General features: G+C 46.2%; 7 protein-coding genes and 2 long non-coding RNA genes across 14 annotated transcripts; 3 read left to right on the forward strand and 6 right to left on the reverse strand.

Annotated features, from left to right (window-relative positions):
* Positions 1–2,108: 2,108 nt before the first annotated feature.
* On the reverse strand, positions 2,109–4,715 carry LOC127348230 (xyloglucan endotransglucosylase/hydrolase protein 31-like). The gene is made up of 2 exons (XM_051374317.2): positions 4,614–4,715; positions 2,109–2,486 (listed from the first exon to the last, which is right to left on the reverse strand). The coding sequence occupies exons 1-2, from the start codon at positions 4,713–4,715 to the stop codon at positions 2,109–2,111; spliced, it is 480 nt and encodes a 159-aa protein (XP_051230277.1).
* Positions 4,716–5,452: 737 nt separating this feature from the next.
* On the reverse strand, positions 5,453–6,929 carry LOC127297588 (xyloglucan endotransglucosylase/hydrolase protein 31-like). The gene is made up of 2 exons (XM_051327914.2): positions 6,567–6,929; positions 5,453–6,264 (listed from the first exon to the last, which is right to left on the reverse strand). The coding sequence occupies exons 1-2, from the start codon at positions 6,912–6,914 to the stop codon at positions 5,689–5,691; spliced, it is 924 nt and encodes a 307-aa protein (XP_051183874.1). The 5' UTR covers positions 6,915–6,929; the 3' UTR covers positions 5,453–5,688.
* Positions 6,930–13,158: 6,229 nt separating this feature from the next.
* On the reverse strand, positions 13,159–15,167 carry LOC127297587 (uncharacterized). Of its 2 annotated transcripts, none has more exons than XR_011744224.1 (3): positions 14,108–15,167; positions 13,806–14,004; positions 13,159–13,426 (listed from the first exon to the last, which is right to left on the reverse strand). It is a non-coding gene; the product is annotated as an uncharacterized lncRNA (long non-coding RNA). The 2 variants fall into 2 exon arrangements; XR_011744223.1 differs by having other exon boundaries at positions 13,787–14,004.
* A 17,960-nt stretch (positions 15,168–33,127) lies between these two features.
* Positions 33,128–37,369, forward strand: LOC127297584 (vacuolar protein sorting-associated protein 24 homolog 1). Of its 3 annotated transcripts, none has more exons than XM_051327909.2 (7): positions 33,128–33,349; positions 33,448–33,524; positions 34,821–34,923; positions 36,324–36,445; positions 36,528–36,722; positions 36,824–36,903; positions 37,232–37,369. In XM_051327909.2, the coding sequence occupies exons 1-7, from the start codon at positions 33,238–33,240 to the stop codon at positions 37,269–37,271; spliced, it is 729 nt and encodes a 242-aa protein (XP_051183869.1). In that variant the 5' UTR covers positions 33,128–33,237; the 3' UTR covers positions 37,272–37,369. The 3 variants fall into 3 exon arrangements, with proteins under 3 accessions (XP_051183869.1, XP_051183870.1, XP_051183871.1); XM_051327910.2 differs by having other exon boundaries at positions 37,224–37,359; XM_051327911.2 differs by lacking the exon at positions 37,232–37,369 and having other exon boundaries at positions 33,129–33,349; positions 36,824–37,048.
* On the reverse strand, positions 37,281–38,378 carry LOC127348229 (uncharacterized). Its single transcript, XM_051374316.1, has one exon. It carries the CDS (start codon positions 38,376–38,378, stop codon positions 37,281–37,283), a length of 1,098 nt encoding a protein of 365 aa, XP_051230276.1.
* Positions 38,379–40,752: 2,374 nt separating this feature from the next.
* Positions 40,753–114,452, reverse strand: LOC127297583 (uncharacterized). Of its 2 annotated transcripts, XM_051327907.2 has the most exons (13): positions 45,292–45,707; positions 44,848–44,926; positions 44,665–44,754; positions 44,548–44,592; positions 44,372–44,416; positions 43,927–43,965; positions 43,751–43,849; positions 42,781–42,891; positions 42,560–42,693; positions 42,410–42,449; positions 41,973–42,035; positions 41,707–41,888; positions 40,753–41,594 (listed from the first exon to the last, which is right to left on the reverse strand). In XM_051327907.2, exons 1-13 carry the CDS (start codon positions 45,651–45,653, stop codon positions 41,099–41,101), a joined length of 1,785 nt encoding a protein of 594 aa, XP_051183867.1. In that variant the 5' UTR covers positions 45,654–45,707; the 3' UTR covers positions 40,753–41,098. The 2 variants fall into 2 exon arrangements, with proteins under 2 accessions (XP_051183867.1, XP_051183868.1); XM_051327908.2 differs by lacking the exons at positions 44,848–44,926; positions 45,292–45,707 and adding an exon at positions 114,393–114,452.
* Positions 108,612–111,278, forward strand: LOC139830353 (uncharacterized). 2 transcript variants are annotated; one of them, XR_011742271.1, is made up of 4 exons: positions 108,612–108,724; positions 108,872–109,020; positions 109,173–109,366; positions 110,896–111,278. It is a non-coding gene; the product is annotated as an uncharacterized lncRNA (long non-coding RNA). The 2 variants fall into 2 exon arrangements; XR_011742272.1 differs by having other exon boundaries at positions 110,938–111,278.
* Positions 114,453–119,880: 5,428 nt separating the features above from the next.
* LOC127348228 (serpin-Z1-like) lies at positions 119,881–122,728 on the forward strand. Its single transcript, XM_071818399.1, has 3 exons — positions 119,881–119,987; positions 121,211–121,658; positions 121,775–122,728. The coding sequence occupies exons 1-3, from the start codon at positions 119,881–119,883 to the stop codon at positions 122,558–122,560; spliced, it is 1,341 nt and encodes a 446-aa protein (XP_071674500.1). The 3' UTR covers positions 122,561–122,728.
* Positions 122,729–132,165: 9,437 nt separating this feature from the next.
* LOC139830399 (uncharacterized) lies at positions 132,166–132,627 on the reverse strand. The gene has a single exon (XM_071818400.1). The coding sequence runs from the start codon at positions 132,625–132,627 to the stop codon at positions 132,166–132,168; it is 462 nt and encodes a 153-aa protein (XP_071674501.1).
* Between the last annotated feature and the right edge of the window lie 10,917 nt (positions 132,628–143,544).

Here is a 143,544-nt window from a genome sequence, read left to right on the forward strand (position 1 = left end):
TTAAAGTACCGGATTTGGAAGAAGATTCAAGGTTGGATGGAGCTAATTTTATCTGCGGGGGGCAAGGAGGTTTTGATAAAATCTGTTGTACAATCTGTCCCGGTTTTTTCCATGTCTTGTTTTAAGCTTACACGAGGTTTATGTGAGCATTTGAATTCTATGATTAGAAAGTTTTGGTGGGGAAGTAAAGATGGAAACTTTATCGAAAAAAAGTAAAGATGGAAAGAGGAAACCTGCTTGGGTGTCATGGGATGTGATGATCCAGCCGAAGTATATGGGAGGTTTGGGGTTTCGAGATATAGAAATATTCAATCTTGCTATGCTAGCTCGTCAAGCATGGAGGATTCTTCAAGACCCTGAATCGCTGAGTTCTAGGGTATTGAAAGCAATTTATTTTCCTAATGAAGATCTTATGGATGCCCGATTAGGAATTTCTCCATCTCAAATATGGAGAGCTGTTCATGAAGGAATTGGTGTTCTGAAACAAGGTCTAATTAGAAGAATTGGTGATGGAAGGTCCACAAGTATTTGGTACCAAAATTGGATTCCACGGGGCGAGCACATGCGTCCAATTACAAGCCCGGGTGATTCAGAATTATCTAAGATTTCAGAACTGATTGACAGTACCAATGCATGTTGGAATGAAGCAGTGCTCTGTGCTTCTTTTCTTCCTATGGACGTGGAGGCAATTATGAGTATTCCAATAAGTACAATGAACCAAGCTTACCGTATGTTGGTAGAGACTAAGAAGAAGAGGGAAGATTGGTTGGAGCGAAGGCCTGCATCATCTAACACAGCGACTGGGAGCAAGAACTGGACAACATTGTGGAAAATCAAAATACCCTCGAAAATTCGAGTGTTTGCCTGGAGATTTGTGCATAAGAGTTTACCATCGGCTGATGTTCTTCAGAAAAGGAATATGGCGACACATGCATGTTGTTCGATCTGCAATGCCTTATCAGATTCGTGGCGCCATTCAATACTTGATTGCAATATGGCTAGATGTGTATGGCCGGGCTCTTGTGGATGAAGATATCACAGAGCATATGGTGGCTAATTCGAGCTTAGATGCAAAATTGTGGTTATTTGCAATGATGGAGTCACTTGATCACTCAAAGTTTATAATGATGTTGGTCACCACGTGGGCAGTTTGGACGGCTCGCCGGAAAGCGATTCATGAGGATGTGTTTCAGTCACCTTTAAGCAGATATGAGTTTGTCAGGCGTTTCTTGTCTGACCTGGGAGATACATGTCCTAAGGTTGAGAAGAAGAAGCAATTGAATGGAGTTAGAAGTCCATGTAGATGGTCCCCGCCCATGCCAGGTCTTGTAAAATTCAACGTTGATGCTGCTGTTTCGCGTGGTGGTGATCATGGAGCTGTGAGTGCTGTCTGCAGAGATGCTAATGGCAGGTTCCTGGGTGCTTCTACGAGAACTATAAAAGGAATCTCTGATCCAGCGACGCTGGAAGCAATAGCGTGCTCAGAGGCTCTTGGTCTTGCTGATGACCTTGGGGAGTTGGGGTTACAAGGTTGCAGGTTTCTTCTGATTGTTTGGAAGTTATTAACATGATGAAGTTGAAGAACCTAGGTAGATATAGTGTTATTTTATCTGAAATTAAGAAACGATCGAGTAACTTTTTAGAAGTAATTTTTAAGCATGAAAGCAGGGATAGGAATGGTGAAGCTCACCTAGTAGCTAGGAATGCCATTTTAGATGAGTTTGGGCGCCGGGTGTGGCTCCTGGAACCTCCATACTCTGTACCTTCTTTTGTTCAAGTTGAATAAATCCCTGGCTTTCCCCTCAAAAAAAAAAAAAGATACCTCATACAGATCTAGTACAATCATACATTGTTTTGTTGGTTGGAGCCAAATTAAGGGTGCTTGACCAGTTCAGTCCATACACCAAAGTCGTATCACAAATAGCTTAGACACGTCCAGCAGCTGCTTGACCTCGCGCACACACATATACACAACCGAATCATAGTATCGATCACACTATACATATATTGGTACGTACGCCTCAACCATTTCAAGATAACGGAAGGGCAGCTCCTCCACCGCCGCTGTGTCGAGTTTCTGATGAGCTTGAACTTGAGGTAGTAGCAGGCTAGCACTCAGGGTAGTTGGAGCGATCCTTGGAGCCATCCTGGCAGTAGTAGTAGACCATGGACCTCTGCTGCGCCCACCTCATGGCGGCACCCTGCTGCGCGCTCAACCCGCCTCCAGGCCCCGCCGCCACAGGCCTGCACAACGCCGGCGCGCCGACCTCGCAGCCGGCCACCTTGAACTCCCTGAACCCGGACACGAAGGGCTGGTACCTGTAATCCGCCCTGTAGCGGCCGTTGTCGGTGGCCCAGTCGGAGGCGTCCCAGACGGAGCCGTACGCCCACATCTCGCGCTCCGGGAACGTGGCCTCCACCTTCTTCTGGTAGCGGCGCACGGGCACGTCGTCGACGAGGAAGACGATCGGTGCACACACTGTCACCTTTACACACGTGGGACAAGGAGTCTCCGGAGATCACATAAGTAAAATTCACTTGACTAGCATAACGACATCTAGATTACAAGCATCATCATATGAATCTCAATCATGTAAGGCAGCTCATGAGATTATTGTATTGAAGTACATAGGAGAGAAATGAACCACATAGCTACCGGTACAGCCCCGAGCCTCGATGGAGAACTACTCCCTCCTCATGGGAGACAGCAGCGGTGATGGAGATGGCGGTGGTGTCGATGGAGGAGCCTTCCGGGGGCACTTCCCCGTCCCGGCAGCGTGCCGGAACAGAGACTCCTGTCCCCCAGATCTTGGCTTCGCGATGGCGGCGGCTCTGGAAGGTTTCTCGTACCGTGGCTTTTCCGTCTCGAAGATTTAGGTCAGGGACCTTTAAATAGGCGAAGAGGCGGAGTCGGAAGGTCAACGAGGCGACGACACAATAGGGGGGCGCGGGCCCCCCCTTGGCCACGCCGGCCTAGGGTTTGGTGGGCCTGTGCCCCCTCTCTGGCGGTTCTCGTGTGTTCTGGATGCTTCCGGGCAAAATAGGAACCTGGGCGTTGATTTCGTCCAATTCCGAGAATATTTCGTTACTAGGATTTCTGAAACCAAGAATAGCAGAAAACAGGAACTGGCACTTCGGCATCTTGTTAATAGGTTAGTTCCAGAAAATGCACGAATATGACATAAAATGTGCATATAACATGTAGATATCATCAATAATGTGGCATGGAACATAAGAAATTATCGATACGTCGGAGACGTATCAAGAAGTCATCTATTTTTTTCAGCAAGGGTTGTCCAGGAGGTGTGAGAAGTGAAGTTAAAGGTATCTTGCAAGTTACTAATGAATCTCTGAATGAAAAGTACTTGGGTTTACCATCTGATGTGGGTAAATAAAAAATGGAGCTTTTAAATATTTAAAGGACCGGATTTGGAAGAAGATTCAAGGTTGGATGGAGCTAATTTTATCTGCGGGGGGCAAGGAGGTTTTGATAAAATCTGTTGTACAATCTGTCCCGGTTTTTTCCATGTCTTGTTTTAAGCTTACACGAGGTTTATGTGAGCATTTGAATTCTATGATTAGAAAGTTTTGGTGGGGAAGTAAAGATGGAAACTTTATCGAAAAAAAAGTAAAGATGGAAAGAAGAAACCTGCTTGGGTGTCATGGGATGTGATGATCCAGCCGAAGTATATGGGAGGTTTGGGGTTTCGAGATATAGAAATATTCAATCTTGCTATGCTAGCTCGTCAAGCATGGAGGATTCTTCAAGACCCTGAATCGCTGAGTTCTAGGGTATTGAAAGCAATTTATTTTCCTAATGAAGATCTTATGGATGCCCGATTAGGAATTTCTCCATCTCAAATATGGAGAGCTGTTCATGAAGGAATTGGTGTTCTGAAACAAGGTCTAATTAGAAGAATTGGTGATGGAAGGTCCACAAGTATTTGGTACCAAAATTGGATTCCACGGGGCGAGCACATGCGTCCAATTACAAGCCCGGGTGATTCAGAATTATCTAAGATTTCAGAACTGATTGACAGTACCAATGCATGTTGGAATGAAGCAGTGCTCTGTGCTTCTTTTCTTCCTATGGACGTGGAGGCAATTATGAGTATTCCAATAAGTACAATGAACCAAGCTTACCGTATGTTGGTAGAGACTAAGAAGAAGAGGGAAGATTGGTTGGAGCGAAGGCCTGCATCATCTAACACAGCGACTGGGAGCAAGAACTGGACAACATTGTGGAAAATCAAAATACCCTCGAAAATTCGAGTGTTTGCCTGGAGATTTGTGCATAAGAGTTTACCATCGGCTGATGTTCTTCAGAAAAGGAATATGGCGACACATGCATGTTGTTCGATCTGCAATGCCTTATCAGATTCGTGGCGCCATTCAATACTTGATTGCAATATGGCTAGATGTGTATGGCCGGGCTCTTGTGGATGAAGATATCACAGAGCATATGGTGGCTAATTCGAGCTTAGATGCAAAATTGTGGTTATTTGCAATGATGGAGTCACTTGATCACTCAAAGTTTATAATGATGTTGGTCACCACGTGGGCAGTTTGGACGGCTCGCCGGAAAGCGATTCATGAGGATGTGTTTCAGTCACCTTTAAGCGTTTCTTGTCTGACCTGGGAGATACATGTCCTAAGGTTGAGAAGAAGAAGCAATTGAATGGAGTTAGAAGTCCATGTAGATGGTCCCCGCCCATGCCAGGTCTTGTAAAATTCAACGTTGATGCTGCTGTTTCGCATGGTGGTGATCATGGAGCTGTGAGTGCTGTCTGCAGAGATGCTAATGGCAGGTTCCTGGGTGCTTCTACGAGAACTATAAAAGGAATCTCTGATCCAGCGACGCTGGAAGCAATAGCGTGCTCAGAGGCTCTTGGTCTTGCTGATGACCTTGGGGTCAGTGGCGGCGCTACGGGTGGGCCATACTGGGCCGTGGCCCACCCTTCTCTCTAGCATTCCTTTGGTATTTGGCACGAATTCAGCCTAATAACAGCAAATAGCTCATTTTCGGCCCATTGTTTGCACTACTGTAGTGAATTGAACTGGCCCAGTCTTCCATGCAGCCCATGCTCCGCCACTGCTTGGGGTTACAAGGTTGCAGGTTTCTTCTGATTGTTTGGAAGTTATTAACATGATGAAGTTGAAGAACCTAGGTAGATATAGTGTTATTTTATCTGAAATTAAGAAACGATCGAGTAACTTTTTAGAAGTAATTTTTAAGCATGAAAGCAGGGATAGGAATGGTGAAGCTCACCTAGTAGCTAGGAATGCCATTTTAGATGAGTTTGGGCGCCGGGTGTGGCTCCTGGAACCTCCATACTCTGTACCTTCTTTTGTTCAAGTTGAATAAATCCCTGGCTTTCCCCTCAAAAAAAAAAAAAAGATACCTCATACAGATCTAGTACAATCACACATTGTTTTGTTGGTTGGAGCCAAATTAAGGGTGCTTGACCAGTTCAGTCCATACACCAAAGTCGTATCACAAATAGCTTAGACACGTCCAGCAGCTGCTTGACCTCGCGCACACACATATACACAACCGAATCATAGTATCGATCACACTATACATATATTGGTACGTACGCCTCAACCATTTCAAGATAACGGAAGGGCAGCTCCTCCACCGCCGCTGTGTCGAGTTTCTGATGAGCTTGAACTTGAGGTAGTAGCAGGCTAGCACTCAGGGTAGTTGGAGCGATCCTTGGAGCCATCCTGGCAGTAGTAGTAGACCATGGACCTCTGCTGCGCCCACCTCATGGCGGCACCCTGCTGCGCGCTCAACCCGCCTCCAGGCCCCGCCGCCACAGGCCTGCACGACGCCGGCGCGCCGACCTCGCAGCCGGCCACCTTGAACTCCCTGAACCCGGACACGAAGGGCTGGTACCTGTAATCCGCCCTGTAGCGGCCGTTGTCGGTGGCCCAGTCGGAGGCGTCCCAGACGGAGCCGTACGCCCACATCTCGCGCTCCGGGAACGTGGCCTCCACCTTCTTCTGGTAGCGGCGCACGGGCACGTCGTCGACGAGGAAGACGATCTCGTCTGGGTTCCAGAGCACGGCGTAGTGGTGGAAGGCCGCGGCGGGGTCGAACCAGAGGTGGAAGCGCATCTCCCGCCCCACGATCGGGCGCGCGTCGCCGGTGCCGCGCACGTAGACGTTGGTCTGCAGCGTGTATGGCTCGCCGGGGATGGTGCCCAGCAGCTCCACGTCGATCTCGTCGTGGTAGCCCGGGTACACCTCGGCGTTCGACAACTGCAGGTTAATAAAGTTAGTTTTTGTGGGGATTAGTGGGAATAATCCCGCTAAATTCTAAGTCCCCATTTTCTTCTGAAAAATGTTTGGTATTTTCTGGAGTATTACTCTACCCTTACTTAGTGGATTGAAGATAAGGTTTTGTGGGGATTTGATAATAGTAGTAGTTTCATCTAAAACTGTGTTATCTCCAAAAAAAACTCTAGTACCAAATAAGACCTTAGAAAGATGGAAAAAATATATTGATGGGTCAGTTGGACACTTGGCCGGGAGAGTCGGAGACGACAGAGGCAGGTACATACATAGAAGGCGGTGTTGACGCCGGCGGTGTAGCCCGGCTGGACCTTCATGGACACGCCGAAGTAGCCGTTCCGGTAGGGGCGCTTGGACTTGAAGCCGCTGCCGGAGGAGCGGTCGAGCCAGAGGGTGAGGGCGGTCTGGTCGGAGGAGAGAGACTGGTGCTGCGGGCCCCAGAGGATGCTGTAGGGCTGCGAGAATGGCGTGGACCTCACCATTGAGCTCGGGTAGTAACCAGGAGATGGCTGCGCCTCAGCCGGCCCCGGCAGCAGCACCATCAAAATTCCAAGCACTGCCGCTGCAGATAGGAGACGATGTGGGATCGCATTATCCGGCCTAATATGCAGCGCCATCTTCTACGGAGTGGAGTGATCGAGCTGCAGTGGAGTGGAGAGTGTGTGTTCTACTCCGAGCTGCTTGCGTTGGGGGCTATTTGTAGGAGTGGGGTGGGTCACGCATTGGGATAATTCTAGTTAATCTCAATAGAGATTGGTGCTTGGGAGTTAATTACACACAGGTGATCACACACACGTACTGACGACGATGATGAGGTTTCATTAGTAGTAGTTTTTTTTTTTTTTTGAGGGAAGGTTTCATTAGTAGTTGACACATGACGATTTTTTTACTTGTGCAAAGGACGGTGCAGACAAGAGAAATTGTTAAATTATGCGATGCGATGCACGTGTATAACACAAAAATGGCAACTATCCACGGCATTCCCGGCATCTCTGCATCCAAGTTTGCCTGGACCAAATCATGGAATTTGGCCGAAACATTTGACCATTTAATTAAACACGCGCGCATCTCGATTTAGGGAGCTGACCCCCTCTTTGAGCAAATACGTAAGTATCATCACGTCGTCGCTTGCAAATCGCAGAATTCGGTCCCCATGTTCTCTGCATTGCTCCTTTGACGGCAAAAACTTTTTGCAAGTTGCAACCTAACTTGTCTGCTGGTTAAGCCCGAGGCTGAAAATCGGTTACTGGCCGGCCGGCTCGTACGTGCTACTGTTAGACATGGCACCTAACCTGAATTTAACGCCGAACTGACACGAAATGATCAAATCAAGCAGCTTATTACTCTGAAAATTGGACCTTTTTCCATTGGCGTAGCATTGCGTCTGACCGAAGGAACAAGCCAATTATACACTCTTATCAGTTATATCAGGTACGATCGATAAGCTGATGGCGAATTAAGCAGTACCGCCAGGCCACCATCAGCTACTAATTAGCAGATTAGCATGAAAGTATTATCATGAATAGAGAAAGTAACATGAGCTTATTATTATGTGTTGGGGCGTCGGCGTCAGCCCATCGATCACATGCAGTGCCGCTACATGTAGCTAGCGTGGAAATTAGAGGAGAGTCGTCCCGGTCGATCGGACCATGTTAGCAATCATTACCTTGCTACGACGACGTACATAGAATAGTACCCTGCCGAGTATGACCGACGATAACCCCCACGACGATGAGCCGGTATTGGCGCTTTCAGTAATTAATGTATATGGATTAAGTCGTGTCGTATCAAAGGATATGTACATGTAGATCCGCCATTTTACGTACACAGTACAACGACTGTACATCATATGCCATTATATAGAGTTAATTACAAAAATCCACTATAACTGTGCTAGGGTTTTAAAAAACCACCACCTTTCAACTTTTTGCCAAAAAACCACCGGTGTGGTGTAACAACGTGACAAACAACCACCACTTCTTTGTAAGACTCTTGTACAGTGAGTTAATCACAATTATGACATGTGGGGCCTCCTTATCAGGCTGATGTGGCAGTCAACATCAGTCAAGAGATAAAATTTAGGACTTCTTTGTAAATTTCCAATACCACCTCAAAAAAGAAAATAAAAAAAAAAGAAAATTGTCAGTCACAACGTCCTCATCCTCTCTTCACGAGCTCCGGCGCCGCCACAAGTCCAGCGACAAATTACCGCCGGAGTAAGCTCCCTCACCCCCACACCGAATACAAATCTGCGAGACCTTACTGCAGGGGAGGTGCTCGTGCTCCACAAAATTAGGTTGTAGCTGCGAGCCAGGGCAAGCTGCAGTAGAGGGAGGGTGGGCGCGCGACCTGCAGGGAGCTCCCATGGGGTGAAGGCAGTCGTCGCTGGTCTGGGCGGCCCGAGAGTGTATGGCCGCCGACGCACGAGCCTCGGGTCCATGGCCGTCGGTGTGTGAGCCCCCGCCGCAGCCCTCGGTGAGCCGGCGTTGTCAAATCGGAGCTCCAGGGATCATCCCTGTCGAGGAGACACTACCGAGCTGCGCCGTCTAGGGGAGCCGCCTCGTAGAAGAGCAATGAACCTCCGCCATCCTCCAGAGTCCTCCATATAATAATCTCATCGCAAAAAAAACATGTAATGTCTGGTTCACAAATAATTGATTTACACATAACTTCTGTCCACCCTTTGAAAAATTTCGCAACATGCACTACTCTTTCCATCCTAAAATCAAAGTCACGCTTTGTTTTACACGGTTTTTTATGCACGACTTTTACGACTAGGTTAACAATGTACAAATATTATTGCCTTTGTTTTGTGAAATTGTTCCATTTGTTTTCTATGCACTAATTTTGTGGACATGTCATAACTATAAATTATACCCCCTCCGTTTTTATTTACTTCGCATTCTAGGTTTCATCAAAATATAACTATGTTTAGTTTGACCAAAAATATAGCAAAAAAACGAACCTCCCTAATACCTAATGCATATATTATGAAAATATTTATGATGATTCCAATACTGTAGAGTTTACATTGTATATGTCGATACCTTTTTCCTAAATATGCCGTCAAACTTTACAAAGTTAATGGAGGGAGTAGTGTTGTAAGTTGCTGATCAACAGAAATCAATGGCGCCTCACATTTTGGGATTGATGGAGTATAAATTTTGATTGAAGAATAAAATTTAGAGTTACTTTTTAAGGTGTTCAGGACATAGTACAACAAAATTGGCGCTCAAATTTACACCTTGATAACCACGATCAATGTCCCAACATCAATCGTCTGCAATCCCGAGTAACTGTGCGTCTCGTCAGGTGGTCGGTGTTCCGTGAGACAATGACTTCCGTAGGTAGCTTGCATTAAGAGGTTGTTGTGCTCGATATTCTTTTCAGTGGCACCCATCATTTGTGCAGGTTGAGCTACTCTGCCTCCCAATGGTGCTTTGCCCCTCGATCCATGTCGACAAGGCAGAGGCCTTCTGCGAAGGTGAGTCATATGAAACGACAATGACATCGAGCAAGGATCTGATGAAGGCGTGGTCTTTATATGGCGGTGTTCCTAGTTTACGACATGTCTTCTCCGGTTATTTTAGTATGCACATAGTCGGTTTGATGTTTTCAGGTACCGCCTAGTGTTGGGTGGAGTGAGGCTTACAACTGAAGTGCCTTTACAAATTCTTTAACTTCGAGTTCATCATGTGCATATATGTTCTTCTACAATTTATTTGCAAGACGCACGAAGAAATTGTAGATGAATAGTACGTGGACATAGAGTCGATGACTTCCAATGACCTTGTGATAAACATGTATTTTCATCCGGTCATGTTTCTCATTGCTTGTTTTATTTTCCTTTACCGGATAAACTTAATTAAGTATAAGTTTATCAATGGAATTGAACCATTTCTTATAAAACAAACTTGTTTGATAAAGGTCTTGCATTCGTAAAGTCTTTGCCACTATGTGGTCGTGGCCCATGCATGGCTAGAAGAACATTGTGGCAGTACGTTTATGGCGTCGGCGTGTATTGAAAATTGAAGCATCTTAAGTTTCTTTCTTTGCAAAAAATCCTCCAATCTATTAATAATCATCAACAATAGTATAAAAAGCTCTAAAAGTAAAAAATAAATTATAAATAGATCATTAATCCACCTAGCGCTACAAGCACTAGAGCGAGCCAAAGATGTGCCGGTGTCTTCGACCCTCCCTTACTGAAGTTGGGAATGATTTTGGTAGTATAGCTTGTTGTATTAAATAGACAGAAAATCGCCGTGCTAAGGCCGCAAAGGACCAGCGCACCAGAGCAGCAACAATGACCAAAGATGAGAATCGTAGATCAAAAAAGCTAAACTTGCAACAACACCAACTAACACAATAACCGACCGGATCCTAGAAGATCTACCGGGAAGACAATTCGACGAGCCCTGCGTCGGAGGGGTAAGAGCCGGAAGTACCTTACCGGATAAACTTAATTAAGTTCATCAATGAAATCGAACCATTTAAACTTGTTTGATAAAGGCCCTGCATTTGTACGGTCTTTTCAACTATGTGGTTGTGGCCCATGCATGGCCAGAAGAACATTGTGGCACTACGTTTATGGTGTCGGCATGTATTGAATGTGGAAGAAGCGTCTCAAGCTTCGAAGTTGGAAATTGCTATTCAGATTGATCCACACAACGCAGCGATTCTACAATGGTGTGGGTGTCTCTGGCTTATCCAACGGTTAAGACTGCTCCAAGATTCGTGTCCAGCATTTTACATGAACAACCTTGACATTGTCAACTTCTTGCCCCTATAGGAGCGAAGGTGGACACGAACACTTCTCCTGCCCATCCCGGCCCTGATTCTCTCTAGTTATCTCCTCACGCATTCTCCCTCGAGCCGCCCCACCTCCACCTCCTCCTCTCCTGGGCCTGGATCAGCCGCCGCCGCTAAAGGAGCGAGGCTGCCAGCCACGCGAAGAGAAGCAGCGGTCGACGGGAAGGGAGGCAACGGGCTCATCGTTCCCGATCATGCTTTTTTTAGATTTCCTTCATGTTGATGGAGTTTGTTCCTACTTTTCCCCGATCTGGATCTAGCTGCTCCCATTCTTCTTCGTGCCACCACTAGATCCGCCCGACGTGCTCCCTCTCTCTCTCTCTCTCACTATCTCTTTCAACGTAGTCCATTCCCATCTCCATGGACCAGGGATCTGAATCCCCTTTGACCATGAATCTGATCACATTCTTCTTCATGACGTGTGGTTTTATTTGATCTAAACAGTATGTTTACCTAATCCATCTTTCTGTTTGTGCGTGTATGAAAGATTCTTCTATGCAAAGTGAAATCATGTATGGAAGAAAGTTCCATACTAGAGCCCAGATCTGAATTCATGTCTTTGCTTTTCTGGATGACCAGACTGTAAAAGGGAGTCATGAAAGATTTGCCCCCGCTTCCCAAATTTTGTCTGCTTTCTTTTTGTTAAAAACGAGTCATCACGAACATAATTTGTTTCTAGTACATTGATAAGAAAAAGCCCAGTGGAAGATTCGCCACCTGAAACGAAACGAGGTGTAGAAAAGCAGGTCTAACTAATGTAATGGAGAACATTGTCCAAACATACTGGATTTCTTTTGATCCAGGTCCAGGTCCAGTTAACGCAATTTTATGGAAAATGGCTAACGAACAAATTTATATACTAATTGATCTAATGAATACGGGATTATGGAACGAGTAGCAACCTGAGGGATCTGACAGCAAATAGTCGATAGACTGAAGTTGTTTTCATACTGAACAGGAAAATGTACTAGAGGTGGCTTTTGCAAAGTACACAACAAGCTGCACAGATCTCAAAGCATAAAAGAATGCCCACAGATAAGCCAGGGACGCCCACATATATGTAGAGTAGGATTTTCGTTGATCCACACGTACATGCATGTACGCACTAGTGGAAACAGAGCCTTTTGCACCGGTTGGTAATGGCCATATGCACCGGATGGACCCAGTGCAAAAGCCCCTTTTGCACCGGTTCACTTACGAACCGGTGCTAAAGGGGTCACCACGTGGCAGGCTGTGGGACGCTCGGTGGGGGAGCTTTTGCCAAAGTTGATGTAGACATATATATATATATATATATATGCATGAACGTGTGTCACTTTGATCGATATATGTAATATAATGGTTTCCTATATATACTAGATTTAGATGTGCGCCTTGGCGCACGACCCCGTGAAATTTGCTGTGCTTTCGATTTTGTATAACGACAAAAAATAAGATGGAAAACGATAATATACTTTTCAGGTTTTATAAAACAAAGTTGATAGGATGAAATTAGGATGCAGCACACAAAATCACGAACAGACCGGCTCGCTCGTGAGCAACAAAAGCAAGCAAGAAATGCTTTGTGAAACATATATAATAAGCTCATAAAATGAAGAGAACATCATAAACATAATTGCTGGAACTATACAAAATTTCAAAGATATCAATCTAATTAACCTAGCAGATAATGGTGATACCAGTCAAAAGCAACAAAATGGACAAACTGAAAGAGGCTATAAACAACCTTACACTACATGAGTGCATAACAATTGTAAGTTCAGGAATAGGAGCCCATCATTTTCTCCAAACAATCACATGCAAGAGAGTGAAGTTGATCAATTCAGAAAGAGATTTCCTCAGATAGTCGCCTACTTGGTGACGCAGAGCAATATTGGTAGCCAACGAAGAATTTGCGTTGGGTTCAATGGTCGACTCTAGTGAAAGAAGATTAAAAAAAGATCAGCCAGTATCATTCAATATTCCATTACAGACAAGTCAGGATAAAATGTTGTACCTAGCAGGGAGGACAATTATTTGAGGGATGCCTGCGTTGATGTACCGTCTGGACATCAGATGAAGAGAGTTGTTTGTCTTAGGACGAACTACATCGTTAGAAAGGTGAGGAAGGTCAAAGCATGACAGACCAAAATGTCTGAGAGCGGGAATTTAAACCTTGTATTGGGGTTATATGTGTGAGGTTGAGGGAGCGGAATTCGTTAATCCAGAAGAGAGCATACCTGCGGCAGTAATGAATTCGTTGTACTTGCACACGTTCACCTTCAACAGCAGGTACCAAAAAATTTAGGGGCACGCCTTGGCGCCCTTCCACCGTTTTCTGCATTGGTAAACGGGTTTATAAAATACTATACTGAACATTTATACAAATTGAAAGCATGCAGCATACATATGATTAAACTAAAAGATGTGATATTATTCTTTTAAGATGTGTGCGAATTCTATGTAGAAACAAAGTACAAAGATAGAACCCTTTGAAGCAGAATCTCAATTGCATGAACCAAAGAACTGTGAGACTAATCTAGTTCACAAATGAAAAACAAACATTGCCACTAAGCTTTGGGAGAACATATACATATCTCTATTTTCTTTACCTACAGAAAAATACAACCTACATATGGAGTCTACCCTAGATGTTCCCTTTTGCTTAGGTTAATTAGTAACCGCCAGTTTGACAGACCGTGGCCAAATCAACCGACCAATATTAACACTGAAGAACCATCTCGGCCAGCGGCTTTCGTCCCTAAAAGCGGTGAGGTCAGCCTAATATTATGGTCTTCCATGTCGCAGATGTGGTGTGGTGTCGTGGCACAGGGCTCCTCACACATGTAGATCCTCGGGCTGATGTAATCGTCATCTCGCGCGGCGGGCTCGAGGTCGTGCTCCTCCTTCGCAACACTGCAGAGGAATATTAGGAAGAAAATTGAGTGTCAACAACAAACAAATGTAAAATCATACTCAGATGCAAGTAAAACAAATAAACTGAAGTTTCTAGGATAACCTCTGTATGGGGCATGCCGCACCTCCCGCAGCCTGTGCATGCGGCCGCGAGCCCAAAGCAAGTCCTCCTGTAACTCTTGCACTCTGAGCGGCACCAAGCTCATGCCCACACCCACCGTTTCCATGCCCTGTCGCATTAAGACAATATGGAGTAGGCACCATCGTTAAGCTTTTGAAGTTCAGTAAAGACAGAGAAACAACCTTTTAGGTCACTGGTATTTATAAGAATCGAATACCTGACAAACGTTTAGTCAAATAAAAGTTCTGAATTGTTTACTCCATTAATAAATAAATGAAAAGGAATAAAAATTGCATCTGTTTAGCCCAATTAAACTACCTGATAAATATAAAAACATACAGTTCTATCAAAAACGCCAGGAAGGGGGAAATTACGCAAAATCATACCTTAAAACATAGCTTAAGTGCGATTCAAGTTACCTCTTGGGTTTCTTGGAGAATCTTGAGATAGTAAGAATGATATGGATTATTGGGCAGAAGAAATGGAAACCTCCCTGTCATCCTTTCTTGCGCAATGAGCTTTTCTTCAAACTCCTTTCGGTTCCTGAGAATAATCTCGACAATTTTCTCCACTGTGCCCTTTATAAATGATGGTGGCCTTTGTGGTGAGCAGCAGTCAAAGCTTCTTTTGCTACTGTTTACTCTTTTTCGGGATGCACAGCCTTTGTGGCCTTTCTCATGTAAAACAGCATCCTTTCCATGATCAGTGCTTTTCAATAAAGCTGGAAGCACATCTTCATCCTCATCTGCAGACTCGTAGATGGATCCAAGCAATGATAAAGCTCCACCTGATGAAGCGGCATGCTCACTCTCGCTCATAACAGTTTTGTTGACCCTATTGGTGTCAGCGTCTGAGCCATCTTTCAACAGCTGAGGATGATCAACAATGTACCAGAAGTAGCTGCGGAGACGATGGTCAGGCATCAAGAATCCAAATGTTGGGCTACTTCCTTGCTTCACCCTTAACACAATCTCTGATTATCCACCATGCTCACTGACAAATAAAGAAGTTGTTGCAATTATCTGATTCACCATCTTAGAGGGAGGCTACAATTAGAAAGTACGGAAAGAAGATTGTGTCAGTAATGGTCTGAGATCATGAAAGCGTAGCCGTATGATTTATACACAACTGAACTAATTTAGAGGTGGTACAACATAAAAGTTAAGAACAGCTATCCCGTTTCAGTCTTCTCTTCTTTCGTTACATGTACCATCACTCTAATCCCAGCAGCCTATGTTGGGAACCAATGTTGGACACCCAAAAGCAAACACGGGACCAAAGACATGGAAGAGAAGCCTATATACAGACCTGCGAGCCATATGAATCAGCAACATCCACCTTAGCTTCTTCTTTCAAAAGTAGTTCGACAACTTGCACATAACCAGGTACAGAACTCCAGAGAAGTGATGTCTGTCCAGTCTGGTTCGCGGCATTTATATCGGCAGCATGCTGTACAGAGAGCACAAAATCATCACCCAGCCAAACAATGCATTCACAGAGTGCGGTTGATAGCACCAGGACTCCAGGAGCCACCAAACAAAACAAGCTATACATGTCTCAATTACGACTATCCGAAAACAATAACATATTGATTGTCTACTATGAATATCAAAATAGGCATACTCAGTACCGTCATAGTACAAGTATTGCAGAACAAGTATTGCAGAACAAATCTCATTCACGCGCTTAGGTGGGTAAAATGCATACTATCGATCATCTCGGTGTACAGTACATTGTACGATCAAACACTATCTCAAGCCTACCACACTTCATACACTTAAACCAGAAACTGTAGAGGGGATAAGCAGGAACAAATGGTGAATGCCACAATCAGCAAGCTGATGTCCAAAACGATTCCACGAGCAACAGTTCGATGCAGTGAACCAACTCAAGCATAGGGGCTTAAGCGTACCTAGGCGTACGCTTTTTTGAACCATGGTAAATAAGGTGCACTCGGCTCACAGTATAAAGTCAGCACTGCTGGATCTCTCAAGAAAACTGGAATATGACAAAAAGCTCAAAACTGGAATAATTACCTAAAATGGAGTAAAACTCCCCGTTCACTAAAAAAAATACATGTGCAGTCCAAACATATCAAAGCATGCTTAACCCTTAGATCTAAGGGTCATAAGTAATCATGTAAATGAAGAAAGGAAAGAAGTGTAAGAATATTAATTGGAAAATACGAAGAGCCTTTACCTGGGAATTGAGGTGCCTCTAGAGTGAGTGTTGAATGGCCAATATAGGATCAACAACGAATGTAAGGATAATCTGTAATATCCATAATATCCCACAATCAAATCATACCCAAATCTTGCCGCGAAGCGTCAAATCTAATGAATAACAACGGAAGTTGTTGTATAATAACTGAAGGAAGCACTGTAAAGCGATGTCCCCACTACAATGTTTTGATGATGCAAGGAAGAAAATCAAATGGTGCATGTAAGTATTTGATGGGAAAGTTTAATTTCTTCGCAAGCCTCATTTGGATCCTGTAGGGAAGATCAAAAAATGTATGAACACAAAAATGGCATCCTACAATCATGGCACCTAAATAAAAGATATATTATGAAACAAAAATCAGAGAGGAAGAGGAGTCAAAATGTGAATTGAGAGGAGGCTGTGTAGTACTCTCATCTGACACCACAATACTAAATATACACCTAAATAAAAGATATATTATGAAACAAAAAATCAGAGAGGAAGAGGAGTCAAAATGTGAATTGAGAGGAGGTTGTGTAGTACTCTCATCTAACACCACAATACTAAATCCTACAATTATCCACATGAGATAAATGCAGGGAGCAGAGGAGGCTATGTTCTTAACGAGGAACACACAACGAGGATTGAGATTTAGCACTCAATATAAGATGCAAATGATGCTACTACGAATCAAATCTACCTATATAGGTACAGAAACATTAGCTAGCTAGCCTAATACGAACAAAATCAACACAAGCATAAATAAAAATAAAAGAGGTGGAGCTAACCAGTCTACAGCCAACTTTAAGATCTGACATAAAATTACCACTCTTTCATCTGAATAATAGCTCGACCCTCCCACTTACCACTCTTTCATCTGAACAATAGCTTGACCCTCCCGCTGCTGCCTCTCGGACGAAGTCTAGGAACCCTGATCTCTATCGATGGCTAATGCTAGCAAAATCAACACAATCTACCTATATAGGTACAGAAACAGAGTAGTTAGCTAGCCAAATGCCAACAAAATCAACACAAGCATAACTAAAAAAATAGAAGAGGTGGAGCTAGCTAGTCTAATGTCAACTTTAAGATCTGGCCTAAACTTACCACTCTTTCCTCTCAATAATAGCTCGACCCCTCCCGCTGCTGCTTCTCAGCCAAAGTCTCCTGGGAACCTTGATCTCTGTCGATGGCTGTGACCCTACGAATCAGGAGGATTATCCTGCGTCGTCACCATCACGATAATTAAGAGTTGTCACAGACCAATATAGCAGCATCTAAAATTTAGCAAATAAATTTCAGTAATTGATTTGAGCACCTCACCAAATATACATGGTTCATCTGATCTTTCAGCGGCAAAATGGCTTCCCGATTTATCTTCTTCCTATAGAAAAGGAACAACCAGAAGAGAAAAAGGATAAAAAAATTGCCTTGTCACCAAAGGCTCACCAACCATAATCCCTCCAATTAGAAATAGTAGATATATACATGATAGAATTAGGGGAAAACTAACACCATGACGAACAACTTAGAAACAACCTCTACCTTGTAGCTGCCACCCCTGCCATTTCTTTTCCTCCACTGCCACCATCATCTTCACTCGTGATGAACTGCACGCTCCCAACAGCAGCTTTCAACCTCCCCTACCGCCGCACAAGTGAGAGGACATGGCAAGAGAAGAGAGGCGGCCCGTCGCCTGCAGCCGCTTGTCGTTGTTCCGCAAGGCGAGACATGAGAGAGGAGGAAGGGATCGGTATAGGATGCACTGACCAGCTCTTGTCCTTCTCTGCCAACGGCTGGCCGCTCGCCGCCATGACGAGCTCGCTGCTTGGGGAGAAGGGCGGGAGGTCATGGTTGTCTTCATCACCTTGGAGGCACGCGCGAGGAGGGCGAGAGCCGCGCGAGCAAGAGGAAGCGGCCGATGGCGGCTTGCTGGAGATGGAGTGGATGCAGGGGATTGGGGAGGAGCAGCAGAGAAGGGGATTGAGGGAGGTAGCACGGGAGGGTGAGGAGAAGGGAGGTCGGTCCAGCGCTGGCGTGAAGGACGGCGGCGCCCTAGCCACCTCGCACGGCGCACTGCGCCGCGACGGGAGGAGAAGGGAGAGGCGGCGGGCGGCGGGCGGCGGGCGGCGGGCGGAGGGAGGAGGGCGGCGGGCGGCGGGCGGAGGGCGGAGGGCGGCGCGACCGGAGGAGGCGGAGAGGCAGCGACACGCGCGGGGACGATAGGGTTTCTATGAGACGCCGGGCCGGATGGGCTTCATCGACCTGTGGATAAAATGCGGGTCGCGCGAGGGCCTCGTTTCCGGACTACTCCACCAGTGAAAAATGGACGGCCAAGATTCACCTGCTGGTAAGATCCGATGGCCCACAGGCTCAAAACGCTGTGAGGCCCCCTATGGGGGGCATCATATACAACGTTAGATATATTTGAATTGTCTGCATTAATATTATACCGTGTTTCGAATGGGGCAGAGTCTCTGCCGCGGCAGGGAATATATATATAGGAAACCATTATATTACATATATCGATCAAAGTGACACACGTTCATGCATATATATATGTCTACATCAACTTTGATATTGATGTCGGCCACATAGTGTTCTCCGTCTGGAGCTATGACTTGCTCAAGTAAGAATCCCGCCAGTTTTTCTTGAATTGCTCGTACATGCTCAGTTGCTAGAAGACCGTTCCGCAACCGTCCGATCTAATAATTTGAAGAAGGTGCGGTGGTCAATATATATATGTGTGTGTATGTGAATGAAACACAAGGTGATAAAATAAAGCCATGAATGTTGTTTACTTACATCAAGTTGTTCCAAAATGTCCCTCACATGGTGGGTATTCTGGAGGATGAACTCGCAAACGTAGAACCCGCATAAATTATTCCCGTCCTCTTACCTCAAGCACTTTACGAGAACAAAGTTCAATCAAAATAATATATATATAATCAAGGATGATAATAATGGTATTGAAACTAGAATCAAAGAGATGCGCGGCCTAGCCAGTAGTACTTACCGGTACATGTTTTATTCGAAGTTCTTTATTCTTTAAACCCGGAGCTTTGTTGGTGAACCGTTTCCAAGCCTTGTGGAGGATATCAGCCATGTTCCCCCACGCCTCAAGGGGTTTACTCTTCGAGTCCATGACTTCTACTATCCCGGTGTCGGGTTCAATGACTAGCATGATATAGTGAAACCTGCGGACACACATATATATATATGCATAACTCATCAATTACACTTAACACATGGAGTAAGCGAAAAAGATTTAATGTGTGAAGACAGTAACACTCACGCGAAGTTGTAAGGAAATAGTATTGCCCTTTTGTATGAGTTTTTCCTTAAGACATATACCAAGTTATTCTGCATGTCCTTGGGAGAGTTGTCGACAGTATACCCATTCACGGTATATGGGTCAACGAACCCAAGATCATAGATTTGCCCCTTGCGGCATTCGCGGATCTTCATTCTGCATAATACAGTGAGAGTATGGTTATATGCATGCAATAATGGACGAGCCGCGGTAGAGACTTAATTACATAAATAACACTTACAGACAGTATGCACTCAGCAGAGATTTGTCGAGGGCGTCTTGGTTGAATAACTGAAATAATTCACAAAATTCGATGTTCATCACGTCATTTCGCCCGTAGTGGTCATCTGTGATTGCCACCATGATCCAGTTCTTACCATCCTTACATGCATCCATGTACCAATTATGCAGTCTTCGCAGTTGTGTTGATAGATTAGGCAACTCCTCAGCTCTGACAAGAGGTTGCCCGTACTTGTATTGGTATGCTATTTGGACATCATCACCCTTGAACAGGAATTCTGCATCGATGCGGCTTAAGTACTCAGGAATACTCATACCGGCCGCATCTGCCTCATCTTTGTATAGTTTTACCATCATCGGATCAAGGCACGCTAGGACATCGGGATACACTTGGAGCGGGGGGCACGGGTTTTTCTGGGCTCCAAGCTGGGGAACTGGTTTCCCTTCTACCTTACTTTTTTCCCACCGCTCTCTTGCTAACACATTTGACTTGCGAATACACCGGTCATAGTTCGATGAAAGACTTGGCTCAGGTTGATGAAGGTTCTTCAGCAGTTTCAACTTATCCTGCTAATATGTTTGGCAAATAGTTTGTCGGTCAACGTACATCCATTGCCGCTGGTTCATCTACATCAAATAATTAATTAAGTTTATCAATAAACTATTACAAAACATCATAATATTTATAAATAGTGGAAATTAGCACCGTACAAATGAAAGGGTAAAGTTGTTGCTTAACCTTGATCGAGGAGGAAAGAAATAGGAGAAAGCTTAAGTGTCGCTCCGGCACCTCATCTCATTTTTGTTGTGTGTAAAATCAAGCGGCATCACTCTCTCAGACATTTCATCGAGCACCTTATGTGCATGCCAAAGAGAAGCAAGTTAGCACTCAACACACACACATTCTCCTTGCAAAAATGAAGTGAGTGGGCTGGTTGGCCGGGTAGCTGAGCTGAAATAGGGCTGGGGACCTTTAGCACCGGTTCGTGTTACGAACCGGTGCAAATGAGCTATCTTTTGCACCGGTTCGTAACACGAACCGGTGCTAAAGGTTCCTCGGCTGACACGTGCCTGGCGACGAACCTTTTGCACCGGTTTGTGTTACGAACCGGTGCTCATTTGCACCGGTTCGTAACACAAACCGGTGCAAAAGGTCCCTCGACCGGCTGCGCCCCACGAACCGGTGCTAATGACCACTTTTAGCACCGGTTCGTGCCAAATCCGGTGCAAAAGCCATCTGGGGCAAAAAACCAAAGCCCTTGTTTTCTACTAGTGACGTAGAAAGCAGCCTCCTTCATTGATTTGGACAATGACATCACTCCTAAATAAAGTTAGGGCTAGCACTTTCTGGCGTCAAATAATTGAATGAATAATTGAAAATTAGCTATGTAGGGATAAGTAGCAGCTTCGTCATCAATCATGTTCCGATTGACCCGGTAGGCACATGCATGCATTGCATGAGATGCAACTAACTAACCGAACTTAACCGTCTCTCAAGTTCCTGTATCAATCAACTCGATCTATGTGATGCTTGCTTACGTACTACCTTTCGATGAATAAATTGTACATGTATTTTAAGATAAACTTTAACTAAAAAATTGAGAAAATAAATCTTAATTATATTTTACGTAGTTAGGTATCGTTTGAGTTGTATTGAAAATGCTTTCTAACGATGCTAATTTTATATCAATTTTTTGTATATTTGTAATTTTTGCCAAAGAGAAAACATGCAAAACGAGGATGTTTATTCATCAGAATAGAGGGAGTAGTTACTATTTTATTTTTTCATTAATTTAAGACATTTTAGTATATTATAAAGTGAATAAAATACAGATCAAATAAGTGAACATACACACTAAGTTCCATCTATACATGCATCAACCAAAAAAAAGCTATAAGCTCATATATAGAGTATCTCCACCGGTAGCCCCAATAGCAACCCAAGAGGCCTATTTGGGTGCCGGACACGAATTGGGCTCACATCGGCGTCCCCATAGCGTGCTGGCTATTTCACATGCCTAATAGAATATACGACACCATGTACCGGCCCCGATCTACAATAGTCAGGGTGCCAACACCCACGGTCATGTAGGATCTGACAAGCCGTTGCCATTTGTCATCGACACTAACGGCCAATCAACATTATTTACTTCCCGTCGTTGATTCCCCGCGCGTTTATGGCCATGTTCCAGCGCACTTACCCACGCCATCGTTTAAGGCTAGGATGCCCATCCCACCTACTCCCTCCTCCCACAGCCTTCTCGCCTCCCTTCACCCCGACCTTGTTGGCTAACAATGGCGGTAGTCCAAGCGTGAGAATTGTCAAGTCCACTGTCCTCACACATAATGGCATCCTTATGCCGCCAGACACCCGCCTTCTGTGCTTGTGGGTCATCACTGCCAGAGGTCTGGGGTGAGCAACTGGAGGCGCTCATCGAGCAACAATGAGTTATGGTCCAAACCGAGGAGGAGCACGACGACTCCATCTATGCACCCAACAACGAGTTATGGTCGGTGATGTTCCATCAGGAACAGCGGGATGACATCGACCGCTACGAGGGGCCATATCCTCCTGACAATTTCACTAGCTAGGAGCACCACTCCGTTGGTGGAACGATCGCATGCTCGACGCGGTGCTCGCTTACTACGGCGTCAGATATTTACCTTGCTGATGACTTCAATTGTAGATTATATTAGTTTTTTAATCAAATTTATTTCAAATTTGTAAGCTAGACCTCAAGTTTGAATGAAGTTCACCGTCTATGTTTAACTAAATTGAATTTGGTTCAATCCCCATTATTTATTGGGAGGGCCGGTGTAGGCAGCTCCTCCCAATATAAATAGATGATGTGCCAACGCCCCCAATAGCACACTCCTGATGTTGTTGCCAGCTAAGATTTGAGGGCCGCCAGTGAAGATGCTATTACATTAGTGAACGGAGGGAGTACTATATATAGTTCCACCATGGGCATATAAAGTTCCATCGAATTATGTTTTGAATTTTTTATTCGTGACCCACATAAAAAAGGGAGATGCAAAAAGATGTATGTAATCAATTGTTTTGTAGTCTATTTAGAGCCACTTTTTTCTTGTGTGTAGACGAAAATACGACGTGTTTTCTAACCAAATTTTACGCCATCAAAAAGATCATCTTTATGTATCTGTAAAACAATTCACTTCGTAATGAATTTTTTTAATATTAGTTTTTGATTTATTTGAAAACACTAGTCTCCTCGGAGCCATAAGTCCACACTCACACATGGTCTCATACATTGTCTGGGGATGCTGCAGTCACATGCTTGTCGACAACTTTTTAGACGAGAAAATAAGTTATCATTGCAAAAGAGTAAAACGAACATGCTAGGTTAGCTGAAAGAGGACAAGGACGATCGATCAATCGCTCGATGATGAGATTATATGAATCTCTCGTCCTGTAGATGCATGTGTGTACCAGATTAATTAAGTAATTAGTTTGCGACGGCTAGCTGCACCGATTGATCTTTTCAGATCTCCTCCATCGATCTGCATATATATGTGTGTGCTCAAAATTTCAAAGGTGATTTGGACATGCGCATGGCAGAACGTGCATGCAAGATCTCCATCGTGGGGTTAACTGGTTTAACAAAAATAAGAGATCAAGCTACATGGGCCCTTGGGTATCTTCTTTCACTGTTGATGTAATCGTACGTGTTGGTTGAGCCGTCCTCAGCCCTAAGCTAAGCTAGCCAACCCCTAAGCTAAGTAGCGAGTAGGTAATCAACTAATAATACCACCAAAATTGTGCACTGATCGACCTATGTGTGTATCCTAGCTATAGGTTATTTGTACCCTAACTAATATAACTGACTAATCAAGTAATCCTATGGCCCGACGAGCTGACCACATGGAGGATGGCCACACTCTGACCTACGTGGCACACACAGGAGAACAAACCTGCCAGTTTGGCTGCATTGGCCGACACTCAACTACTGAAGAACCTCAACTATGAGGCACATTACTGTGTGAAAATACACAAACAGTATTGTTAGGCCGCTCGCCCATTTCATTGGCTACCACGCAGTACTGTTGTTGGGAATTGATGGCAGAGCAGCTTCTCGTCAAAATCCGTTGCAAGAGAATCATGCATTTAAGGAAGTACGTCTTTATACGCTCGCTGAATGCAACCCACGAAAATGTCAATATGCGGTTTTGCATTGCATTATCGCCGTCTTGTCATGTTTCGCACCAGTGTGATTTCTGTCTTCTTCCGTGTTTTGGTCTCATCTTGTGACGCCATATCTTATCTTACTGTTGCCATATTTTTTTAAAATTTTACTTAATGAGTGCATCTAAATCTTATTTGACTGGGAATTAGCTTAAAGTTTATTCAAATAACCATCCAACAATTTTGTGCTACACGCAAAAATTATTTGTACAATGTGACATTTCTTTTATATAGCGGGGATAAATTTTTTAGTTAGACGTGAACAACTTTTCTAGTTAGAACCCATGTGCACATGAAGAAATTACAGTTTCAATGTATATGCAACTTACATGACTTACATGGGGTTCTTGTAACTTAAATAACTCACATAACACACAAATCACTATGCAAACTAACTGCCCTGGGATGGAACGAGCTCTAACTTAACTATCATTCAAATGAGAGTTAGCAAAATTCATTACTTAAATTGTTTCTGTAGTTTTGGATTGTCTTGATCATGTCCTATTTATCACCTAATAACTCGGATATTTTATTACATGAGAGATGATATTAGGAGGAACCTTAGGATAAATAATCTTTATAGAGAGAGATTATTAAGTTCTTGTGGAGATAGGTAGCAAAAATCAACTATAAAAACCATGAGACCACCCTAAATAAAATTTCACGGGAGACGTCCGACCACCGATGTACCAAGGTAGCAAGAGAGAGGGGAACCCTGGAAATTTGTTCTGCATGCTTCATAAATTATTTGAGGTTTTCGCAGTTAGGACATCGAGCTGTGATGTCTTCAACTTGTCGAGGGTGAAGGTGGCGGCGAAGAAGGTTCCTCTAGATCTCCCCCACCCACACCCGGTGTAGTGGCTCTTTCAATCTCCTTGATCCTCGGGATGATGGATCTAGAGGAAGTGTCTATACCATTGGGATTCTTTCTAATATAGGCATGCTTGTTTATTTTTACACTAGTGGCAATGTATCACTTCGTCCTTGTTGACAAAGGAGACATCTTTCTATCATGTTTGACCTTTCCCGTCTTCTCTTTTTCTACGGAGACTATCCGATCATCATATGGTTGCCACCGGAAACCGTCTGGCATTGCTCTACGACTTGGCGACAGGAGACATAATTTTTTTCTAGCTCCTATAGTATTGTGCAGTTGCCGCTGTTGATCGCCAAAACCCACCGGCGGGCAGCGGCCTGTCAACACGGTAGAGCCGGGAAGAGCCTAGAGCTGCGGCTGGCTGAGACCCCTCCGAGCGACGGCCCGCAATGCTCTTCTGGTCACACGCGGCGATGCGAAGTGCAAGGGCGTGCCACCTGACCTATACCTGGTCAGGAAGGTGATGGGGATGCCTCGCTTATGTTCCTGCATGGCATACACGTAAACATTAAATACGAGCCTCGATCGGCTCTCAGGTTATCCTGTGAATCGGCTCAAAGAGCCGATCCACCCATGATCCGTACGGGGTGCACGAATACTTGGTGATCCTGCTTGATCAAGATGAAGCTAATGAGATCTACGACGATTTAGGGTTTTCACCGCATAATCGGATCATCCTACTCCAGGTTGGGCCTCGCGGCCACGCACGGTGCTCATAAGCCGATCCTAAACAAGGCCAAAGAACCAACAATGATGTTGATCCGCGGAACATCCTGTTTAGGACTTGCGAACGCCACCCTACGTGCCACTGGATCCTCCCCCCCTTTGTAAGGCCTAACTATTGCAGATATTAAACTAATCCTTGCATAACAAGGAGCAATCGTAACGGATCAGATCTACTAGATGATGAACAAGCAGGGTGCCGCCCCCACGCCTGAGATAGGCGTGAGGGCGGCTAGACATGCAAGGGTTGCACTACGTAAACATGTTTATACGAAGAGCTATGCTAACCCTAACACATCTATGATAACTACGTTGCGCGCCATCAAAGACGCTTCAGTACGCGCAACGCATGAACAACGTGGGGCTTGTGCCGCCTAGATCGCAAGATGCGATCTAGGCAGCATGTCGCTTACCTGATTGAAACCCTCGAGATGAAGGAGTTGGCGGTGCGCCGAGATTGGTTTGTTTTGGGGTGAACGTTGTGTTGTTGTTTATTCCATAAACCCTAGATACATATTTATAGTCCAGCGGACTTTCTAATTCGGACGTGCACCTAACCGTGCACGAGTAAAACTCTAACTTTTAATCTAAAGATACGATCTACTATATTACAGATACAATGAGCAATTCAGCCCAATTTCGTGTATAAGGCCAATTCTTGTTTTTCCCTTCCATGTATATCTTCAAGTCTTTCTCAATCGTGGCCCACCTCTGACTCGGTCAAATTCTGGTGATAACACATGCCCCCCTGGTTTTGGAATTGGTAATTCCAAAATCACTCTGTTTTCCTTCGTCGGGTCATGTCGTGGCAGAGCCGTTGCAGTATCATGATGCCTTGCCTTCTCAACTTCTCCGCGTGGCACCACTTCCTCGGAAACTGCTGTGGCATTGAATTTCCACTATATCCCCCTTTTATTTAACCGCCACGAACAGTTCTCCTCTGCATCCCCTTCGCATTAGCACTCCAAGAGCCCTCCTGTGCCACCATGTCTTCCTCCTCCTCTGCCCCATCGGATCTTGCCAGCCAGTCCTCCACGTCCCGCGAGCCGACGCCGGAGTACAAACCGGCGGAGGACCACGCGGCCAACACCCGCCGCGCCATTGCGGCCGGGGAGGAGTCTAGCCACGACTTCTCCATCTGGTCCGAGGACGACAAGTCCCTGACCGACGGGGAGAGCGACCTCCGCTTCCTCGCCGTTGGGGAAACGGAGGAGGAGAGCGATGACAGCTTCTCCTGCGACTTCACCTCTTCCGAGGAGGAGGAGGAGCAGGAAGAGGAGGAAGAGGACGACGACGAGAGCTCCTCCGACGAGCCGCCGGCCAAGCGGTTCTGCCCTTGGCCGGGCAATCTTAGCGACTTCGACAGCGACGAGGACGACGCTGACGAAGAAGATGAAGACAACGAGGGCCCGGTCGGCGGCCATTGGAGCGACGATGAGCCCGCCGGGAGCAGCGCCGATAGCGGCGACGACGGCGACGACGAGAGCAGTGATGGCCCATAGATAGGACCTCTAGAATAGGGCCAGTAGTAGTAGATGGGGCAATGTATCCCCTAGTACTTCCTTTTGAGAGCAATCAGCTCTTTATGTAAGAAATCTAATCAATGAAGAACTTTCCCCAATTCGATCTTGCCGATTTCCTTTGAGTTTAATTTAGCCGATTCCTCCTTCTACTGACCTTGCCGATTCGCCCCCTTTGCCAATGCGTAATAAACCGATAACAACGCATCGGTCCTTCGAAATTCGTCCCTTCCTTCTTCAGCGATGATTTTTCCTAATTACGGCGGATAATGCAGAATCTTCAGGAAAACCTTGGAATTCTTCCAACCAAAACCAATGGTCCTTTTTAATACTCATCATCTGTGAAGGAGGCTGCAACGAAAAATCAGCCGATGGCATCCCCATCGGCTCTTTAAACAGAGTACCCACTAGGCCTGTTGCCCCCCGAGTCTTACTCGAGCCTGCTGCCCCCCGAGCCTTACTCGGGGCGAAAATGTCAGAGAGAATGCGCCACAGCCGATCCTCTTTCTTCCTCCAACAGCCGATAATCTTCCATTTCAACTGAACTAGCCCCAAAGATTGGAAATCCTTGACAAAGAGGTTCAGGAACCCGGATCGGCTCGAAGTAGCTGAAGAAGTTTCCATTGTTTTACTCACTCGAGGCAACAGAAGGTACCACCGTTAGCCTGGATCTGGTGGAGGCTCGATAAAAATTGCATAAATCCACTAAAGTCGATGCCCTTGCATCGGCTGTAAAAAAATTTTTTTTTACTGGCCGATTTTCTCCTATCAGCCCCCAGTATTCATTGCACACATGTACCCCTGCATCTGTTCCCGTATTTAGGTGCCCCCCGAGCCGAATCTGTTAAAGAATGGCAGATATCGGCTCTGTAATTCGCACGTCGGCTCTTGATAGGGTCAAAGGTGAACACAAGCAGAACATGTGGTGAGGATAATTTTGGCCGATTGCTGGGATCGGCCTCCATAATGATTGGAGCGCTGACTGAAGGTTCCGTAATGTCCCTTCATACCTTTGGGGCCGATCACAAGGATCAGCCTCGCCAAGTTGCACGTCGCTTTGCTTCGACTACATGGTCAGGCCAGTGGATAAAACCAGCTTAACCCTTCCCTTTGTCACATCAATACGCTCGCAATCGTCCAAATTGATGCCTGAGAGGGGTTCTTGGCCTGCTGCTTCCCATGCGTTCATGCCAGCCGTTGAAACTTCGGCTGAGTCGTCAGCTTGGACGACCTCTACCTCATCTCCATCCTTTGTATTATGCATTGGTGCATCGTGGAGGAATACAGCAGTTGGCGTGGATCCAATCTCTTCCCAGAAGACAAAGATAACGGCTCGTGCTATCGACGATGAAGAACGTTGTAGGGATAGTTTTCCTTCCTACGGTCAGATCCACGTTCAGAACTCCTTGTGCCTCAGACGCTTGGCCGTTGAAATCGCTCAATGTTACGTTGGTCTTGATTAGATCCGAGCTAGAGCGTCCTAGCCGACGTAGCATAGAGTACGGCATGATGTTAACTGCCGCTCCGGTGTCCACCAGCATCTTATTCACAGGCCTCCCATCGATATACCCTCGTAAGTATAGGGCCTTCAGATGCCTGTAGCTCTTATCTCGTGGCTTCTCAAAGATAACCGGCCGTGGGCCGCAGTCAAGTTGTGCCACGGATGTCTCATCTAACCCTGGGGCACTGAACTCTGAAGGGAGGATGAACACCATGTTCGTTCCGGCCCGATGTTTCATCATCGGCTCTCCTTTGTTTGGGGCGCCACTCCATTTTCCGTGGACGACCCTCTTCATCCAGGGCTCGCTGAACCTTCGCAGCCAGATCAGGCCGTGCCTTCCTTAGCGTATGCAGGTATAACCTTTCGGCTTCCTCCAGGCCGCGCAAACGTTGAACCCTGCGCTTTTGTGAACGGCTGAGTCCGTCAGGGCACCACCTCGGACGGTGGCACCTGTCTTCTTCTTCTTCTAGTCCTTCGTCTTCGGAATCCTCAAGATCTGCCCAACGAAGTGACTCAGCACGTTTGCTTGGTGGTGGGAGAGGCCCTAAGCGCTCAAACACAGACACGTTGGCTGCCTCCTTCTTCTTCTTGTTGCATTCTGGGCAATTGCCGATTGTGGGCAATCGGCTCATTCCTGAATCCCAGCAGTGTCTGAAGAAAAGCGGTCCGGTGTCCGGCGTTGTCATCTTGCTCCCTTGATGTGTCCGTGGCACGGCGCTCGTGTTCCTCCTCATAGCGATCCTGCCGACGATGTCTTCTGGCTTCTCTAGCCAGACGATCTCCTTCATCATCATAGTTGGACCGTCGGCGTTGGTCATACCGTCTCACATATTTGTTGAGGAGGTGATCAGAGAGAGGTCGTTGATATCTTATGTTCTTCACTTCTCCCTCTGTAACGTAGCGCTTGCCATCATGATGGAGCCGATCGCGTGGAGCGGCCTCCTCTGTATCCTTGCTATGAGAGCAGCTGCCCTCATCTCCATCTTTGCCAGAGTGGTTCCCAGGTCCTACCATGTTGATGCTGAACGTGGGACCTGGCTGGCAGCCCTCGGGGTAGATGACTTCTACCATGTTAACGGCGGGGAAGGGCTGGGTGTCTACCTTCATGGCGTACTGGTTGAAAATTAAACGCCCCTTCTCTATCGCCGCTTGGATGTGCTGACGCCACACCACTGCGGTCGTTGGTGGCATGTGAAAGCGAGTTGTGGAATTTGCAAGCACGGCTTTCCGTTTAGCTCTTGCGCCGTGGGGAACTTGAGACCTTCGGGAATCGTCAACTGTTTCTCCTTGAGCAGGAGGTCGAAGATTTGTTCAGTCTTGGTCACGTCAAAATCAAATCCCTGGGCGGCCCCGGTGGCTTTACCCATTTGCGGGACACGGGGTTCCTCCCCGAGTCCATTCAGCCACTTGCTACTTCTTGGTCTCCCGCAGCACTTCACCTTCCTCTGTATCGACCATGACTATCGCACGCTTGAACTTGTCTTGGTACAGTGCAGGTGGCGCTGTTCATATGCGATAGTTTCTGAACCATGTGCGCCAGCGAGGGATAATCTGCTTGGGAGGCCATGTCCTTGAGCTGTGTTGCAAGGCCAGCTACTGCCAACTCGACTGCTTCCTTTTCAGTTATACGAACCGAATAACATCGGTTCCTAAGATTCCTGAAGCGCTGGATGTACTCTGTCACCGTTTCTCCGCGCTTCGGACGTAATTGTGCTAGATCGGCAATGCTAGACTCGGAAGCTTCGAATGATATTGCATATGGAACTGTTCTTCCAATTGCTTCCAAGACTGGATGGAGTTTGCTGGCAAAGAGGTATACCATCCAAAAGCCGATCCTGTGAGGGACTGTGAAAAGAGCCTCACACGTAGCTGATCCGACACTGAAGCCGGTCCTAGTTGCGCCAAATATCGGCCGATGTGCTCGATGGAGCTGGAGCCATCTGATCCACTGAATTTGGAGAAGTCAGGGAGCCGATATTTAGGTGGCAGTGGGATCATCTCGTACTCGTCGGGGTACGGCTTAGAATAGCCGATTGCCCTCCTTTTCGGCATAATGCCGAACTGGTCTCTCGCATGGTACCGATCTGATCCGCCGTGTCGGCTGCAGGAGATGCACTCGAAGATTCGCCGGGGTGGCGTACTTAGCCAGCCATGTTTGCTTTTCCAGCTCGAGCCAACCGCAGCGGTGGGCTCTGAGTTTCGTCGGGGTGGCGTACTTAGTTAGCCACGTACGCTTCTCAAGCTCGTCGTTGACGTCCCTCCTGTCTGCGCCGGAGTCCCTGACGTTGTGGCCTGGTTTGAGAGTGCCCAGTTGCCACAATCTGGCACATACGTGCACGCGTATCCTTGAGGGATCTCCTTAGGCGCCTCAGCCAAGAACTGGTAGTCACTAGGGTCACCACCGATCTTGTAGACGATGAATGCCGGTGTAGCCGGCACTCCAGGTGGTGCTGCCAACGCATATGGCAGCGGTGGACGGGACTGGAGTGGCAACTCTCCTTGATGTGTCCCGAGAGCTGGTCCTGACGGCGAGTACTGGTGGCTCATGATCTCCTGGATCACGCGCAGAGCGAGACGCTCCAACACGTTGACCAAGTTTTCAGAGTGGCGGTGTAGCGAGTGAGCCACTAAGTAGTTGATCTCCTGCCGCAGGGCCCTGGTGCGTTCCTCCGACGGGGCAGAGAGATCTATCCCATCGAGTGCACCTTGTGGTGAGAACCCCTTCCATCTGATGCCATGGGTACGGGTTCTCTGAAAAGAGCCGATGAGGTCGGCTTCGAGGGTGGCCTTGATCTCGTCATGTTTCTTCTTGAGCTCAGCAGGCAGCTCCTCGTAGGTGACTGGCGTGCCGTCCGTCGCCATCTCAGATGTAGATGGCGATGTGGTTGATGTAGATGATGGGTCCCACCGGGCGTGCCAGAATGTGTTGATCGCCAAAACCCACCGGCGGGCAGCGGCCTGTCAACACGGTAGAGCCGGGAAGAGCCTAGAGCTGCGGCTGGCTGAGACCCCTCCGAGCGACGGCCCGCAATGCTCTTCTGGTCACACGCGGCGATGCGAAGTGCAAGGGCGTGCCACCTGACCTATACCTGGTCAGGAAGGTGATGGGGATGCCTCGCTTATGTTCCTGCATGGCATACACGTAAACATTAAATACGAGCCTCGATCGGCTCTCAGGTTATCCTGTGAATCGGCTCAAAGAGCCGATCCACCCATGATCCGTACGGGGTGCACGAATACTTGGTGATCCTGCTTGATCAAGATGAAGCTAATGAGATCTACGACGATTTAGGGTTTTCACCGCATAATCGGATCATCCTACTCCAGGTTGGGCCTCGCGGCCACGCACGGTGCTCATAAGCCGATCCTAAACAAGGCCAAAGAACCAACAATGATGTTGATCCGCGGAACATCCTGTTTAGGACTTGCGAACGCCACCCTACGTGCCACTGGATCCTCCCCCCCTTTGTAAGGCCTAACTATTGCAGATATTAAACTAATCCTTGCATAACAAGGAGCAATCGTAACGGATCAGATCTACTAGATGATGAACAAGCAGGGTGCCGCCCCCACGCCTGAGATAGGCGTGAGGGCGGCTAGACATGCAAGGGTTGCACTACGTAAACATGTTTATACGAAGAGCTATGCTAACCCTAACACATCTATGATAACTACGTTGCGCGCCATCAAAGACGCTTCAGTACGCGCAACGCATGAACAACGTGGGGCTTGTGCCGCCTAGATCGCAAGATGCGATCTAGGCAGCATGTCGCTTACCTGATTGAAACCCTCGAGATGAAGGAGTTGGCGGTGCGCCGAGATTGGTTTGTTTTGGGGTGAACGTTGTGTTGTTGTTTATTCCATAAACCCTAGATACATATTTATAGTCCAGCGGACTTTCTAATTCGGACGTGCACCTAACCGTGCACGAGTAAAACTCTAACTTTTAATCTAAAGATACGATCTACTATATTACAGATACAATGAGCAATTCAGCCCAATTTCGTGTATAAGGCCAATTCTTGTTTTTCCCTTCCATGTATATCTTCAAGTCTTTCTCAATCGTGGCCCACCTCTGACTCGGTCAAATTCTGGTGATAACAGCCGCCTTGTGGTACCAAAAGATGGCGCACGATGTGTCGTGCTCGTGTATGCAGGAGGAATAGTTTTGTTGGGTAGGAGGGTTGACCACTTCTAATCCCTCGCCTTTTCGCCTTCGTAAAAAATGTTAATTTTTGTGTGAGTGTTTTTTATTGAGAGATTGTGTGTGTGTCACTTTCTTTTAGGTTTGTGTGTGCCAGTTTAACCTTGATGACACTCGGCAATGTAGGTGGGCTAAAACAACCGTGGACTAAGTGGGCTTGCTCGTTACTGACAACTGACAAGGTCTAAGGATCCCACGTACAAAGCCCAAGCCCAGGTGCATTTTGCAGCAGCAGAATCACGGCAGCGACTCCTTCGTTGTCGCGCCCGGCGTCTTGCTGCTTCCGGCCATACCGGAGCACGGAGGAGCGGCGCGGTTCGCGGCGGGGATGGAGGCGGTGAAGAGCCTTCTGAAGCCAAAGCCGACGCCGCAGCAGCAGCTGCGCGAGTGGCAGCGCCGCCTCCGTAACGAGGGCCGCAACATCGAGCGACAGATCCGAGGTCCTCCTCTCCCCCTGTTCGATCTTCACTAGCCGGCTCCGGAGCTCTGGACGACGAACTGATGGTGGCGATTTTGGTTTTGGGTGTGGGCGGCGCAGACGTGGAGAAGGAGCAGAAGAAGGTGGAGAAGGCCATCAGGGAGGCCGCCAAGCGCGACGACATCGGATCGGCCAAGGTGATTTATAATGGACTGGACATCGATGATGCGTACTGTATTTATCATTGCAGAATGGATGCCTTCTCACGAAGCACCTTCATAAGTTTTACAATCGAGCCGATCTGCCTTGGGTGAACTTGGTATGGGAATTATACTACACTACTGATTTGAAGGACTCCAAACATATCCTTTTGGTGGAGGGACTGCTTAAAATTTACAAGTCTATTCATAGGGGTGGCAAACTGTAGCTTCGGAGATGGAAAACCTCTGGTACTTTGGAAGGATCAGCGAAGATCAATTCCTTTACAAGAAAGAAAAAAGTCGCATTTGTTTTTTTTTTTTTGCAAAGAATGAGGATGTTTCAACCCACACGGCTGATTTATCTGAACACTCCCACTTGCCTCTCCCTGACGAAGGTTTGGATGAGTTCTATGAACTCCAGACTATTGTTACTGGTTTAGAGGCCCAGCATACTCCAGGTCGTACGACATCCTTCAAGGTGTCTAAGGCATATATATAAATCCCAAATGGGGCATGAAGAGATCATACCCGTTTTGAAATGGTTATGGAAGGGGTGCTGTCAATATTCCCTCTAAAAACAGAAGTAAAAAGTTTTCTTTTGGCTTCTTTTGCATAATAGGTTAACTACCAGAGCAATGCTACAGCACAAAAGCTTCTTCATGGATGACTAAACTCTCTTGTCCTTTCAATGTCCTTCTGCTGTAAACTGCTGGCAGTACCTATGTCCTAATTGGGTGCCTCCTTATGCCACTCATCACAATATCCAAGTCACCATGCCGAGTCTTAAAACTGCCACTGATAAGCCCTTTTGCATGGAGATCATCATGCTGGTAGCTTGGGCAATCTGGATGACTCGGGAGTGCAGCCAATTTTATATAAAGGACGTACCCAGTGCTGAGAGCTCCCGCACTGTGCGGGGTCTGGGGAAGGTGTTAGTGGCAAGCCTTACCCTCAAAAAGTGCAATGTGAGGAGACCGCGACTCGAACCTGGGACCTCTCGGTCACAGGCGGTGAGGCTCTACCGCTGCACCAGGCCCAAGGTTGAGACGACTCTCCTTAAACACAAGGCAGTCAAAAAGGCATACATTGGCATAGCAGACTGTGTGAATAATTTTTGCTAACTTAGCTTTAGTGGGCTTAAGGCCTTGTATTTCTCGTTTTGGTTGCTAACCTCTAGCACCTCTACAAGTACATATCCTTATTTGAAAATTCATAAAAATACATACTGGAGCCACTGTTCAGCCTAAAAAAGAAGGTATCTATCTGTGTGTTGACGACGATTTCCCTTTTCAGGCGCTGGCCAAAGAGGTGGTTCGGTCGAGGAAGGCGGTCAACCGGCTCTACGAGAACAAGGCCCAGCTCAACTCCATCTCCATGCACCTTGGCGAAATTGTCGGTAAAGAGCTATCTCAAGCTCACCCATGGCCTCTATCTAGCTATCATGGTAGACAGTTGGTAAAATGCTAGACATATATGGTTGGTTGCTCGGGATATATGTGTCTTCAGTCTTCACAGTGGAATTTTTGTCAAAAAGGACCACCCTCCCCAATTCATTGACAAAAAAGACCACCTGTGCGTAGAATTGACAAAAAGGACCACCTCATGTGTGGCGGTAGAGCCCCCAGGCGACACGTGTCGCCTGCCGCCACAGCCGGAGGCGGCAGGGCCTGCCGCCGTTGCCCGTGGCGGCACGTCCACCTAATCAATGAATAGTGTCCTGATCGATGAACAGTGCACGGTAGCTACAAAATTTGTTGAATTTGTCTTTTTTGCTGAGCCCAAAATACAACGTATTTTACAGTGATTTTTTGCACGATTGTAGTGCATAGAGTTAGCTACATGTACATATTTTTTTCGAATTTTTTGAGATGTTTAAAAAAAATCAAAACTGGCTACTATTCATGGATTAGGATAATGTGGACATGCCGCCACGGGCAATGGCGGCAGGCCCTGCCGCCTCCGGTTGTGGCGGCAGGCGACACGTGTCGCCTGGGGGCTCTGCCGCCACATACGAGGTGGTCTTTTTTGTCAATTCTACTTACAGGTGGTCCTTTTTGTCAATGAATCGTGGAGGTGGTCCTTTTTGACAAAAATTCTTCACAGTGTGCCATTAATGCTACACAAGTTCTGAAAATCAGTCCAGTTAATGTGCATCTTTTTTTTCTAAACAAACGTGCTGATCTTCATACTAGTTTAAACTTCCTCAATCGAGGTGGGAGTTGACCGGACCTCAAGCTTCTATGGATCATGATATAAAACTTAACCTTGGCCCAAGAACTGGCTTTAGTCTATAATAATGCAGGAAATACAGTAATGTGCTCACGAATATGTTGACTCTGCTTCCTCAGCTGGTACAGAATGTGTGTTAAAGCTTTATTGCTCTGATTGTATTTTGTATACCAGCCAGTCTACTTTCAAGTGCTGGTATTGCTCATGAATCATGTGGCTTGAGCTTCAGATGACCTATATCATCCTTTGTTGCTTGCTCATGAATACATGACAGACACTAATGTCAACATTAATATGTAGATGCTACAGAATGGGTATTGAAGCTTACTTCTTCGCGAATTTACCAGCCATGATACTTGCAAGTGCTATTGTTCGTGAATCCCATGACTTGAGCTTGAAATTACATATATCATTCCCCGTTTCTTGCTTACAAGTTGGAAGAATAAGTATTTATGTGACTAGCTTGGTTTAGCTTATCACAAGAGCCAGTGTTCCATTGGTTATGCAACTGTTTCATTATGAACTGAGGTTTGTACTAATGTATTGCCATGTTTTGTAATCTTTCAGCCACTACCAGAACAGTGGGTCATTTGTCCAAGAGCACCGAAGTGATGAAGCTTGTCAACAACCTTATGAAAGCCCCAGAGGTAGCTGTCACTATGCAGGAATTCAGCAAAGAGATGACAAAGGTATACCAGACCTCTTGCAAAGATTTCTCTTTTGTTTTGTTATACTAGTACCAGTTCTGGCTTCATGGTTGCTGTTGTGCAGGCTGGTGTCATCGAAGAAATGGTGAATGACGCGGTGGATTCAGCACTGGACAATGAGGACATGGAGGAGGAGATTGACGAGGAGGTTGATAAGGTCCTTTCTGCAATTGCCGGGGAGACTGCTTCCCAACTTCCAGAGGCTGTCCGGAAAGAAAAAGAGCAGGTCACGCAACCTTCGACAAGTCAACCTGTAGAGGTAATATACTGCAATTGGTGCTTTCGATGCATATTGTGCAATCCTAAATGTGCTTTGCTGCCTTGAGTCCTAGCTTAACAAGGAGCTTTCACCATGTGCAGAGAACTGCTATAGCAGAATCTGTTGATGATGGCGACGAGGATGAGCTAGAAAAGATAAGAGAAAGGCTCGCTAAAGTGAGGTCATAAAAGACAATTGATGTGTTCACATGTATAATAGTCCATTTGATAATGTATGTTTGTATGATACACAAGTTGACAGATGACTTTCTTTGTCACTGACAATCTAATTCATTCACCCACATTCACCGGCGTAAACTTGTCAAATTCTGTTGTAACTTGTAAGGATCATCTCTCGTGTGATGTGTCCTGTATTTCTTCTGGTTTTCTACTTCTTGTGAATACACACAGTTATTCTATAATCATATTATCTAAGTAATCCTGAAAATTGCACTTCATCTGTTGTTTCACTTCAGTTTAAACAATGGTATGTTCTGTCCAGTTTTGCAGGTTCTGGGAGCACTGGACAATGCTAGCGAGCAAGCTATGAGGAGAAGAGTTAAACTTCAACAGGAAAAAACCATGCTGGACACGCTGGGGGGCGGTTCGATAGTAGTGGAGTTGCAGGCTTCTCCGGCAGCAATGGCGTGATCTTCCGTTCTCCCATGCTGTATGTACCAGAATCCCCAAGGCCATACTCGTCGAGGAAGTAAATGCAGTCTTGTCGGGCTCCAGAGGAAGCAGCAGGGACAGACTTGGAGCACTGCCTGCTCACGAAGAGTGCCTGCCCCTCCAGCCCGTCGACCTTGTTCCACTGGCCACTGCTCAGGTCGGCCTCGACGACGGAGAGCTCACGAGCCCAGTTTGCGAACTCAGAGTACCAGACGCCGCTGATCCATCGCCTCACCATGAGCAACTTGCTATTGGATTCCACTAGATATCGCTCAACCTCGTAGATATCTGTGGAGGGCCTAGGAGGGAGATCAGAAGCGCAGAGGATCCGCCTGCTGAAGCGTGGCCTTTTCTCGTCGTTGTGGAGCTGAAGACCAAGGAGCTTACAGTCGTCCCCGGTGATGGCGTGGATCTTCCCACGAAAGATAACAATGTCACAGATCTTGCCAATGTACCGGTCAGTCCGCAGTACTTGGCACGACTGAATCTTGCCGTCTGGCCGGCAGATAGAAGCCAGAACACCGGATCCATAGGTGGACCTGAACAGAACCGCTACAATTTGAGGCGCTGAGGACACCACCACCTTCATGATATCGGTGCTCTTGACGTCACAACCCTTCAGGCGAGTGGCTAGCTCGGGGAGAGGGGTCACATCGCTGGAGAAGGTGTTCATCAGAGAGCAGTGGCCGTCGCCATGCAGGAGGAAGAGCATATTCTCGCCGGCGCAGTAGCAGCTCGTGCCGTCGTCCGAAAGACGCACATGGTGGGCGGTGTTGTTGGAGACGTCCAAGAGGGTACCGTCGCGGAAGGCGAGCCAGGGTAGCTGCGGCGGAGACTGGTGCAGCATGGGGGAGCGCCACGAGCGGCACACGGCGCGGAGGCGGATGCGGTCGGCGAGGGAAGGGAGGCCGCAAAGTACGCCGCCGAGGAGATCGGACGGCAGGTCCGGCCATGTGGACGGGCGCCGAGGTCTTGAAGACGCCATTGATCGCGAAGATGAGATGTGACTTGATTATTTTTCCTGCCAAAATATGAGAAGATGAGTTGTGGATGGATCTGGGTTTGTTTGTGGCCTACGAAACGTGATTTATTGGACTCCCCTAAACTTAAGGTTTCCGTTTAGTTTCTGTGCTTTTCAATATATATATATAGGACTATAGGAGACACACTTGAACTCTATGTAGGAGTAGATTGTTATTTTCACACCCCATAAGCTGGTGTTAGAAATTTGCACTCAGTGAAGATTGCTGTTGCACGGAATACGCATTGACACATTGAGCAGGAACTTGTGACACATGCCTACACTTTATCCCATATCTATGCTGGTTTCCCGCTGATAAATTTTCCCGTCTCCTTCGGCTGTTACAGAAGAGTGAGCTGTTTCTTTTTTTTATAATGACCGCTTTATTACTTATAGAAAGCAATTACACTCGATTTCTGCATAGCTAAGATGCACACAACAGTTTAAAAAGTCTCAAAAATCTGGAGTTTATGTACCTTCAGTGTTATTAACTCTTATTTGAAAGAAGAAATAAACAAACGCGTATTCACTTAGTTGTGTTTGGTAGCTCGGTTGGCTTAGGGCATCTCCAGCGGCGTGACGCAAACGGACGCTGGGTGACCGTTTTCGTCCGCCGTGATCGGAAATGCGTCTGGCACCACCTTCAGCGGGGCGACACAAAGTGACCGGGCAGTCCGTGGAGACGCAAACCTAGCCCAAATATGCGCCTTGGATGCGTCTCTGCGGACGCTGCGCGGACGCGCAAAGTGTCCGCTCGCGTCTGGCGGACGTTTCGTCGGGCCCGCCTGGTAGCAACCCTACGTCGATGTGTCTTCTCAAACGCGCCAGCGACTGCGCCGCTGCGTCGCTTCGGCAGTCTGCGCCACGTTAATGGTGATGCCTCGGCTGCCGAGCGACCGCAACCCACCTCCGCCAACCACGTTAATGGCGACGCCACGCGTCCCGCAGCCACCGTATGCCTCCGACCTATATAAAGGGGATGCACGTTCTTCTTCCTCATCCACTCCTCCAAAGAAACCCTAGCGGCCACAAAGCTCGACTGTAGCGTCGCCTAGGTGTTTCTACGACGCAACCAGGCCCGCGAGGAAGTCCATGGCCGGTCCTGGTGGCCGGTGACGCGGTTGAGGCCGCGGCCCTGGGCACCCCCGGGGTAGGGGCCGCCGTGGTGGAGCATCTACGGCCCCACGATCGCTGTCGCCTGCGCCCTCCTCGTCTTTGCAGGAGGACCGCTGCTTCGAGTTCCTCCTCCGCATCGACGACGACCCACTCGACATCAATCGGCTCCCAGACAAGTGCGCTGAGTTCATCGATGGCGTCGAGCCGACGCATTTGCAGCTACGGGAGGCCAGCTGCAACTTCTGCCGCTGGACCGTGGAGGTCTTGTTCGACGGGCAGGGCAAGATGTACCTGCACACGGGTGGGACAAGTTCGCCCGCGACCTCGAGCTCGAGCGCAGCTACCAGCTCACCTTCCTCTACGAGGGTGATGGCGAGATGACCGTCAAGGTGTTCGACGACACGGCGTGCCGCAGGCACTACCACACCGGCGAATCCGGCTCGGATACCGATAGTTAGAACTTAGAGTGTTCTTTCTTTGCAGCGAATCTGGCTACGGGCCAGACGAAACCAGTAGTGGAGGTTTCTGGATGTTCGTCCTCGGTAGAACCAACAAGGGCACCATTTCTCGCTGGATTTTCCAGTTTGGGTGACTGAGTGTGCCCTCGAATGTTCTTTCTTGGTAGCCAACATACGAAAATCAACACAACTGGTTTCCTCATTTTGCAATGTTTTATTTGTGTCAACTATGGTTCAAACTATGTATTAGTTTGTGTAAACCATGTTCCCAATTATATTTAGTTTGTGTAAAACCATGTTCCAATATATAATATTTGAAACTATGTTTAAATGGAGTAGAGAAAAAAAAATAAGAAGAAAAAAAATGCGTCGCCCCGCTGGAGCAACCTCCAGACGCGCGGACAAAAGCGGTTATTTTAGCGTCCACGGCGTGACACAAACGGACGCTCGCGGACAATAGAATGTGTCACGCCGCTGGAGATGCCCTTATATCACCTCATACAAGTTGAGTCCAGCTATGTTGACCACACACAAGTGTGTTTTATGTTGACCACTTATGGTTATGGATGGCACTAGTGTGTAACTTTCATTGAATTGTAGTTTACACACAGCAAAAGCAGGGGTAGAGCTGATTTAAAAAATAAACTACTACTAGAATCTGCCTGCTTCCAATAAATCTGCTATGAAAGAAAAAAAAACCTTTGGTTTTGGCGTTTAACTTTTCTACAGCACAAGCGGGTTGTATAAGAAGAACCAAACACACCTTTAACAACCATGTTTCTTCCTTTCCCTTTGTTATTATTATCCGACGTTTATCAGCAGAGTTGCACACAAATGGGACCATACAATAACTGTTAACTGTAAAACAAAGTTCTCTGCTTTGATCAAACCTGTATTTAATTACCTACTCCCTCGGATCCATATTACTCCGCTTGTCTCTACTATGGATGTGTGTACGAGTAAAATGTTACATCCATATTAGTGATAGTTAATATGGATCGGAGAGAGCACTAACTCTAAAAACCTGGTTTGCCAAAAAGACTCTGAAATCCAGGTTTGAAGTAAAAAATTCGTGAAACCCTAAAAGAGTGCTGGACCCCTGTCATTCTTCTACCTTCTAACTCCAAAAACCTGCAACTTTTGATCACTCAGGCAGCCAAGGTACCCATCTCCTGATGGACTTTCCGCGTACCTTAGATCAAAGATTGGTTCACGATGGGTGGGCAGAGCAGTGGGCATCCCAAACAAAGGAAGCTCCCAGGTCTGGACCCCACACAATGCCTCGTCCCCAAAGGCAAAGAGGTGCCGACTGTTTCCGTAAGGAATGATTGAGGATTTGCACATGCGGATTTCACTCACGTTGGAGTAACAGGCGCTGCCTTGGGCAAAGGATGCACTTCCTGTCCTTGTGATGACTGTGTGATACCCCAGTTTCCCTGATCCAGACGGTGTCGGTGTTTGCGATAGATATGCTTGGGATGGAGCCACGTCTCCTGATAGATCAGACTTTGGCCGGAAGGAGGCCACCAAGAGATCAGTTGATGGGGGCCTACACGCGAGCGAGAAGCAAACACGTTGATTATCTTCCCCTAGCAGCAACTTTGGCCTGAGAAAAAACAATTCATGGATCAACAAAACAGCAAAGGCAGTTCTAAACAAACACCAACCAACATCAGTAATCGCAAACTACTTGATTGAACTATCCATGTGTCACATACTTGCTTTGGTTGCCATCAACATCCCACATGCAAGGTCCGATAGCAGAAGCAGAAATAACCTTCCTGGAACCGCTGCTATCAGTGACTGAGTGGAGTGTATGCACCAGATGAGAAGATAGCCCAGCCATAGAATGCAAGGGTCTTGAAGTCTGACGAGTATCAAAGACCAAAAGCATTCCATTCTACAGTACACAAATAATTTATTCATGTAAATCTTGCAAGGGTATCAACATTTAATACGCTTGAGACCAGGGCATCTGCTGAACCTGCAAGCCAGCATAAATATGGTGTGAAGCAGAGTCGTGTGCTGAGCAGGACCAAGCAGGAGCCTGCAAGGTAATGTCACAGATAATTAGGTCATTATGGCATTATCTGAAATAACAAAAGTCTTCTCATCCAACTGTGTTCAATCAATAGGACATTTCCAATGCAGGTGAATCCAAAATTCCAAATGGGATACCAAAATGCCTTTCTATCACAGATTCTTGGGGGTCTGCAGCGAGTCAAATGTGTGCTGTTGTAGGCATAATCATGTGGTAACATAACCAAGCAGCACTAAGTTCCATTAATCAAACCTCCAAACAAGCTAACAACAGGATTTGTATACCAGATACATGTTTCATTTGCTAAATAAGACGGATAACAAAAGGAGACAGTAGCGTTAGTTGCAAGTTGCTATAGAGTTGCAAGGTCAGACTATTACCGGCAAATAGCATTGAAGAACAACACTGTCAGTCGTCATGCTGGATTCAAATACAATGAGAAGTGTTGAAAAGAAAAAAAGGGACAAACAAGCTCAAAGGCAACAAGAAAACAGAAAAGAACCACATTTTTTCATAAGTTCAAGACAAACCTGAGAAGTGATAGCCTTTTTCCCAGTGATGCATATAGAGCAGAGCCACCAGGCAAGATACATATATCCTTGACAACTTTAGTATCAGGGGGAAGCTGTATATTACGTGCTTCATAATTGGAAGACATATTAATCTGTTGACAGTAAATCACACACAATAAGGTATTGCAAAATTTAGTGGCCATCCATTCATTTGGCAAAAGCACATGATTTAAACACACCTTGGTAAGAACATGTTCCCCAAATACACCAGGTGCCTTTCGAGAAGCAAGTATTATTTGGTTAGCTGCGTCTATGCCCATGACTCGAGCTCCGTCAAAAAATAAATCATTCTGCAAAATATGGGTAACAGATTATAAGAATTACACAATTCAATTCTGAAACAAGTAAAATCCATCAATGAAATTGTAAAATTGGTGGGATTTTTTGCCAGATTTGACCACCTGCCATGGCCACAAGTGCCACGTGTCACTTGCCTACCATGCCGAATTCAGCCAGCAGGTGGTCCTTTCTGTCATTGCACTGGGGCAGGAGGTTAAATCTGGCAAAAATTCGGTGTTGCAATGAGAATCAGCAGTACACATTCTGAAAGCCTCTTGACTCTACCTAAGCATTAGGTACCAGTTTGTATTATTTCATTTTTTTTTTCGAAAGGCTAAGTTTCTTTTCCACGAGAATGGGTCTGGGGGGCACCATGTTCTGATGTGCCGAACACATGTTTTCACCATCAAATGTAATGGGTCTATCATCTGACAATTACCATAGCAACAGTTGGCTTCCTTAGTCAGAAAATTAAATAGGTACTTCTTATGAAGCGTATGGAGATTCTCATCAACCTCCTAAAACAACCCTCGGATGCAAAAAAAAAAAGGTATGTATGTTCTATTGACCCTAAAAAATCGCATGTGGAAGTCCCTGCTCAATCCCATTTCTACTTTGAAGTTGCTATTACTCAAATGTTTCGGGTCATACAAGAAACCATATAGAAATGATCAGTAAAACATGTACTCCCTCCGTCCGGAAATAAGGGACTCGGATTTGTCTAGATTCACATATATTTAGGCGTGTTTTAGTGTGTAGATACAGGCGAATCTAGACAAATCCGAGTAACTTATTTCTTGACAGAGGAGGTGGTATATACTATATTGAATATACACAACTGAAAAATAGCACTTTGTAACAAATATTTACCTTTAAGACAAAACAGCAACTGTTGCTAGAGCTATGATCTGCTCTGTCTGAGGCTGACGGTTCCAGATATGTTCTTCCATCCGAGCGCTCTGCTATTTTCTTCAAAGCGGAGGAAGATTTAGCACATATATTCTCACACAGCGATATTAATATTTGAATTTTTAAAATAGTATTACCTGTCTTTTTGCAACACCAACATCTGTTGACCTCTGATTCTGAAACGTGCACGACATAAGTAAATATAAGCATAAGCTTCTCACAAAAGTGACAACTATTGAGCACAATTTTTTGCACGGTCTTTGATGTAGTCTTTGACCACTAATATATATACTAAATTATATGGATTAAGAATGTATAAATGGTATAGTTGCATTCGTCTTGAAAATTTCTTTTGTTTCATATATATTTTTATACAAACTTTGTGGACATCTTATAAGTACAAATCATAGTCAAAGTTGTAAGTTGCTGACCAGTGAAATTTAAGTGCGCCTTATATTTAGGCGCGGAGGGAGCACCATCTTTGTGCATTATTACAGTACACTATGAACTTGACACAACTGTTATCATTCAGAATTTGAACAGTACAATAAGTAACTAAGCTGGCTACAACCTATAGCATACCTTCTCAGCAATTATCTCCTCAAGCAACTTCCCTTGTTTCAGGACCTTATCCCAAGAAGAAAAGAAAAATGTTAGCAGGAAATTACTGGTACAAATCACCAAGAGAAAGCATTCTGTTTTCTACTCAGGTGACTGAAAAGGAATTCAAAGAAGCTCGACATAAAGATGTTACTTACCACTTCTGCAAGGGATTCGACCTTTTCCCTGCAAGACGATAATTGCTGCAGAGATGCAACAATATTCAGTTAATGGCCAAAAAGAAAATTCAGACAATATGAAGAAACAAACCTAACCTTTTCTAGGTCATTATTTAGAACCACAACCTCCGGCGCATAGAGATTGATGATGTCCTTATGTTTAAACCTCCTTGCACATTGAGGGCACTAACAAAGAATGAATTGGATAATGCGATTGGCAGATTATGCAGAAGGATATGGATGCAGTTATTCCAAACTTTTATCATTTGGCATACGTACCGTCGCACTAATGTTACCACGCTGCATTAACCATCTCTCCAGGCAGGATCTGCCGTAGACATGCCCACAAGGAATACAGCTGCAACATAGGGTATATCACCTAGTTAGCCATATGCGCGTAGACCAACCAGAGCAAGATCTAGTTCAATTTCAGGCAATAGTCATTGACACATTATAACAATAATAACATTTGGGGAAAATTTAGTCCTATTTCAGTGAATGGATATATCCATTCGATGTAGCCATGGCCCATCAAAATTCAAGGCGACATCGACAATAGTGCTGATGTGACACCATGTAGCAATGAAAGTACATTCAAAGTTCCAATTTCCTGTTAGTTCGAGAGAGAAAAAAAAACCAAAAGCATCCTTGTTTTTGTAACAAACTGACAACTAACTAGCAAACGCGAAGCAGGCAGTAAATCATCGAGCAATCCGGCCTCACCTTATGCGATGCGCGCCTTCGGAGGTCCAGGGCTCCATACACACGGGGCAATTGGGGGCGTTGGTCGCCCTATCCGCTGCGGCTGCCGCCGCGCCGCCGGGAACCCTAGTCGGCACGGAAGGCCCGCAGCCCTCCGCGACACTCTCCTCCTCCTCCGACTGTCCCTCCTCGTCCGACCTTTCGCCATCCTCTACATCCGTGCTTTCCTCAGACGACGACGAGCCTGAACCTCCCTCCTCCGAGCCATCCTCCTCATCCGGACCGTCCGCGTCCTCGCTGTAGCTGACCTCGAAATCGACGTCCTCGTCCTCCTGGACCGGCGTCGGAGGCGACGCGCGCCGGCCGCGGGAGCGCGACGGCATGGCGGCGGCGGCGGAGAAGGGTGTTGAACGGATTTTTTCGATTTTCCTTTTGTTTAATTTCTCTTTGTGTTTGGCATGGGAACAAATCCGTTTGGGTTAACTTCCATCGCCGCCGTCGGTTTTCCATCGTGGGGTTAGAGCATCTCCAATTTAGTTTTATCGCCCGCACGGCTCAATGAGTTATCCGGCGCTCCCAGGTCGAACCCAACAAATGGGTAGGCTAACGGGGGCGCCGATCGTTCTGGGCTCGCATCGTCAATGTCAACGAAACCGGTCGTCTTCCTGCTCGCCTTCCGCGCCACATCAAGATCCACACCGTCAGCATCAATGAAACCGGTTATCTTCCTCCTCGACTTCCGCAGCATCGACGCGTCCCATCAATGGGGCACGCGTCGGTGTTAATGGTCGCAACGTCCCTTCTCGCCGCTTTAAAAGCCGCCCTCACGCCGCTCCATCTCACACCATCCCATCCCCATCGCCCCTCTTCTCCCGTCGCAGACCGCTAGCTTCTCCCCAACCAACTGCAGCGACATGGAGCGCTTCAATAGTCGGGTGCCGCTACCAACGGCTTCGGTCGGCGGTGGCTTCTCGTCTAGGAGGCGCGCACCTGTGGAACGCATTCTACTCTTGCCCGCCAGACATGCTGTCATTGCCTATTCGACGGTACTCCAGAGGAGGGATCCTCGTGAAGGGGAGAAGAAGTAGGGGCCATAGGGCGGAGAGCTCTCGGGATGGTGGTGACAAGGGATTAACTTGTCAATGCCTACGGGTTGTAGACTAAGGTTTAGTTAGAAGTAGAGGGCAAGTAGATCTCGAAGGTTTCAGCCGAAAAGTACTCGACGATATGAAAGCTAGGGTTTGTGAGACAATGATTCGATACTTTCTTCGTCCCTCGACTCCCCCTTATATAGGAGGTGGAGCCGAGGGATTTCGTAATGTACAAGTTATAGAGTCCGGGAGGGTTTCTAACTCATCCCGCAAGATTACAAATATTATCTTCTAATACAACTCTAACTTTCCTTAATAACAATTTGGGCTTCCGGTTCTTCTTATTCTTCGAGTCGTGGTCCTTCAGTAAACCCCGGGTACTATCTTCGGCAGGCCCATTGGGGATGCCTATGTCAGTAGCCCCCGAGATTTTACTTGAATCGTAGAGTCAGGGAAAATCTCCACCTTTATATTTATTCGATAACTCTTATCTTTAACATATATCTTTGCATACGAATTTCTATATTGTACAGGGATAATGGTAGTTGGGGTTAGTTCATCTGACGGATCAGGTACTAGTTAACTGCTCTAGTGGCAATCCGCAAAAACCTACTTCAAGATCACGTCCCTGGACATGATCTCGGGATACTGGTGTAAACTTCGACAGGTGCCGCTTAAGGTCTTACCATTCTGTCGAGTCCCAGTCATATTTACCGGGTACCTAACGCGTTCGTTAGGATTTTTCTTCGTATCTGTTGATACGGAAAAAAGTAGCAAACCGACGTCAGAGACGGCGCCACGTCACACAGAACGGATCCGGGGTCTTACCTTCGCAAAGTTTTGCGGCATTCAGAAATTGTTCGCAACTTTGGCGTTCTGAGAATATATTGTCGAGTGCTTTTTCGGCTGTTGGAATAACACATTTTATTGAGTCAACGGATGACTTATATTGCTCTCCCGATGGGAGTATATGTCGAGTTATTTATATAACTCGAAATATGCTCACTTTTTCTTCTTCTTTTTTTTTCTCTCTTTTTTTTTATAATTTCATCGGGCACGCGAACAGCGTTCCCGATGGGAGTAGCCCCCGAGGTTACAGCCAAGGACTTGTGCTTGGGTGTAGGCTCCACGCCTTATGTCGCTATAGTTTTCACCTGTCGCATAGTTTTTCAAATCTCTCGGGTGCGCGAACAGCGCTCCCGATGGGAGTAGCCCCCGAGGCTATGAGCAAATTTTTTCATTTTTCCAAATTAGCCCCCGAGCGTTTGATCAAAAACTTGTATTTGATCAAAGTCTCTCAAAATAATCCATAATCTTCGGCTGTCGCCTTTTTTATGAAGCTGTTGAGTCGAAATTTTCTCTTGCTAAGGTGACACCACTGCTGACGATAGCCACGACCGCTGTTCCTGGAAATCGCGAGAAGTTTTCTCTCGCTGCCTTGCGGGCCCAAATTACGCATCGTATTGACACGTCGTGCAAGTGGGGGACACACGTCCTCCGCTTTTCCTGGCGCACGCACTGTAACGCTTACAGGGCGAAACTACTTTTTTACCCTTGCTCCACGTGTACACCATCTGCCTCGCACTTTTTCCATCTAACGGTGCGCCGCTTCGCCGCACCTCTATTTAAGGTCTTCATCTTCTTCCTCCCTCACTTTCGTTTGCGTCGCTCCTCTGCTCTCCTCTGCAAAAATCTCCCCTTGCGCCCCATAGCTCCTTGAGCTCAACTACTCTCACGCTGTACTCCTGCGCCATTGTTGATGCCACCGCGCAGATTGATCAGGCACAGTACTCCTGAATCGAAGATGGCTTCCGCAGATCTGGGGAGCGCTGAGTGGGAGAGATCCAAAATCTCTGCCCAAGACATTAACCTGCTGAAGAAACTGGGGATCAGCAAGAAGCCAAAAGCGCTATGCTTCCCCAGCGAAGAGAGCTACCCAACCCCTCCAATGGAGTATCGGGTTAGTTTCGTTGATCATCTCATCCGTGGCCTCTCTGCCCCCATTCACAATTTTATTCGTGGGTTGCTTTTCGTTTACGGATTGCAACTTCATCATCTCACACCCAACTCTATCCTCCATATTTCCATCTTCATCACTCTTTGCGAATCCTTCCTCGGCGTCCAGCCTAACTGGGCGTTATGGAAACGCATCTTTTTGTGTCGCCGTAATGGCTCTGCCAATGTCGCCTATAACATAGGCGGTGTTTGTATCTGCGTTCGCCCTGATGTCGAGTACTTCGATGTCAAATTCCCTGACTCAGTTCAAGGGTGGCGCAAAAAATGGCTGTACATCCACGAGGAGAATCATGGGTCTGTTGAAGACAACATTCCTCCTTTTGATGGTGCCGAGAAAATCTACCGCCGTCGGTCCTGGGATGCAGAAGCTACCGACGAAGAAAAAACGGCGACGGAGGCACTGATGACTCGCATCCATGAGCTTCAAAGTACCCGCGGTAAAGAACTGTCGGGTATCCAAATCACGGCATATTTCCTTAGGATCAGAGTGCAGCCTCTGCAGGCTCGCAAAAATCCCCTCTGGAAGTATGCTGGCGACAATGATGTGGATCGGCTGTCGGTGGATTTGCCGGTCAAGGATTTAGAAAAACTTGTCCGGAAAATCTCCTCCCTCAGCAAGAAAGATGCTGTCCCCTCTTCTTGTCGCGTAAAACCATATAGCGCCACCAATGCGCTCCCCAAGGTAACCTTTGTCGACTTGCTCATTTTTGTTTGATATCCTTTGCATAACTCTTTTATTGACATCCCCCGTTGTTTTTTGCAGAACCATCCAGATCTTGTTTCTCTTCCTCCCCTTCCTGAAGGTGGGGAAGTCGAAGAACGAGCCGTTGTCACTGATGACAACCAGGGTGCTCCTTGCCCCGAGAGTGAACCCGCAGGTTCTCGAAAATCTGCGGAATCCTCTGAAAAGGAGGCTGACTCCGAGGCTACCACATCGGCACACTCTCTTCCTCCTGCTGTTTCTCCAAAGAACAAGAGGAAAAGGACCGATGTCGAAGATTCCGGCACCTTCAAAGCCGAAGAAGCTGCTCCTTCAAATCGGAAGGCAGCTTTCGATCCATACCTTGACGCCCTCGTCAGTTCGTAAGTTACCCCTTGTTTCTTACTGTTTTGCCTCTTGAAGATTTTTGTCTACCTTGCTTCTCATCTTGTCGCCATTTAACCGTAGTGGTGACGAGGAAGAAACGCCAGCTATTGATGCGACTGCTCGAACGAGTACGACGCATACTTTAGTTGTTTCTGAAGTGCAAGTTGAAGGAGAAGAATCTTCGCCTCCTCAACAAAACACCGACGAACCTACTCCTCCTTCAAGCCCCCTCGTCCCTTCACCAAAAAGGGCGAGGGTTGAATCAATCACAGAGCCTATCTTACAATTGGGTAGCTCCTCGACTCCTCTTTTGGATGATGTAAGTCCTTGAATACTTTTTGATGCTATCGATGTTTTCACTGTTTGCTTCTTTTCATTTTGTGCTGTCGCGCTTTTTCCTATACTGATGCTTTCTTTCTCTATCTTTCTTTAACAGCCTTTGATTAAGGAATTCATCCGCTTCGGTGCCCAATTCGTCGGGTACCGTGAATATGCTAGCAAAGCTGAAGGTAATGTCTTTCTGCTTTTCTTTACCCATGACTTCTCACTCCTTTCTTGTCGTGATTTGACTGGCTTTGACTATTTTGGCAGAAAAACTTGCGGAGGCCAACAAACGTGCCGACACACTTGCTCAAAAATTAGAGCAAAGTGAGGAGGCTCGTAAGAAGGCCGAATCAGATGCTAGTAAGGCTAGGGCAGATGCTGACAAGGCCAAGGCAGACGCTGCTGGTGTCAAAGAACTTCGGAAGAGGCTTCACGACGCCGAGACTGCTTTGAGCGAGCATATAACCGCACAATCTGCTCGTGAAGAAGCGATTACTAAACGCCTGGAATCACAAAGCCGTCGCTTTGTCAGTAAGTGCCCGAGCTATTTTGCATTCTTTGGACTTGCTTTTCTTTACTCGTTTGTTGATCAATAAATTTCTGCCTCGACAGAGAAAACATCTCAAGAATATGAACTTGAAGATCCCGACAATGATCCCCTTCTTGACGCACTTGCTTTCCTTGAGTTTCACGGAGATGAAGCACGCGAAGGTCTTACTGTGGCTAGGGAAGGATTGTCGCGGCTCTACCCTTACTTCTTCCCGAAGAAAAAGGAACCCACGACTTTCCTTGCTCTTGCCAAGTGCTTCAATCCCCCAGAAGATCTTGGACTTAAGCTTCGCCAAGAAAATATGAAGGTGGCCGTGGAAAGCACTATTGCTCTAGTTGCTGACAGCCAGCAAAACGTCGACTGGACCAAAGTTGGCGACACACAGGAGATGGAGACCATGAAGTGGCAATCGCTGATCAGGGCTTCAAAGCCCAACTCAAAGAAGATCCTCGCCTATCTTGGATGCAAGCCAACTCCTGCTCCTAGCTCGTCGAAGCCGGAGGTCTAGTAGAATGCCCTATCTTTTTCTGTTTTTATTTTTACTGTTTCTTTTGATGTTGACGTCACAATAGCCTTGGCGACAACTGTCGTAGTAATTCTTTTGAAGACTCCCTCTGTAATAGCTGTGTAAATTTTCCGAAGATCAATGGAATTCTATTTTGCGTGATCATTGATACTGAAATTTTCTTTTCCAGTTGATATTTGATAACTACTCCGCAAATCCTCATCATGCCGATACTTTTCCTGCTTCCTCCTTCTCGAAGAAAACACTTGTCGATGATGACCTTATTGAAGGTTCTTCAATTAAACACTCCTCGCAAGATTTGCAAGAACTTCGCCAACAACTTCAATCCATGAAAAAGCAAACTCTTGCGATGATGGAGCAATCCCGCAAAGCATCCGAAAGAGAGAAAATTGCCCTTCAACAAGCTAAAGAAGCCATAACTGCCAAGGAAGCTGCTATTTCGGAAGCTGAAAAAGCAACCACTCGAGAAAATAGTATGCTCGAGCTAATGAATGAAGCTAGTGTGGATATGTTAGGTACGCTTTTTCAACCCAGAACTTCTTCTGTCTTTTGCTGTATCCCCCTTTTTTGTTGAATTTCTCGTTCTTTCGCTTAATAGGTTCTGTTCTCGACGCTGCTGCTGAAGATGAAAGGGTGAATGTAAGAACGAACCTCCTTGTTAACCTTTCTCTTAACCACGGCTGCCTGTTCTGGGCCACTCCCGAGCGAACCCAACAGATTGTCAGGTTTCAAGACCGCGCCTGTCAGGTTCGTGAATTCCTTAATTTCTGCACGAGAACCTTGACCCTTGTTTACAAGACTATGTTCCCTCGAGATGAAGCTCCCGATACTCTTCTTGGCTTGATGGAAAAGTTTCGAGATGCCCCTCGTATTCATAACTTTGTACGAGCTCAGTTGACTGCTGGAGCAAGATTCGCCATGATCATGATACATATCTGCCATCCAAAATTAGATCTGACGAAGATTGCCTCCGAGTGCCTGGCCAAGAAATCGAGACGAAAGAATAACGTTGACAAAATCAATGACATGGTGACTCCTGTAGCCGAAGAGATGATGGTTGAACTTCTTCGGATGGATTCTGAATTCTTTGTCAAGGGGAGCTATGCTGATCATAAGACGACTGCTGCAAATAACAAAGGTTTATCCATAGATAGTATATTAGGCTTTGACTGAGTTGTATTATATTGCGAAAAGTTATGTCTATATTTTTCGTCGAATCTATTGATGAAGTTTTCTATATTGTGAAGTGTAGTCTATATTGCGAAGCCCCCGAGCCTTTGGCCGGAGCTTATACTATTTTTTCGTCTCGAAGAATGTACTGTTTTGCGAGAATATATGTATTTTGCTATCGTGGGTTATGAGCCCCCGAGCCTGTCGAAGAAAAAGATGTATATCATCACTATCTTTTACTATATTGCAGCACCGCGAGCCCGCCTCATTAAAAACCTTTCCAGCCCTACTCGGTGCCCTGAAAAGGAAAAGAGTGCGTCTGAAAACTCGCGGGCGTTTCAGTACATTGTATTTTTACAAAAGAAGGCTATATTTCGACTCTAAGCGTAGAATCGCCTAAGCTGCGCCACGTTCCAAGGGTTTTTCTCGGGAACCCCTGTCTTCTTGTCCTTGATCCTGTATGCTCCTCCTTCAATTACTTCTGTGACGATGTAAGGGCCAAGCCATGGCGACTCGAGTTTTTCAGTACTTTGCTGATTCAGCCGTAGGACTAAATCTCCGACTTGAAAAGATCTTGGCCGTAATCGTCGACTGTGGTAGTTTTTCAGGTCTTGCTGGTACTTGGTGACCCGTGAGAGTACTTCATCTCGAGCTTCGTCGAGTGCATCTACATCGTCCTCCAAAGCTCTTCTTGAGGTTTCTTCATCATACTACTCTTGGGGAGTCATGCTCTATTTCAATTGGTAGTACTGCCTCAGCTCCGTGGACTAAGAAGAATGGAGTTTCTTGTGTCGCCGTATTTGGTGTTGTTCGAATACTCCACAAGACACTTGGCAATTCTTCTGGCCAGGTATGTCGAGCCTTTTCAAGCGGTCCTAGCAGGCGCTTTTTAATACCATTGCAGATGATACCATTGGCTTTTTCGACTTGACCGTTGGTTTGCGGGTGCCCAACAGACGCGAAGTGCAATTTGATGCCTACTGCGCAAAGATGCCTTGAATTCCTTGGACGTGAAGTTGCTACCATTGTCTGTGACGATGCTGTGAGGTACTCCAAACCGAAAAACGATGCCCTTCACGAATTTTATTGCTGACGCTGCATCTGGTGAATTTATCGGCTTTGCTTCTATCCACTTGGTGAATTTATCGACAACAACCAACATGTACTCGTATCCTCCTGGCGAAGTGTAACACCCCAATTTTCAATAAAAAGAAAGTTAGAGAATTCCAGAGAGCAAAATTTCAAACCAACAAAAACTTTTAAAGTGCATATAGTACTGATGGCGTGTAACTCACACGTTCGTTGGGAACCCCAAGAGGAAGGTATGATGCGCACAACAGCAAGTTTTCCCTCAGAAAGAAACCAAGGTTTATCGAACCAGGAGGAGCCAAGAAGCACGTTGAAGGTTGATGGCGGCGGGATGTAGTGCGGCGCAACACCAGGGATTCCGGCGCCAACGTGGAACCTGCACAACACAACCAAAGTACTTTGCCCCAACGAAACAGTGAGGTTGTCAATCTCACCGGCTTGCTGTAACAAAGGATTAACCGTATTGTGTGGAAGATGATTGTTTGCAGAAAACAGTAAAACAAGTATTGCAGTAGATTGTATGCGATGTAAAGAATAGGACCGGGGTCCACAGTTCACTAGAGGTGTCTCTCCCATAAGATAAAAGCATGTTGGGTGAACAAATTACAGTCGGGCAATTGACAAATAGAGAGGGCATAACAATGCACATACATGTCATGATAAATATAGTGAGATTTAATTGGGCATTACGACAAAGTACATAGACCGCTATCCAGCATGCATCTATGCCTAAAAAGTCCACCTTCAGGTTATCATCCGAACCCCTTCCAGTATTAAGTTGCAAACAACAGACAATTGCATTAAGTATGGTGCGTAATGTAATCAATAACTACATCCTTAGACATAGCATCAATGTTTTATCCCTAGTGGCAACAGCACATCCACAACCTTAGAACTTTCTGTCACCGTCCTGCATTCAATGGAGGCATGAACCCACTATCGAGCATAAATACTCCCTCTTGGAGTTAAGAGCAAAAACTTGGCCAGAGCCTCTACTAATAACGGAGAGCATGCAAGATCATAAACAACACATAGGTAATAACTTGATAATTAACATAACATAGTATTCTCTATCCATCGGATCCCGACAAACACAACATATAGTATTACAGATAGATGATCTTGATCATGTTAGGCAGCTCACAAGATCCAACAATGAAGCACAATGAGGAGAAGACAACCATCTAGCTACTGCTATGGACCCATAGTCCAGGGGTGAACTACTCACTCATCACTCCGGAGGCGACCATGGCGGTGAAGAGTCCTCCGGGAGATGAATCCCCTCTCCGGCAGGGTGACGGAGGAGATCTCCAGAATCCCCCGAGATGGGATTGGCGGCGGCGGCGTCTCAAAGTAAGGTTTTCCGTATCGTGGCTCTCGCATCGGGGGTTTCACGACGAAGGCTATTTGTAGGCGGAAGGGCAGGTCAGGGGGCCACACGAGGGGCCCACACTATAGGTCGGCGCGGCCAGGGCTTGGGCCGCGCCGCCCTATAGTCTGGCCACCTCGTGGCCCCACTTCGTCTCCTCTTCGGTCTTCTGGAAGCTTCGTGGCAAAATAGGACCCTGGGCGTTGATTTCGTCCAATTCCGAGAATATTTCGTTACTAGGATTTCTGAAACCAAAAACAGCAGTAAACAAAGAATCGGCACTTCGGCATCTTGTTAATAGGTTAGTTCCAGAAAATGCACGAATATGACATAAAGTGTGCATAAAACATGTAGATATCATCAATAATGTGGCATGGAACACAAGAAATTATCGATACGTCGGAGACGTATCAGCATCCCCAAGCTTAGTTTTGCTCGTCCCGAGCAGGTAAAACGATAACAAAGATAATTTCTGGAGTGACATGCCATCATAACCTTGATCATACTATTTGTAAACATATGTAATGAATGCAGCGATCAAAACAATGGTAATGACATGAGTAAACAAGTGAATCATAAAGCAAAGACTTTTCATGAATAGCACTTCAAGACAAGCATCAATAAGTCTTGCATAAGAGTTAACTCATAAAGCAATAATTCATAGTAGAAGCATTGAAGCAACACAAAGGAAGATTAAGTTTCAGCGGTTGCTTTCAACTTATAACACGTATATCTCATGGATATTGTCAACATAGAGTAATATAACAAGTGCAATATGCAAGTATGTAGGAATCAATGCACAGTTCACACAAGTGTTTGCTTCTTGAGGTGGAGAGAAATAGGTGAACTGACTCAACATTAAAAGTAAAAAGAATGGTCCTTCAAAGAGGAAAGCATCGATTGCTATATTTGTGCTAGAGCTTTTATTTTGAAAACATGAAACAATTTTGTCAACGGTAGTAATAAAGCATATGAGTTATGTAAATTATATCTTACAAGTTGCAAGCCTCATGCATAGTATACTAATAGTGCCCGCACCTTGTCCTAATTAGCTTGGACTACCGGATCATCGCAATACACATGTTTTAACCAAGTGTCACAATGGGGTACCTCCATGCCGCCTGTACAAAGGTCTAAGGAGAAAGCTCGCATTTTGGATTTCTCGCTTTTGATTATTCTCAACTTAGACATCCATACCGGGACAACATGGATAACAGATAATGGACTCCTCTTTAATGCATAAGCATGTGGCAACAATTATTATTCTCATATGAGATTGAGGATATATGTCCAAAACTGAAACTTCCACCATGAATCATGGCTTTAGTTAGCGGCCCAATGTTCTTCTCTAACAATATGTATGCTCCAACCATTAAGGTGGTAGATCTCTCTTACTTCAGACAAGACAGACATGCATAGAAACTCACATGATATTCAACAAAGAATAGTTGATGGCGTCCCCAGAAACATGGTTATCGCACAACAAGCAACTTAATAAGAGATAAAGTGCATAAGTACATATTCAATACCACAATAGTTTTTAAGCTATTTGTCCCATGAGCTATATATTGCAAAGGTGAAGAGTGGAAATTTAAAGGTAGCACTCAAGCAATATACTTTGGAATGGCGGAGAAATACCATGTAGTAGGTAGGTATGGTGGACACAAATGGCATAGTGGTTGGCTCAAGGATTTTGGATGCATGAGAAGTATTCCCTCTCGATACAAGGTTTAGGCTAGCAAGGTTATTTGAAACAAACACAAGGATGAAGCGGTGCAGCAAAACTCACATAAAAGACATATTGAAAACATTATAAGACTCTACACCGTCTTCCTTGTTGTTCAAAACTCAATACTAGATATTATCTAGACTTTAGAGAGACCAAATATGCAAACCAAATTAAGCAAGCTCTAGGTGTTTCTTCATTAATGGGTGCAAAGTATATGATGCAAGAGCTTAAACATGAGCACAACAATTGCCAAGTATCAAATTATTCAAGACATTTTAGAATTACTACATGTAGCATTTTCCAATTCCAACCATATAACAATTTAACGAAGAAGAAACTTCGCCATGAATACTATGAGTAAAGCCTAAGGACATACTTGTGCATATGCAACAGCGGAGCGTGTCTCTCTCCCACACAATGAATGCTAGGATCCATTTATTCAAACAAAACAAAAAACAAAAACAAACCGACGCTCCAAGCAAAGCACATAAGATGTGACGGAATAAAAATATAGTTTCAGGGGAGGAACCTGATAATGTTGTCGATGAAGAAGGGGATGCCTTGGGCATCCCCAAGCTTAGACGCTTGAGTCTTCTTAGAATATGCAGGGGTGAACCACCGGGGCATCCCCAAGCTTAGAGCTTTCACTCTCCTTGATCATATTGCATCATACTCCTCTCTTGATCCTTGAAAACTTCCTCCACACCAAACTCGAAACAACTCATAAGAGGGTTAGTGCACAATAAAAATTAACATGTTCAGAGGTGACACAATCATTCTTAACACTTCTGGACATTGCATAAAGCTACTGGACATTAATGGATCAAAGAAATTCATCCAACATAGCAAAAGAGGCAATGCGAAATAAAAGGCAGAATCTGTCAAAACAGAACAGTTCGTAAAGACGAATTTTAAAATGGCACCAGACTTGCTCAAATGAAAATGCCCAAATTGAATGAAAGTTGCATACATATCTGAGGATCACGCACGTAAATTGGCTTAATTTTCTGAGCTACCTACAGGGAGGCAGGTCGAAATTCGTGACAGCAAAGAAATCTGAAACTGCGCAGTAATCCAAATCTAGTATGAACTTTACTATCAACGACTTTACTTGGCACAACAAAACACAAAACTAAGATAAGGAGAGGTTGCTACAGTAGTAAACAACTTCCAAGACACAAAATAAAAACCAAGTACTGTAGTAAAAACCATGGGTTGTCTCCCATAAGCGCTTTTCTTTAACGCCTTTCAGCTAGGCGCAGAAAGTGTATATCAAGTATTATCGAGAGACGAAGCATCGACATTACCTTGGGCTTTACCCTTACCTTTCTTGTCCTTTTTCTTACCCTTTGGCTTAGGGAATATATGGCTACCCCCGGTTGTAGAGGTGAATTTTAGGGTGCCTTCTCTCATGTCTATGACTGCTCCCAATAGTTTCAGCAGGGATCTTCCGAGTGTGATTTGTCCTGTTCCTGCGCATTCAATGACAAGATAATCAATGGATATTGTTCTCCCAAGAATGGTTGTATGCACACCCGCAGCTATCCCTTTAGGAATTATAACAGAGTTATCAATAAGAGTTATTCCTTCTCCCCCTTCAGCGAATTCCCAAAGTTTCAAAGATTTATGAATACTCTTAGGCATTAGGCAAAATTCAGTCATAATATCACAATTAGCATGAAGAGTTTGGTCACCTATGACAATTTTAATAGTAGGATCCCACAATGAAGGTTCAGAGTTCACTAAAACTTGATCAAGACGGTTACGAATATATCCATAATTTTCATTTAAGCGAGATGCACTTGTCTCAAGAGTGTTTAATCTATTATAAATGCTAATAAGGGCTGAATCAAAGTTATTAGCTGAATCATGTGATGCAACCAACTTCTTTATGGCATTAAAAGCTTGATCCCCATTACAATGAAGGAAATCTCCTCCCACTAGAGCATCCAAGGCATATCTATAGCGAATCATAAGACCAAAATAAAAATTACTAAGGAGCAAACTTAGAGTCATTTGAGGTTCAGCTTTACGATAAGAAGTAAAAATCCTGGACCAAGCATCTTTAAAACTTTCCTCATCCCCTTGTTTAAAAGTAAAAACTAATTCCTCAGGTGAAGAAGTAACAGGTACAGAGCTAGACATGATAACAAAAGTAAACTAAATGCAGGTAACTAATTTTTTTTTGTGTTTTTGATATAGCAAACAAGATAGCAAATAAAGTAAAACTAGCAACTAATTTTTTTTGTATTTTGATTTAGTGCAGCAAACAAAGTAGTAAATAAAACTAAGCAAGACAAAAACAAAGTAAAGAGATTGGGAAGTGGAGACTCCCCTTGCAGCGTGTCTTGATCTCCCCGGCAACGGCGCCAGAAAAAGAGCTTGATGGCGTGTAACTCACACGTTCGTTGGGAACCCCAAGAGGAAGGTATGATGCGCACAGCAGCAAGTTTTCCCTCAGAAAGAAACCAAGGTTTATCGAACCAGGAGGAGCCAAGAAGCACGTTGAAGGTTGATGGCGGCGGGATGTAGTGCGGCGCAACACCAGGGATTCCGGCGCCAACGTGGAACCTGCACAACACAACCAAAGTACTTTGCCCCAACGAAACAGTGAGGTTGTCAATCTCACCGGCTTGCTGTAACAAAGGATTAACCGTATTGTGTGGAAGATGATTGTTTGCAGAAAACAGTAAAACAAGTATTGCAGTAGATTGTATGCGATGTAAAGAATAGGACCGGGGTCCACAGTTCACTAGAGGTGTCTCTCCCATAAGATAAAAGCATGTTGGGTGAACAAATTACAGTCGGGCAATTGACAAATAGAGAGGGCATAACAATGCACATACATGTCATGATAAATATAGTGAGATTTAATTGGGCATTACGACAAAGTACATAGACCGCTATCCAGCATGCATCTATGCCTAAAAAGTCCACCTTCGTGTTATCATCCGAACCCCTTCCGTATTAAGTTGCAAACAACAGACAATTGCATTAAGTATGGTGCGTAATGTAATCAATAACTACATCCTTAGACATAGCATCAATGTTTTATCCCTAGTGGCAACAGCACATCCACAACCTTAGAACTTTCTCACATCGTCCTGCATTCAATGGAGGCATGAACCCACTATCGAGCATAAATACTCCCTCTTGGAGTTAAGAGCAAAAACTTGGCCAGAGCCTCTACTAATAACGGAGAGCATGCAAGATCATAAACAACACATAGGTAATAACTTGATAATTAACATAACATAGTATTCTCTATCCATCGGATCCCGACAAACACAACATATAGTATTACAGATAGATGATCTTGATCATGTTAGGCAGCTCACAAGATCCAACAATGAAGCACAATGAGGAGAAGACAACCATCTAGCTACTGCTATGGACCCATAGTCCAGGGGTGAACTACTCACTCATCACTCCGGAGGCGACCATGGCGGTGAAGAGTCCTCCGGGAGATGAATCCCCTCTCCGGCAGGGTGCCGGAGGAGATCTCCAGAATCCCCCGAGATGGGATTGGCGGCGGCGGCGTCTCAGTAAGGTTTTCCGTATCGTGGCTCTCGGTACTGGGGGTTTCGCGATGAAGGCTATTTGTAGGCGGAAGGGCAGGTCAGGGGGCCACACAAGGGGCCCACACTATAGGTCGGCGCGGCCAGGGCTTGGGCCGCGCCGCCCTATAGTCTGGCCACCTCGTGGCCCCACTTCGTCTCCTCTTCGGTCTTCTGGAAGCTTCGTGGCAAAATAGGACCCTGGGCGTTGATTTCGTCCAATTCCGAGAATATTTCGTTACTAGGATTTCTGAAACCAAAAACAGCGTAGAAACAAAGAATCGGCACTTCGGCATCTTGTTAATAGGTTAGTTCCAGAAAATGCACGAATATGACATAAAGTGTGCATAAAACATGTAGATATCATCAATTATGTGGCATGGAACACAAGAAATTATCGATACGTCGGAGACGTATCAAGTACCATGCATAGGACTTGTGCATTTGTTTGATATGCCATGATGATTGTTATTACTTGTATTTTCTATGCTCTAAAAACCCTAATGTGATCTTGTGAAGATCACCAACCCAATAAAACAAAGAGGAAGAAATTTCCAATAATTGCAAAACCCTAAAAACCCTCACATATGCCTTATGGCATTTTTATAAATTTTGACCCTAGACCAATTTGGTCTTCACCATTAGTTGAATAATGTTTCTAAACACTTATTACAACTTTTGGAATCAAAGTTTCACTTCTCAAATAATTCCCAAAGGCAAAACTAGCTCACATAGAATAATGGTCAAAACTGAAATTTATAGTCTGATCACTACTTTGAGCCTTTGCCATTCAATTTTCTCAACCCAAATCTTGCTAACTCTTTGCACCATTTCAAAGTCAACATTAAGGTGAACAACTTTGGTAAAGATCACCTTGCCAAAATCATCCTTGATCATGAGCTGGGCTCATCCAAAGTCCCAACTTTTTAGCATATGGAACATTCCCCACTTAGCCAATTTGCAAATTTTTGAATTCTAAAAATTCCACCACCACCTCAAATCACCTCTGGTCAAATACAACTTATCTCAACACAAACATTTCAAATGGTTTCACCTTTTGAATTATTTCAAATTTGAACAATTTTGCAAATTCCAAAATTGGGCACTATTTGCAACTATTGCAAATAGTGTTTCTTCTCAACCTAATCTACCCCAACCTACACCATTGTGTCCCCTGGTCCCCTCTAACCCTAAGTGCTGCATAGCAAGGCTAAGGAGAGGAGGAGGGCAGCTAGGGCATGGCCATGCCGGCCATGGCGCCCAACCCGACAAGCTCCCCCTCTCTCCATTGCTTCCCTGCCCTGGCCACCTCGCCACAGCATGCCACCGCATCCCCTACGCCACCCTAGCACCGCCATGGTCGAGCTCGAGCACGACACTGGCCGGAGATCGCGCGCCCAGCACACGCCCAGAACCGCCAGGATGCCGCTCGTGTCGCGCGTGGACAAGCTGAGTACACGCGCCGTCCCACGCGCTCACGCAGCCCCTGGACCCCCTGCGAGCACCTTGAGCCTCACCGTGACACCGCGACGCCGTTGGACACGCCCTCGACCACGACCCGCACCCGCCGTCGCCGGAGAAGCCAACCCTGGTCCGCCGCGGGCGCGGCAGACACGGAAACAATGTGACGCCATCCAACGCCGCCCGACCGTGCCAGCACCACCTCTAGCTTCGCCTGGACGAGGAGAACCCGACAGCACCCTCGCCTAGCTTGACAGCTCGCTGGAGACGCCGCGCGCGTGTCGATTTCTTCCCTGCCCCGCAGCACCCTCGCGTTGCTATAAATAGAGCACTCCCCTCGTCGATCTGACCACACCACCTTGCTCTCCACCTCTCACTGCTTCACAACCACCACACCACTCGCTCGATTCTCGCCGGAGCTGCTCCAATTTGGAGATCAGAGCCGCCAGTACCTGGTGGACGCCGCCGTCGATTGGAGCCACCCCAGGACGAGCCGCCGGTACCTGGAGCCTCGCCGTCGTCCACCACTTCACCGCGCATACTGCCATCCCTCGCTGGAGCACTGGTTAGCTCTCCCACCCCCTACCTGAGCCGCCGGCGAACTCCCTCTCTCGCCGGCGAGACGATGAGCCTGAGCCGTTCGATCCTGATCTAATCCTACGCCCCATGCTGCTACATACCGTTTCGGTGTTTAAGAGCCGCTGACAGGCGGGACCCCCCTGTCAGGCAGCCCGCGCGGCACTGGACCGTGGTTGGGCTGGCCTTGGGCCGTTTTTAAATCTTTGAGCCCACCTAGCTTTCCCGCCGGCCTTTTATTTCAAATTTGATTCAAACAATTCCCAAACAATTTCCTTACAGCACAAACTTTGAAATTAAATAGTTTCAAATTGGCTAAACCAAATTTAGTGAATTTTATGTTGTTGGAAAGCTACTGAAATTCTCTACAACATGCCACTGGTCCCATGACCAGATTCTTTGTAGAATTAATTTGATAAAAATAACAAGGCAGGGACTTTTCCCTATTCAAATAAATCTTAAAAATCAACCAAAATAGATATTAAGTTAATTTTAACTCTAATAGCTCACATTTGACTTACACTAATTGTTTATGCAATAAAATGGTGTGGTCACTTTGCATGATCATGCCCTAGTCTAATTAATGGATATTATGGCTAGTTTAACTAGTTGATATTGTCCAAAACTATTAGAGTAAATTTTGTGGAGTCTTATACGCCATTTAAACTTGTCTCACATGAATTCATGGGATGTTTGTACCTCTGGTCCAAAATCTCTTATATGAATTACTTGAGATTTAAATCATATGTTGAGTATTAAATGAGATGAGGTGATCTACCTCATTTAAATCATTTTCCCAAATGATGATGATGAACATTTGACTTAGGTCAATATGAGTTCATACATGATTGTTTGAGAAATTAAATCTTAAGAAGATTTCAATGAGAGGAAATTATTTCTCAATAACCCTATGGAAACTATCATTTACATATTAAATACAAAGAAGTGAATTCTTTTTAAATAACACAACCCATGCACCCTAGTTAAATTATTTGTGTGCATAGAATAGTTGTGTGTTTATATGTGATGTATGGAATAGCCATTGAATTAGTGAGTAACTATACTCGTATTCAAATTTAGACGGTAGCACCGGAGAGTACGCCGAAGAAGAAGGTTGCTACCAAGAGGAGGAGGAGGAACAGTTTGAGAACTACCAGGCAAGCTAATATTCTTGCAAAGTGCAAAGCCCTTGGGGCAAGGCACCATGATTCTTACCTTTTCTTACATAAGCCTATCCCAAGTTTTTACATTACAAGTTTTTACTTGTTTTCTCAATAAGTTACTTTTATAGTTAACTTTGGTCAAAGTACAAGTTGGTTACTAGAGTAGTAGAGTTAGTCTCCATCAAGCAAAGCAAGATAGCACCCCTCATGATTTAGAGCTATTGCTAATGAAATAAAACCTGACTACTCTAGATGGGAACTTGTGATTTTGAAATGAATTTGAAACCTTGGAATGATGATGCATTCCATTGAATGATTTTTGAAGGTGAATATGACCAAGAGAAGATGGTGATTTTTGATAAAACATGATGTTGGTTTGGATGCGATACCTTTCCAATTTTTGAGTACCCCCACAATACCTGATTATGGGTAGGGCTTAACTGGAAATTTATGCATCTTAGTATGGGTTCCCTCTAAAAAAGCGTCATCGGGGTTATGCCGAAAGCTGCCTCTACAACAAAAGAAATGATATGATATGACGATAAATGAGGTGAATGTCTGGCCCAAGCCCTGTGCAGTTCCCAGGCTGACTGTCTGTCTTCACTGGGAGGCCAAGCTCATGGGGATAGGTGCTCATACTAGGATTTATAAGTGAAAGGTTATGGTTGATGATCCGCGTACTGAGTTACGATGATTCGGGGAAATCCCGACGGATGAAATCAAATGTTGTGGCACAAGTGTGCAACCTCTGCAGAGTGTAAACCTATTCGAATAGCCGCGTCCACGGTTTTGGACGGTTGGAAAGGCCATACAGTTTCCGATGTCATACTTTTGAAAATGATGTTGAAAGATGATGGTGAAATGACTTGTGGTGAATTGAATTGAAATCACCACTTGAATGGTGGGAATGACACTAATGTTCCCACTTGAGTTAGTTAGTATTTGAATAAGCTTTTCTTAAAGTTTGTGAACTAAAACTAGCTTTATGCAAATAAACTAGAGCTTAGCAAACCTTACTAGAAATGCCTAGCACTTACTTTAGTATTAGTTTGCGAGTACTCGAAGTACTCACGGCTTTGTCCCTGGCTATTCAAATGGCCAGAGTATGAAGATGAACAAGGAGATGACCAGCAGGACGCCTACGACAACTAGGAGTCTTCCGACGTCAAGCGTTGGCCTGTGGACTAGAGAGTCCTTGTACCTTACGCTTCCGCTATGAACTATGAACTTGTGTTTGTTCGTTGATCAATAGATCAACTATTCGTGTAATATGGATCATGTGATTCCAATTTGTAAGACTTATGGTTTGTAATGAATGATGACTGTGATACTTAACTATTATGCCTCGCAACAACAATATTCCTGGGATTGCGATGTATGACATAATAGGCATTCGGACTTAAAAATCCGGGTGTTGACAAGTTGGTATCAGAGCCATTGTTTGACCTTAGAAGACCTTAGTTAGAATGGGCGTTCTGAAATACTTAACTTTGAAAGCAAATAAAAGAAAATATTTATGAAAATTTACTACACTCTTGTCTTTGAGATTTTGCCAAAATTTGATGAATCATGTTCTACCTTATTTGAATCAACTTAAAATTTTGCCACACCTTGCACTCTCTAACTTACTCATCCAATTCTCTTTCAGATGGAGCCGAATGAACCCATCAACACCAAGTTTTACCAGCTTGGGAACGGAGGAAGCTTGATCTTCGAGCACGACCTCAACGCCGTCTCTGACTTCCTTGGGCGCCCACACCCCGAGTTCCACGGGGTTCAGCTGGACGACACGCCCGGAGGAGAGTTGCAGTGGGTGATCACTGCCAACTTGAGGGGCAAGATGGAGCCTCCCACCTCGGAGAGGATCCTCTTCTCCTTCCGCGAGAGCAACTGGCTCGATGGACTCGCACGTGGCCTTCAGGAGGCACTTGCGCGCCTCTGTGGACAGAACGTGGTGCGCATCCTCGCCTCTCGCTACGCCCACCTTGTGAGGCGTGATGCTGCGGGAGTGCCCATGGAGCTGCAGCCGCACCCGGAGTTGAGGCACCATGCTGAGCACCTGGACTTCATGCTCTACCAGACTCAGAAGGACCTCGACGCCTCCCGCGCTTACGCGAACCAGACCCACGCTCACATCACCGAGCAGGGTGAGGCGATCAAGCTACTCAACAACGACCGCAAGAGCCTTCGCTAGCAGCGTGCCAAGAAGGACGCTACGATTCGTCGCCTTCGCGCCCGGATCGCGTCACTTGAGGCCACTGTCAAGGCCCAGGAGGATCAGATTCGTCAGCTGGAGGATGACGACGGAGGCATCGACATTCAGGGAGGAGACGCCTTCCTGAGCGACGACAACGACTTTGAGGAGGACGAGAACACCGAGGAAGAGGACTACGAGTTCCTGGAGGCAGGACCCGACGACTACGTCCCGATAGATGTCGATGATGAGGAGTAGTTGCACTAGTCTCACTTATGTAGGTGTGAGTTGTATCCCGTCCTTTGTATCGTAGCATGAAAATGGTTCTTAAAACCATGGGAAGTATTAAGTGCTAGTTTGTAATGTGTGTTGAATGAATGAATGAATGTTATGTTTGTCATGAAAAGATTACAAGTTTTCAAATGTTTTCAAGCTTATTCAAAACAAACCATAGAAATTTCCCTCTTATCTCATGATCTTCTCTATGTTCAGATGGCCCCTCCCAATCGCAACAACGATGCCATGATGCAACTACTGCAAACCCTGCTAGCTGACCGGGAGACAGAGAGAGCTGAACGCCAAGCCAACATCGCCGCTTTGCAGAACCTTGCCAACCAAGGACATGGAAATCATGATCACCCTGGATCCAAACTCAAGAATTTCCAAAACACCAATCCCCCGGTATTTAGCAAGACAGAAGAACCCCTCGACGCCGAAGATTGGCTCCAGACTATGGAGAACAATCTTGAGGTAGCCGGAGTGGAGGCCAACGAGAAAGTCTTGTTTGCCACCCACTATCTCGCTGGACCAGCCCGCGCTTGGTGGACAAGCACCCGTGCCATGAACGGAGGACAATTCATGACTTGGGAGGATTTCAAGCTGAAGTTTAGCAAGTACCATGTACCCCCGGGTCTTATCAAAAAGATGAGGGATGAGTTCCGTGAACTGAAACAAGGTCGCATGACGGTGGTTGAGTACCGCGACAAGTTTCTCACACTGTCAAGGTATGCCCCTGATGAGACCGACACCGTTGAGAAGAGGAAGGAGAGATTCCTGAACGGACTGCATGATGAGATGCAGACTGTCCTCGTCAACATCCCCTTCGCCGACCTTGAAGCCCTTGTCGACTCCGCCATCCATATGGAGGGCAAGTTAAACCAAGCCAATGAGAACCGCAAGCGCCGCATGGCAAATCAAAGTGGATCAAGCCACCCCCAAAAGTATCACCCTAGCTCAAGCGGAGGTTTCACTCCGAGAAACAATAAGCCACCGATGCAGAACCTGCGCCCCTGTTTTCAGAACCGGAGTGGAGGAAACTTCAAGCCAGGAGGCTACAACAACAACAACAACTACAACCGCGCTCCGCCCCGAGCCCCCAACAACAATAACAACAACACCAACACCGCCCCCAGAACCGGAAGTAACGCCGTCCCCATTGCGAACAAGCAGGACAAGACCACCATCACTTGTTATGAGTGTGGTGTAGTGGGGCACTACTCCAACGAGTGTCCCAAGCGTCTTGCCAAGCTCGCCGGCAACACCGCTGCACCTGCTCAGCAGCAACGCCGTGTCTCCACCAGCAAGAAGTTCGCCCCCAACAACCCCAATAACCGCAACGGCCACCTCTACCACATGAACGCCGAAGAAGCCCAGGAAGCACCAGATGTTGTACTGGGTATGTTTTCTGTCAACCACATCCCTGCCAGAGTGTTGTTTGATTCCGGAGCATCTCATTCTTTTGTCACCGAAGACTTTGCATCAACAAGTAAAATTCAACCCCTCAGTTTGAAGCATGTTATGATAGTTGAAATCCCCGGATCAACCACCAAAGCCAGAAAATTTTGCAAAAATGTACCAATCAAAATCCATGATGTAGATTTCTATGCCAATCTAATCATACTTGGAACCAAAGGTTTGGAAGTTGTCCTAGGAATGGACTGGATGTCAAAACACAATGGATTGATAGACTGTGCCAAGAAAGCCATAACCATGACTAGCAGCACCGGTATCGTAGTAGAGCACGTCTCTGAAAAACTACCTAGAAAATTCACCTGCAACCAAAGTGTATCCAAGCCAACTCTGGATCAAATCAGGGTCGTTTGTCGCTACCCTGATGTGTTTCCGGATGATCTACCCGGTATGCCCCCGGACAGGGATATCGAGTTTATCATCGAGTTAATCCCCGGAACTGGACCCATAGCCCAGAGAGCCTACAGCATGAACGCAACCGAGCTTGTGGAGCTGAAGAAGCAGATAGATGATATGTTGGCCAAAGGTCTGATTCGACCTAGTGCATCCCCCTGGAGATCCCCCGTCTTGTTTGTGGACAAGAAGGATGGTGCAAATCGTTTGTGCACGGACTATCGTAAACTTAACGATGTCACCATCAAAAACAAATACCCTCGACCCAAGATAGAAGACTTGTTCGATCAACTAACCGGAGCCAGAGTTTTCTCCAAGATAGACCTTAGAATTGGATACCATCAGCTGAAAATCAGAGCCACCGACATTCCGAAAACTGCCTTCACCACCAGATATGGGTTGTATGAGTACAACGTCATGTCGTTTGGACTGACCAATGCCCCCGCTTATTTCATGAATCTCATGAATAAGATCTTCATGAACTTTTTGGACAAGTTTGTCGTTGTGTTCATCGATGACATTCTCGTCTACTCCAAGTCCGAAGAGGAACATGAACAGCATTTGGAGATTGTCCTAGAGACCCTTAGACAGCACCAGTTGTACGCCAAGTTCAGCAAATGTGAGTTTTGGTTGGAAGAAGTTGGATTCCTGGGACACATCTTGTCCGCAGGAGGAATTGCCGTAGATCCCGCCAAAATCAGAATGATTATGGAATGGCAAGCCCCAACCACACAAACCGAGGTCCGCGCTTTTCTTGGATTAGCCGGATACTACCGCAGATTTGTAGAAGGTTTTTCGAGCATCGCTCGACCAATGACCCAACTGCTGAAAAAGGACAGAAAGTTTGAGTGGACCGACAAATGTGAAGAGAGCTTTCAACAGCTCAAGAGTAGACTGACCACATCCCCAATCCCGATCATGCCTGATATCACCAAGCCCTTTGACGTATATTGCGACGCCTCCAAGGTTGGTCTTGGATGTGTGCTTATGCAAGAAGGCAAAGTTGTATCCTACCTTTCAAGACAGCTAAAGCAACATGAGCAGAACTACCCAACCCATGACCTCGAGCTTGCAGCCGTGGTCTTAGCCTTGAAAGTTTGGCGTCATTACCTTATGGGTAATCGATGCGAGATCTACTCCGACCACAAAAGCCTCAAATATATATTCACCCAGAAGGAGCTAAACATGAGACAACGCCGTTGGATCGAATTGATCAAGGATTACGACATGGAGATTCACTACCACCCCGGCAAGGCCAATGTGGTAGCAGATGCTTTGAGTCGACTGCCGTGCCAGTTGAACTCCATGCTCGCAACTGAACAGCCCAGCCTGCATCAAGAGTTTGAACAGTTCAGACTTGAACTTGTTAGTGAAGGATTCCTAGCCAGCATAGAACTGCAACCCACCTTGGTTAGCCAGATCAAGGAAGCCCAGAAAGACAACGCTAGCATTGACGGAATCAAGAAGCAGATAGTCGCAGGAAAAGCCCCCGGATTCACCGTAGACGAAGCCGGAGTTCTTTGGTACAAAGAACGTCTCTGCGTACCATCGGACTCTGACTTGAAACAAGTCATCCTGCAAGAAGCCCATGACACCCTTTATTTAATCCACCCCGGAGGTACCAAGATGTACCAAGACCTGAAGGAACAATTTTGGTGGCACGGAATGAAGAGAGAGATCGGTAGCTATATCGCCAAGTGTGACATCTGCCAGAGAGTCAAGGCAGAACATCAACGACCCGCCGGACTGTTACAACCCCTCCAGATTCCAGAATGGAAATGGGACTCCGTAGGAATGGACTTTATCACCGGACTGCCCAAATCCAGCAAAGGCAATGATTCCATATGGGTAGTTGTCGATAGATTGACCAAAGTCGCCCATTTCATCGCCGTCAAAACCACCTACCAAGGCCCCAAGTTAGCTGAACTCTACATCTCCAGAATAGTCGCCTTGCACGGAACCCCAAAATCGATAGTGTCAGATAGAGGATCACAGTTCACCTCAAGGTTCTGGCAGAAAGTGCATGAAGGACTAGGCACCCGCCTGAATTTCATCACCGCCTATCACCCTCAGACCGACGGACAGACTGAGAGAGTAAACCAGATACTGGAGGACATGCTGAGAGCATGTGTACTGGAATACGGATCCAAGTGGGAAGATTGCCTACCTTACGCAGAATTCTCTTACAACAATAGTTACCAAGCCAGCCTACAGATGGCCCCCTTTGAAGCCTTGTACGGAAGGAAATGCCGCACGCCCCTAAACTGGTCAGAAGTAGGAGAGAGCCAAGTTTTTGGCCCAGATGTTCTTCGGGAAGCCGAAGAGAAAGTCCACAAGATTCGCGAGTATCTCAAGACGGCGCAGTCAAGACAGAAGAGCTACGCCGACAAGAGACGTCGGAAGATGACCTTTGAGATCGGAGATTTTGTCTATCTCAAGGTAACCCCCTTGAAAGGAATGCAGAGATTCCAGCTGAAAGGGAAGCTCGCACCCCGGTATGTCGGACCATTCAAAGTCCTCAGCCGCCGAGGCGAAGTATCTTATCAATTGGAGTTGCCGGAAGAAATGTCGGCTGTGCACGACGTGTTTCATATCTCACTCCTCCGGAAGTGCCTTGAAGTCCCGGAGAAGACCGAAGTGTTCAAAAACATCGATCACCGATCGGTAGATATCAACAAGGATCTGACTTACCGCGAAGTGCCGATTCGCATTCTAGAAGAAGCTTACCGAACCACCCGCACCCGAAGCATCAAGTTCTTGAAGATCCAATGGAGCAATCATACCGAGGATGAAGCCACATGGGAACGTGAAGACTTCATGAAGAAGGAGTACCCAGATCTCTTTAGTACCTAACTTTCTTTTCGATCTCGGGACGAGATCTTTTGTAAGGGGGAAGGGTTTGTAACACCCCAATTTTCAATAAAAAGAAAGTTAGAGAATTCCAGAGAGCAAAATTTCAAACCAACAAAAACTTTTGAAGTGCATATAGTACCATGCATAGGACTTGTGCATTTGTTTGATATGCCATGATGATTGTTATTACTTGTATTTGCTATGCTCTAAAAACCCTAATGTGATCTTGTGAAGATCACCAACCCAATAAAACAAAGAGGAAGAAATTTCCAATAATTGCAAAACCCTAAAAACCCTAACATATGCCTTATGGCATTTTTATAAATTTTGACCCTAGACCAATTTGGTCTTCACCATTAGTTGAATAATGTTTCTAAACACTTATTACAACTTTTGGAATCAAAGTTTCACTTCTCAAATAATTCCCAAAGGCAAAACTAGCTCACATAGAATAATGGTCAAAACTGAAATTTATAGTCTGATCACTACTTTGAGCCTTTGCCATTCAATTTTCTCAAACCAAATCTTGCTAACTCTTTGCACCATTTCAAAGTCAACATTAAGGTGAACAACTTTGGTAAAGATCACCTTGCCAAATCATCCTTGATCATGAGCTGGGCTCATCCAAAGTCCCAACTTTTTAGCATATGGAACATTCCCCACTTAGCCAATTTTGCAATTTTTTGAATTCTAAAAATTCCACCACCACCTCAAATCACCTCTGGTCAAATACAACTTATCTCAACACAAACATTTCAAATGGTTTCACCTTTTGAATTATTTCAAATTTGAACAATTTTGCAAATTCCAAAATTGGGCACTATTTGCAACTATTGCAAATAGTGTTTCTTCTCAACCTAATCTACCCCAACCTACACCATTGTGTCCCCTGGTCCCCTCTAACCCTAAGTGCTGCATAGCAAGGCTAAGGAGAGGAGGAGGGCAGCTAGGGCATGGCCATGCCGGCCATGGCGCCCAACCCGACAAGCTCCCCCTCTCTCCATTGCTTCCCTGCCCTGGCCACCTCGCCACAGCATGCCACCGCATCCCCTACGCCACCCTAGCACCGCCATGGTCAAGCTCGAGCACGACACTGGCCGGAGATCGCGCGCCCAGCACACGCCCAGAACCGCCAGGATGCCGCTCGTGTCGCGCGTGGACACGCTCAGTACACGCGCCGTCCCACGCGCTCACGCAGCCCCTGGACCCCCTGCGAGCACCTTGAGCCTCACCGTGACACCGCGACGCCGTTGGACACGCCCTCGACCACGACCCGCACCCGCCGTCGCCGGAGAAGCCAACCCTGGTTCGCCGCGGGCGCGGCAGACACGGAAACAATGTGACGCCATCCAACGCCGCCCGACCGTGCTAGCACCACCTCTAGCTTCGCCTGGACGAGGAGAACCCGACAGCACCCTCGCCTAGCTCGACAGCTCGCCGGAGACGCCGCACGTGTGTCGACTTCTTCCCTGCCCCGCAGCACCCTCGCGTTGCTATAAATAGAGCACTCCCCTCGTCGATCTGAGCACACCACCTTGCTCTCCACCTCTCACTGCTTCACAACCACCACACCACTCGCTCGATTCTCGCCGGAGCTGCTCCAATTTGGAGATCGGAGCCGCCAGTACCTGGTGGACGCCGCCGTCGATTGGAGCCACCCCAGGATGAGCCGCCGGTACCTGGAGCCTCGCCGTCGTCCACCACTTCACCGCGCATACTGCCATCCCTCCCTGGAGCACTGGTTAGCTCTCCCACCCCCTACCTGAGCCGCCGGCGAACTCCCTCTCTCGCCGGTGAGACGATGAGCCTGAGCCGTTCGATCCTGATCTAATCCTACGCCCCACGCTGCTCCATACCGTTTCGGTGTTTAAGAGCCGCTGACAGGCGGGACCCCCCTGTCAGGCAGCCCGCGCGGCACTGGACCGTGGCTGGGCTGGCCTTGGGCCGTTTTTAAATCTTTGAGCCCACCTAGCTTTCCCGCCGGCCTTTTATTTCAAATTTGATTCAAACAATTCCCAAACAATTTCCTTACAGCACAAACTTTGAAATTAAATAGTTTCAAATTGGCTAAACCAAATTTAGTGAATTTTATGTTGTTGGAAAGCTACTGAAATTCTCTACAACATGCCACTGGTCCCATGACCAGATTCTTTGTAGAATTAATTTGATAAAAATAACAAGGCAGGGACTTTTCCCTATTCAAATAAATCTTAAAAATCAACCAAAATAGATATTAAGTTAATTCCAACTCTAATAGCTCACATTTGACTTACACTAATTGTTTATGCAATAAAATGGTGTGGTCACTTTGCATGATCATGCCCTAGTCTAATTAATGGATATTATGGCTAGTTTAACTAGTTGATATTGTCCAAAACTATTAGAGTAAATTTTGTGGAGTCTTATACTCCATTTAAACTTGTCTCACATGAATTCATGGGATGTTTGTACCTCTGGTCCAAAATCTCTTATATGAATTACTTGAGATTTAAATCATATGTAGAGTATTAAATGAGATGAGGTGATCTACCTCACTTAAATCATTTTCCCAAATGATGATGATGAACATTTGACTTAGGTCAATATGAGTTCATACATGATTGTTTGAGAAATTAAATCTTAAGAAGATTTCAATGAGAGGAAATTATTTCTCAAGAACCCTATGGAAACTATCATTTACATATTAAATACAAAGAAGTGAATTCTTTTTAAATAACACAACCCATGCACCCTAGTTAAATTATTTGTGTGCATAGAATAGTTGTGTGTTTATATGTGATGTATGGAATAGCCATTGAATTAGTGAGTAACTATACTCGTATTCAAATTTAAACGGTAGCACCGGAGAGTACGCCGAAGAAGAAGGTTGCTACCAAGAGGAGGAGGAGGAACAGTTTGAGAACTACCAAGGCAAGCTAATATTCTTGCAAAGTGCAAAGCCCTTGGGGCAAGGCACCATGATTCTTACCTTTTCTTACATAAGCCTATCCCATGTTTTTACATTACAAGTTTTTACTTGTTTTCTCAATAAGTTACTTTTATAGTTAACTTTGGTCAAAGTACAAGTTGGTTACTAGAGTAGTAGAGTTAGTCTCCATCAAGCAAAGCAAGATAGCACCCCTCATGATTTAGAGCTATTGCTAATGAAATAAAACCTGACTACTCTAGATGGGAACTTGTGATTTTGAAATGAATTTGAAACCTTGGAATGATGATGCATTCCATTGAATGATTTTTGAAGGTGAATATGACCAAGAGAAGATGGTGATTTTTGATAAAACATGATGTTGGTTTGGATGCGATACCTTTCCAATTTTTGAGTACCCCCACAATACCTGATTATGGGTAGGGCTTAACTGGAAATTTATGCATCTTAGTATGGGTTCCCTCTAAACAAGCGTCATCGGGGTTATGCCGAAAGCTGCCTGTACAACAAAAGAAATGATATGATATGATGCGAAATGAGCTGAATGTCCAGCCCAAGCCCTGTGCAGTTCCCAGGCTGACTGTCTGTCTTCACTGGGAGGCCAAGCTCATGGGGAGAGGTGCTCATACTAGGATTTATAAGTGAAAGGTTATGGTTGATGATCCGCGTACTGAGTTACGATGATTCGGGGAAATCCCGACGGATGAAATCAAATGTTGTGGCACAAGTGTGCAACCTCTGCAGAGTGTAAACCTATTCGAATAGCCGCGTCCACGGTTACGGACGGTTGGAAAGGCCATACAGTTTCCGATGTCATACTTTTGAAAATGATGTTGAAAGATGATGGTGAAATGACTTGTGGTGAATTGAATTGAAATCACCACTTGAATGGTGGGAATGACACTAATGTTCCCACTTGAGTTAGTTAGTATTTGAATAAGCTTTTCTTAAAGTTTGTGAACTAAAACTAGCTTTATGCAAATAAACTAGAGCTTAGCAAACCTTACTAGAAATGCCTAGCACTTACTTTAGTATTAGTTTGCGAGTACTCGAAGTACTCACGGCTTTGTCCCTGGCTATTCAAATGGCCAGAGTATGAAGATGAACAAGGAGATGACCAGCAGGACGCCTACGACAACTAGGAGTCTTCCGACGTCAAGCGTTGGCCTGTGGACTAGAGAGTCCTTGTATCTTACGCTTCCGCTATGAACTATGAACTTGTGTTTGTTCGTTGATCAATAGATCAACTATTCGTGTAATATGGATCATGTGATTCCAATTTGTAAGACTTATGGTTTGTAATGAATGATGACTGTGATACTTAACTATTATGCCTCGCAACAACAATATTCCTGGGATTGCGATGTATGACATAATAGGCATTCGGACTTAAAAATCCGGGTGTTGACACGAAGCCTTGTGTAATTTTCCCACCATATCGAGACCCCATTGTGCAAAGGGCCAAGACAATGGTATTGGCATCAGCTCTGCTGCCGGGGAGTGGGGTTTTGCGGCGAATCTTTGGCACGCGTCGCAGGTTCGTACTATCTCTTTTGCATCCTCGATTGCTGTCAACCAGTAAAATCCAGCCCGAAAAACCTTGGCCGCAATAGCTCGACTGCTCGCGTGGTGACCACATATTCCCTCGTGTACATTCTTTAAGATTATCCTTCCTTCTTCGGGTGTAACGCACCTTTGCAGTACGCCCGAAATACTTCGCTTGTATAACTCCCCTTTGACCACTGTAAAGGCTTTGGATCGTCGAATAACTCGCCTTGCTTCAACTGGATCGTCGGGTATTTCTTTCCTTAGGATATACGATATGTATGCTTGCATCCATGGGACTTCTACCATCATCACCAGCTCCTGGTCCTCTTCTTCTTTTGGTGCTTCTTTGATAGCCGTCAAAGTTTTTTTCTCCTTCTCCTTCTTCTGCGCCTTCTTTGGTTTGGTGGACCTTTCGGTTATCTCTTCCCAAAACACGCCTGGCGGAATTGCGAGACATTGCGACCCGATGTTTGCAAGAACATCGGCTTCATCATTGCTCAGCCTGTTAATATGATTTACTTTGCATCCATCAAATAGTTTCTCAAGCTCGTTGTACACTTCCTTGTATGCCACCATGCTGTCATTGACTGCATCACATTGGTTCATAACCTGCTGAGCTACCAACTGTGAGTGGCCAAAGATTTTTAATCGGGTTGCACCACAAGCTTTCGCCATCTTCATCCCGTGTATAAGAGCTTCATATTCTGCTTCATTGTTAGATGCGTTTGGGAGCGTCATCCGTAGGACATACTTCAGTTTGTCGCCTTCAGGTGATATAAGTATCACGCCTGCACCAGCTCCTTCTACCCTCTTGGATCCATCGAAGTTCATGGTCCAAGTTCTCGACAAATCTGGGGGTCATGTATTTTGCAGCTCCATCCACTCTGCGATGAAATCTGGCAAAATTTGCGACTTGATTGCCTTTCTTTTTTCATACGTGATGTCCCGGGGGGAAAGCTCTATTCCCCAAAGGGAGACACGCCCTGTGGCTTCTGGATTGTTCAGTATATTTGATAGAGGTGCTTCATTGACCACTATGATCGGGTGTGCCGAAAAATAGTGGCGCAATTTTCTTGCTGTTGTGAACACTCCATATGCTAGCTTCTGGTACTGCTGGTACCATTGTTTTGAAGGCAATAAAACTTCACTAATGAAATATACCGTCCTCTGTACTCCATGGAGTTTTCCTTCTTCTTCTCGTTCGACAACCAGCGCCGTGTTGACCACTTAAGGCGTAGCTGCAATGTATAACAGGAGAGGTTCCTTCTCTTTCGGCGCCACCAAGATTGGTGGTGTCAAAATTGTGCGCTTTAAATCCTCGAAGGCTCTATCTGCCTCTTCGTTCCACTGGAACTTCTCTCCTTGCTTGATTAAAGCGTAGAATGGTAACGCTTTTTCTCCCAGCCTGGCGACAAATCTGCTTAAAGCTGCGACTCGCCCAGTTAGCTGCTGTATTTCTTTCAACTTTGTTGGCTTCCTCATTGTTACGATAGCTTGGATTTTTTTCGGGATTTGCTTCAATCCCTCTTGCTGAAACTAGAAACCCAAGAAGTTCTCCTGCAGGGACACCAAAGGAACACTTCGTTGGGTTCAATTTGAGGCAAAACTTGTCGAGGTTATCGAAGGTTTCCTTCAGATCTTCGATTAACGTCATCCCCTTTTTTGATGTTATGATGACATCGTCGATGTATACTTGTACGTTTTTCCCGATCTGTGTTGCTAAGCACTTCTGCATCATCCTCTGGTATGTTGCTCCCGCGTTTTTCAGACCAAAGGGCATTGTCCTATAGCAAAACACGCCATAAGGTGTGATGAACGCTGTTTTGACTTCATCTTCTTCTTTCAATCTGATCTGGTTATAACCAGAATATGCATCCAGGAAGGAAAGACGTTCACATCCTGCCGTGGAGTCGATAATTTGATCGATCCTCGGGAGGGGAAAGTGATCCTTTGGACAATGTTTATTGAGACACGTAAAGTCGACGCACATGCGAAGGACTTTAGTGTTTTTCTTCGGCACCAACACTGGGTTCGCTACCCATGTGGCCTCTGTATGCAGCTCCTTGATAAAACCAGCTTCTCTCAGTCGATCGATTTCTGACAGCATAGCTTTGCGGTTTGGCTCCGAAAAACGCCGTAAAGGTTGTTTTATTGGTCTCGCTAATGGATCCAAATTTAGGTGGTGCTCGGCAAGTTCCCTGGGTACTCCTGGCATGTCAGCTGGACACCATGCGAAGATTTTCCAGTGCTCACGGAGGAACTCGACGAGCGTGCTTTCCTATGCGAGGTCCATGTCTGTCGCGATGGACGTCGTCTTCTTCGGGTCTGTCGGGTGAATCTGCACCTCCTTAGAATTTTTCTCGGTGTTAAAAGCTGATTCTTTGTTGGGCCTTCCTACATTTGGCAACACATCATAGTCAGTCGTGAGCCTTGATGCCATGTACTCTGCTTGCATCCCGAAGGTTTCTGACAGTCGATGAAAATCTTTATCACACTTATCGGCTAGCGCAAAGCTTCCTTTGACTGTGATTGGTCCCTTAGGTCCAGGCATCCTCCACAACAGGTACGTATAATGTGGTACCGCCATAAACCTGATATATGCTGGTCGTCCCAACAAAGCGTGGTATTATGATGGGAAATCCACAACTTCAAATTCCAGCCTCTCTATTCTGTAGTTTTCTCGGGTCCCAAACTGAACGTCGAGATTAATCTTCCCCAGCGGATAACTTCGCTTCTCCGGTGTAATACCGTGGAATCGCGTGTCGGTTGGTTTCAGGTTTGCTAGGGATATGTTCATCTTCCTTAGTGTATATGCATACATAAGGTTTAAACTGCTGCCGCCATCTATGAACACTCGAGATACGTCAAATCCTGCAATTACTGCTGGTAAGATAAGTGTTGATTGCCCTGGTCGAGGGACTTGCTGTGAATGATCCGCTATTGTGAAGCCAATATCTTGCCCTGACCAGTTAAGATACTCAACCGTTGGTGGAGGCATCTTCTCTGCCATGAACACCTGTCGCGAGATTACTTTCTGAGCTCTATTGGATGGCCTGCCTTTCTGAATCATCGAGTCCGCTCCGTTAGAATTGGGATCAACATAAGGTGGTGGTGTAGGTGACATAGGCATCCCAAATGGGCCTGCCAAAGATAGTACCCGGGGTTTACTGAAGGCCCACTACCCGAAGAATAAGAAGATTCGGAAGCCCAAGGTAGTATTAAGGAAAGTTAGAGTTGTAATAGAAAGTCTTATTTGTAATCTTGCGGGATGAGTTAGAAACCTTCCCGGACTTTGTAACTTGTACAACACGAATCCCTCGGCTCCGCCTCCTATATAAGGTGGAGTCGAGGGACGCAGAAATCATCGAATCATTGTCTACAAACCCTAGTTTTCGTAATCGTCGAGTACTTTTCGGCTGAAACCTTCGAGATCTACTTGCCCTCTACTTCTAACTAAACCCTAGCCTACAATCCATAGGCATTGACAAGTTGATACCTTGTCAATTGGCGCCGTCTGTGGGGACTAGAGGCGTAAGGATCTGATCTCGATGGCACATTCAGGATCTTCGACATCATCAACTGCAAGCAACGCAATGGATCGAGGTAAACAGATCGCTGCTGGTCCTGTCGATTTTGTTCCTCACCCACCCTCCCGTTTGGATGCATATGCGTATCTGGCGGAGCCTATGGAGATGACGTTCGGAAGGTTTCGCTTTCGTGTCGAGAAGGAAGGATCGTATCGTGTCGAAATTCCGATTTCGTCGGGATCGTCGGCGGTCGATTCCGATTTTTCAAGCTATACATCGTCAACTGAATCAGGAGAAGAAGAAACTTCGTCGTCGCGCTACATCAGCATCAGGGCAAGAGAGAAACTCGCCAAAATCTTCAGCGACATGTCGTTTGAGTCATCTGCGGACTCATATATAAGCGATGGCTCAAGCAGTGTCGATAGTTACGACTTCATCGACAAATCTACTACAGTGGGCAAGGTCTTCACCAATCTCAACGATGGTGTCACCAAACCCAACATAGATCTGAATACAAAATATCATCAGATTTATGCCATTGGAGAGCCAAGCAATGATCAAGAGCAAACATCTGAGGCTTTCGACGATCTGGGAAATCCATACGTCGATCCCTCCGATCTGCGACGAGGCTTGGGCAATAAATACGTCGGGCCACAGCCGCGACACAGAGTTCAACTCCCGCAAGCAGCATGGGATAGAGCCGCGAGAGCTATGGACGGCTCAGAACCAATGGCTACAACAGCCACGCTAGAGGAATTACAAGCATATCAATATAGGCTCGCACGAGCAGCAAGGGAATTGGAAAAACAGACAGCTGAATTAAACAGAAGAAAGGAGGCAGCTTCTGCATCCAGCAGGAGAAGAGCAGAGCTGAGTCGACAATCTAGAACTTCGGGTGATAGCCATAGGGAGGCTCGGAACAGAGCGAGATCAAGGTTACAACACATACCCGAAGCAGAAAGAGAGCACCTTGTCCAAAACCTCGACATGTCCTTTATGTTAGACACAAGAGGAAACATCATCCCTAAGACACCAGAGGCTGGGTATATGGCGAAACATGCTTTTATCCTCGCATCTAAACCACCTCCAGGAGATCCAAGGGAAACATTGTACAACATGGCGATAGCAGGAGTTGGAGCCATGGGGGCGGCGTTTGTATCAACACCTACCGAAGGAACAGCAAGGCAAAATAGTCCATGACCTGCGGCAGCAGTAGCAGCAGCTCCTGAAGGACCAAGTGGAGCAAGAGATACGGCAGCACAAGCAAGGGTCGACAGAGCGCGACAAGGCAGAAGAGAACATCGGCAGTCCCCAGAATGAAACGACGAGGATATGTGCGGTTTGCCGTGTTTCACGAGGAGAGTGCGGAAAACTCGAGTACCTTCGGGATTCAAGTTGCCTGATAATTTCAAAAAATTCGACGGCCTTCAAGATCCAGAAGATTGGCTAGTTGATTATCTCGAGACGGTGAAACTCACAGGTGGAACCAGAGCAACAGCTATGCAAAGCATCCAGGTGCATTTGAGTGGAGCCGCACGGTCTTGGATAAAGAAACTCCCTCCAGGATCTATCGACAGTTGGGAAAGTTTCGAGGACGTGTTCGCCAAGAACTTCAGGTCCACGTGCAAAAAACCTGCGTCGTTAGAGGAGTTGAGAGCATGTCGACAAAAGCTAGACGAGCCAATGAGAAAATATATCCAAAGGTGGAACATCATCAAAAACTCGGCAGAAAATATATCTGACGAGAGAGCGATAGATGCGTTTGTTGCAGGAATCAGGCGTGGAGATTTTGTCGAGGACTTGGGAAGGACCAACCCAAAGACAGTATCCGCGTTAATGGAAATAGCAAACAGATGGGCAGATGGAGAAGATGCTGTCCACAACAAACGGCATAGGTCGCCAGAGGAGGAGCGTGGTCGAAACTATCAATCGAGGCGATGATTTCCTCGGCAATACCCGAACTATGATGCTCCAGGACAAATTTCGGCAGGTTTTCGGGCAAACACAGGAGGAAACAACAGAGATGATTATCAGAGAAGCAATGAGCAGCGAGGCGATAATAGGGACGATTCTCGAAACAACAGGCAAAATAGCGGGCCTAGGTTCCCGAGGCCTTTCGTGTCTCCTGAAGAGATGATGAATGGGCCATGTCAGATTCACTTTTTCCTCGACAGCAACAGGAAAAGACAGTCAGGACATCTGCAGAAAGATTGTCGCAATTTCCAGGCAATGTTAAGGTGGCCAGAGCACGCTAACGCTCGGGCAGCACAGAGAAATCCTCGAGAACCCAGGAGCGAGATTCACTTGCCGCCTCCCCCCGCGATTACAGAAGACAATCGACATCAGCTCAGAATAGCGGCAGCACCCCCACCACCACCTTACATTGATCCTAACTCCAACGGAGCGGTGTCGATGATTTAGAAGGGAAGGCCATCCAACAGAGCTCAGAAAGTTATCTCACGACAGGTGTTTATGGCAGAAAAAATGCCTCCACCAACAGTTGAGTATCTTAATTGGTCAGGGCAAGATATTGGCTTCACCATAGCAGATCATCCGCAGCAAGTTCCTCGACCAGGACAGTCAGCACTTATCTTACCAGCAGTTATTGCGGGATTTGATGTCTCTCGAGTGTTCATAGACGGCGGCAGCAGCTTAAACCTTATGTATGCAGATACATTGAGGAAAATGAACATATCCCTAGCAAACTTGAAGCCAACAGACACGAGGTTCCATGGTATCACACCGGAGAAACCAAGTTATCCATTGGGGAAGATTAATCTCGACGTTCAGTTTGGAACCCGAGAGAATTATAGAATCGAGAGGCTGGAATTTGAAGTTGTGGATTTTCCGCCGCAGTACCACGCTCTGTTGGGACGACCAGCATATGCTAGATTTATGGCAGTGCCACACTATACATACCTGTTGTGGAGGATGCCTGGACCGAAGGGACCAATCACAGTCAAAGGAAGCTTCGCCTTAGCCGATAAGTGCGATAAGGATTTCCATCGGATATCAGAAACTTTCGGGATGCAAGCTGAGTATTTGGCGTCAAGAAGTATGACTGACTACGACGTGCTGCCAGACGTTGGAAGGCCAAATAAAGAATCAACTTTCAATACCGAGAAAAATTCTAAGGAGGTACAGATTCACCCGACAGACCCGAAAAAGACGACGTCCATTGCAACAAATATGGATCTCGCATAGGAAAGCGCGCTCGTCAAGTTCCTCCGTGAGCACTGGAAAATCTTCGCATGGTGTCCAGCTGACATGCCAGGAGTACCCAGGGAACTTGCCGAGCACCACCTCAACTTGGATCCTCTCGCGAGACCAATCAAACAACCCTTGCGGCGTTTTTCGGAACCAAACCGCAAAGCTATGCTATCAGAAATAGATCGACTTAAGGATGCTGGTTTTATCAAAGAGATATCTACAGAAGCCACATGGGTAGCTAACCCAGTGATGGTGCCGAAGAAACACACGACAGTCCTTCGCATGTGCGTCGACTTTACGTGTCTCAATAAACATTGTCCTAAGGATCACTTTCCCCTCCCAAGGATCGATCAAATCATCGACTCCAAGGCAGGATGTGAACGTCTTTCCTTCTTGGATGCATACTCTGGTTATAACCAGATCAGACTAAAAGAAGACGATGAGGCCAAAACAGCGTTCATAACACCTTACGGCGTGTTTTGCTACAGAACAATGCCCTTTGGTCTAAAAAAACGCGGGAGCAACTTATCAGAGGATGATGCAGAAGTGTTTAGCGACACAGATTGGGAAAAACGTGCAAGTATACATCGACGATGTCGTCATAACGTCAAAAAAGGGGACAACACTGATAGAGGATCTCAAAGAAACCTTTGACAACCTCGACAAATTCTGCCTCAAGCTGAACCCGACGAAGTGTTCTTTTGGCGTTCCAGCAGGAGAACTTCTGGGGTTTCTAGTTTCAGCAAGAGGGATTGAAGCAAATCCCGAAAAAATACAAGCTATCATAACAATGAGGAAGCCAACAAAGTTGAAAGAAATGCAGCAGCTAACTGGGCGAGTCGCAGCTTTGAGCAGATTCGTCGCCAGGCTGGGAGAAAAAGCGTTACCATTTTACGCTCTGATAAAGCAAGGAGAGAAATTCCAGTGGAACGAAGAGGCCGACAGAGCTTTCGAGGATTTGAAGCGCACAATCTCGACACCACCAATCTTGGTGGCGCCGAAGGAAAAGGAACCCCTCCTGCTGTATATTGCAGCCACGCCCCAAGTGGTTAGCACGGTCCTAGTTGTTGAAAGAGAAGAAGAAGGAAAACTCCATGGAGTGCAAAGGCCAGTATACTTCATCAGTGAAGTTTTATCGCCTTCCAAACAGCGGTACCCGCAGTACCAGAAACTAGCATATGGAGTAATTGCAACGGCAAGGAAGTTGCGCCACTATTTTTCGGCACACCCGATAATAGTAGTTAACGAAGCACCTCTTTCAAATATACTAAACAATCCAGAAGCTACAGGGCGTGTCTCCCTTTGGGGAATAGAACTTTCCCCTCGGGACATCACGTACGAAAAAAGAAAGGCGATCAAGTCGCAAGTTCTGCCAGATTTCATTGCAGAGTGGATGGAGCTACAAAACACGGGACCCCCAGATTTGTCGAGAACTTGGACCATGAACTTCGATGGATCCAAGAGAGCAGAAGGAGCTGGCGCAGGAGTAGTACTTATATCACCTGAAGGCGACAAATTGAAATACGTCCTTCGGATGACGTTCCCTAACGCATCTAACAATGAAGCAGAATATGAAGCCCTCATACACGGGATGAAGATGGCGAAAGCTTGCGGTGCAACTCGGCTAAAAATCTTTGGCGACTCACAATTGGTGGCTCAGCAGGTTATGAACCAATGTGACGCAGTCAACGATAGCATGATGGCATACAAGGAGGTGTACAATGAGCTAGAGAAGCTGTTTGATGGATGCGAGGTAAACCACATCAGTAGATTGAGCAATGATGAAGCCGACGTTCTCGCAAACATCGGGTCGCAGTGCCTCCCAATCCCACCAGGAGTATTTTGGGAAGAAATAGCGGAGAGATCCACGAAGCCGAAAAAGGTGCAGAAAAAAGCAAAGGAAGGAAAAACTTCGGCGCCCCTCAAAGAAACCACGGAGGATGAAGAGGACCAAGAACTTGTGATGATGGTAGCAGTTCCTTGGATGCAAGCGTATATATCATATATCCTCAGGAAAGAAATACCCGACGATCCAGTTGAGGCCAGGCGAATTATTCGACGATCCAAAGCTTTCACAGTGATCAAAGGGGAGTTATACAAGCGAAGTATTTCAGGCGTTCTGCAAAGGTGTGTCACACCCGAAGAAGGAAGAATAATTCTGAAGGATGTACACGAAGGAATATGTGGCCACCACGCAAGTAGTCGAGCTATTGCAGCCAAGGTTTTTCGGGCAGGATTCTATTGGTTGACAGCAATCGAGGATGCCAAGGAAATAGTACGAACCTGCGACGCGTGTCAAAGGTTTGCCGCCAAACCTCACTCTCCAGCGGCATAACTAACACCAATACCATTGTCATGGCCCTTTGCCCAATGGGGACTCGATATGGTGGGCAAGTTGCACAAAGCTTCGCCAGGAGGATATGAGTACTTATTGGTCGCTGTCGACAAATTCACCAAGTGGGTAGAAGCAAAGCCAATAAATTCACCAGATGCAGCGTCGGCAATAAAGTTTGTGAAAGGCCTCATTTTTCGGTTTGGGGTGCCTCATAGCATTGTTACAGATAATGGTTCAAACTTCACATCCAAGGAATTCAAGGAATACTGCGCAGAAGTAGGCATTAAATTGCACTTTGCGTCAGTTGGGCACCCGCAAACTAATGGGCAAGTCGAGAAAGCCAATGGTATCATCTGCAACGGCCTCAAAAAGCGCCTGCTAGGACCGCTCGAAAAAGCTCGACATACTTGGCCAGAGGAATTGCCAAGTGTTTTGTGGAGCATCCGAACAACACCAAATACGGCGACACAAGAAACTCCGTTTTTTCTCGTCCACGGAGCCGAAGCAGTACTACCAATTGAAATAGAGCATGATTCTCCAAGGGTAATAGAGTATGACGAAGAAACATCGCAAAAAGCTCGGGAGGACGACCTGGACGCACTCGACGAAGCTCGCGATGAAGTACTTTCACGAGTCACCAAATACCAGCAAGACCTCAAAAACTACCACAGTCGACGGTTAAGACCAAGATCTTTTCAAGTTGGGGATTTGGTCTTGCGGTTAAATCAAAAAAGTACTGAGAAGCTCGAATCACCATGGTTGGGGCCTTACGTTGTCACGGAAGTCATCGACGGAGGCGCATACAGGATCAAGGACAAGAAGACAGGGGCTCCCGAGAAAAACCCCTGGAACGTGGCGCAGCTCAGGCGGTTCTACGCTTAGAGCTGAAATATAGTCCTTCTCTGTAAAAATACAATGTACTGAAACGCCCGCGAGTTTTCAGACGCACTCTTTTCCTTTTCGGGGCACCGAGTGGGGTCGGAAAGGTTTTTAATGAGGCGGGCTCGCGGTGCTGCAAATATAATAAAGATAGTGGAGATATATTTCTTATTCTTCGACACGCTCGGGGGCTCAACGCCTTCAAGTCTCAAAATACGTACAATATAGACAAACTCGACTTACCGAAATATTTCGCCTTGGTACACTTATACCTCGCCAAATATAAAAATCGAAAGCTAACAAATATAAATATAGTCTACACGTCAAAAATCTTATTGTTTTGGTCTAAGAACCTCGCCATAAAAATATAGAACTTCGACATTCAGATACTCGGATGCTTGCAACCTATTTGGTGAAAAAAAAAATAAAGATATCTCCTTACGGCAAGAGGAAGAATCTTCGAGATGGAAAAAACAATACAAACTCTAGCCAGAAGGCTCGGGGGCTCCAACAATATAGAGCACTTTACAATATACAACAAATTTCTTCGGAAATAAAAAAGAAATCAAAAAAGATACAGACATAATGTTTTCCAGTATGGTACAAATCAGTCAAAGCCTAAAATATTATCTATGGACAAGCCTCTGTTTGATTTATGTGCAGCATAGGACCCCTTGACGAAGAATTCTGAGTCCATCCGAAGAAGCTCATCTATCATCGAATCGGCCACAGGAGTTACCATCTCATTGATTGTGTCAATATCATTTTTTCGCCGCGATTTCTTGGTCAGGCAATCAGCAACAATCTTCGTCAGGTCTAATTTTGGATGGCAAATATTTATCATAATCATGGCAAACCTTGCTCCAGCAGTCAATTGAGCTTGCACAAAATTATGAATGCGGGGAGCATCTCTGAATACCTCCAGCAACTCAGGAAGAGTTTTGGGAACTTCATTTCGAGGAAACAAAGTCTTGTAAACAAGGGTTAATGTTGTCGTGCAAAAATTGAGAAATTCACGCACTTGGCAAGCACGATCTTGGAACCTGAAAATTTGCTGGGTTCGTTCAGGGGTGGCCCAGAATAAACAGCCATGGTTAAGGGAAAGATTGACAAGAAGATTTGTTCTCTCGTTTACTCTTCGATCTTCGGCGCCAGCATCAAGAACCGAGCCTATTAAGCGACAAGGCAAGAAATCTGAAGGGGGGCACAGCAAAATAAAGAAGAGGCATTGTGAGGTTGGAAAAACATACCTAACATATCTGTGCTAGCCTCCAACATTAGCTCGAGCATGCTATTTTCTCGGGTAGTGGCTTCCTTTGCTTCCAATACAGCAGTATCCTTGGCAGCCATAGCCTCTTTGGCTTGTTGGAGAGCAAGTTTTTCTTGTTCGGATGCTTTCCGAGATTGTTCCATCATTGCCAGAGTTTGTTTCTTCATGGATTGAAGTTGTTGTCGAAGTTCTTGCAAATCCTCCGAGAAATGTTTGCTCGAAGAACCTTCAAGGGGGTCATTATCAACTAGCATTTTCTTCGAGAAGGAAGAAGCAGGTGAAGCATCGGCAGTGCAAGGATTGGTCGAATAGTTATCAAATATTAACTGGAAAAGAAAGCGCCAGGATCAATGATAGTGCCAGAAGGAATTTCATTAATTTCTAGAAAAATGTACACAGACATTACAAAAGAAGTTTCTCCAAAAGGACTACCAGGATAATTGTCGCCACAGCTAAATTGGCGACAAGGGCAAAAGAGACAGAGAAAGCAAAAAACAAAGAGGCATGTAACTAGACCTCCGGCCTCGATGAGCTAGGAGTTGAAGATGGCTTGATCCCGAGATAGGCCAGAATTTTCTTCGTATTGGGCTTAGCTGCCTTGATCAAAGACCGCCATTTTGTTTGCTCTATCTGCTCGGTGTCGCCAACCTTCATCCAGTCAACAGTTTGTTGGCTGTCAGCGACCAAGGCAACAGTGCTCTCGACAGCAATCTTCATGTTCTCCTGGCGCATTTTCAGCCCAAGGTCTTCTGATGGATTGAAGCTCTGGGCAAGGGCAAGGAAAGTCTTGGGCTCCTCTTTCTTCGGGAAGAAGTAGGGGAATAGTTTTGACAATCCTGCGTCAGCATTCACCACGCCTTCACGAATTTCGGATCCATGAAGCTCCAAATAAGAAAGTGTGTCCAGGAGAGGATCATTGTCGGGATTCTCCAGCTCAAACTCTTGGTTTGTTTGGCCTGCAACAGGGAATAAACGTCGGTCAAAAGCAAGAAAAAAGCAGGTCCTATAAAAAATAAAAGGGATCGATAACATTACCTTGAAAGCGCCGATTTTGCGATTTCAGGCGTTTGAGGATCCCCTGTTCACGAGTAGCCTGGGCGGCTTTGTGTTCGTTTAAAGCAGTTTCAGCATCTGCAAGTCTCTTCTGCAGTTCCTCGACACTAGCAGCTTTTGCCTTGGCTTCTTTAGCCTCTGCTTTGGCCTCGCTAGCAACAAGTTCGGCTTTTTGCGGGCCGCTTCACTTTGCTCTAGTTTTTGAGCAAGAGTGTCGGCAAGCTTGTTGGCCTCTGCAAGTTTCTCTGTCGAAATAAAAAAGAAAGGACAAAATTGCGACAAAAAACAGGAGCAAGAAGTCAGAAACAACGACAGCAAAAAAGTTATTACCTTCAGTTCTGCTGGCATACTCACGGTACCCAATGAATTGGGATCCAATGCGAATAAGCTCTTTGATCATGGGCTGTCAAAGAGGAACACAGAAAGAGAAACATCGGTATAGAAAAAGAATGAAGGCGTAAAAAAAAAGCAAATTGAGGAAATATAGATATTGGCAAGAAAATTAAAAAACCTACATCATCCAAGAGCGGAGTAGAAGAGCTACCCAATTGAGGGGCAGGCTCAATGATCGTTTCAATCCTTGTCCTTTTTGGTGAAGGAGCAAGGGGGCTCGATGGCGGAGTAGTGGTGACGACGTTTTGTTGAGGAGGCGAGGATTCTTCTCCTTCAACTAGCGTATCCGAGGCAAGTAAAGTATGTGACGTGCTCGTCCGAGGAGCCACGTCAAAAGTTGGTACTTCTTCCTCATCATCGCTGTGATTAAAAATCGACAGCATAAAAAGCAGGATAAAAAAAAAATTCGAGTACAGAAATAAGGGGAAATAAAAGTGACTCGCGAGCTGACGAGGGATTCGAGATATGGATCATAAGTTGCCTTCTGTCGTGAAGGATCAACTTCTTCGGCTTTGGAGGTGCCGGAATCTTCGACATCATTCCTTTTCCTTTTGTTCTTTGGAGAAACAGCAGGAGGAGGAGATTGTGCCGACGCAGTGCCTTCGGAAGATCCCGCAAATTTTCGAGAATCCACGGGTTCATTCACAAAAGACGGAGCTTCTTGATTATCATCAGTGACAATGGCCCTTTCTTCGACTTCTCCACCTTCAGGAAGAGGAGGAAGCGAGACAAGGTCTGGATGATTCTGTGCAAAGTAAAACAGGGAGAGATGTCAGAAATGAAGTTACAAAAAAGATAGCAAAGCAACAACACGACAATAGACAAAGATTACCTCGGGAAGTGGATTGGCGGCACTGAATGGCGTCACACGGCAAGAAGAAGGGACAACATCTTTTTTGCTGAGAGATGAAATTTTTCGGACAAGTCTTTCTAAATCTTTGACCTCCAAATTCACCGACAGCCGATCTACGTCCTTGTCGCCGGCATATTTCCAGAGAGGATATTTGCGAGCCTGAAGCGGCTGCACTCTAGTCCTAAGAAAGTATGCAGTGATTTGGATACCCGATAATTCTTTGCCGCGAGTATTTTGCAACTCATGGATACGAGCCATCAAGGTTTCTGTCGACACCCTTTCTTCTTCGGTAGCCTCCGCGTCCCAGGAGCGGCGGCGAAAGATTTTCTCGGCGCCATCAAAAGGAGGGATGTTGTCCTCCGCACATCCATGGTTCTCCTCCTGAATGTACAACCACTTCTTGCGCCATCCTTGAACTGAGTCAGGAAGCTTGACGTCGAAGTAGTCGACAGTGGGCCGAACAGAAATTACAACGCCGCCTATATTATAGGCGACATTGGGCGAGCCATTACGGCGGCAGAAGAAAATGCGCTTCCATAGCACCTAGTTAGGCTGGACGCCAAGGAAGGCCTCGCACAAAGTGATGAAAATGGAGATATGGAGGATTGAATTTGGCGTGAGGTGGTGGAGTTGCAGACCGTAGATAAAGAGAAGTCCACGGAGAAAAGGATGAATAGGGGCGGACAGACCACGGATGAGGTGATCGACAAAACTTACCCGGTACCCCATTGGAGGGGTTGGGTAGCTTTCCTCACTGGGGAAGCACAATGCCTTGGGTTTCTTGCTGATCCCCAGCTTCCTCAGCATGTTGACGTCTTGAGTGGAAATTTTCGATCTCTCCCACTCCGCCGCCCCAAGATCCACGGCGGCCATGGAGGATTCCGGCGTGCTGTGCCTTGTCAGTCGACGTGGTGGCATCAACAATGGCGCAGGGTTTGCAGCTTGAAGGTGAGGAGCTTAGGAGGTTGTGGATCGCAGGAGGAAATTTGCAGATGAGAAAAGGAGGACGGCGCGAGCGGAAGTGCTCAAGGAGGAAGAAGATGATCTTATATAAGGGTGCGGTGAAACGACGAACCGTTGGATAAGGAAAATGTGTGACAGATGATAGCCACGTGGCAACAAGGGTAAACACGTAACTTAACGTTGGGGAAGTTACGGTGCGTGCGCCAGAAAAAGCGGAGGACGTGTGTCCCCCACTTGCACGACGTGTCAAGAAAGTGGATCAATTGGGCCCGCATGGCAGCGAGAACAGACTTGTCGCAAATTTCTGTCTAGCAATCGTGGTTATCGTCAGCAATAACGTCACGTTGGCAGAAGGAAAAATTCGACTCAACAGCTTCATAAAAGGCGACACGGAAAAATAATGTTGAGCCTTTGATCAAATACAAGTTTTTGATCAAATGCTCGGGGGCTACTTTGGAAAAAAGGAAAAGATCCAGAAGGACAAGATAGAAATGGCGTGAGCCTATGACCAAATATAAATATTTGTTCATAGCCTCGGGGGCTACTCCCATCGGGAGCGCTGTTCGCGCACCCGAGGAATTATAAAACTTCGGGAGATAAAAAGAAAATATAGCGGCATAAGGCGTGGAGCCTACAACCAAGTACAAGTCCTTGGATGTAGCCTCGGGGGCTACTCCCATCGGGAACGCTGCTCGCGTGCCCGATGAAATCATAAAAAAAAGAAGAGAGAAGACAGAAGACGAGAAAAGAATGAAAGAGCAAAAAGAAAGATAGCAAAGCAAAAGAGTATATTTCGAGTTATAAATAACTCTGCATATACTCCCATCGGGAGAGCAATATAAGTCATCTTTGACTCGATAAAATGTGCCATTCCAACAGCTGAAAAAGCACTCGACAATATATTCTCAGAACGCCAAAGTTGCGATCAATTTCTGAATGCCGCAAATTTGCGAAGGTAAGACCCCAGATCCGTTCTGTTGGGCGTGGCATCGCCAAAGACTGCGCTCTGCTACTTTTATCCGTATCAACAGATACGAAGAAAAAACCTAACGGACGCGTTAGGTACCCGATAAATTTTACTGGGACTCGACAGAATGGTAAGACCTTAAGCGGCACCTGTCGAAGTTTACACCGGTATCCCGAGGTCATGTCCAGGGACGTGATCTTGAAGTAGGTTTTTGCGGATTGCCACTAGAGCAGTTAACTAGTACCTGATCCGTCAGATGAACTAGCCCCAGCTACTATTATCCCTATACAATATAGATGTTTATGAGAAGAAATATAGAAAAGTCGAAGCTGTCGAATAAAAATAAACAGTGGAGATTTTCCTTGACCCTACGATTCAAGCAAAATCTCGGGGGCTACTGACATAGGCATCCCAAATGGGCCTGCCGAAGATAGTACCCGGGGTTTACTGAAGGCCCACTACCCGAAGAATAAGAAGATTCGGAAGCCCAAGGTAGTATTAAGGAAAGTTAGAGTTGTAATAGAAAGTCTTATTTGTAATCTTGCGGGATGAGTTAGAAACCTTCCCGGACTTTGTAACTTGTACAGCACGAATCCCTCGGCTCCGCCTCCTATATAAGGTGGAGTCGAGGGACGCAGAAATCATCGAATCATTGTCTACAAACCCTAGTTTTCGTAATCGTCGAGTACTTTTCGGCTGAAACCTTCGAGATCTACTTGCCCTCTACTTCTAACTAAACCCTAGCCTACAATCCATAGGCATTGACAAGTTGATACCTTGTCAGCAGGTGCTACCGCTATTCTGAGCTGATGTCGATTTTCGTCCGTAATTGCGGGAGGAGGTGGCAAGTGAATCTCACTCCTGGGTCCTTGGGGATTTCTGTGTGCTGCCTCGGAATTGGCATGCCCTGCCCACCTTAACATTGCTTGGAAATTTCGGCAATCCTTTTGCAAGTGTCCTGACTGTCTTTTTCCATTATTGTCGAGATAAAAATGCATCTGACACGGCCCGTTCATCATCTCCTCGGGAGACACGAAAGGACTCTGAAACCTTGACCCGGTATTTTGCCTGTTGTTTCGAGAGTCATCTCTATTGTCGCCTCGCTGCTCGTTGCTCCTCTGATAATCATCTCTATTGTTTCCTCCGGCGCTTGCTCGGAAGCTAGCCGAAATTTTCCCTGGAGCATCATAGCCCGAGTACTGCCGAGGAAATCGTCGCCTATTTTGATAATTTCGGCCGCGGTCCTCCTCTGGTGACCTATGACGTTTGTTGTGAACAGCATCTTCTCCATCTGCCCATCTGTTTGCTATCTCCATTAATGCGGATACTGTCTTTGGATTGGTTCTCCCCAAGTCCTCGACAAAATCTCCTCGCCTGATTCCTGCGACAAACGCACCTATCGCTCTCTCGTCAGATATATTCTCTGCCGAGTTTTTAATGATATTCCACCTTTGGATGTATTTCCTCATTGATTCGTCTGGCTTTTGTCGACATGCCCTCAGTTCCTCTAGAGATGCATGTTTTTTGCAAGTGGACCAAAAATTCTTTACGAACACGTCCTCGAAGCTATCCCAGCTGTCGATAGAACCTGGAGGAAGCTTTTTTATCCAAGATCGCGCGGCTCCACTTAAATGCACCTGGATGCTTTGCATAGCTGTTGCTCTGGTTCCTCCTGTGAGCTTCACCGACTCGAGGTAATCAACTAGCCAATCCTCTGGATCTTGCAGGCCGTCGAATTTTTTGAAGTTATCAGGCAATTTAAACCCCGAAGGAACTCGAGTTTTTCGGACTCTCCTCGTGAAGCATGGCAAACCGCACATATCCTCGTCGTTTAGTTCTGGGGAATGCCGATGTTCCCTTCTACTTTGACGTGCTCTGTCCACCCTTGCTTGCGCTGCTATGTCTCTTGCTCCACTTGTTCCTTCGGGAGCTGCTGCTGCTGCCGCAAGTCGTGGACTATTTTGCCTTGCTGTTCCTTCGGGAGGTGTTGATGCAAATGCTGTTCCCATGGCTCCAACTCCTGCCATTGCCATGTTGTACAATGCCTCCCTTGGATCTCCTGGAGGTGGTCTGGATGCAAGGATAAAGGCCTGTGTCGCCATATACCTAGCTTCTGGTGTCTTGGGGATAATATTCCCTCTCGTGTCTATTGACATAAAAGACATGTCGAGGTTTTGAACCAAGTGCTCTCTTTCACCTTCAGGTATGTTTTGTAGCCTTGATCTTGCTCTGTTCCGAGCTTCCCTGTGGCTGTCTCCCGAAGTTCCAGATTGTCGACTTAACTCCGCTCTTCGCCTGCTTGATGCGGAGGCTGCCTCCCTTCTTCTGTTCAGAGCAGCTGTCTGTTTTTTCAATTCCCTTGCAGCTCGCGCGAGCCTATATTGATATGCTTGCAACTCTTCTGGCGTGGCTGTTGTGGCCATTGGTTCTGAGCCATCCATAGCTCTTGCGGCTCTATCCCATGCTGCTTGTGGGAGTTGAACCCTAACACGTGGTGTAGGTACGACATATTTGCTGCCTAGACCTCGTCGTAAATCAGAGGGATCAACGTATGGATTTCCCAAATCGTCGAAAGCCTCGGACGTTTCCTCCTGATCGCGGCTTGGCTCTCCGATGGCATAAATCTGATGATATTTTGTATTCAGATCTCTGCTGGGTTTGGTGACACCATCATAAAGATTGGTGAAGACCTTGCCCACTGTAGTGGATTTGTCGATGAAGTTGAAGCTGTCGATACTGCTCGAGTCATCGCTTATATAGGAGTCCGCGGATGACTCGAAGGACATGTCGCTGAAGATCTTGGCGAGCTTTCCGCTTGCCCTGGTGCTGATGAAGCGTGGCAATGAGGTCTCCTCTTCGCCTGACTCGATTGACGATGTTGAGTTCGAAAAATCGGAATCGACCGCCGATAATCCCGACGAGATCGGGATTTCGAGACGATACGCTCCCTCCTTCTCGACGCGAAAGTGGAATCTTCCGAACGTCATCTCCATAGGCTCCTCCAGATACGCATATGCATCCAAACGGGAGGGCGGGTGAGGAACAAAATCGACAGGACCAGTTGCGATCTGTTTACCTCGATCCATCGCGTTGCTTGCTGTTGATGAAGTCGACGATTTTGAACGTGCCATCGAGATCAGATCCTTGATGCCTCTAGTTCCCACAGATGGCGCCAATTGACAAGGGATTAACTTGTCAATGCCTACGGGTTGTAGACTAAGGTTTAGTTAGAAGTAGAGGGCAAGTAGATCTCGAAGGTTTCAGCCGAAAAGTACTCGACGATATGAAAGCTAGGGTTTGTGAGACAATGATTCGATACTTTCTTCGTCCCTCGACTCCCCCTTATATAGGAGGTGGAGCCGAGGGATTTCGTAATGTAAAAGTTACATAGTCCGGGAGGGTTTCTAACTCATCCCGCAAGATTACAAATATTATCTTCTAATACAACTCTAGCTTTCCTTAATAGCAATTTGGGCTTCCGATTCTTCTTATTCTTCGAGTCGTGGGCCTTTAGTAAACCCCGGGTACTATCTTCGGCAGGCCCATTGGGGATGCCTATGTCAGGTGGTACGCGGTTTACCCAGCTTCGGAACACCTACTCGAGGACAGGGCCTACTGCTGCTTGTCTGAAATTATATGGTCACTTTCGCGTTGTTAGAATGTGTTGTGGTTGTCTCGCTACTCGCTTGATCCGGCTTATAAAGGAACCAGGATCTAGGGTTTCTACGGAGAGTCCTTGCTGGAATACAATCTTGCCTAACTACAGAAAATTACATCGACGTGCACGTCAAGGATCCGCCTATTGCCTAATATGCCGTGCTGAATCCGGCTACCTTTGATGGACCAGGCTGAATCCGACTTCAAGCATACGTCGGTTGGGATTCGGCTCCTTGTTCCTGGGCTGGACTTCCTCCATCTTGATCAACAACAACTAGGCCGCCCGATGGGCCACATCCCACCATCACCGTCTGTGGGCCACCCGGGCTTACCGGATCTATGCACTGTCGATGGTACACCCATGAAGTATACCCACAACAGTAGCCCCCAGAGTTCTCTGAGGTTCTCCATGTCTTCGGCCTTGCGCGAGCCATCAATGTCTCCGGCAAACTCCCAGAAGCCTAGGAAATGTTGAAGAACTTCGACTTCATGAAACTCCTTTCAGGTTTATATGCCGGAAAGTCCTTCATCCCGCGGGACTTCATCCATTGACCAAATTTTCAAAATTGTTCTTCGGATTACTTCCTCGCTAAGATTCTGCTAAGTACCTGGAAACTTTCTCGGATCCTCAAAAAGATCAAATGGTTCCACCTAAGGTGGCGCCAATTTCGGGTAATTCAAATGGTAACTTAATTCCTTGGCCGATTTTATCGCTACGGTTTAGGACACGTGTCAACCATCGAACGACGCGACACTTGCGTTCCGAAAACAAGATGCAGAGCACGAATCTCATTCCGAAGCTATAAATATCACCGCTGGATGTTTAACTTTCTCATTCGCCCCTCTAAATGCTCTTAGCCCAGTGCCACCACCAAGCTCTCGATTTTACCGTGTCGAACTTCCACCGGAGCTTCGCCGGAGGTTCCTCTACCACACCGTGTTCTTCAGTTGTTCTTAAGTCCAATGAGCCACTTTATTCGACTCTAAAACAACCTTAAACCCATCTCTGCATAGAAGGGAGCCGCTAACGAGATTCTTGTTCATAGTAGGGACATGTTGCACGTTCCTCAGCTGCACGATCTTCCCCGAAGTGAACTTCAGATCTACCGTGCCAACACCACGAACAGAAGCATGTGATCCATTCCCATCAAGACGGAAGAATCCTGGGCGACCTGGTAAGAAGTGAACATGGATATGTCAGCACACACATGAACATTAGCACCTGTATCAATCCACCAACATGGATATTGAAATACCGGAAGAACAGTAAAGAGATTACCATACCCATCAGCATTGCTAGCGGTCACCGTGTTGACTTGCCTCGCCTTTTTCTTGCGGTCAGCCCTCTCTGGACAATCCTTAAAAAAGTGGCCAGTCTCTCCACAGGTAAAGCAGCTCAGATCTGCTTTGTTTATCATCTTCTTCTTCTTGAAGGTTGTAGTACTTATAGGCTTATTGAAGGAGGGCTTGTTATTTCCTTTGTTCTTGCTGTAGGGTTTCTTCTGCACCATGTTGGCGCTAGACTGACCCTCTCCTTTCTCAGTATTATCCTTAGCCCGAGCTTTCTCCTCAACATCAAGAGACGCTATCAGATTTTCAACTGATATCTCCTGTCTCTTGTGTTTGAGAGTTGTGGCAAAGTTCCTTCATGAAGGGAGCAACTTTGCGATGATGCATCCAGCCACAAACTTATCAGGTAAGGCACACTTAAGGAGTTCAAGATCGTTCGCAATGCACTGTATCTCATGAGCTTGTTCGACTACAGAACGGTTGTTTACCATCCTGATGTCATGGAGGCTCTCCATGATGTACAGTTCACTGCCTGCATCGGTTGCACCGGATTTAGCATTCAGTGCATCCCAGAGCTCTTTACCATCTGTTATGTGCATGTACACATCATACAGACGATCAGCAAGAATACTTAGAATGCATCCGACAAAGAGAGTATTGTTTTCCTTCGAAGAGAGTATTGTTTTCCTTGAACTTGTTCTGATCTTGGTCAGATATAGTTCCTTCAGCTAAACCATCACTAACTTCGAACACTTTCAGATGAGTAAGCCAGAGCGTGGCCTGACACGCGTACATCACGCGACCGTTGGGAACCCCAAGTGGAAGGTGTGATGCGTACAGCAGTAAGTTTCCCTCAGTAAGAAACCAAGGTTTATCGAACCAGTAGGAGTCAAGAAGCACGTTGAAGGTTGATGGCGGCAGAGTGTAGTGCGGCGCAACACCAGGGATTCCGGCGCCAACGTGGAACCTGCACAACACAACCAAAGCACTTTGCCCCAACGTAACAGTGAGGTTGTCAATCTCACCGGCTTGCTGTAACAAAGGATTAGATGTATAGTGTGGATGATGATGTTTGCAGAAAACAAAGAGAACGAGTATTGCAAAGAGATTGTATTCGATGTAAAAGAATGGACCGGGGTCCACAGTTCACTAGTGGTGTCTCTCCCATAAGATAAATAGCATGTTGGGTGAACAAATTACAGTTGGGCAATTGACAAATAAAGATGGCATGACAATGCACATACATGTTATGATGAGTAGTGTGAGATTTAATTGGGCATTACGACAAAGTACATAGACCGCTATCTAGCATGCATCTATGCCTAAAAAGTCCACCTTCAGATTATCATCCGAACCCCCTCCAGTATTAAGTTGCAAACAACAGACAATTGCATTAAGTATGGTGCGTAATGTAATCAACAAATACATCCTTAGACATAGCATTGATGTTTTATCCCTAGTGGCAACAGCACATCCACAACCTTAGAACTTTCTCACATCGTCCTGCATTTAATGGAGGCATGAACTCACTATCGAGCATAAATACCCCCTCTTGGAGTTACAAGTAACGACTTGGCCAGAGCCTCTACTAATAACGGAGAGCATGCAAGATCATAAACAACACATAGATGATAGATTGATAATCAACATAACATAGCATTCATTATTCATCGGATCCCAACAAACGCAACATGTAGCATTACAGATAGATGATCTTGATCATGTTAGGCAGCTCACAAGATCCGACAATGATAGCACAATGAGGAGAAGACAACCATCTAGCTACTGCTATGGACCCATAGTCCAGGGGTGAACTACTCACACATCACTCCGGAGGCGACCATGGCGGTGAAGAGTCCTCCAGGAGATGATTCCCCTCTCCGGCAGGGTGCCGGAGGCGATCTCCTGAATCCCCCGAGATGGGATTGGTGGCGGCTGATAACCCACAAGTATAGGGGATCGCAACAGTCTTCGAGGGAAGTAAAACCCAAATTTATTGATTCGACACAAGGGGAGGTAAAGAATACTTATAAGCCTTAACAACTGAGTTGTCAATTCAGCTGCACCTGGAAAAGCACTAGTAACAGGGGTGATGTGAAAGCAGCAGTAATATGAGAGCAATAGTAACAGTAACACAGCAGCAGCAGCAATAACACAGAGGCGATGGCACCAGAAAATAGTTGATACTACTTCCAATGACATATAGAACAAGTATATGATGATGAGAGATGGACCGGGGTTCCCAGCGATCTACACTAGTGGTAACTCTCCAATAACAAGTGACAAGTGTTGGGTGAATAAATTACAGTTGGGCAATTGATAGGATTGAAATAGCATTAAGATAGAACATCAAGATTATTAATCATGTAGGCATGTTTTCCATATATAGTCGTACGTGCTCGCAATGAGAAACTTGCACAACATCTTTTGTCCTACCAGCCGGTGGCAGCCGGGCCTCAAGGGAATCTACTGGCTATTAAGGTAAACCTTTTAATAGAGCACCGGAGCAAAGCATTAACACTTGGTGAAAACATGTGATCCTCATACCTACGCCTTCCCCTCCAGTTGTCCCAATTTCTGTCACTTTGGGGCCTTTGGTTCCGAACATAGACATGTGCATACAACTTGTAGATACAATCTAAGCAATAAGTATAGAGCTTAAATCTAAGATCATGCCACTCGGGCCCTAGTGACAAGCATTAAGCATAACAAGATTGCAGCAACAATAACTTCACAAACTTTATATATAGACTAATCATAATGTATCATCCATCGGATCCCAACAAACACAACACCGATTACATCAGATGGATCTCAATCATGTAAGGCAACTCATGAGATCATTGTATTGAAGTACATGGGAGAGAGAGTACCAACTAGCTACTGCTAGAACCCGTAGTCCATGGGGGAACTACTCACGGAGCATGATGGAGGCGGTGGCGTCGATGGAGATGGCTTCCGGGGGCACTTCCCCGTCCCGACAGGGTGCCGGAACAGAGACTTCGTCCCGAATTGGAGTTTCGCGATGGCGGCGGCGCCCCTGGAGTCTTTCTGGAGTTTCGTCAATTCGTATCGCGTTTTTAGGTCGAAAGGGCTTATATAGGCGAAGAGGCGGCGCAGGAGGGCGCCTGGGGCCTCCTCCCCATAGGCCGGCGCGGCCAGGGTGGAGCCCGCGCGGCCCTGGCGTGTGGTGGCCCCCTGGCCCACCTCCGACTCTCCTTCGGTGTTCCGGGGTCTTCCGGGAAAAATAAGATACTGGGTCTTTGTTTCGTCGAATTCCGAGAATATTGCCCGAACAGCCTTTCTGGAACCAAAAACAGCAGAAAACAGGAACTGGCACTTCGGCATCTTATTAATAGGTTAGTTCCGGAAAACGCATAAAAACATTATAAAGAGTGAGCAAAACATGTAAGTATTGCCATAAAACAAGCATGGAACATCAGAAATTATAGATACGTTGGAGACGTATCAGCGGCGGTGTCTCTGGAAGGTTTTCCGTATCGTGGCTCTCAGTACTGGAACTATTATCGACGAAGGCTTAAGTAGGCGGAAGGGTAGGTCAGGGGGCGCCACGAGGGCCCCACATGCCAGGGCCGCGCGGCCAGGGCCTGGGCCGCGCCGCCCTAGTGTGGCGTCGCCTCGTCGCCCCACTTCGTATCTCCCCCGGTGTTCTGGAAGCTTCGTGGAAAAATAAGATCCTGGGCGTTGATTTCGTCCAATTCCGAGAATATTTCCTTACTAGGATTTCTGAAACCAAAAACAGAAAACAAAGAATCGGCTCTTCGGCATCTTGTTAATAGGTTAGTGCCGGAAAATGCATAAATATGACATAAGTATGTATAAAACATGTAGGTATCATCAATAAAGTAGCATGGAACATAAGAAATTATCGATATGTTGGAGACGTATCAGCATCCCCAAGCTTAGTAGGTAAACGATAACAGAGATAATTTCTGAAGTGACATGCCATCATAATCTTGATCAATACTATTTGTAAGCATATGTAATGAATGCAGCGATCCGAAGCAATGGTAAAGACAATGAGTAAACAACTGAATCATATAGCAAAGACTTTTCATGAATAGTACTTTCAAGACAAGCATCAATTAGTCTTGCATAAGAGTTAACTCATAAAGCAATAAATTCAAAGTAAAGGCGTTGAAGCAACACAAAGGAAGATTAAGTTTCAGCGGTTGCTTTAAACTTGTAACATGTATATCTCATGGATAGTTGTCAACATAAAGTAATATAATGAATGCAAATATGCAAGTATGTAAGAATCAATGCATAGTTAACACAAGTGTTTGCTTCTTGAGGTGGAAGGAAATGGGTAAACTGACTCAACATAAAAGTAGAAGAATGGCCCTTCGAAGAGGGAAGCATTGATTGCTATATTTGTGCTAGAGCTTTTATTTTGAAAACAAGAAACAATTTTGTCAACGGTAGTAATAAAGCATATGTGTTATGTAAATTATATCCTACAAGTTTCAAGCCTCATGCATAGATTACCAATAGTGCCCGCACCTTGTCCTAATTAGCTCGGATTACCTGGATTATCACTGCAATACATATGTTTTAACCAAGTATCACAAAGGGGTACCTCTATGCCGCCTGTACAAAGGTCTAAGGAGAAAGCTCGCATTGGATTTCTCGCTTTTGATTATTCTCAACTTAGACATCCATACCGGGACAACATAGACAACAGATAATGAACTCCTCTTTAATGCTTAAGCATTCAACAACAAATAATATTCTCATAAGAGATTGAGGATTGTTGTCCAAAACTGAAACTTCCACCATGGATCATGGCTTTAGTTAGCGGCCCAATGTTCTTCTCTAACAATATGCATGCTCAAACCATTCAACTCATGGTAAATCGCCCTTACTTCAGACAAGACGAACATGCATAGCAACTCACATGATATTTAACAAAGGGTAGTTGATAGCGTCCCCAGGAACATGGTTATCGCACAACAAGCAACTTAATAAGAAATAGGATACATAAGTACATATTCAATACCACAATAGTTTTTAGGCTATTTGTCCCATGAGCTATATATTGCAAAGACAATGGATAGAAATTTAAAGGTAGCACTCAAGCAATTTACTTTGGAATGGGGGAGAAATACCATGTAGTAGGTAGGTATGGTGGACACAAATGGCATAGTTATTGGCTCAAGGATTTGGATGCACGAGAAGTATTCCCTCTCAATACAAGGCTTAGGCTAGCAAGGTTATTTGAAGCAAACACAAGTATGAACCGGTACAGCAAAACTCACACAAAAACATATTGCAAGCATTATAAGACTCTACACTGTCATCCTTGTTGCTCAAACCCTTACTAGAAAATATCTAGACTTTAGAGAGACCAATCATGCAAACCAAATTTCAACAAGCTCTATGTATTTCTTCACTAATAGGTGCAAAGTATATGATGCAAGAGCTTAAACATGATCCTTATGAGCACAACAATTGCCAAGTATCAAATTATTCAATACATTCTACCAATTACCACATGTAGCATTTCCCGTTTCCAACCATATAACAATTAACGAAGCAATTTTAACCTTCGCCATGAACATTATAGCCTAAGGACATATTTGTCCATATGCAACAGCGGAGCGTGTCTCTCTCCCACACAATGAATGCTAGGATCCAACTTTATTCAAACAAAACAAAACAAAAACATAAATACGCTCACATAAGATGTGATGGAATAAAAATATAGTTTCACTAGAGGAACCTGATAATGTTGTCGATGAAGAAGGGGATGCCTTGGGCATCCCCAAGCTTAGATGCTTGAGTCTTCTTGAAATATGCAGGGATGAACCACCGGGGCATCCCCAAGCTTAGAGCTTTCACTCTCCTTGATCATATTGTATCATCCTCCTCTCTTGATCCTTAAAAACTTCATCCACACCAAACTCAAAACAACTCATTAGAGGGTTAGTGCATAATCAAAATTCACATGTTCAGAGGTGACATAATCATTCTTAACATTTCTGGACATTGCACAAAGCTACTGAAAGTTAATGGAACAAAGAAATCCATCAAGCATAGCAAAACAGGCAATGTGAAATAAAAGGCAGAATCTGTCAAAACAGAACAGTCCGTAAAGACAAATTTTTAAGATGCACCAGACTTACTCAGATGAAAATGCTCAAATTGAATGAAAGTTGCGTACATATCTGAGGATCACTCACGTAAATTGGCAGATTTTTCTGAGTTACCTACAGAGAATTCAACCCAAATTCGTGATAGCAAGAAATCTGTTTCTGCGCAGTAATCCAAATCTAGTATGAACCTTACTATCAAAGACTTTACTTGGCACAACAATGCAACAAAATTAAGATAAGGAGAGGTTGCTACAGTAGTAACAACTTCCAAGACTCAAATATAAAACAAAAGTGCTGTAGTAAAATCATGGGTTGTCTCCCATAAGCGCTTTTCTTTAACGCCTTTCAGCTAGGCGCAGAAAGTGTGAATCAAGTATTATCAAGAGATGAAGCATTGGCATTCTTACCAGAGGCTCTGCGCTTACCCTTCTTACTCTTTGATTTATGGAATATATGATGGCATCCAGGTATGGAGGATTTTAGAGTGCCTTTTTCCACATCTATGGTTACTCCGAAGAGCTTCAGCAGGGATCTTCCAAATGTGATTTGTCCTGTACCTACACATTCAATAACAAGATAATCAGTGGATACCGTTTTTCCAAGAAGGGTTGTGAATACTCCTTCAGCTATTCCCTTGGGAATTATAACAGAGTTATCAGTGAGAGTTATTCCTTGTCCTCCTTCGGTAAGTCCCCAGAGTGTCAAAGATTTATAAATACTTTCAGGCATAAGGCAAAATTCAGTCATAATATCACAACGAGCATCAATTTTTTTTACCATCAATAGTAACTTTAATAGTGGGGTCCCACATTGATGGTTCAAAGTTTATAGGAACATAATCAAAATGCTCACGAATCCGACCATACCCTTCTTTCAAGCAAGATACATGTGTCTCAAGAGTATTCAATCTATTATAAACACTAACAAGGGATGGATCATAATTATTAGTGGAACTAGATGATGCAACCAATTTTTTTATGGCATTAAAAGCTTGATCCCCATCACAGTGAAGGAAATCTCCTCCCACTACAGCATCTAAGGCATATCTATAGCGAAGAATAAGCCCAAAATAAAAATTACTAAGAAGCAAACTTAGTGTCATTTTAGGTTCAGTTTTATTATAAGAATCAAAAATTCCTCGGGTGATAGAGTAACAACTACATGACTAGTCATGGTAACAAAAATAAGGTAAATGCTAATAACTAATTTTTTGTGTTTTTAATATGGAGATTGCGAACAAGACAGTAAATAAAGTAAAGCTAGCAACTAATTTTTTTGTGTTTTGATATAATGCACCAAACAAAGTAGTAAATAAAATAAAGCAAGACAAAAACAAAGTAAAGAGATTGGAAGTGAAGACTCCCCTTGCAGCGTGTCTTGATCTCCCCAGCAACGGCGCCAGAAATTTACTTGCTGGCGTGTAGTTGACGTGGGAGTTAGAAATCTTTGTGGTTTAACTTTTCTTCAGGTCCCCGGCAACGGCGCCAGAAATTTAGCTTGACACGCGTACAGCACACGACCGTTGGGAACCCCAAGTGGAAGGTGTGATGCGTACAGCAGTAAGTTTCCCTCAGTAAGAAACCAAGGTTTATCAAACCAGTGGGAGTCAAGAAGCACGTTGAAGGTTGATGGCAGCGGAGTGTAGTGCGGCGCAACACCAGGGATTCCGGCGCCAACGTGGAACCTGCACAACACAACCAAAGTACTTTGCCCCAACGTAACAGTGAGGTTGTCAATCTCCCCGGCTTGCTGTAACAAAGGATTAGATGTATAGTGTGGATGATGATGTTTGCAGAAAACAGTAGGACGAGTATTGCAGTAGATTGTATTCGATGTAAAAGAATGGACCGGGGTCCACAGTTCACTAGTGGTGTCTCTCCCATAAGATAAATAGCATGTTGGGTGAACAAATTACAGTTGGGCAATTGACAAATAAAGATGGCATGACAATGCACATACATGTTATGATGAGTAGTGTGAGATTTAATTGGGCATTACGACAAAGTACATAGACCGCTATCCAGCATGCATCTATGCCTAAAAAGTCCACCTTCAGGTTATCATCCGAACCCCCTCCAGTATTAAGTTGCAAACAACAGATAATTGCATTAAGTATGGTGCGTAATGTAATCAACAAATACATCCTTCGACATAGCATTGATGTTTTATCCCTAGTGGCAACAGCACATCCACAACCTTAGAACTTTCTCACATCCGTCCTGCATTTAATGGAGGCATGAACCCACTATCGAGCATAAATACTCCCTCTTGGAGTTACAAGTAACGACTTGGCTAGAGCCTCTACTAATAACGGAGAGCATGCAAGATCATAAACAACACATAGATGATAGATTGATAATCAACATAACATAGCATTCATTATTCATCGAATCCCAACAAATGCAACATGTAGCATTACAGATAGATGATCTTGATCATGTTAGGCAGCTCACAAGATCCGACAATGATATCACAATGAGGCGAAGACAACCATCTAGCTACTGCTATGGACCCATAGTCCAGGGGTGAACTACTCACACATCACTCCGGAGGCGACCATGGCGGTGAAGAGTCCTCCGGGAGATGATTCCCCTCTCCGGCAGGGTGCCGGAGGCGATCTCCTGAATCCCCCGAGATGGGATTGGTGGCGGCGGCGTCTCTGGAAGGTTTTCCGTATCGTGGCTCTCGGTACTGGAACTATTATCGACGAAGGCTTAAGTAGGCGGAAGGGTAGGTCAGGGGGTGCCATGAGGGCCCCACATGCCAGGGCCGCGCGGCCAAGGCCTGGGCCGCGCCGCCCTAGTGTGGCGTCGCCTCGTCGCCCCACTTCGTATCTCCCCCGGTGTTCTGGAAGCTTCGTGGAAAAATAAGATCCTGGGCGTTGATTTCGTCCAATTCCGAGAATATTTCCTTACTAGGATTTCTGAAACCAAAAACAGCAGAAAACAAGAATCGGCTCTTCGGCATCTTGTTAATAGGTTAGTGCCGGAAAATGCATAAATATGACATAAAGTATGTATAAAACATGTAGGTATCATCAATAAAGTAGCATGGAACATAAGAAATTATCGATACGTTGGAGACGTATCATGGCCTTAACCTGCCACCTCTTAAAGTGCACACCGGTAACCTTATCCGGCCTCAGTGCATCAGCAAAACCAGCCATTGTTAACTCAGGGAATTGCCTACAATTAGGTTTTTGGATTGTTGGATAATTAGGCACAATTTCCATTATTAATTCCAGAATATAAAACATAATGATAGCAAGTACTAACAAGTGAAACTCGAACATACTAGATGCATTAATCAACTTGAGTAGCAGCAGCGCAAATAGTAAAGCATCCATCGCTAAACAGATCGAGATATGTCGCACGTACCGATCTGGTGGAGGTTTAGCAGATGATGTCACAGCAGTAACGTTGCTGATGACAACGTTATTGACGACAGGGACGACGGGTCGAAGTAGACGGAGTTGAAGACGACGGTAGGCAGCACCATACGACTTGGATGGAAGGCGACCCGTGATGAAGAGCTTGAGCAGTCGCGCAGAGCCCTTCCCAAAAACCTAATTCACCCTCTCCCGTACAGGATCACAAGGACGAGCGGGGTTCCGGAGACCCGCTCTCCCGTTCGCCGATGCACGTCGGCGCGCGGGATGGAGTAGGATACGATGGCGGTGCAAGCAGAGAGAGGTGGAAACCCTAACTCGTGTATTCAGTATGTTTCTGCGGTAGCCGGGCAAGAGATTACATAGGCTTGGGAAACCCTAGGCAACGTGGGCCACGCCCACGTCGCACGAACGTTTCGACGTGTCGAGACGAGCGAGCGAGGAGGAGGAGCGCGCGTGTAGCACTCCTATTCTCACTCACTTACTAGTGGTGGAACAACCCACCTGATAAGGTGGTCTAACTTCCTCCCAACTTTCCATGTGGGACTAAACTTCCCACCTCTTGTCACTCCCTAGTGAGCTGCCACCAATTTGGGCTTAAACTCACAAGGCTGTCACTAAGTGGGCTTTAAGATTTATAGGACAATCTGAAATCTAGTATGGGCCACCAAATATGGGCCCAATATTTCAATAGCCATTATCAAGTTACTATTAGTTAATCATCATTAATGAATAATTAAATCGTATGTGCCATGAATTTGCTACTCTTTGCCCGGTTGAACCAACACGAACCGTTTTTCTACCTGACGTCCTGGCGATAGGCGATCGCTGGGCGATTAGGGTTTCTTTCCTCCGCCGTCCCGATCTCATCAGGTCGGCCGGAGTTCTGCGGACATCTTTTAGAGCGTGGCTGGGTGAATCTTTCTCCGCGAAGATCTGATTGCCTCTGGTCTCTGTTGGCTCTCTCCCTTTCTGCTAGGGTTGGCCCTAGCCAGATCGGTTCTCGCCATGGCGACCCCGGCAAGCAGTTCTACGAACCATGCAAGTGGCTCGGGAGGGAAAAAATCGGAAACTCTGGATGATATGCTTCTCCGCCTGGGGATCGAAGAAGATGAGTACGACGACCTAGTTCTGGAGGAGGAAGAGGAGGTACCGAAACTTGGCATTAAGTGGATGGCTTTGGCGAAGGTACATACTACAAACTTTTTTAGTCCTCAAACTTTTGAGCATCACATGAGGATAGCTTGGAGCCCCGCAAAAGAGGTGATCTTCCAACAGCTCGAAGAGAATCTATTTACAGTTCAGTGTAATTGTTTGGGTGATTGGCTGAAAGTTTCTGAAGGAGGACCGTGGCTATTTAGACAGTTTGCTGTCTCCATTGAACCATATGATGGACTGACTAATCCAGAGACAATCGACCTGAATTTCATCACAACTTGGATCCAAATCCACAAGATTCCAGTGGGGTATAGGAAGAAAAGTTTCATTACCAACCTTACTGAGTAAAAGGTTGGGAAGGTGATTGATTTACAACTTGAGTTACAAGGTGCTGGTAATTTCATCCGAGTTAAAGTTAAACTCGATGTGAGGAAACCATTGGCCCATTTTGTCTCTTTCTCCCGAGAAGGTGCCAGAGTAGCTTACCCGATCAAATTTGAAAAGATGCCCAGATTCTGTGGAGCTTGTGGTCTTATCGGTCACTCTCACCAGGAGTGTGGTACGGGAGAGCACGGAGAAGATAACCTCAAATGGGGAGATTTCCTCAAAGCCGATCTGGATACTTGGAACGGCATATTTTATGGAGGAGGAAGAGGGGGTTCCCGCTCCGGTCGCGGCGCAAATGAGTTCAGGGGAGGGCGTGGTCGCAACCCTGGACGTGGGAGAGATGATAATTGGGAGGGGCGTGGTTCTGCCCCGGCTTGGAGGCACAATGCTCTTGCGATAGTTGACGGTCTCGCACAAACGGGTGGGGTGTTGCCTAATCCCCAAGGACGTGAGCCCTCTATAGAAACGCTGACCCCGGAGGGGGAGCTGCAAGATACGGGGTCTAGCCCGGTTAAAAATAATTTGATGGATCTTGATAAACCCACTACCAGTGGGGATTCTGGGACGAAGAGGAGCCTGAAGATGACCCTAGATGCTGCTAATACTGAAAAGGGGTTCTCTGACATGAATATGTTGGCAATCCAGGCAACTGACAAGGATGGGATGGCGCAAGAAGTGATAGAGGAGAATGATATGATTGATACGGACCAGCACAAAAGACAACGGAAGGACGGAGCTGTCTCCCCTTCACTCGGATCGGCGGGCTCTCACGAGGAGCCTGTCCGGTCACAATGAAACTACAAGTTCTGAACTGCCGTGGTATGAATAAAACTACGGCAGTTTGTGCCCTCCTGATTGCTCAGGAGAAATGCAGGCCGGATGTTCTTTTTCTTTCAGAATCCCATCTCACTCTAGTTAAAGCTCAGAATCTAAAACGAAGACTGAAATATGATGAAGTCAGGGTTTTTGCTAGCGATGGAAGAAGTGGTGGTCTGGTGATGTTCTTTCAGAAAGATCTAAATGTTACTTCCCACGAGGTAAATGCAAATTTTATTGATATTTTTATTAATGAAGACAGAGAGAATGCTTGGCGTTTTACAGGCTTCTATGGTGAACCAAGTGGTGAGAGGAAACATCTTTCATGGGATTATATGCGGAATTTACACGCAAAATCTGGACTGCCGTGGCTCATTGCGGGGGACTTTAACGAAATTATGTATGGCCATGAAAAGGAAGGGGGGAATATGAGACCCTAAAGGTGCATGCAAGCTTTTCGGAGCACTGTGTCGGATTGCAATTTGCAGGATCTTGGTTATGCAGGTGATCCCTTTACCTGGCGACGTGGACGTATTCGGGAGAGACTCGATAGGGCGTTGGCTAATCTAATTATTAATCAGCTAATACCTAACGCTTCATCTAGCAGTTCAAATATTTGGACTGACCTCTCCCATGTATTCCTGGCTTTCACAAGTCCACGAGACAAATAAATACTAGTGCCCATCTGGGTCACAACTCCACGAGACATGTAATAGACTAGAAAACAAGCCTGGTCCAAGAATTAAAGATTACAGGTACGGCGCTACTTACTACCAGGAGAACTACTTTGCTTCTATTAAAACAAACTCTTCTAGTTTATTTTACTAGATTTTGATTTTCCTCTCTAGTGATCAGATACCAAATTGTTGTGTTGACTGTTTCATTTTTTCTATAAATATGAGCGCAATGTTGAGTTATTACTTATTATTAGCTAAGGCAATGATGTAGGCGGTGTGACACTTTTTCTTTTGATATTTTCTAATGCTTAGTTATACTACCATATTTGCTCATGATGCCCTGGTACTTGATATTGTATGATGGATCTAGCAGCAAGTAGCAGTACCCTCATAGTGGATTTGTTGTTTTTTGTACACCATTTACAACTAAAAAAATTCTCCATTCAAAGAAGACTCTACTTTTGCTGATATGTTTTTTGTAGAGCCTCTTGATGGTAACTGTGTTGTTGGAAATATGCTTAATGACCCCCCTTTGTGATTACAAGGATGGATTTTCTTTGTTCCTCACCATTAGGCGTCCATTACAGTCAACAATGGGTGTATTAGTCTTCTATTAAATTGGATGCAAAACTCTGTCTAGCAGCTGTGGCTAAATTAGGATGAGTTATAAGTTGATATCATTCGCCTCGATTGCACTTGGTGCTCTTAATTAATTCCAACAAACACATTTACGTATCAGCATCTTCGTTGATTTTGTCCTTATGTTTGCAGTGTAGTGTGCACTAAATTGTAGCTAGTATCCATATATCTTTTGACTTGTGTGTTGTCTGTTCATTACCGAAACGTCATTTGAGATGATTTGGCCGGAGTGTGTAACCAACCCTATTCTTTGTTGTGGTAATAGAGTTGGCGAACTACACCTCTCTGATATCCTATTTTCATCCTCTCTCTACATGTGTGTCTCGTAGACAACTATGTTTTTTTCTGGTTTCCTTCCTAGGTAACTAACTAACTATTGGCATGCTATTTCAGGTCCTGTAAGAAATCATTATAAATGATTCGTGATACCAGTACCCAGACATTTGGAAGTGACAAAGCAAGATAGTTCCTTTACCCGAGCCTCATAGAAATTGAACTTATCATTGTAAGGAAGACCAGTTGCGCTATGTAATTTTAAAAAGTTTCGCATAATTTTATATCAATGGAGTTCTTTCTGGTATTTTTATGTTCAAGTTGATTGGCACACTATTTTTTGTCGTAAAGATCAACATTGCTGTCTCTTTTCACGCAGTCAACAAATTCTGGTGGACGGGAGGCTATCTTTGTGCATCAAGATGGAGAGCTTTTTTCAGCGCTGTGGGAGGACTAGACAACATTCACGGTGCGCTCCAGGCTGAGACGATGGCAACAAGGAAGGATATTAGCATCAAAATTAACCTGGTATGGATCTTTGTTCGTGAAACATACTTTGGAGGCATAAAGCTTTGACCTATCTCCTCTCTCGTGTTGATGGAAAACATCAATGATGGACAGGAACCATTTTTTCAGAACGTTGTGCAAGTTGTAATAATTGGTATGTTTGTGTTGATAAGGGACGTATGCTGAACGCGACATTGTTGGGAGATGCACGATGTCCTTCAGAAGATCCTCTTTCCAACAGCCAAGCTGGAGAGGTTCAGTGAGGAACCCCCATTGAGTTGTGGCCTGCTGAGCGTTCTGTTAGTACTGGATGGACTTCGGCTTCGCCTACTTCCTGCTTCGCCTCTTCCCTGGCTGCTTGGTTTAGGTGTGAATCTTCTTCTCCTCCTTTTCTCCTCTATGTGCTCCATCATTTAAAAACTTTTTCATTTTGGCTGCTCAAGTGTCGCCCTGTCAATGCTTTGGTGCATGATTACTCTACACTTTGGAAATGGCCCCATTCAGGAGTAATCCTTTTCTCCATCATTTGTGAACAATGAAATTGCACAATTTGTTGGTGATTCTCTTTGGTTTCCTCTCATACTTGTATACAACCAAATAATTTAAAGCCACGTTGTTGCTTTACAATTCACAACCTTTTTTTCTACTTTGTTAGTGGAATCTCTGGAGATCGCTTCCTTCTATGGATGGTCCATAAAATTTAGAATCACAGTTTTATGGATGGTTTAAAGAATTTCTTGTCGGGACTTAAACATGGTAGAATTGACACTATGACTTTTGTTTTTGTTGCATGGTTGCCTTGTTTAGTTTCCCTAATTACTATATATAGTGAGAAGTGATATATAAACACCCGCTTTGCTGAGGTGCACTAGTTCTGCATTATATTAAAGATAAATTCTCATGGACTTCTATATTCAATAGTTGTGTCAATATATGATCCGTGCTAGAGAAACAACATCCTTTCATTTTCACAAGTAGCTCTTGAGACGATGAATGGATGTTGTGGTATGTTTCTTGCCAGCTCTTGCACGTGCTCCTAGGCACTTTGTGAGAGTAAAATGTGGGTCATCTATTGATCAAGTAGTACATTTCTATAGCTAGGTATTGTACTTGTTGGCTATAAGTTAGCTATAGATGACATGGCATCTTGGTTATAGCCAGCAGCCGGCTGTACTATTAAACTTGCTCTTAGTAGCATTTGTATCGGGAATGAAGGAAGCCATATGTTGATTGGTCTGGTACATGCATCGGCCATCGATTCTACTTCCTTTGTTTCCTAATATAAGATGTTTTGGAATGATAATTTAAAACGTCTTATATTGGGCAAACGGAAGGAGTATGCATACAATAGGAAACAACACTAGAAATAAAGGCATCTCCTTTTGTTGGGCATGTATTGCCTTGAGAGGAAACGAAGCATTTCCAGATTCCGCCGTACACTCCTGATTCCATGCGCCCTGAACAACAAATAAGGTAAAATAAAGGAGAAGGAATATTGCCTCACAAATCGCGTTCTCCCAAATAAGGCAGTTGTTAGTAGTTTGGAGGGTCATAAATTGCCCGCTCCGTGTCTGTTTTGCTTATCTCCTGAAACTGAGGGCCACGGAAATCAAAGTGGCGCCAATTACGAAAATTCAAACGAAAATGTTTTGTGCTACACGTGTGTTGAATGGAGTGTATGTGTATTTGGTACAGAATTTTGAAAGATATCTTCAAACTATTTCTAAGTTGATGTATGTTCAGCAGTACGCTTGCCAAAATTATTCAGAAGCCTGATTCTTTACTGCTTTGTAATTGTATAGTTTCCATCGTTGGGTTACTTATTAATATTCTTGAGCATATTTATTGTAATTGCATGACCCTGCCTTTTAGCGATTTGGTCTAAATTGTCTCCAGCGGTGCTGCTGGCCATGGCCTCCCGCTCGCCCCTGGTTGTAGGTCTGGCTGGCTCTCTTTGGAATACCTCGTCTACTTGCTGTTTGGTTGCTGCCGCCGTGTGATGGAGGGATGCTCCTGAAGTTTTCTTGCCACCGGCACAAAGATAGTTGAATGCATGGTAGCAGTAGGCCAGCTGAGTTGGCGTAACAAGTTGTTAACACTGTATATATAGGATGTTGGATGCCCAGGTTTAACTGGAAAGTTGAGTAGAGTGTGTATCTATCTATGTTTTCGCTGAAGATTATGGTCATATTTAATCAGCTTGAGCACTGCAAAGTGTAGCATTTCATCATATTTGTAATGACATGATTGTTTGATCTGGATATTAAGTACAACAATGAAGCTATTTGTACACTCATAATAACTTTGACTTGTTGAACATTCTTTGTGTTACAAGTGTGCTGAATGGAGTGGATGTGTATTTGGTACTGAATTTTGAATGATTTTTTCAAAGTACTTCTAGCTTCATGCCTGTTTGGTTGTTCACTTGCCAAAATTATTCAGAAGCCTGATGCTTTGCTACTCTGTAATTGTATAGGTCCCTGAGTTACTTATTAATGTTCTTGAGCATATTTATAGTAAATGCATGACCCTGTACATGTGTAATCAATGGTGAAGTTGATTCTAATGATCCTCTAATTGCATGACCCTGTATATCTGCTTCAGTCTTTTGGGGCTTCGGTCTGAATTGTCTCTGGGGTGCTACTGGCCATGGCCTCCCGTGGCTCGCGCCTGGTTGAGGTCTGGCTGGCTCTCCTTGGATTACCTCTTCTACTTGCTTTTTGATTCCTGACTCCGTGTGATGGAGGGATGGTCCTAGAGTATTCTTGTCGTGGGCACAAAGGGAGTCTAATGCATGGTAGCAGTAGGCTAGTTGAGTTGGCAGAACAAGTTGCTGTTAAAGCTGGATGTATAAGATGTTTGTTGTTAAGGTTCATCTTGGAAGTGGAGTAGAGTGTTTATGTATGTCTGATCTGCAGGTACGAGACCATTCTAAGTGTGACATATCATGAATATCTGTAGACTCTACGAAGAGAGCTGCATGTGGGGAAATGGATCAAAAATAGTCTTAAAAAAATTGATGAGATGAAAGTTTTGGCTTGTTTCTGGGGTGATGAAAAGTGTATTTTTTGAGACTGAAGATCACATGCATTACGGCCTTGTTCATACTCAAGTTGATTCTAGGTAGAGGAAATGGAACAAGTTTGTTTGGGGAGCCATGTAACACACTGGAGTCCATCTTGCAAGAGTATAATGCATATTTTTCCAGTACATGCATATGGGCACAACTCAGTATCGTCCAATTGCTTCGGATGAGCCAGGCGATGCACATGCAGGCATGAGGCATTTCACGGGAGAGATTTGAGGGGATCGTTTAGGTCACCGAGCTGCGGTCTGAAATTAATTAGATTGATTGTTAGCTAAAAATTAGGGGAGTCCTATGTTTCCGTGTGTTTTCGTTTGACGAGAAGACTACTCTGCCAAGTTGCACCAGCCATCTAGCTCGTCCGTCCATCCATGATTTTTGAATTAAGCAAGCAACAAAGAGGGGTTCAATATATAGGAGGGAAACCGAAACCTCATTTGCATCCCGCTCTCCTAATTTTCCCTCTCGAAAATTCAAACCTAGCTAGGTAGCTCTTGAATAAGTACAAGTCAGCCGGAAACTACCACGTGCGGTGCCGTGGATGCTTTAGGCACATGAAGAGATTGTGCGGGTGTTGTGTAGATCCTGAGTAATTAAGGTGCGAAACCTCTCTCTATGTGTACGACACTTGTATGTCTCGGGTCCCATTGCAGGCTGCTATGCTTTCCTGGCGCGTGTCAAGGGCTTTGATGTTACACATAGTACAAAAATACCAATTAGTGGTGTACTAGAAGTCCTCGTGGAGTTGTCCCCTATCAATTGCGACTGAGTATCCTTTTTCAGGAATATTGATTGGCTGAGCCACTTTTGGGAGAGTATTGATTGATTGACCGGGTATCAGGGCACGACTGCATGCATGCCATATTATTTTAGTTAGGCATCACTAGAAACTGCATGCACATCAGTGCCCAAATGCCTGCTTAATTCACGCCAAGCCGCCGTAGGATTTTCCCCTCAAAGTCCAAGCTCTGCCGCCTCCGCACCCTCTCATAGGTCTCCTATATGTAGAAGCTCACCGTCACCCACCGCGTGCGGCTGGCGCGTGCGACCGACTTAGACTTTGACTCTTGCTCGGAGAGGAGAGGAGAGGAGTGGAGTGGTGATGGAGTCGTCCTCCTTGTCGTCGTCGACTGGATCTACTGCCGGCCGGCCATCCGCGAACGAGCGAGCTCTTCTCCGTTGCACCGGACATGCAGGTAATACTGCATTGTTCTCGTGATCTGATCTGATGTGTGGGTGCCGGCCGAGAGAAACTGAATGATTTTATTATTGATCTACGGGTAATCGACTGGTCCTCTTCTTTATTTTTTGGTCCGTGAGTTGATCGATTGATTCTTGTTGGGATGAATTAAAGGATTTGTTAGTGATGGTGATGTTGATGGAGTTGTCCTCGTGTTGTTGCCGTGCACTGGATCTCCGGTCATCCGCGAACGAACGAGCTCTTCTCCGGTGCACCCGACATGCAGGTAATACTGAATTCTTCTCGCGATCTTCCGGCCGCGAGAATGATTCACTCATCGTGGGGTTAGAGCATCTCCAATTTAGTTTTATCGCCCGCACGGCTCAATGAGTTATCCGGCGCTCCCAGGTCGAACCCAACAAATGGGTAGGCTAACGGGGGCGCCCATCGTTCTGGGCTCGCATCGTCAGTGTCAACGAAATCGGTTGTCTTCCTACTCGCCTTCCGCGCCACATCAAGATCCACACCGTCAGCATCAATGAAACCGGTCATCTTCCTCCTCGACTTCCGCAGCATCGACGCGTCCCATCAATGGGGCACGCGTCGGTGTTAATGGTCTTAACGTCCCTTCTCGCCGCTTTAAAAGCCGCCCTCACGCCGCTCCATCTCACACCATCCCATCCCCATCGCCCCTCTTCTCCCGTCGCAGACCGCTAGCTTCTCCCCAACCAACTGCAGCGACATGGAGCGCTTCAATAGGCGGGTGCCGCTACTTATCATCTGGGCTCATAACACAAAAGAACAACGTAAGCTAGGTAATCATGGAGATTAAGCAAATGGTAGCAATCTCCGAAGGACGATGTTCGGGCTTCAGATAAGACGACCAAGAATGCTATTAGCAAATGCTAAGTGGTAACCAAGTTCCATTATATAACTTGCAGAAAAGTGTACCCTGAATTAAGCTAATTCTCATCGTAATTAATTCTTGACATCTCATGGTCAATTCTGGAACAAAACAATACATAACTATAGGGGAAAATAAGAATGAACTGGATAATGTGATTGGCAGATTTATGCAGAAGGATATGGACACAGTTATTCCAAACTTTTATCATTTGGCATACGTACCGTCGCACTAATGTTACCCCGCTGCATTAACCATCTCTCCAGGCAGGATCTGCCGTAGACATGCCCACAAGGAATACAACTGCAACATAGGGTATATCACCTAGTTAGCCATGTATGCGTCGTATACTCAGAGTTGGGTGGATCTTTTTCCGAACCATGGTGTTACCCATGAGGACTTTGGGAAGTCTGACCACCGGCCGATCACAGTTGATACGGAATTACGCTCTATTCCTTATGTCTTTCAACGAGCTAGACCCAAGTTTGAAGCTAGATGGCTCTGTGAGGAATCTGTCGAGTCTATCATCCAGACAGCTTGGGATCAAGCGAAACAGTTCCATGACTGGCCTCTGGCTCAGAAAACTGAGAAGGTCCACAACACACTGCACTCTTGGGACAAAACCGAGCTCAGGGGTCCCAGACATAGACTGAAGATGCTGCAGAAAGAAGTAAATGTTATCTTGGCTGGCCCGCTATCTAAAGAATCGTTGGTACAACAGAGAGTGATCCAAGATCAAATTGAGGACCTGTTAGAACAAGAGGAATTATATTGGGTACAGCGTGGGCGAGCAAACTGGCTCCGTCATGGCGACCAGAATTCTAGCTTCTTTCATGGCTTTGCATCTCAGCGCAAACGGAAGAATTTCATTAAAAAGCTCAGAAGGGATAACGGTGCTTGGGAAGAGGACCAAGACAACCTACGTACGCTGTCATCTGATTACTTCTCACATCTCTTCACCTCGGGTGTCCAGGAGGCAGACCCGTATGTCATTGACAAAGTTAAGCCGCGAGTCGATGCTGGCATGAATGGGGTCCTTACGGCTCCTTACACAAGAGAGGAGGTAAAGAAAGCCCTATTCAACATAGGTGACTTAAAAGCTCCCGGTCCAGATGGATTGCATGCTGTCTTCTATAAGCGGTTTTGGCATATTATTGGGGAAGATCTCACTGATGAAGTCCTGACTGCAATTAATTCAAGAGTTATACCAGATGGTTGGAATGATACAACCATTGTCTTGATACCAAAAGTTGAGAACCCAGAGACTATTACTCAATTTCACCCTATTAGCCTTTGCAATGTGATATACAAGGTTATTTCGAAGGTTATTGCTAATAGATTAAAAGGTTTACTGCCGGATATCATCTCTCCCACACAGAGTGCTTTTGTCCCCGGCAGACTTATAACGGACAATTTCCTGGTGGCTTATGAATCTTACCATGCTATTAAGAATAAGAGGTCTCGGAAGTTTGGGTCTTGTGCAGTTAAACTGGACATGCATAAGGCTTATGATCGAGTAGAGTGGTGCTTTCTGGAGAACATTATGATCAAGCTTGGATTTAATCCTGATTGGGTGAATCTCATTATGTCTTGTGTTACCTCTGTTCGGTATAGGGTGAGGTTCAACAATGGTGAATCTGATCTGATTATCCCTACTAGGGGTCTTCGTCAGGGTGACCCCCTTTCACCCTACCTTTTTCTTTTATGTGCTGAGGGTCTTACTGCTATGATCAATGCGGAGGAAGAGGCTGGAAATATAATCGGCGTGAAAGTCTGTAGGGCTGCCCCGGCGATATCTCATCTTCTTTTTGCTGATGACTCTTTGATCCTCATGAGAGCTGATTCTAGAAATGCTGCTGGCCTTCGACATGCACTGGATAGATATTGCTTGGCGTCTGGCCAACTGGTCAGTGATGCAAAATCAAGTGTTTTCTTTAGCCCGTGCACTAGCGTGGAGGTGAAAGAGGAAATATGCACAACTCTGAATATCTTGACTGAGGCGAACACAGACAAATACCTTGGCCTACCACCAATTGTCGGGGTCGACCGAACAGATTGTTTTCAACACCTTATTGACAAAATTTGTAAGAAGTTAATTGGTTGGATCGAGAAGATGTTATCTCTTGGAGGGAAAGAAGTTTTGCTTAAGGCAGTCTATCAGGCAATCCCATCCTATGCCATGTCGGTCTTCAAACTCCCTAAACAGGTCATCAATGGGATAATTACGGCTATGTCCCGATACTGGTGGGGAGATGATGAACAACAGAAGCATATTCATTGGTTTGCATGGTGGAAGATGTCGATTCCAAAATTCCAGGGAGGCATGGGTTTCAGAGATCTGCATTGCTTCAATTCGGCAATGTTATCTAAACAATGTTGGCGTCTGATTTCGGAACCTCAATCTCTCTGCGCGAGGGTTTTGCGTTCTAAGTACTTTCCAGATGGAGATATTCTCAATTGCCCTCTGAAAAAAGGGAGCTCTTATACTTGGCAAAGCCTCTGGTCGGGAATTCAAACTTTCAAGAAGGGTCATATATGGCGTGTGGGCGATGGCTCTAATATCAGCATTTGGGATGACCCATGGATCCCTAGTTCACCCTCAAGGAAAGTTAATACACGGAGGGGAAATATTGTGTTAACAAAAGTTTCGGAATTAATTGACCACAATACCAGACAATGGGATGAGGAGTTGATTAGAGACATTTTTTTGGCAAATTGACGCAGAGAGGATTCTTCAGATTCCTTTGGCTGTAGGTATGATGGAGGATTTTGTGGCCTGGCATTATAACAGGAATGGCTTGTTCTCCGTCAAATCCGCTTATCACTTGGAATGGAAGTATCAACATGGCAGAAAACTGGCCAGAACAAATTTGATGGGCACGTCTGAAGCCTCTATCTGGAAGATTGTCTGGGGACTCAAAGTACCTTCGAAAATTAAAATCCATATTTGGAGATCCCTTCATGGAGCTATCCCATGCAATGGTGTCCTGGCCAACAGACATGTCCCTCTTTCTGCTCAATGTCCCCTGTGCTCCACTGATTATGAGAGCATCAGACATGCGTTCTTCCAGTGTCTGCGAGTTCAGCAAATTTGGCATGCTCCGGGGCTTTCTGATGTTGTCAACGAAGCATGTTACGTTGATCGACAGGGTTCTTCTGTCCTTGGCTCACTTCTCCTTGATAAAACCTCCCGCGCCCCTCTCGTTCAAGACATTTTTAGAAAGGATTTGATTGCAACTGCATGTTGGTACATCTGGTGGGAGCGGCGCAAGGCAACGCATGGGGAAGCTGTCCAAAACCCATCTCGCTCGGCGCAGAGTATTCTGGCCCTTGCATCCAACTATGCGCGAGCAAAAAAACACGGACGTGGTGGTATTGTCCGTGGAGGCTGGTCGAAACCTCCAGAGAGTAAGGTGAAATTAAATGTTGATGCTAGCTTTGATCCTATTTCAGGTTTGGGAGGTACTGGTGCTATCATCCGCGACAGTCATGGTTCTTTTATCGCGGGATGCAATCGATCTCTACCCCACATTGCTGATGCTCCTACAGCGGAGGCCATGGCCTTGCGTGATGGTCTCCTGCTTGCTGGACAGATTGGGTGTAACAAATTGATCGTCGAGTCTGACTGCATGGAGGTGGTGCAAACCATGCAAGAAGGAGGCTTCTCTAGTGGAGCAGCTGCGGCCATTTTTGAGGAGTGCGGGTTTCTTTGTCGTAGCTTCGCTTCTGTTAATTTTTGTCACTGTGCTAGGGAGGCCAATGAGGCAGCGCATACGCTAGCAGCTAGAGCGGAGGGGTTAGATAGTCTGGTCTGGCATGAGGACCCCCTGATTTTCTCCTATCTGTAATCACCATGGATGTAACAATTCTATGACCGCGGCAGCAGGTTTCTGACGCACTCTTTTCCTTCCAGGGTACCTAAGGGGGCTGGAAGGTTTTTAATGAGGCGGCCTGCTGTTTGCTTAATAAAGTGGAGATTACAGTTTCAAAAAAAAAAAAATCATATGTGCCATGTGTAGAAACCTGTATTGCTCAACAGATCCGTATACGTACAAATCCATATATTACGGTGGGTCCGTCTTTGTGGTCGATTCCATCGCCTGCTTGCTAACGACGAGCACTTCTTCCACGGCCATCCAACATGTGATTCCAACGACTCCCCTTTCGTTCTTCATTTTTGTCTTGGTTGTTTGAATTGGTAAGAGAGGAGACGAGAGCTCCATCATTGGTATGGCCTTGAGGTGCATCTTATTCGACTCATCTATTCGAGCCAGGGATTGATATTTTTTCCTTCGTTTAGGAGCGGATCGGGCGGGAGACATACCGTCGTGCAGTATAGAGTATAGACTCGTTGGAAGCAGTAGCCAGCGTCATGGCGTTCATCCAGAACAAATTTGGTTCAAGAAAAAAAAAGACAACCAAGGCTACTTCTATGCAACATTGATATGGTGGTGTACATGCGTGTCCTAGAACCAACGCCGGGACGCGCAATATTAACCAATACAATGCCCGCCGCTGAGTAGCATGCCCAGCTCCCTGCCGTCAGTGGCGGCGTTCGGTCTGCCTGATGTGAAGATGCGAAATGACTGGCCGCGGTAGAAGTCACCTCGTCAGCAGAGTCCATGTCTTGATGCAGGGAAGAAGAAGGGGCCACGTCATGTAGGACTCAGTAGGCAGAGAGGCCGGCCATATCGATCCGTGGCCACCGGAGGACAGTCTTGTAGGGATGGGGATAGCTGCCATAGCCTGCGAGGAGCAAGGATGGAGGCAAGCAAAAAATTGGAAACCACGAGTGGGGATCACGATCGTTAGCGTGAGACATGGAAATCGCCCCAGAATACTATGGATATGTAGGTGTACAGTGGTTAGATACGGTTTCGGTGGGCCAATTTAATTACCTAATTAATTAGGGGTAAAAGACCATCTTATCCTTCTGAATTTGGAGGAGGGTGCGCACTGAAGCAAGAAGAGTCATATACACTTCTGGTACCACAACTTGTATTGAATGTGCATTTTAGTACCACATCTTGTAAACCGTGAACTCGTGGTACCACAACTTGTATTGAGGGAGCAAATAGGTACCAAGTCATTCTAGAGCTGACACGTGGCATTGTAAATTTTGCACAAACGTCCATGTATATTTTCTCTCGCACATGTGACCTTGGTGGTGCCTTACAGTACAGGCGGGGCCACCTATCAGTGTACAAAGAAAGAATTAAAAACCCATGCACAGGGTGGATTTTGAACTCACGACCTAGTGAGGCAAAGCTCCACAACAGTACCACTAGAATGCTCAACCATCAGTGCAATGCTTTAGGGCTTTTTTATTTATATTGTACTTGAACGCACAACATGCCCACGATGTGCGGGTTGCTTGACTTCCTGATGACCACTCGGCCGTATGCCGATATACGAGTCTGCCCCTGTACAACACTGTCGGAGCTCTACGGTGTCATGTTGATGGCTTTCACTGTGCTCGCCATCTGGTTCCCTCAGGTACACCTGGTTCTGGTAGGAGGGTGGCCGTGCTCGAAGCGGTGTGGTGCGGCCGATGTTGCAGGTAGGTATCATGCATGTTGTTGCTCCTCATCTCCATGGGGTACAGCTGTACAGTGTGGTGCGGGTGGCCGATGTTGCAGGGAAGAAACACTGCCACGGGCGCCAGGTTGCCATGCTTCATTTTGGCGTGGCGTCGACGAGCATGTCGGTGCCATGAGTGACCGCGACCATTTGTGGATGAGGAGGCTCTTTCTCGTGCTCACCATCACCGTCCTCGGCCTGGTGTGCCTTCCAATGGCGGAGCCCGCGCGCTCTACTCCGTAGGGAGGACGCAGACTCACTCTAGTGTTTGTGTCGCGGTGGTTCCGCCGCTCCTTTCCTTCACGAGTGCACGAGCACCATGACCACATGCACATGCACGTAGTACGAACATCATTTACCCAAGGAAGCTAGCCACACAGGCAACTAAGCACAGTGGTGGACCTAGGATTTTAGCGAAGGGTATGTCGTACCAAAATTCTGACGTGCATATTGATAACTAGTTTATATATAAAAGATATGAGAATTATAAAATATGATAAACTAATTAGATGAAAAATATTTTTTCATTATGTTGTAAAAATTAAATTGTTGGACACATGCGTGTTCTTGTTGGTGCATGCAACCTTAAATTCGCAGGGTAATCAATCCGGGAACTCTAACAGATACAATCAGACTGTACTAAAATAAACATAAATTTGTGCAGAAAGATGTTACAAAAAATACAAAAGAACATTTTAAAATTAATCATGCACTTGACTACTAAAACTAAATTACTAGCCCCATATACCCAAAAATAGCTACATGGTAAAACACCGATGCATGGTGCAGCATCGTAAAACACCGATGCATGGTGCAACATGGTAAATTACTTGCATGTGTTTGTGCGTTTAATTACAGTATAAATACGAAACGTCCTAAATTTTAACACAAATGATTGTATGTTTTATTGGTACTAGTGTGGAGCCCGGTAGCATTAGGTCGTGAGTTCGACATCCCATCTCTGCGCATGCGTTTTTAATTATTTCTTTCTACACTGATAGGTGGGACCCGCCTGTAAGGCAGCACAAAGGTCAGATGTGCGAGAGAAAAATATACAGGGACGTTTGTGCAAAATTTACAATGCCACATGTCAGCTCTACAATGACTTGGTACCTATTTGCTCCCTCAATACAAGTTGTGGTACCGCGAGTTCACAGTTTGCAAGATGTAGTACTAAAGTGCACATCTGATACAAGTTGTGGTACTAAAAGTGTATATGATTCAAGCAAGAAGTATGACACGGAAATAAAATCTTTCATTGATACACATAACTTCACAGCTAAGGCATACTAATATTTCGCTCAATGAAGGTTCATTACGTAGTGAATCAAGCATTAATGGCCAGGAAATATCTGGAGGAATGCCATTCACCGAAGAAAAAAAAGACAAATTAACACCTCGCTTAGAACCGTGCCTGTTGAGGAAGAAAGTACTGAGGTGGCCTCTCTGCTTGCCGCTGCAGACCAGTAGACAGTAGTACACCGCGCCGCCGCACGTTCACCATTGCCCACTGCGATGAATGCGGAGGGCATGACGGGCGCCGTCACCGAGACCTGGCCGCCCTCTCCACGCGGCTCCTGATCCACCTCGGCAGCGACAAAGCCAACCTGGCCCTCTCACCGCCGCTGTCCTTTCACTCCGTCCTGGTGCTTCTGGCCGCCGGTGCCACGGGAGCCACCCTCGACCAGATCGTCTCCTTCTTGGGCCCGTCGACGGGCGGCACGGCGCATGCATCCCTCGCCTCCCATGTAGCCTCCGGTATCCTCACCGGAGAAACGGGCGCGGAGCCCGACGTACGGATCGCGGTAGGCGTTTGGGTGGACTCCTCGTTCCGGCTTAGGCCTGCCTTTGCAGACAAGGCCGCCTCCCAGTACAAGGCCGCGGGTCGACCCATGCCTTTCCAAGAAAAGGTAACTACTGATTTACTAGCATTTCTTCCTATTTCTGTTTTTTTGCGGAATTTCTACTTGCTAGTAGATTCATCGCCTCTGCTTGATGTACTACGTACATGCATGTTCAATGAAAGACTGAGGAGGCGAGAGTCGAGATCAATCGGTGGTTCGAGGACAAGACGGGCGGCCTCATCAAAGACCTCATGCCCAACGACCACCTCAGCAGCGACACCATACTCGTCATCGGCAACGCGCTCTCCCTGAGAGGCACATGGCTCGACCCCTTCGACCGGGACGACACGGTGGACGGCGACTTCTTCTTGCCCGACGAGAGCAGTCCTGTGCGCGTGCCGTTCATGACGAGCACAAACAGCCAACGCATCAGCTCCCATCCCGGCTTCAAAGTCCTGCAGCTGCCCTACGAGTGCAGCGGCAACCACCGGTTCAGCATGCACATCTACCTCCCCGACGACCGTGACGGCTTACAGGCTTTGGTCCGCGAGCTCAGCTCCGACACGGCCGGGCTCCTAGACCGCTGCGTCCCTCAACAGGCTGTCATGGTGGGGGACTTCAGGATCCCCAAGTTCAAGGCGTCCTTCAAGATAGAGGCGTCGGACCTTCTGAAGAATCTGGGGCTGGAGCGCCCGTTCCACTTTTCGTATGACTTCGCGGAGATGGTTGACTGCTCCGAGCCTCTCACGGTGGGCAGCGTGCTTCACCAGTGTGTCGTTGAGGTCGACGAGGATGGGACCATGGCCGCTGCGTCGACCGAAGCTGATGTGATAATGGGGTGCTCCATCGAGGGGGAGGAGCCTGAAGCTGTCGACTTCGTGGCGGACCACCCGTTCTTGTTCCTCGTCACGGAGGACCGGAGTGGTATACTGCTTTTTGCAGGGCAAGTCGTCAATCCTCTGCTCTAGTTCTGCTGCCTAGAGAATCCATGAGTGCTAGTGGTAGCCGTATTCTCTCCGGTAGCGCGAGTGGATTAATAACAACGAAAGATTATTTTGTCCTCCAGGGAAAAAATCATTTAATTGTTGCTGTCAACAACTTTGTTTGATCCATAAATCAGCACCAGGGCTTATCATGGTTTTTCCATCCCATGTCTTCACAAAAATCAAAGAAAATTGAGGAAAGAACAAATTCTGCACATGTTTTGCTTGTACGCGCATTATTCCTCTTCATGTTAAACATACACTCCAATCTCCATTGTGCAATCACTTCTTTTTTGTGTGTGTTCAATAGATCATAAGTATACCAAACCATTCACACACGAGATCACATAGAAGGTAGCGACTTTTGAGAGTAGCTTTTATTCATTATTTTCTATCAACACCACATGATGCACTCATTCTCTGACAGTCAACAGCCTTTCCTTTCCAAGCAATTGCTGGTACCAGTTGAGACTCTGGCACCTCCCAACTCCATCACATAGCAGATCATCGAGTTGGCGTCTTTCCTGAATATGTTGGGGCTTCCATCACTTGGATGTATCTAAAGCCCTTTGCTATAAGCAACTACATGTTGCGAGTCAGCACGATGTCTAGGAGTATGAAGCAATTCTCACCGCCTTTATCTGCCACAGCCGCTGAACCAGACAACCCACTAACTATAGAGCCGGAAAACATTCAAGTTCGAAGTAAACAGCTGATCGGCGGAACATTGCAAATTTCCTTCGAAGACGAGAGAAGTGTTCTTACTTGCGGAACAACAAGATGGTTGTGCCCCTGACCTTGATGAATCTCTGAAGTTAACGTACTGTTTGTTAAGATGCTCTTCCCCGAGAGGCCTCCATCACATGCCTGAAAGTTGGGATAATTAGGCAGCCCAAATTTCCATGAAATTGAGGAGGCTGACTAGTGAACTATAGTTGGGGCTACCAATGAAGTCAGGTCCAAGCAAAACGAGTACATGTGGAAGCAAGATTCAGTTATTATAAGAAAATATCTACATTTGTCACCGAAGACATTCTGTGGTGAACGTGGCATAAATTTCTGTAAACATATGTTACCTCGATCCTTCATACTCTCCAAATTCAATTAATATCCATGGGTCCAGAGATTCCTAACTAGTAGGTAGTCCTCGTCAAATGAGTTATGCGCAGTTCCTTGGTGGAAAAAGAGACAATATTCAGAGCTTGGTCCCAATTAAAGGCATGGTTGTATTTAGAAATACTAACTCTCTGTGTAGCCTATCTCATGAACTTCTTCCTTAATCTTGGTCCCAGGGTCATAATCCTGATATTAACATGCAAAATCAAGCTGAAGCTGTGTGTATTGACTGTGCCTCAACAGAGCTCTTGAAAAAGCATGAATGTTCAATATAGAAACAAAAATAAATAGGTGGATATGCCACACAATTAATACGACTGAATATTCACAGTATGGTGTGATCCAAAAAAAAAAATAGAAGAAAAATAATGGTTGACCACATGTTCATGAAATAGCTTAAGTGGACTTTTGAACTGCAATATGATATATATGATACACGTGTACGACCAGAAATAGCACATGACTGCATACACTAACATAACTTAACCTGACAGAAATATACCAGGGCAACTTAGAAACTGGAGTCGATGCAGTTAACGTCATTCATTGAGCACACAATTCTTTCTCAACTTGTCAACTTCCATCCCAGCAGATCTCAGATCCATCATCACTGAACATACAATACAAATGCAAATTTTCTGGCAATTCTTACAACCTGTACAAATTCATTGCGCTTGAAATTTAACACTCAAATTCTTCTATTTACATCTATTTATTTAACTGATGATTCTTACTACAGCACATCATGGAAACATATCATCCGAAAACTCTGTTCTAACATTGCCAAAAGAAAAAAAAGACACTGAGATAAATAAAAATCAGAATCAAATTCCAAAGTATAAACCATCTCAAAAAAAAAATCCAAAGTGTACGCAATCTTCTTGTCGGCAATTTCCATAATTTTATAACAAGATTTTTACAATTATGATGAAGGTTTTTAAGATGGATTTCATATTACTTCGAACTTGTGAGCTCTTCTATCCAAGGTTTATTTCTCGCTATTATTCTTTTATCACTTTGTCACTCGAGGGCGAGTAACAGCTAAGCTTGGGATATTGATAGCTCCAAATTTCGTTGTATTTTACTACGGATTTTCCACCACCTATATTTTGGTTTCATTGGTTTTTGTACGTGTTTCAACTAATGATAATATCGCGATCCAAGCGAAACCTTGTTTTCAACTATGTATTTCAGGAAACCATCATATCTGGAGGATCCAAAGGCATTTATGGGCTAATTGCAATGAAATAAAGGCATTTCCATTTGAGGCAAATTTAATCCCGGCGACGCAGAGGCTTTAACGGGCATCGGTACGGGCATGGCTTGCCCGTACCGTTCGCCCATACGGACCGGCGGTGCCTTCGTGTTATCAAACCTGACCTTTTCTGTGAAGGCACATAGACGAAAAATACAACACAGCAGCCAGCATTTGCACCAGAGAGGAGAGATCAGTTCTGAAAAAGGAGAAGACCAATCTCGTCTCGATCGAAGATCCATCTCATCAAGATCATCACCCCGTCCATTACATCCTACTTGTACTGAGAGAGAGAGAAAGAGAGAGAGAGAGAGAGAGAGAGAGATCCATACTTGTAAGATTAGGGATTGAAACCTCTATTTCATTCTGGTTTGTATTTGATTTGATCTTCAACTATTGTGGCTTGCTATGGTAATATCAAGATGAATTCCATTTACTTTGCTACGATGTTGTTATGCTATTCTCCTCTCATGTGTGAGTAGATCCCATTGGTGTGGGAGATGTATGGGATTGGTGAGATGTGATGTGTCAATTTTATTCCATCCATTTGTGAACTTATGATTGAGATTATTTCGTATATGAGTATGAATGTTTATGTGCACCTAATGTTGTAATCTAATTTAAGGACCCAGATAGCTTGGTCTCAAGAACTCACAAACATGAACTTATGTGCTAGTGAATCGGCGACCAACGAGTGACACAGCCGATATCAAAGAGGATCTAGCAATACTCGAGGAATCACAAGAAACCACCGAGCTTAAAGCTTTACTCCAGTTTAATCACCTTAATAGATGCGCTGACCATGATTTTGGTAAGAGGCAGAAGGATTATTGTAGGAAGATGAAATCTACCAAGAGGAGTCTTTCTCTATTATGGTTTGCTTGCCTTCTCAGAAATAAATATGAAGAATCATATTCACTTATCACATTTATTCCACCTGGAACATTCACTATCACCATGAACCGAGTCACCCCGCGCCTACTTTCCCATCTGCAGAACCTCGTTTATTTCTTATTATCTATTTACTTTTATGCACTTTACTTTATAGCACTATCAATACTCAAAACTCTTATCAATCACACTCACCGCTTTCCATTTCAATTCTTGCAGTCAATTCACCTAAGACTTGTGACACCTTGGGTGCGACAGAAACACCGCTGATAAACATCCTCCTACGCTCCTTGTTGGGATACGATATAAAAACTGGAAATAATACTACCGCGAAAATATGCACGAATAACCCTGTTCTTCTTGCAGGCCATCACCCACCTTGCCGGTGCCACCTCCTCCATCTTCTCGGCTTGCTCCGCCCGCGTGGCAGCGTGCGCGGCAGCGTCAACGATGCACACCAGGATGGACGAGTGGATCTTGTCCTCGCGAACTTGAACTTGACGTCGTCGTTGAACACTTGCACGAACTTGGACGTCGTCGTTGAACACATGCACAAACTTGAACTTGACATCATTGTTGTCCTCGCGGTAGGCGGTGATCATGGTGCGCATCTGCACAAAACGGAGGACGGGTAATGAATATGGCGGGAGAGCTGTGGCGGCAAAATAATGGCGGGATAGCGGTGGCGGGAACATATGGCGGGAGAGCTGTGGCGGCAAAAAAATGGTGGGAGAGCGGTGGCAGGAGATACGGATGGGAAAATGTTTACCAGGAGATGGCGGGAGGGAGATATGACCCTGAAAATATTTACGAAAGAGGAACCCTACTAACGCTAAACCCAAACCATGCTAATTATCGGTTGTTAGAAGGCAGGTTGGCCTCTAGCTGACCGGTCGGTCGGCTACTGATCAATTGGCCGGCTAGTGACCAATTAGTGACCCTGGTTGGTCTTCTAATATCCGATCGGTCAATAGGTGACCGACTTTGAAATTTTAAAAAAAACGCGTGCTATTCCTAGTAATAAATAATGAATTTGTATTATTAAAAAAATTCGCCAGTATTTCGTCAAATACTCACATCAAAGTTGCTTCAACAAGCTATTGACGGTAGGAGAAATGAAACAGGAGTTCACGATCATATATAAAACTAGAACGATTAAAAGATATAGCTACAAGCCTACAACTGAAGGCTAAATGATAAATACTATATACAATGGCCTTCTTACCAGTAAAAGTTCTGTCATTCTCATTTGAGTATCCTACAATCACTGAAATAAATCTAAAAAATTATAATTTGCACAATACTTTTGCTTCCACCAATTAAGGACTCTTGGAGGGCAGGGTATTTTTCTTGTGGGGAGCACATCCTCGTAGAAAGGTTGATAAGGGAATGCGCACCCTCGATGGCACAAGATGGCGCAGCATGATCTCTATGAAGCCTAGAAGATAAATATTGCATTCTTGAGGTGGAAAAGTGGTAGGCCACCGCCATGCCACTAATATTGAGGAGGAGAGTCTCTTTGTGTGGATGCAATCCTATGATACCACAAAAGCTGACCCGTTTCAATGATGTTTTGTTGGTGGCAGTTTTATCCACGTCGATGGTGTTGTCCTCATCTGAGTTCCAGGAGTACTCAAGACCATCACCCGTCTCTTGTTCTTGTATTTCTTCATTATCATCAACACAATCTGCTATGTCATCATTTTGCCTGAACAATCCCATGGATTTGCTGCTTTTGACCACCTTCCATTCCATTCTTTGTTGTGCCGTACGTGAGTTCTTCTGCATTGTACGAATGTGTGGTTCAAGACTAGCATCATACAGCAAGGTCCATCACAGTTGTCCATCATTTAATCCTGTCGTGAGTGCCCGTACCTTGAGCTGGAACACATTGAGCTCCGCATAGTGAATACATTTCTCGTAGCTCGCTAGGAGGGATCTTCGAGGCAGATGATATGCCTCCTGCGCTTTTGTGGTATTCTCCGGGGAGCTTGACCAAATCGTATGTCCTCTCCACGCAGCGCAGGATTGTAAGAACGCCGTTCCGGCCGACCACATAGAGCGACCCGCGCCAGTACTCTGCCCATGGCTGCTTGATGTGACACGCAAAGGTGTCCATTCTATGGAGATGTCGAGGGGCGCAACGCCCGAGCACAATCACCCGTCCCTCCCATTGTCTAGTTTGCGACGAGGACACGAGCGGTCGAACCATGGGTACCTTTGGCTCTGTAGAGAGAGATGCAATGCTCGATATATTGATCGGATGCATATGGTGGTACATATATAGGCCACGTCCTCGACTATACACGGAAGGAGGCGGGCCCAATAGTAAATACAAAGATATGTATCGCTATACAATAACTACAGAGGATACACATCCGGATATACAAGATATGTATCTCAACACCCCCCCGCAGTCGAAGCGTCGCCTGGTCGAACGCATAGACTGGACCGGAACTCCTCAAAAGATGCTGTAGGAAGACCCTTTGTCATGATATCCGCAAATTGTTGGGAGGTGGGCACATAAAGAACTCGAATGTGTCCAAGAGCCACCTGTTCCCGAACAAAATGGATGTCCAGCTTAATATGCTTGGTGCGGCGATGGTGGACCGGGTTGGCGGAGAGGTAGACGGCGGAGACGTTGTCGCATTAGACCATGGTGGCTTTGGCGACAGGACATGAGAGCTCAACGAGGAGTTGCCGCAGCCAGGAGACCTCAGCAACCGCGTTAGCAACAGCCCGGTACCGCTTCGGCACTGGAGCGAGAGACCGTGGGCTGTCGCTTAGACGACCAGGAGATGAGCGAAGATCCGAAGTAGACGCAGTAGCCGGACGTGGAGCGACGCGTGTCTGGGCAGCCGGCCCAATCGGCGTCCGAGTAGGCGACGATGTCCGTGGCGGTGGAGGCATGGAGAGAGAGACCGAAGTCCATGGTACCACGAATGTAGCGGAGGATCCGCTTGACCTCAGCCCAATGAGGATCCCGCGGAGCGTGCATGTGAAGGCACACCTGTTGAACAGCATACTGCAGCTCGGGGCGAGTCAAGGTGAGGTACTGCAGGGCACCGATGATGGAGCGATAAGATGACGCATCCGTGGCCAGGGAACCGTCTGTGGCGGAGAGCTTGGACTTCGTGTCGACCGGCGTGGCCGCGGGTTTGCAATTAAGCATACCGGCGCGGTCCAGGAGCTCATGGGCGTACTTGCGCTGATGAAGGAAGAAGCCGTCGTTGCGACGTACGACCTCGATGCCGAGGAAGTAGTGCAGAGGCCCCAAGTCCTTGAGAGCAAACTCAGCGCGAAGACGCTCTGTGAGCTGTCGCAGGAGGTCCGTGGAGCTGGCCGTTAAGATGATGTCGTCGACGTAGAGCAGCAGGTACGCGATAGTGGCGCCGTTGTTGTACACGAACAGCGATGCATCGGAGCGTGTGGAGCGGAAGCCGAGTTGGTGAAGAAACGCTGCGATGCGCTGGTACCAGGCGCGTGGGGCCTGCTTGAGCCCGTATAACGAGCGCGAGAGCAGGCACACATGGTCGGGGTGGGCGCTGTCGACGAAACCAGTGGGCTGCTGGCAGAAGACCTGTTCCTCTAGATGGCCGTGAAGGAAGGCGTTGGAGACGTCCATCTGATGCACGGGCCATGCACGGGAGACCGCGAGCTGAAGAACAGTGCGGATCGTCCCGGGCTTGACAACCGGGGCGAAGGTGTCGGTGAAGTCGACGCCGGCGCGCTGGCGAAAACCACGAACCACCCACCGCGCCTTGTGGCGGTCGAGAGTACCGTCCGGATGGAACTTGTGCTTGAAGACCCACTTCCCGGTGATGATGTTGGCGTGAGGGGGGCGGGGAACAAGCGTCCATGTCTGGTTCCGCTGCAGGGCGTCGAACTCGTCACGCATGGCCGCAAACCACTGTGGGTCGCGGAGAGCAGCCTGGGCAGAGGCGGGCAGGGGCGACGGTGTGGCTGCTGAAGGCGTAGAAGTCGACGCGGTGCAGACATACTCGTCCGAGGGGTACCGCCTGCTCGGGACGCGAATCCCCGCACGGGCGCGCGTGAGGGGGCCCGTCGCCGGCGGCGGAGGAGGCGGAGGCGGGGCCGGAGGCGAGGCATCGCCCGAGCTGGGGCTCGAGGGAGACGCGGTAGAGGGCGCAGATGACACGGCGGTGCCCGAGGCAGTGCTCGAGGGCGACGCGGGCGGTGTCGGGGGCGAGGTAGCGGCGCCCGAGGCGGGGCTCGAGGGCGCCACGTGTGAGCCCGAGACGGTGCTCGAGGGCGTCACGGGAGGCGTCGCAGCTGGAGTAGAGGGAGCGCGCGGGGGCGCTGCCGAGCCAGGGACCTCCACCAAGGTAGGGCCGCGACGTCGCGGACTGTCAGTCGCGGGAGGAGAAGTCCTCACCTGTTCCTGCGCAAATGGAAAACAGTGCTCATCAAAGTACACGTGTCGGGACGTGATGACGCGATGAGAGACCGGATCATAGCAACGGTAGCTTTTGGTGTTAGCCAGGTAACCGAGAAATACACACGGAATGGAGCGAGGTGCGAGTTTATGAGGGGTGGTGGCAGCGGTGCTAGGGAAACAACGACAACCGAAAATGCGGAGACCGTCGTATGAAGGGGGTGAGCCAAACAGGAGATTATGAGGTGTGTAATTCCAGCGAGGGCGACACGGGCGTAGGTTGACTAGGAGGGTGGCGGTGGAGAGGGCGTCCGGCCAGAACTGGGGGGGCATGTGGGCGTGGAACAAGAGGGTACGAACGCAGTCATTTAGAGTGCGTAGGACGCGCTCGGCGCGGCCGTTCTGCTGGGAGGTGTATGGGCAGGTTAGGCGAAAGATGGTGCCGTGGGTGGAGAGGAGGGTGCGGATGTTGGTGTTGTCGAACTCCTTGCCGTTGTCAGTTTGGAGGGCGAGGATGGGACGACCGAACTGCGTAGACACATAAGAATAAAAGGCGGTGAGTGTGGAGGCAACGTCAGATTTCTTACGAAGAGGAAAAGTCCAGACAAAGTGAGAAAAATCATCGAGAATAACAAGATAATAAAGAAAACCAGAATGACTCGGTATAGGGGACGTCCATACATCACTATGAAGTAATTGAAAGGGAAAAGATGCAACTGTGGATGAAGTACTAAAAGGAAGCCGAACATGTTTGCCTAGTCGGCAGGCGTCACATGAGTGAGCCGCCATTTTATTACATGAAAAAGAAAAGCCTCTCATTATTTGATGGAGCGAGGTGGAGCTGGGATGGCCAAGACGAGCGTGCCAAAGGTCGATGCCGGCAGAGAGCGCCCGAGGTGCAGCGTGAGTGGAGGGAGACGGCTGAACGGGGTACAGGTCGCCGGGACTCTCACAGCGGTGCAAAACCATCCGGGTACGGGCATCCTTTACAGAAAAACCAAACTCGTCAAATTCCACAGTTACAGAGTTATCACGAGAGAGAGTTTTGACGGAAACTAGGTTCTGAACAAGTTGTGGTGAAACTAAGACATTATTAAGAGACAATGGTGTAGAGTTAGAAGGAAAAGGAGTGGAGCCAATATGAGAGATGGGAAGACTAGCACCGTTACCGATGATGATGCGAGAGGAAGTGGATGTCAGAGATGAAGTGGAAAGGTTACCCGGGTGAGCAGCCATGTGTGCGGAGGCTTCGGTGTCCATGAACCAGTCGCCACCGCCAGAGTAAGCGCCCGGCGAGGGGGCGTGCTGAAGGGCGGTGTACAGCGTGGGGTCCCAGTGGGCAGTCGGGGCCGGCGGCATCATGCCGCCGTAGGGCAGTCCGGCGGGAGCCTGCGGTGGCGCGGCGATGAAGGCCTGGTGCGTCGGCGGGCGCGGGCCGACGGTGCCGGGGACGGGGGGGCGCGGGACGGGCATGGTGTAGGCGTGCACGACCCCCGTCCAGGGGTTGTGTCCGCCCGCCCACGGCAGAGTGGGGTGTGAGTACCCGGGGCGCGGACCGACGATGCCGGGGCCGCCGTTGTGGCCACCGCCACGGCCACCACCACGGCCACGGCGACGGCCGCGGCCACCGCCCCCTCCTCCTTGGTGTTGTTGCGGCTGAGGCGCAGGTTGTGGAGGGGCGGGGGTGGGCGCCGGTGGAGCTCCTCCGCCATGAGGGAGAACGCTGTTGCCGCTGGCCCATAGAGCGGTGTGAACCGCCCGGGTGCGCACACCCTTCAGCCGCCGTTCCTCCAGCCGGAGGTAGTCGACCGCCCGCTCGAACGTAGGGTTGGTCATGAGGGTCAGGTTAGAGGCGGCGTTGCCGAGGTCCTCATTGAGGCCGGCGGTGAGGGTGGAGAGGAGGAGCTCATCGCCAATCCGGAACCCAAGGTCCTAGAGCTCGTCGGAGATGGCCTTGAGACGCAGGCAGTAGGCGTCCAAGGTTTGATCGCCCTGGGGTGTGCCGAAGAATTCCTGCTGCAAAAAGACAACACGTTGGAGCTTGTTATTGGTGAAGAGGCCGTTGATCTTTCCCCACACCGTGCGGGCATCATCGCCTTCCCAAACGACGGTCTTGAAGATGTCCGGCGAGACGGTGAGGAAGAGCCAGCGGATGATGGTGGCGTCGATGGCCAGCCAGTCGGCGTCGCAGGCGAGGAGGTCGGCGGTGCCGTCGACGTGATCGCGCAGGTTGTACTCGCGGAAGAGGAGGTAGAAGTACGTCTTCCAGGCGAGGTAGTTGGCGGCGGTGGTGGACAGCTTGACGGGGACATGGTCGGTGATGGCGACGGCGCGGAGCTGGCCGGGGTCGGGGTTGGAGGAGTCGGCGAAGGGGTTGGAGCTAGGGGTTGACATGATGGGGAAGGGGAGGCGGCGCGCGGCTAGAGAGGGAGGAGAGGCGGCGCGCGGCTAGGGTTTAGGATCTAGGAGGTGTCTGATACCATGTAGAGAGAGATGCAATGCTCGATATATTGATCGGATGCATATGGTGGTACATATATAGGCCACGTCCTCGACTATACAAGGAAGGAGGCGGGCCCAATAGTAAATACAAAGATATGTATCTCTATACAATAACTACAGAGGATACACATCCGGATATACAAGATATGTATGTCAACAGGCTCCTCCTCGATACCAAGGTAAATGACGCGAAATAACAAATTGTACACCTCGTAATGAAGCGACACAGCTGTGGGTCAAATGCGAGGAAGGTGCCATCGCTTAGAGCATGTCTAACAGGCCCCGTATAACCCGCCCACCCCGTAAAATTCCGGCAGGATACGGGGCAGGCGCGATATGGGCCATCTAGCAGGCCCCGTATTCGGGCCGGCCCGTTTCGGCGGAATACGGGGCCCAGGAAATCGGCCCCGTCGCCCCTACTTATACTAGGCGCAGGTGCGAGTGAGGGGTTAACCCCTCACTCGCAACCCTAGCTCCGCCGTGCGCCGCCGCCTCCTCCATCCTGCTCCGGCGAGAAATTCCTCACTCCCCCGCGCCGCATTCCACCCCATCTCCGGCATGGACTCCCGCCGCCGCAGTACTGCCTCGCCGGCGAGCGGATCGAAGCGATCCCGCTCGCCGGACACCGTTGAGGAGGCGTGGCGGCTCAAGTGCAAGAGATCCGCCACCGGGAGCCGCCGTGAGGCGTGCCGGTACGCCGGCGCGCTGTACGTGCCGGATTCGCTCCGGGAGTACGCCGCGGGTGGGCGGTGGTACCGACAAGACCCGCCGCTCAAGCCGATGAGCGGCGGAGCCTTCGAGAAGTGGCTCGCCGAGTGGCAGCGCGACCGCGCGTCCAAGGAGGCATGGGCGGTCACCATCAGCAGCACCAGCGGCGGAGGAAGCGGAGGCGGCGAGGAGGAAGAGGAGGCGGCAGAGGAGGAGGCAGAGGAGGAGGCGGCCTTCCAGCGTGCGGTGGCCGAATCCGAGAAGGATGCCGCCGAGAAAGCTCGGGCGGAGGCAGAGGAGGAGGCGGCGGCCATCGCCGCCGTCCGGGAGTTCGAGGCGCAGGAGGCACAGGAGGAGGCGGCCTCCATCGCGTTCATCCCCTTCGTCATCCTTGACGAGTAGATGTAGGATAGATGTAGTATGATCCGTAGTATGATCGCAATGTATGTATGATCCATAGTATGATCAATGAAGATGAACTTCCCGGGGTTTTTATTTTTTAAAATACGGAGCGAAATACGGGGTCTGCTAGACGGAATGGCTCTTCCGTTAGCAATTTTTCGATACGGGGCGAAATGCGAGCGTTATACGGGGCAGCGAAATCCGGAGCCTGTTAGACATGCTCTTACATCGCCCCAATTCATAGGTGGATGTGGCAACTCATCACACCGTAATGTCGCTGGGTTGCACACGTATGTCTTGTTTTCTTCTTTACCATGGAACGACCGGATCTCCTGGTTGCCGTGGAGGAGAAGCAGGAGGCCGTTGCAGTGGTCTGCCACCCGGGCCCAACCATGGCAAAAGAGAGGATGCCGGAAGTCGCCGGCCTTCGACGAGCTCGAGCCAGCCGGCGCGGCGAGGAAGTATGACTTGTCTCGGCACCCGGTATGGTTGGTGAAAACGCCGGGGAAGAAGCGCGATGTGAAGAAGCGTGGGAGGATGCCGTTGTCGTCGATGATCTCACGCCATGCGCGGCAGATGGTCCGGGACTGAGCGACGGCGCGGCATGGGAGGCGGCGGAGGATGTCGAGGAGCACGTCGTAGGAGAGGCACATGCCGTCGTCGTGGCCAGCGTCCGTAGGGGTGCAGCTGCCTCTCTTCGCTGCCGGCGGCAGCATCGTACACGCGCGACAACACCGATCAGATCTGAGTAGATTTTTCTTTTTTACTTCACGCACGAGAAACTCTATGTCGACCTAGCTTGTAGTAGTACTCCGTACGTGATATAACGATAGAGATCGATTGGACTCTCGGAGAGTCTGTTGAAAATTGAAAACAAAAGGGTCGGTTTATTTTTTTTTTGTTGACAATCAATACCACGTATATTCATAGCAACAAATAGTACATGGTAGAGATACATGAACTGACTCTAACGACTACAAAATAAAGTCTAAAAGATAGTAAATAATCTTTGAGGTCTTCACGTCGCAAAAAAAAATCTTTGAGGTCTTCAATTTCTTTCTTCTTCCAGAACACAATCTTGTACTCTTCTGAAGGCAGCCAAAGATAGATAACGAACCATAGACCTGTAGATACCGATGAAAGTTCTCCCATAATTTTTTGAGCCGCAATACCAAGGCTGTGTGCACGCACGCAACCATTAAAGCAGTCATACAACATCGGCAAGAGTACCAACACCAGTATGTCAGAGAATAATAACCGACTAGCTTTGTCATCGTCGATGGAGAGCCGATAGTACGAATAACCACTGTCGAGAAAGTAGCAGCCGGGACAACAACTGTGAGGATAATCCTACTCGCGAAAACAACGACAAAAGATCCAAAATCGATCTGGCGAAGCAAGATCCGAAGACCCATACCTAGAAATTTGTGATTGTTCAACACCACCATTGACGCCGGGGAGAAGATCTCGTCGCCGAACGAAAGGCCGAAGATCACTTATTGCAGACGATGCCATCTCCATTGAGGGGAAACCAACAAGAAAACGGCTACCAAAATCCTAACATAATCTAATAAAAACTATACTTTTATTCGAAACTCCACGCATAGATCGGGTTCCCCACTCCTCCCGACGCCGGCGAAGCCGACCGGAGGAGGGGGAACCAATCTATGGAGGAGGGTGAACTGGTGGCGGCTAGGGTTGAGGCAGCGGCTGAGAGGAGAGACTGAAAAGGAAAACAATCCGGTTATTTGTGGGCGTCACGCGTTGGATAGAGCACGCCTGCCAGGTACCAGCTCTATATACAGACTACAGAGGCTAGGATGAGTTGAAAATCGGCTCCATATGGGTTGAAAATGTGGATTTCACATTGTCACGTTGGGGAAATAGTTAGATGTCATCTGGTCAGATTTGTAGGCATCACAAGTATTCGCTACTAGCATGTTTTGTTGGCAGCAACATTACACAAAATCGTCTAACAAGGTCAAATCAGACCAAAAACTGCATTAAAACCAGCTAATATAACAAACTTAAACGGGGTATAGGATATTAGACAAAATATTCCATTCACGATCAAATAAACCCAAAATGTCCCAAGATGTTTTATAATCCAGTTAGTTTTGCTGTACATCCATATGCTAGAGGGGTTTACTTTTCTGTGTAGACAATCATGCAAATGTTTTAGTTGCCCGATTCGTCTAACTAAGTTCGTCGTGGCCCTTTAGTTTAGTTTTGTGGGTTGTTTATAGTACATGTTTAAGTTGCATTGTCACTGTAGCTAAGTTGATATCAGCTTAGAAGTAAGTTGATTAACAGATTAGCCAAACTTACATTCTTATCTGGTGCTTTGGTTCAGTTTCCCTTTTTTTCAAAGTAAGTAATTTTGTCACCATAGTTAAGTTGCTTTCAACATAGAACTAAGTTGTAATCGAGGGTTTTTTTGTTGGCAAATGTATGCCCAAGTTGTGTACTCAACTTAACTAAGTTGATTACACCAACATGCTTTTAGTTGGTTCCATGTCCTAATCAATTGCATTTTTTACCGCATGACTAAGTTGTTTTTCGCAAATTAAAGGAGGAAAAAAGAACTGGACGATGCAATAACAAGAATTTGGGAAAATGGGTGAGGAGTGGTGTTGTGGTGGTGGATTCTCTGATCTGCTGCGACTGGTGCGACGAGGGTGGGCTAAGGCTGTTGCATCCATGAGCGGGCAGCAGCTATGTATCGCCTCATGTGTACAAGTTGATCATGATTCTGTTAACGTCACGCTTTAGTTCTATTCTCGATTTCACAGGGATTGTGGCCAGATTACAGCAATTCGGAGTCTTGGTTCGAATTCTAGAGAGGAACAGAGAGGAAGGAGAGATACAAGCCAACCGGCTGGGCCGAAGCCAATCACACATTCGCTACCCCCTTCCGTCCATCGACATGTTCTTTATATCCTTGACCAATCCACGGCTGCCAAGTCATCAGTGGGCCCAATCCTTCGAAGGGAAGCAGAAGCTTTCCTTGCGTGCACGCTTCTCTCGTTCAGCCACCTGATGTGGGTCCATGTCGTCAGGGGCAGTGCTAACAGATTCATAAGTACAGATTCCCAGCTGACTAGCTTCTTTTTTATACTAGTAAACAGGCACGTGCAACGCACGCCTTTGTTAAAATGAAGACAAAGACGGACTACAATATGAAACATCCAAAAAATACAAGGCACATGGCTAATAATAAAGTGAAAGGATAATTTCAGAACATGGTTATGCATACAGCCACCACAGTCGCAATTATTGTTGGACAAGGTATGCTTTGATTTAAAAAAAATGTTACAAGGATGCCCATATGCTATAAATTATAGCTTGCAAAGCATAAATTTTGAACCTTCTCTCAAACAACCACATAGTAGATGAAGGAACTTTGCAAAAAAAAAAAATCTACATGGCCTCAGATAAGTACATGGCCAAACTGTGTTCATTCAGCAAGCACTATTGTCTGTACATGATCGTACCAGGAGTGGCACATATATCCAGTACCAGGAGTGGCACATATCCAGTTTATCAGAAGCAGCAATTTATTATTTTATGAATAATATCGATTTACTGCATGCATGACTCAGAGGGGGCTAGCATCTGTGAACTCTGCACTTGTTCTCGTGTTACACAGACTGTGTCTTTTACATGCGTTCTTGTCATACTTCATATGCAGGTAATTATTCTGCATGGATACCGTAGTAAATAAGGTAATCGAGAACTCATGGAAGCATAAAGTGACCATTTTATCATCATAACCACATTGAAGTAATAAATGCACATCTGTATCATCTCCATACATCCGACATGACAAGGAGGGAGCATCATATGTTTGGCAACACGCGTAAACTGGTATTGCCGATCATCTATTGCCAAGAGCATGACCTATTTACATGGGATCAAGTTATAAGTGATGAGTTGAGTATAAGCAAAGTATATACACAGAATAAACACAAAGCACTATAAAACCGGGAGCAAAGATATTGGAGATCAAAACCACACAAATCTACATCTTTTATAAATGAATAATGCAAAATGCACATGCCTGCTCCCAAGAACCACCCGCAACACAAGTACTGATTGATATAACAACGATTCATGCTTAATATTCAAGGTCATAGTGAAAAATCACTTGCTCTTGGGGTGACATGATTAACCCACCAAAATCCTCTTGGCTCAACTGATTAAACAGACTGTAACTTATTTCTCTACAACTCTGATCAACATCGAACTAATATTCTCTGTCAGGTGAAACCATAGATCTCCCTTTCTGCACCTACTATATACATAAATCTTGTTATACATAAAAATATAGGAATGCTCGCGATTTTTGGTTTATCAGTCTTATTCTACCCATTATGTAGGCTTACCGACATTGGTGTTCTAGAAACCCACTGGCTCTCATTTACCCAAGACAAATTGACATAGCTAGAAGAGACTAACTCGGGAGAAAAGAAAACCATTGCTAAGAGACCATAGACACATACCACTGATTATGAACATAATCCTGCAAAGAAAAGGAAAAAAGAGAGTAGGAGATTAGCAAACTTAGCTACCCATATGATATCATGAATTTGCATGTTATCTTAGTGACCAATCTGCAGTAAGTTGTCTTGCTCCTCCTGATAGGAATCAAAAGAAACTACAAACACAACAGAGCCTACAGGCAAACAATCAAAAACCTTTTCACACTTGTAAGAAACAAAACCTTAGTGTCACAGATCTAGGAGATAACCATCATAATGAAGGGTGCAATAAAAACAGATAGAACAATCGTGTTTTCAATTCCTTCTGAATAGCAGCAAGCATTATCCAGTACCATTGCATGCAAGGAAAAGAATGCTCTCATAAGCCATATGGTCAGATAAATACGTTTGGAAGAAATTTTGCTGTGAAGTCTCATAATATAAAACCTAAATGGCTTAGATGGCACAAAATCCCATCTGCATCACTTCTATGAATGGCTAGCTATGCCCAAACTGGATTGGCTACCAAAAAGTCTGAACAGATATTCACTGAACTTCGTCAATTTTCTGTACCAGTCTACATGTCACATTCATGTGATTCATAAATCTTATTGAAAATGACAAAGAAATTGCCCTGAACCAACTAAATCGAACAACTATTTCAAAAAAATAGAGATGGAGTAATTTTAATGTAGATCAGCATGGATGTTTTTCTTAGTTCAGACATAACTAAACTCGATTATGTAGCCGAGAACCAGGAAGACGTCCAGCTGAGGATAGGCGGTCGGCGGGTGCAGGTCACGGCGCAAGTGGGCAGGCTGACGTGCACCAGTGCGGCTTCAACGGGTAGGGCACTGGATGGACCGGAGCCTCTGGAGTCTGGAAGCGGACGTTGACGCGAACAGAGACAAAATCGTGCAGAGAGTGGAGCTCTGGCTCGATCCGGGCGCGGCTAATATGGTCGGCCTCCGCAGCGCCCTCCGTCAGCGAGCTACGCGCGAGCTCTCCGTGTCTTGTGACCACAGACCTTTAGATTGTGGAGTGGATCGTGGCGGAGTACCTGACGGAGGAAGCGAAATTTGTGGCGTCCGCCTGCTTCGCCGGAATAAATTCGAGGAGTGGTGCGCGTCGCCGGAATATATCCGAGGACTGGTGCGCGTAGGATTGTAAGTTCGGATCGTAATCTGTTGTGATATGCGGGTGGGAGGAGTAATTGACGGAATCGATTGTTTAGGGGTCCGTAATTTGCAGCAGCAGAATTTGGAGCGGGTCTTGTGCCGCTAAATATGGGACTGCGGGCGGTGGGGAGATGAGATGGTACGGGAGAGATGGGTGGGGAGAACAAATCGTTATGGACTGTCTGATGCGGGTGAATGGATGGACCAGATCTTATTTTCCAACGCAACTTTGTGCCTTTATAAGTAGTAGAGATAGAGATGAGAGACTAAATGTTTTTTTTTGTGCGGGGTGTTGTTTCACCGAGTCTTTATGTAGTACTTGGAAATCGTATAACGCGGGGTGGCTGAATCTAAGTACTCTCTCTCTCTCTCTCTCCGTCCCACCAAAAGTGTCAAAGATTTGTCAAAAATCATGATTATTTTTTTAGAGATGGAGGAGTCTGTCTTTCCAAAATCTACCACGCGGGGTGAGATTTCCTTTTTTTAGCCGTAGACCAGCCCGCAGAGGCTGGCTAGCTGTGTCCTTATTTCAAAGTAGTGCACACGATGTAATTATATGCGCGACAATTAATATGCTCTGCAAACCAACCCTGCATTTTCATATTCCGTCAACAAGTAACTCACTTACTTTATGATTGTATCTTCATTTACAGGAACAAATTATGCATATGCGTGGCCGACGTTGTTACAATAAGAGAAGTATTGCATACACATTTCAGGTTATATCAATTAATTGATTTTATCTTGGCCATCTCTTGACCGACAGGTACCATACCAAGTTAACAGAGGATTTGTATCTGAACATTGGTGATGATTAAGTAATAGCAGGTTACCTATATATAAACCTTTGGGACATGGTGAGTAGTTGGACTACGTGCATATTAGGATGTACAGAGCGTAAGAGAGCTTTCTTGCATTTTCAAAATGATTTGCAGAAAAAGAGAGAGCTTTCTTCCATTCAAGTATTCTCAAAGACCAGTCACATCAAAGTTGCGTCAACTAGCTATTCACGGTAGGAGAAATGAAACAGTAGTTCATGATCATATAATACCACGACGATTAAAGATCTGGTTAATTACACAGCTGCAGGCTAAATAATAAAAACTGTATACAATGGCCTGCTTGGCAATACAAATATATTTTTCTCATTTGAGTATCCTACAATTATTGGAATAAACCTAACTCTGAAACATTATAATTTGCAGTGCCTTTGCTTCCACCAATTAAGGATGCTTGGAGGGCAGGGTATTTTTCTTGTAGAGAGCATGTCCTCATAGCAAGGACGATAAGGGAACGCACCATAGATGGCACAAGATGGCCTGGCTGGAGCACTATGAAGCCCATGGGATAAATATTGCATTCTTGAGGTGTTGAAGTGGTATGCCACGGCTGTGCCACTAATATTAAGGAGGAGAGCATCTTTGTGCGGATGCAATCCTATGATACCACAAAAACTGATCCACTTCAAACACTAGTGGAAAACAGGCCTTTTGATCCGGGTGGTTAGGGCCTTTTGTCGCGGGCGGCCAGCCGCGACAAGCAAGGCGCGATAAAAGGGTGGCCTTTTATCCCGGGTCACTTACGACCCGCGACATAAGGTCCACCACGTGGCAGCCGCGGGGCGCGCAGGGCACAGGCCCTTTTGTCGCGGGCGGTATTACCACCCGCGACAAAAGGCCTTCTACGTGGCGCGCGCACAACGCTTCTGCTTTAGGGTTTGAGGGGTGCAGCACCCCTCCCCCCCCCCGCCACCGACCGCCTGTTATTTCATTTTTTTCGTTCGAAAATGAAAGTTGCATATATTTGTACGCTACTAGAAGTTGTACACATTCATTCATTATATATATATATATAGATCGATCAAACAAATATTGGAAGCAGAAGTCGATTCCCCTTACACATATTCGTAGGTTCCCTACATATATACATGGAGCTCACGATCGACAAACGGTACTAACGACCGTCTATTTGGAGGTAGAACAACTATCTGGACTAAACAAGCCTTTGTTGTTTATTACTTCTCTAACCAAAAGTCCCGCCACTTCCTCCGCGATTCCTAGTGCGTGTTCCTTTGGTTGGAGTCTGTCCCGCATGAAGTCGACCTATATACGAAAATGAGATGAGTATGACTATATCAGTCTTGATAACGAAATATTGATGATAATAAATAAAGTTGTGAATGTTATTGCTTACGTCGAATTTATTTCTGTTCTGCTTCTCAGTGGTTAACATGCGAATGGACTCGCAAACGTAGTATCCACATAGATTCGTCCCTTGTGGCTGGCCGGGGGCACGCTACAGGAGTAAATGTTAGCTTCTTTGCAAAGGTAATGTCCTTATGAACATTCTTCAAAGCTTGCCAAGCCCTGCTGTGCAAAAGAATGATTGAATGAGTGGATAATTAATTGATATCTCACGAAAGATAAAGCGCGGCGATGAAGGAAATTACACTTGGAGCAACTCTCGCAAGTCCTGGAACCCGTCCGTGCCTCTACTCAGTGGGTCTCTTACTTCAACTATTCCCTTATCAGGTTGAATGTCTAGTAGAATCCAGTGGAAGCTGCACATGTTATGCATATACGTCAGGAATTACACTTAACATCGAGTAAGAAAAATTGAATGTGCATAAAAGATCATTAAGACTCTCACTCGTAGTTGTAAGGAAACAATATTGAATCACAGAAATATTGCTGCCCCAAAAACCTTAGTAGGTTTCCCCCCGTTTCTTCGCGTTTATGCTTCACCGTTTCAACATGTATTTTATCTCGGGTCAACAAACCCAACATTGATAATATTATTACTTTTGCACTCACTGATCTTGATCTGCAAAAGAGAACCCATAAGATATAATGAGTATATATATGCAATGAAAACGAACATGAACTGAATGAAAATGAACTTATATGTAGTTAACAACTTACAAGCAATAGCAACTCATGAGAGATTTGTCGAGGGCTTCTAGATTGAATAACTGCCAGAGTTCATTCATCTCAATATGGATCTCCTCGTTTCGGTAGTAATATTCCCATGGTATACTCGCCACGATGTACATTTTTCTCCTTGCATGCATCAAGGTACCACCGATGCAAATTCCGCATATGTGTTGGCAGTTTATGCAGCTGCTCTCGCTGACCAAGTCGGCCCCGTAGACAAATTTAGGAGCTATATCAGCAGTGGGTAGTGCAGCATCTGCGGCACCAAACAATTCCTCCACGGTAACTCCACATTGAGCCGCTAGAGTTGCAGCTTCTTCCATATTGACATCACCACCATGTTCCTCGTACACCTTGGGAACATTAAACACTTTGAGTCTTGGGATCGATTGTTTGGGCTGAGCACCGAGGAGGGGAACTTCCTTTCTCTTTTTGCCTTTTGTCGTTTGCTTGGCCTTGAGGGGTGCACTTGTTGAACTTGACCTTTTCTCATCTGCACTTCTAGCTGATGATTTGCTCGTGCCAGCAATGTCCTTCTCCTTGGCCTTTTCATCCTTTTTTTGGTCAATTACCTTCGCAAGAGTGCATGTATAGTCATCCTTCTTCTCGTGTAACTCATACTGCGATGGTGTGTTCGTAAAACTAGTAGCATATTCTATTTGCTTCTCTGTGTATGGCTCGCGCGCTGGAGGTTTTGGCTTATGGAAATGATCATAGTTGTGTTTCGCAACAGCGGCCGCATTTTCCTCGACGGTAAGATCCCAAGGACGGGGGGGAGGAACCTTTGGTACTTTTGGGAGGGGCGACCTCTTGGGGACAGGACTCTTGAAACGCTTCCGGCTGGGTGCATTCCGAGTCTTAGTGGGCGGAGGCGGCGGCGCTGGAGATGGAGATGGACTACCGATGTCGTGGTCGACGTCGTACCCACGGGGTGATGGTGGCGACATGTGATCAGTAGGAGGAGGTGATGGTGGCCTGCGATCACCTGGAGGAGGTGATGGTGACCTGCTGGGACGATCGGTACTAGGTGCTACCCAGCCTGGCAGCCTGATGTTCTTCTTTTCCCAGAGAATGATTTCTCCCAGCACCTCTCTGAGTGTAAGCCCC

This window comes from Lolium perenne, chromosome 4 (genome assembly GCF_019359855.2).
Source record: "Lolium perenne isolate Kyuss_39 chromosome 4, Kyuss_2.0, whole genome shotgun sequence".
In the NCBI taxonomy this organism is placed as follows: domain Eukaryota; kingdom Viridiplantae; phylum Streptophyta; class Magnoliopsida; order Poales; family Poaceae; genus Lolium; species Lolium perenne.

Bases quoted from the DNA above. Each gene is read 5' to 3' on its own strand.
- LOC127348230 (XM_051374317.2), bottom strand. From the start codon at position 4,715: ATGGGCGGGGACCATCTACATGGACTTCTAACTCCATTCAATTGCTTC. The intron at 2,487-4,613 runs GTGACTGAAACA...ACGTGTGTAAAG, and splicing joins CAGACAAGAAACGCTTAAAG to GTGACAGTGTGTGCACCGAT.
- LOC127297588 (XM_051327914.2), bottom strand. From the start codon at position 6,914: ATGGCGCTGCATATTAGGCCGGATAATGCGATCCCACATCGTCTCCTA. The intron at 6,265-6,566 runs GTATGTACCTGC...ATTAACCTGCAG, and splicing joins GCGTCAACACCGCCTTCTAT to TTGTCGAACGCCGAGGTGTA.
- LOC127297584 (XM_051327909.2), top strand. From the start codon at position 33,238: ATGGAGGCGGTGAAGAGCCTTCTGAAGCCAAAGCCGACGCCGCAGCAG. The intron at 33,350-33,447 runs GTCCTCCTCTCC...TGGGCGGCGCAG, and splicing joins CATCGAGCGACAGATCCGAG to ACGTGGAGAAGGAGCAGAAG. The intron at 36,904-37,231 runs GTCATAAAAGAC...CCAGTTTTGCAG, and splicing joins GAAAGGCTCGCTAAAGTGAG to GTTCTGGGAGCACTGGACAA.
- LOC127348229 (XM_051374316.1), bottom strand. From the start codon at position 38,378: ATGGCGTCTTCAAGACCTCGGCGCCCGTCCACATGGCCGGACCTGCCG.
- LOC127297583 (XM_051327907.2), bottom strand. From the start codon at position 45,653: ATGCCGTCGCGCTCCCGCGGCCGGCGCGCGTCGCCTCCGACGCCGGTC. The intron at 41,889-41,972 runs GTTCAGCAGATG...TGTGTACTGTAG, and splicing joins ATATTTATGCTGGCTTGCAG to AATGGAATGCTTTTGGTCTT. The intron at 41,595-41,706 runs GTATGTGACACA...GTTTTTTCTCAG, and splicing joins GTTGATGGCAACCAAAGCAA to GCCAAAGTTGCTGCTAGGGG.
- LOC127348228 (XM_071818399.1), top strand. From the start codon at position 119,881: ATGAGTGACCGCGACCATTTGTGGATGAGGAGGCTCTTTCTCGTGCTC. The intron at 119,988-121,210 runs GTAGGGAGGACG...TTGCCGCTGCAG, and splicing joins GAGCCCGCGCGCTCTACTCC to ACCAGTAGACAGTAGTACAC. The intron at 121,659-121,774 runs GTAACTACTGAT...GTTCAATGAAAG, and splicing joins CCATGCCTTTCCAAGAAAAG to ACTGAGGAGGCGAGAGTCGA.
- LOC139830399 (XM_071818400.1), bottom strand. From the start codon at position 132,627: ATGTCAACCCCTAGCTCCAACCCCTTCGCCGACTCCTCCAACCCCGAC.